This window comes from Sturnira hondurensis, unplaced genomic scaffold (genome assembly GCF_014824575.4).
Source record: "Sturnira hondurensis isolate 20B ecotype Veracruz unplaced genomic scaffold, ASM1482457v3 Scaffold0019008, whole genome shotgun sequence".
NCBI classification, from domain to species: Eukaryota; Metazoa; Chordata; class Mammalia; order Chiroptera; family Phyllostomidae; genus Sturnira; species Sturnira hondurensis.
Window position 1 is genome coordinate 1 of NW_028091639.1, and position 106,589 is coordinate 106,589.

At 48.2% G+C, this 106,589-nt stretch overlaps 2 protein-coding genes and 1 pseudogene across 5 annotated transcripts; 1 reads left to right on the top strand and 2 right to left on the bottom strand.

Moving 5' to 3' along the window:
- Positions 1-6: 6 nt before the first annotated feature.
- On the bottom strand, positions 7-4,001 carry JMJD4 (jumonji domain containing 4). 2 transcript variants are annotated; one of them, XM_037070879.1, is made up of 5 exons: positions 3,952-4,001; positions 3,497-3,918; positions 3,085-3,250; positions 955-1,080; positions 7-571 (listed from the first exon to the last, which is right to left on the bottom strand). In XM_037070879.1, exons 2-5 carry the CDS (start codon positions 3,759-3,761, stop codon positions 307-309), a joined length of 822 nt encoding a protein of 273 aa, XP_036926774.1. In that variant the 5' UTR covers positions 3,762-3,918; positions 3,952-4,001; the 3' UTR covers positions 7-306. The 2 variants fall into 2 exon arrangements, with proteins under 2 accessions (XP_036926774.1, XP_036926773.1); XM_037070878.1 differs by having other exon boundaries at positions 7-607.
- An 82-nt stretch (positions 4,002-4,083) lies between these two features.
- On the top strand, positions 4,084-76,004 carry SNAP47 (synaptosome associated protein 47). 3 transcript variants are annotated; one of them, XR_005070134.1, is made up of 6 exons: positions 4,084-4,450; positions 15,381-15,923; positions 50,429-50,916; positions 56,829-56,953; positions 73,244-73,440; positions 73,938-76,004. XR_005070134.1 is itself a non-coding variant. In XM_037070876.1 (6 exons), the coding sequence occupies exons 2-5, from the start codon at positions 15,424-15,426 to the stop codon at positions 73,388-73,390; spliced, it is 1,260 nt and encodes a 419-aa protein (XP_036926771.1). In that variant the 5' UTR covers positions 4,084-4,450; positions 15,381-15,423; the 3' UTR covers positions 73,391-73,408; positions 73,938-76,004. The 3 variants fall into 3 exon arrangements, 2 of the variants coding, with proteins under 2 accessions (XP_036926771.1, XP_036926772.1); XM_037070876.1 differs by having other exon boundaries at positions 73,244-73,408; XM_037070877.1 differs by lacking the exon at positions 56,829-56,953 and having other exon boundaries at positions 73,244-76,004.
- LOC119004146 (cysteine-rich secretory protein 2-like) lies at positions 42,446-43,169 on the bottom strand (annotated as a pseudogene).
- Positions 76,005-106,589: the final 30,585 nt, after the last annotated feature.

Below are 106,589 nucleotides of genomic sequence, written 5' to 3' on the forward strand. Positions count from 1 at the left end.
CTGTGTGAGTACTAGAAAGATAATGTGGGAAGGAGGGAATGGGGGCTGGAAACCCTTAGCATGCTGTATGGAGTTGACGTGCCAACACATTGGACCAGCCTCACCATGGTCTGCCTTGTCACACACCCAGGGTCTCCTAAGGGGACAACTTTCCCATTGTGGAGTTGGGAGGGGTAGGCACAGCCCTCTCTTTTCAGGAAGCACCCAGAAAGGTACCAAGGGCAGGTTGATGGGCAGTATCAAGAGGGAGTCAAGGACAGCCTACTGAGCCTCATTGTGTGTCTCCCTGCTTGCCTGGGCCAGCTCTTAGGCACACGGGGCAGGGTGAGGCCACCCTACCATGTTGTGAACTTGGTGGTGCCACCCGCTGGGCACGAACACCATCTCGCCTGCCTCCTGTGTGACCTCCAGCGGGGGGCTGCAGTGGTTAAGCCCCTGGTGTCGGCAGCTCTCCAGGAATGCAGGGGCGGTCACGTCGTAGGGCAAGCCACCATGGCAGTCCCGTAGGGCTTCTTCTTGCCCTGGTGGGAAGAGGAACCACTTTTTCCTCCCACAGATATTGACAGACCAGCTGAAGGAGCGGAAAATGTCAGCATGGAATGGCGACCTGCAAAGAGTCCTTATTGGTACCCTGTGGGTACCCTGTGTGGGCTGTGGTTTTTCCAAATAGACTGGCCACAATCTGGGGCCTCAGATCCCCAGCTCTTACACCTGTCTGTGAGCCACAGGGGTGAGCCAGACCTCCCCACCCCAGCACACCCAACAGGAGGGGCACAGACTCTGGGCAGAGTCACAAAGGAAAGAGCAGAAGTGGGTTTGGAAATGTCAGGCCTGGCAGCTGCTTCCACAGCCTGGCCAAGGGAACTCTCAGAGGCTCTAAGGGAGCCGACATGGTTCAGCACGGCAACCGGGGACAAGGTGCAAGGCAGTGGGTGGGAGTGGAGAGACAGTTACCAGGTGCCAGTGGGCCCCATGTAGATGAAACGGTAGTCGTCCACATCCAGGGTGTCCCAGTACTCGTTGAGCCAGTCAGAGGAGAAGTACACAGGCAGGGTGAATATGCCTTCGGCAGAGGAGTCCCTTCAGAGAGCAAGCAGCATGAGGATGCTTTCACCTCCACGCATCCAAGCCCAACCTGGTCCCTGATGTGAGGGACCATAGCTATGATGACCATAGCTCCAAGTGACCCCAGTTGAGCTTACCCAAATAACTGAACCAGAGTAGTGCACAGGTGAGATGGTTGTGGGTATTGTGACAGTGTCCAGATGACCCAGGCAGGTAGCAACTCAGGTGCCTTGGGCCCCCTAGCACCAGTCCCACAGTTTCAAACTCTGGCTGAGTTGGGGTCTACATGCGTCACCAGAATCACACCAGCTTTCTGAAATTGTGGGCCTCTTCAGCATTTTCACTCACATAAGAGACCTGGGCTCTGCTGTGCAGATGCAAGGTCACGGGCTCAGGGCACAAGGACAGCCACACACACCAAGGTCCTTTTCACCCTTAGCCTCTCCAATCTCACTCTACAGTTAGTCCCACCACCCAACCATGGGCTCCTTAGCACAGGAGCATGTTAAACCCATCCAAAGGAGAATGGCAGGCTGGAGCAAGCTTCTGGGCTCGTTCACATGCCGTGCTCACTCAGTCAGAGGCCACGGAGAGAGCGCAGTGGCAGCAAACCACTCGGAGCTGCCCAAACACCAGGCCTTTGTACACTCAGACTCCTGCCCACTTACCAGACTGTCTGCCAGGCCCAGGCCTGTTCTTCTCTGTTCATTTAGGGTTGCCGAGGAAAACACAGGACACTCAGTCAAAGCCAAATTTCAAATAAACAGTAAGTTTTTAACATAAGCACGCCCCATGCAATACTTGGGACATACTTACACCCAAAAAACCACTTATTGCTTATCTGTAGCTCAACTCCACAGTGCATACCTGTTGGGACTTACAAGTCTAACACAAGGCCTGAGGGCCAGGACAAGTGTCTGGTCACACTTTAACCACTCTCTACACAGAAAGCTCCATGCCAACCTCGAAGAGTAGTGGCAGGAGCAATAAGGACATGCTGTGGGGGCTGCAGGTGGGGGCTGGTGCTGGTGGGTCTCACATACCCTAGCACTGGTTTTATAGAGTCACAGGAGCCTTAGTTCTAGTCTCAATATACCTTTTTAAGCCTTGTTTCCCACATCAGCAAAACAAAACTTCGATTTGTGCACTCATTCATCCTATGTTAATTGAGCAACTAGCTGCCAGCTGGGCGAAGTCTAACTATGATTGTTTCTGCTGGTGAAGTGCATGGCCCTGGGTGGCAAACACCAGGGGACCACTTCAGGGAGTGGGCAGAGAGTGAGATGTTTTCAGAGCAGCACCATTTGAGCTCTCCAGATGGAAGTGTATAGGAGGGAGCAAAGAAATTCCTCTTTAAAGAACTGGTGTTGCTCCACAGTGAGGGAGGCCTTAAGCTGGAGGGACACAGTCTTGCTGCAAAGCCTAGCAGTGGGGTGCAGGAATTAAGGCAGGCAGCCATTCAGGACACTGGCAGCACAACAGGATGGACCTGGAGAAGTGGGGTTGGAAAGGGAAGTTGGGCCCTGATTGGTGTGGTTTAGTGGATTAGGCGTTGCCCTGCAGACTGAAAGGTTGAGTGAGAGTTCGATTCCCGGTCAGGGCACAAGCCTGGGTGGCAGGTTTGGTCCCTGTGGAGATGTGTACAAAAAGCAACCAATTGATGTTTCTCTCCCTCTATAAAATCAATAAGCATGTCCTCAGGTGCAGATAAAAAAGGAAAAAAAGGGACACTGGTTCCAGGGGACACCTGAGGAGGAACAAGGGCAGGGTGCTGCCAATTAGGTGGGCAAATGCGACAAAGATGTGATAACCAGAGCCCACCTGCACATCCACCAGTCCCACCTTCCCCACGCAGCCTATTGCATGCATACTGCAAGTCGGCCACACTGTTCTGCAGAGAGCTGTATTTCTTATACAAATTTAAATTTCTAACTGGGAGAAAGACAGAATCCCCCGTGTGCGGCCAGGGCTCACTCAGGTCTACAACAATCTGCAGTGGCCAGTGCACCATGCCTTTACCTGCACAGGTGCCAGTCTTTGAGGTAGAGACAGCCCCGTGGAGAGGAGTAGTGTCCCTGGATGAATTCTTTCCAGTAGCAGATGTAATCTCTGAGGGGCATGTGTTCTTTAGGGTTCGAGTTGTATTCCTGGACCCCGCAATTTGCAACAGGTACAACTACATCTCCTGAAAGAGGAGGGTCAGATACAGGCATTTCTGAGTCCTCCCGTTTGTCCATTTTCTCTGACCCTGTCCACCCTCCAACTCATTGCTACACCGTCTCACATCAATTCTTCTGGGAACCCACTCATGCCCTGCCTTCCCCCCAAATATTCAGTGGTGTCCTTTGCAGAATGACCTAAGGGAGCTTGGCCAGATGAGACTCAAGGACCCTGCTCTAGTCCAGTGCTGGCGCTCGCCCTCAGCCCTTACCATAATTTTGAAGCAGATAATCGAAGTCAGGTTTCCCACTGGGTGTCACCCAGTGCCTCCTGCTGCCCCAGCCCTCAGTGAAGGCACTGGAGAAAACACACGGCAAGTTGGGGATCAGGTAACCCTTGAAGAAGTCCGCGTAGGAAAAGGAGTCTGGATTCTCAATAAAGTCCACACGGTCCGGGGTAGGGCAGACCCTGCTGGGGAGACGCCCTCGGAGGCGTCGGAAGTGATTCTCTGCGAACACGCGCGTTTCCCTGTCCATGTCGAGCCAGGCTCGGCGTCCACAGGGTGCAGGACTGCCAGGGGCGGAGGGGCGGCTCGGAATGGCACAAACGTTGTGTCGTGGGATGAAGAAGCTTCCAGCAGGTCGAGAGGGGAACAGGGGGCGCCTGCCGAGAGCGGAGAGACTGCCGGGGGGGGGGGGGGGGGGGAAGCTTCCCAANGGGGGGGGAAGGAAGCTTCCGAGGACAGCGTGCCGGTGCTGCCACTGGGCGAAAGGCAGGAGCCGGAACTCAGCCTCCGGACTCCCACAGTATTGCATTTTAACCTAGGAAATGAAAAGGAAGTATTTCCTCAAACTACTTCCGGTGCAGACATCGTGGGCACTCGAGGCTCACCGCTTCCAAGCCGGCTGGAACAAGATAACGAGATACACATACCACAGCGTTATAGGCCAGACGCTGCTGAGCGGAACCAAGAAGCCGTGGGCAGGGTTCCTGCAGGAATGCGTACTAAGGCGCGCGCCGGGCCTTGGGCGCATGCGCACAACAGGCGGTGGCGGACGCTTGGAGCGGCCCTCGGAACTGCTGGTTCGAGTTGGAGATTGTCAGCGCCCACCCCAGGTCTCCTCGTCTTAGTCCCTCAAGACTCAGGAATGCGTCATTTGTAGTCTGCGTCTGGACCTGTGCTGCGCTGAGGACCCCTTCCTTTTTCAGTGCCCAAGGGGCTGGGGTAGGTGGTGTATTGTGGGCCGGGCTGAGAAAGGTGCAGAAGGGCCAAAGGTGGTGTACTAGGGGATGGTGAAAGACTAAGGGGATGATGGGGGACTTGGAGTGGATGGTGGGGGCCTCGGGGAATGATGGGGACATGGAGGGGAATAGGAGAGCCTAGGGATTTTGTGGGAATCTGGCGGAGATAATGGGGCCTATAGTGGTGGTGGAAACGTGGAAGGATAATGGGGGGGGGGCTTTCGGAAATAATGGGGACCTGGAGGGGATGATGCGAGTTTGGGGGATGGTGGGGACCCAGAAAGCATGGTCGTGACCTGGAGGGCATATGGGATCCTAGGGGGTGGTGGAGACCTGACGGATAGTTGGACTGGGGGATCTGGAGAGATAATGAGGACCTGGAGGAGATGGTGGGTGCCCTGGGAGATACTAGGTACCTGGGGGGCTGCGGCGGAGGAATAGGAGGACCTGAAATGAGGATGTGAGGATCCAGAGCCCTAAAATGTACACCACAGGCCTAAAATGGGGACACATGATTGGGAATGTGGGTGGGATGACATCCCCATGGTTGGGATGTCACAGTCTTGGCATATTGGAGAAGTCAAGGTCCTCCTGTCACAAAGCCACCCACACCAGCATGGGAAGAAAGAAATCAGACTTATTACTGTGTGAACTTGGCAGATGTATGTGGAGCGTCAGCAAGAGGGGACATAGTCGCACAGAACTTGACATCTCCCATACAGTGAAGCAGAGGAAGAAGCAATAGAGCCTCTCTCATCTCCTCTCCTGGAAGGAAAGATGGACGTGCTCTGCAGTCTGCACCTGGGGAGAGACTCCTGACTTCTTGGAGCTTTGTGTTTGCAGTTCAATCAGGACAGTTTCCCTGGAAGGAGAACAGTGAGCACCAGAAGCAGAGAAAGGCAGGGAAGGGACGACTAGAAGGAAAGTGAGTTTGGGGGAATCTGAGGCCCAGGTGGAGGGGATCTGAGGTGGGAACAAAGAACACTGGCCAGATGGGATTGAGGGTGGGAGTTGTCTGTGGCAGGTGGAGCAGTGGGAGGTGGTGTGTGATTTGTGTCCCGTGCCCCTTCTTTGCCTGTGTGGTTAAGGTGTGGTATTCCTCATTGGGCCAGTGGAGGACAGGCAGTGTGAACACACAGCGAAGGCAAAATGCAGAAAAAGAGTCACCAGTAATCCCATCCAAAGATGAGCATGTTTTCCTTCTTGAGGTAGAATGTATTCATTCATTTATGCATTTATTCGTGTTTCCTCCCTCCTGCCCTCGCTCCCTGTACACTCACATAGCTGTGGAGAGTGCAGGTCATGGGGGGCAGTGGGGAAAGAATGGGAAGCAAAGTATTATAAGTACATAAGGATTTGGGAAGTATGGGTCTAAGTTTGCCCTGTTGGAGAAATGTGAAATTCAGGTGGGTTGCTGGGCAGGGACCCAGCTCTGGAATGAAGGCATGTGATGGAGAGTGAATTTCCTAAGAAAGGGCAGGCTCCTGAGGCTGTTACTCAGGGTAGGATGTAGGGTCTCCTTTCTGTAGCACTGGCTGGTCCAGGCATTTGTGTTGTGTTTTCCCTAGTCCACACGGTGGCCTTCTGGCATCAACACTGTCACCTCCACTGTACACCCGCAGCTCTGACAGCATTGGCAGGAGCAGATCTGTGTCTTTTCAAGGCCACTAGAAGGCAGCCTTAGCATTACCTGGAACTGGTGAGAAAAGTACACGCTTAGGCCCCACCCAGACCCACTGTGGTCACATCCTGGGGGCGGTCACTTCTCAGTGACACACCCCTCTAAGGACGAGAGAAAAAACAGCAGAAGAGAGTAAAAAGTAAACACTTAATAGGAAATGCAGTGGGAATTACATAAAATCCTGGTTGTCTGCTCTGAGAAGCTAGAAAGATGGGGGTACACCCTGTGAATACACAATGTTGTTTTACTAAAACATCTCCAATAGCACTTGGAACCTCCCAGGTTGAAAGTGGGCGCCTCAGAGGAGCAGGAGGTGAAGGTAATGGAAAAGGCTGGCCATGGCCACTGCAGACACTGCTCCCACTGTTCCAGATCTGAGCCTTCTTGTGGTCAGGAGTTATTGGAAGGTGTGTAAAACGTTGCTGGTTCTGTTTCTCTGGAAATTAACTAAAAATAGGTGTTTACTTGATGCTGAGTCTCACTGCAGGCACAGGTCTGATGCAAGGGCTGAGAGAGATCTGTTTTACTAACTGCCATGTGTCATAAGTATGGCCCAGGGCCTGGGAGCATCACTGGTGACAAGCCCCAGACGCCCTTGGGGGCTTTGCCATGACCTTCCCTCTCTGTTTCAGCTCTATTCTTAGGGTCCGCACAGGTCAGTGAGTCTTTCACTGGCAGATGTGGGTTCTAGATTACAGCAGGTGAGGACCAAGTAAGGACTCCAGAACTCAGCATCAGTTGGACTTGGGTCAGCACATGGAAGGAAGACAGTGGTCCACAGTGGACAGGCAGTGTTTCCTCGTGGCATGACTCAGGGATCACTCAGCAGGCATTTTCTGGACACCTGAATGTACCGGCAGAGTGCACGAGGCACCCTCTGCGCGGTTGCTTCTCCAATGTGTAGACCCAGTTGGTCCTCATGTGGGCACACTCACAGGCCCCTTGGAGTTGCGGTGACTGCTGTGGATGGTGAGGGATGTGTTCCCAGGGCAGGGTGTAGATTTGTCCCTGGTGCAGAGGTTACTCAGAATCTCGGGGCAGTAGGTGGGGCCCTGGGGAACAGAGTGGAGCACAGGTGAGAGGGGCTGGGTGGTGAGGCTGTGGCTCAGCAGAGCCTGTGGGGCTGCAGAGGGGAGTGGACTCGCCTCAAAGCACATGGGGAAAGCTTTTGGCAGAAGAGCAGCCTTTTTCTTTGACTTTCTGTATCTGATTTATTTCACTTAACATAATGCTCTGTTTTTGTCACAAATAGCAGAATTTCCTCCTTTTTTATGACTGTACTAGCATTCTGAATGTATGTCTAGAAGTAAGATAGCTAGGCCTGTGTGTCACATTTCCTGATCCTCCGTTATGACTGTCGCATTGGTTGCTGGATGGAGAATGGATGGTAGGTGCAGAGTGAGGTGGGGGGAGGACATTGAGGGGTTATCTGGAAGAGTGGTGACAGCCTTGCCTGGTGGTGTGGCCATGGGGTTGGGGCATTGGGCAGATGCGGGCACAGCTGCCATCTGCGGACTTGCTGATGGATTGTTGAGAGGGATGAGGAAGGGGAATCCAGAAGATCCCCTCCCCTGTGGTGCCATCATGGGGTTGTGGGAGGAGAGGTGGAGATGCCTGTTGGGTGGTAGTGGGGAGATGCCCAGGCTACTCTGATGTCCATGGTGAGCAAGCCTGGGCTAGAGGTCAAGCTTGGGAGGCAGCAACTTGGAGGGGACTTTCACTGCCATGGAGTTGTGTTGACTCACTGAGCAGGAGAGTGTGGTATTGATGAAGAGGGCCAGGCTGTGTCCTGATCATCCCAGTATTCAGTCAGGGAAGAAGAAGAGCCAGCAGAGGAGACGGGAACACGCACCTGGAGAAGTGGGGCAGGAGCCCAGGGAGCCAGGATGTGGTGTCTCTGGAGGAGCAGCTGTGGGTGTTATAGACCAGTGTGGGCATTGAGTTTGGCCTCTGGGGGCCTGTGTGGAGCTTTGCCAGGGAGTGATGGGGACAGGAGCCTGTGTGGGGGCAGGATGAGCACAGGGGGCTGCAAGTGTCTGTTGGAGGGGCGGCATCTGGTCACGGCTGTAGAGAGGAGGGGGAGGTGTGTGTGCATGTGTGACAGGTACAGCTCCTAGAGAAGGTGTGTAGACTGTGGAGAAGATGGAGGGCAGGATGGTGACAGCCTCTGGCCACGTCTGCTGCTGCTTTTTCATAAGTGAGGTTCATTGGAGCTGCCGCACTCTTCATTCTGTGTGGTCTCTGCTGCTTCTGCTGTCCAACAGCCCAGACGAGCATGGCTCTGGAGACCACAGGCCCAAAAGCTTAAGCTGGGTGCTGTCTGGCCCTTAGCAGGACAGCGAGCCCTGGGACCATGGGGAAGGAGAAGCTAATGTTGCTGGAGAGGGACAGGGCTGGAGTCAGGAGCACAGGTGCCTGGCCTTTGAGGAAGCAGGACACTCCTCCCTATGGGTTGGGCTGGGGGCCTGGGGAAGACAGGCACCCAGAGAGGTGGGAGCCTGTAGGTGGAGTCCACTTGGTGCTCTGCTGCAGTCTGTTGGGAAAGGTGCCGTGGAAACTGGGATAGGAAAAGTTGTGGCCGCAGGATTTGCTTGTTGCTTTTCCCTGGTGTTTGTCAAACCTGAGTACTTACTCATCTTTCTTATGGCTAGTATGATAGTGAGAAGTATTTGGCTTTTCCTGTTTCTGCCCTCCATTCCCCTCCCCTCCGCTCCCCTCTTTTCTCTCTTTTTGAATTTTACAGTATGTCAGAGCTGGTATTGTCCTTGGGTCTTTCATCTCAGAAGGGAAGTAACTTTTTTCTGGTTATAAAGTTTGTGGTGGGGCTGAGGTTGGAAGTACAGCATGCCTCCTCAGATGCTGCAGGCCAGACTCAGAAATTCTGGGACATGTGTGCAGTCTCCCTCAGTGCTCAGGCCTGAGAGCTCAGGTCAGACAATTGTTCACATCAGTTCAGTTTTCATGGCAGCCCACTCTCAGAGTACAGGTGGCGTACAAGATATGCCTCTCCCAGCCTTCTCCAGGGACTGGACATAGTTTATGGCCACTGTGGGTGGCAGGGGAGAAGTTCCTGTCAGCAGGGGGACCAGGGCTGTGAGCCCACTGCTTGTCCCTAATGCTTATCTTAGGCATGGAAATACTGGAAACCATGGTGACAGTGATGTCGTTAGTCATCTCCTAATTCTGAAAGTAGAGCCCTACTTTTGCATTTTTCACAGTTCTGCAGGTTGTGTGGTTGGTGTGTTGGTGATGACAAGCTGGGGCCTGTGACCCCTGTCCTCTGGGCTGTAAGAGGCCAGTGCCATGCGGCCTGCTGTGCGTTTGTTTGCATGTGTCTCAGAGTGCCCAGTTGAGTGCCCCTCTTGTAACAGGATACAGTCAAGAGGGGAGCTCCAAATAGGGATTTGGGATGGGGTCCAGAACTCAAGGTGTCCAGGAAATATTAGAAAGAAATATAAGATGTCCTCACCTCTTCCCCCCAAAGGTGTGAGTTGGGGGAAGGGACACATGGAACAGGAACATGCAGGGCTGTTTGAACAGCAGCAGCTTTGCAGCTAACCTCTGGCATGGTCATTTAACATATCTATACCCTTTAACTTGTTGCATAGATATGTTAAATAGCTGTGGCCATGCTTTGAGCCAGTGGGAAGGAAGTGACTTCCACCCAAGACATAACTGGGAGGCAACTCCCCCTGGTTACAGCGCCTGCATGAGAGCTTGGCGATGATTGGCGCCATACCAAGGGGCCACGTCTGCCTAGACCCACTATGGCAGCTCAGTAAAGCTGGAAGGATATGAGAGTGCTGGCAAGTGTGGCCAATTGTGGGAGGAGTCGGAAATGGGGTTGTAGAGGAGGTTTGGTGGAGTTGATTTAAACCCAGACATGGCAGCTACTGAGGGAAGAACCACATGGCTTTGGCCAGAGCTGAATCCCTGTGAGGGAGAATCACCATGCAGCTTTACCAGAGAACTGCCACTCAGCTTTGACGGAGTGGTGACCCCCCCACCCCATCCCGCCCTGCAGCTTTGCCAAGGAGAACCATGCGACTTTGGCAGAGTGGAGACCTCCCTGCAGCCTTGGTGAAGAGAGGACCACGCGGCTGCCTTGAGCCTGAGTCACGGACTACTTCTTTTCCTGAGATATGTATGGTACCCCAGATAAGGGCAGAGGGAGAAGGAAGGACTGTGTGTGTGTGTGTGTGTGTGTCTGTGAGTATCCTAAAGGACTTTGATATTTTAATGAAGACATTAGGTCACTACTTTAAGTCTGTATAGCTTTAAATAAACATTTCCTTTCCTTTCACAAATCTCTGGCCTTGAAAAATGTCTTTTCTCCGGTGGCGGGCAATGTGAACCTAGTGGGGGGTACTTTTGGTAGTAGTTTATTCTAACCCCCCTTGGTCCTGTTCTGTAACACTCTCACAAGCAAGGACGCAGCAAGGACGCAAGTGCCTTATGGTTCCTTCTGCCCTGCGTGGGCTGTCGGCACAAGGAAAGGCAGGCCCAGCTAGTCTGCTCCTTTCGGTGAGCTTCCACAAGGCCCAGCATGTGCCTCAAGAACATGATACTGTCCTCTGTTCAGAGGTCAGGGGTCAGAGAGCTAAGGACCTCCTCACTGGCTTCTCAGTGACACAAGCGTGTGGACTCCCTGGCTCCTTCACAGAGTCTCCCGGGGTGAGAGTAAGGCTGTTGTTGTCTGCATCTTTAGTGTTGAAACTTCTCGGTCTAGCACTAATTGTTGTCCTGGCCAAGAAGACAGGTTCTTGGGTTCCTGTCTCCTTGGGTGAATCTCAGACCCTGTCAGCCTCAGGTCCTCCTCTGTGGCCTGGGGTGCTGATGCCCATCAGCGCATGGGAAGGTGGCCCTGGGCCTGCGGTTTCCTGCCACAGTCCTACCACATTCTCCGGGTAGAAGGCTTACCTTCCTTGTAGTCTTTTTTTTTTTAAAGATTTTATTTATCTTTAGAGCGGAAGGGAAGGAGAGAAGGAGAGAAGTATCAATGTATGGTTGCCTCTCGTGAGTCCCCTGCTGGGAACTGGCCTGCAACCCAGGCGTGTGCCCTGACTGGGAATCGAATCGTGATCGTGTGATTCGCAGGCCTGTGCTCAATCCACTGAGCTACGCCAGCCAGGGCTTCTTCCTTGTAGTCTTCATTCACAAAGACAACTACGTATTATATTCAGTGGAAGTATGTGCAGTCTTACTGGTGCTTATTAATAAGTGTTCTGTCTCCTCACCTATTTACTCCTCTGGTGTCTGAACTGTATGGTAGCTCCTTAAATATCCAGATCTGAGGCTGCTACTTTCTTAGAATCGACGCTCATGTATAACACTCGATGATGTTAGTATTCTTGAAAGAGTACTGGCCAGGGTGTCAGTGGACTTCAAGAGCTGCTGCCAGAACGTGCTTGTATGTTCATCCATGAAATGTGAGTTGGACAGGTGGTCTCTGTGGCCCTGCCAGCCCTGATATCTTTGTATTTATTACCTCTGAGTCCCAGTTGGTACTTGATTTTGCGATGGTGATGAATGCAAATGAATGCTGATGAATGCAGCAGATCCTTTTTAAGCTCATCCTGATCTCAGGTATTTGTAATGAGCCCAGCCATACTGCTGTGGGGGACTGTGTAATAGCAGCTAGGAGCATGTGATGTGTCCAAGGAGGGTGGGCCTGCCCTGCTGTCGTGATGAAGAGAAGTTTCAGGGCGCATTGATGAAGTGCTTGAGTCAGATTAATATAGAAGTTAAATTTATTTGTCTTGTGGTAGAATCGAGTTGTTTTGCTCTACCCTGACATCTTAATTTTGTGTTCACTGGTACATTCTTCCATCTTCTACATTGTCGTGGGGGGGGGGGGGGGGGGGCAGGTGCTGTCTTTAGCCAGCTCAGATCATGTGATAAAAACTAATGAGGCCAGACAGTAGATTCTCGATGAGGTGGTGTGCTAGCAGTCATCTGAGAAATAATGAAAAGGGTCAAGAGGAAGCTGTAAACTCTTCCTACTTCCAAGGGATAAGCAGTGTTAGTTCCAGACACTTTGCAGGATTAAATAGGATCATGATGTCCCATGGAGCATATAGGAGCCAGGTGCTCTTCTTAGTGCCTTGGGTACAGCAGTTCAGTTAAGCCTTACCATGTGGTGTGGACTAGGGGCAGCTTTATCTCCATTTACAGATCAGGAAAGGGAGGCAGAGCAGCTAAGTAACTGGGGAGGGTCGCATGCAAGTGAATGGCATGTTGCTGTTGTCAGTGTGACAGCCATGTTGGGGTGTATGGTCTCCTGTCTCCTTGGGCAAATTTCTGACCCTGTCAGCCTCAAGTCTTCCTCCTCTGTGGTCCAGCTGTGTTTCTACTTAGCATAGCGCTTTCAGGTATTTGTGACATGGTAGCATTTGGTATACCTTTCATATGTACGTTTATTAGTAATTTTAATACAGCTTGTGTTGTTACACCTTTCATTGAAGTAGTAACACAAAGAAATGAACAATTCGTAAGAGTAGAAAATGCTCAAATCTTGACATACCACCGAATGAGCATACCCTGGCCAAGGAAAGGTATATCACCAGTCACAGGGGCTCCTATTCGCCCCCCCCGTGCCACCCAGTTGTAAGCATTCTGACTTCCTGTTTCTGAGCTTTTCATATACTTATTTTTTAAATAAATTAAAATTTGGGGAAACTTTTGATATTCCTTAGGGTGATAGAGTGGGTTTCTGAGTTTACTTCCCAAATATTAGTTTTATTAGAGGTTCTTATGTGAAGAACCAATTTCCTGAGCAGAATGACCTCTGGTGCACATCACAGTTAGACACCACACAGGGTGTGAGACTGGCAGGCCAGCAGTGAGTGAAACCTGCTGCGGTTTGTAGTTTGTGGCTGTGGCAGCAGATGGAGACCCTGGTCAGAGAGAAAGGGCCTGTTGTGCAAGGCACAGCAGGCTTCATGGGGACTGCTGTTCCTCACCCAAGGTTCAGAAGGCCCAGTGCGCGCTGCACACAGTGTGGGTTTGTGCATGGCAAGGGCCCTCCAATTTTATAAGGGGACTGTTAACAAACCTGCCTAACTCTTGTCTCCAAGAGGACAGTACCCTGTTATCCAGGTCGACCAGAAGGGAGACAGCACCTGTAGCTGCGAGAAGGACAGTTACGGTCTGGGACAGACACTTACACCAGATGTGGGGAAATGCCTCCCGATAACGCCCACCCCTTGTTTCATTACCACCTTGGCCTTGGTGAATGTCCCCATTTCACTCCATCAGCCCCTCTGATTGATTTGACTGGGACTAGATCTGCACAGTTTGTCTGATAGTGGCACGGCTGCCATCAGCAGGACTCCGAACAGCAGGAGGAGGCCAGCCTGTGGCACTGACCTCAGCCGGGTGAGGGTCCCTGCAAGACAAATGCCATAAACCAGGGTGTCAAACTAATTTTCACCAGGGTCACATCAGCCTCGTGGTTGCCTTGAAAGGGCCTAATGTAATTTTAGCACTGTGTAAATGTAACTACTCCTTAACAGGTAAGTGAGAGCTCAGTGCTGCCACAGGGTCGAAACAAGGTGCCAGGCCAGATAAAACAAGGTGGAGGGCCGGATTTGGCCCGCTGGCCTTGTGTTTGCCAGCTGTGCTATAACCCATCAGTGTTTGTTTCATTCATTCAGTCACAAAGTGTCCCCTGAGTTAGAATTATGAACAAAATACTTGCCCTCCGAGAGCTTACAGGCAAATAAGCAAGTGGTTATCCTACCACATGCAGGTGCAGTGAATGTGCGTGATCTGCATAACCCCACGGTGGGCAGGCAGGTGGGTGGCATGGAGAGGTAAGAACTGGGGGGCCAGGCTCTCCCTTTCTGGAGAGATTGCAGTGGCCATGTTCAGTGCTCTGGGTGACAAATGCCAAAGGCAGGAGACAGCCCTGCAGGCTTGGGGCTTTTGTTTGTGTTAATTCCTTTTGCATCTGATGATATGTTGCCTTTTCTCAAATCGCTGTTTCTGTATAGTCGGGAATCAGTTCTGCACAAGTTCTCCAGTTGCAGGGTCCACCTTTTTTTCAGGCCTTGTGCTGCTTGATATGGAGCCTGCACAGCTCCTCCCGCATGAAGAGTCCAGGTCTCCGGAGGGTGGCTCGGGGAGGAAATTCATTGCCTCCCCCTGGGTTCTAAGCTACAGAGCCCAGGGCTCTGCCAGGGTCATTTGTCTTGTTCCTGCAGCCTGAGTGGCGGCGTGGTGGCAGAAACCTGTTGACCAAATGCAAAGGATCTGTGTGGCCATTAGCCAGACTGTGAAAGCCCACACTTTTCATTGTTTTAAGGGATAATGGTAGTCATTCTAATTTTTGTAAAGGAAGCTTCATCATGGTCGAAGAGTATGTGGGAGAGAGCATGGGGGAAGTAGAAGACGTGTGGTTTCGCAGTGGGTTGCTGCTTGGAAGGGCCTGGCCAGGCCTGCCCGTTCGCCCCGTTGGTGTTGTGGCTGTGTTGTGGCTGCGTTGGTGTTGTGGCTGCATTTGACGGTGCCTGAGGTCCTCAGCCTTTTGCACCGTGCAGTCGTCATCTGTCTGAGAGGTTGGGCCACCTGCTCTGTAAGGGTTGTCTCAAGTCCTCCTTTCATGGCTTTTCCAACTACATTGGTAAATGCTAACTATAGATTAAAGTACATATAAATATAAACATGTGTGTGTGTGTGTGTGTGTATGTATGTATGTATATATATATATCCATCACTGAGTGGAACTCTAAGTTTGTAGGATTATTTTTTCTGTGAAATTATGTGTATAAAAATTTCAAAAGAAAAAAAATTCAAAAGGAGACTGTCCATTTAGAGACTTGCGAAGAATGTATAGGTATCGGGCCATCACAGCTGAAATGGTGTTCGTGTCAAGGGTCTTGTGGTGGTGGCTTTCAGCAGTTTTCTCCCTTCAGTCATGTCCAGCTGTGGACTCTGGACCCAGAGAAGGTGCTCTGGCGGGCATGGAGCCCAGGGCCTTGTGGGTTTGGGAAGAGCATGAGTCTAAGATGCGGCCATCCTCTGTCTGCTAAGTAGGACAAAGACTTTGTCCTCCCTGTCCCATATGGGGTGAGCACTTTTGCCAGGTGGGGACCTGCCTTGTGCCGGTGTCTTGGGTCTGCTCTGAACCAAGACCTTGACACCCTCACTGGCTGTGTCCTAGTGTCTCTGGGCCAAGAGTGATGACAGATTTCAGCCTTGCACAGCTGCTGACCTGTCCCTTCTCTTTCAGAGTGGAGTGGCCTGGCCGTGGTGCAGGCTGAGTCCGGAACCAGATGAACAGAGACATCTACGTCCACACCTGGCCATGTTCCTACTATTTAGAACTTGAGAAGCGATGGGTTCCTGGAAAACTCTTATTAACTTCGTGCTCAGTAAGATTTATGACTGATAAAACTGGAGGCTTCCTTGTCGACTTTCCCCTTGCCAACATAGTTGAGATCAAGAAAGAGGCTTCTCATTTTATCTTTGGTGCTGTCACCATCCTGGAAAAGGACCATGTCAAGCACTGGTTCAGCTCTTTGCAGCCTAGTCGGAATGTTGTTTTCCATGTCATTGAGCATTTCTGGAGAGAGGTGCTGCTGTCTCAGCCAGGAGCTGCTGGGGGGGCATCCTCCTCCCCTGTGACCAAGGGGAAGCAGCTGACTGGTCTCATGGCCTGTTCCCAGAAGCGTCTGGAAGATGCAGCCAGGGTCCTACACTTCCAGGGTGAGCAGCTGGACAGCATAGCAAGCGGCCTGGACAGAATGGCTTCTGATCTGGACGTAGCTGACAGGTGAGGCAAGTGCTGCAGTCCTGTGCTGCTCTTGGTAGCTGGGGTATCTTCCAAACCCTGTGTAAATGTGGCTCACACCTGCTGTGGACAGGTGTGCTGGGCTGGCTGTGCTGGGCGTGCAGGGGGAAAGGACCAGTGTTGACTGCAGGCACACCATTGCCAGATCCATGTGAGTTCAGTGAGGATCCCCTATTTAATCCATAGACTAGCCAGGAACAAGTTATTGTTGGCTTCACTATGCGGATGGGGAAACTGAGGCTGAGAGGCCAGGGAATTTGTCAAGGTCACACACGCTGAGTTTGTTTAGCACCGTTCATTTGCTTACATAGCTGTGGAGTGGCCGGATTTGAACTGATGCATTTTGGCTCTAGAAGCTGCCACCTGAGCTGTTGGACCAGCTACTCTCAAATCGTGGTCTTGGGGCCCTTCTACTCTCAAAAATTGAGGTACCTGAAGAGCTTTTGTTCCTCTGGGTTATGTTATATTTACCATGTACTTTTAAAGCTGAAAATGACAAAGTTATTAATTCACTTAAAGAATACAATAATAAACTCATGGCCTAGTAATATAAATTAAAAAAATTTTAGCCTTATAAAGCAAAACCCCACTCAACGAAGAGTGGCTGTTTGAGACTCTGCAGAGTGAGGTCAGGGGGGTCATGGGTCCCCAAGCTTTGCAGTGAGTGCTGTGCTGTCCAGTCCCAATGGAACAAGAGCAGCAAAGCTGGACAGTGTCATGGTGCCACGAGGAACTGATGCTGACCACACTTGGACAGGCCCTGGTCTGACACTGAGACACGCAGAGTTCTCCAGGGGTCTTAAAGTCTAGTAGAAATAGCCTCTCTTCACATGTCGGGGGGAGCACAGCTGGTAGCTCAGGGTGGGAGGCAGCCTCTGGGTTATGGGTTCTGAGCACAGCCTGACGCCTTGGATAAGGGCTGCGTGGGTGGTGTAGGTGGGTCCTTGCCCCTGAGGGACCCCACCTGCACTCAATCACCTGCAGCTGATTCCCCGAGTACCTGCTTGTGAAGGGCCAGCTGCAGGGACAGAGCCCTAGATCCTACCCTCAAGAGGGGCTTGCAGGGAGGAGATGAAGGGCACTAGATCTTTGTCGGTTTTTCCTCGGTATCCCGCAGGCTACCGTGTGGTAGGTGTTTTAAATGTACAAAGTAGTGTGACAGGAAAACTGTGGAAAGGGTGACGGTGGGAAACCTGAGCAACACAGGCACATGCAGGCCAGTTTCTCCTGCAGAGCAGCTGGTGCTCCTGGAGGGCTGTACTCCTCAGGTCCGGGGCCTACAGCAAGTCTTCTTGCTTCTCCCTCACATCTGGGGACATTTCTGCTATTATTTGTTTGGTAATTTTTTCCATTCAGTTTTTAAAATGTACTCCTTTTGGTTATCTGACTTCATGGATGAATCTAACAGTGTTCTCATTTTTCTGTTTCCTTGTTCTTTTGTTTTACTTTATATTTCTTGTATTTTATCTTCTTACCCTTCTATTTGCTATCAAAATTTTAATTTCCAAGAGTTATTTTGTGGTCTCTAGATGCTCTTGTTGTTGTTTCATGGGCTTTCTGTGCTGTCTCAGGGACTTACAGGCAGTTTTGTGCAGGAGGGGCCTGGGCCTGCCACCTGGTTCAAAAGGAAATTTTTCTCCTCTGAAGGCTGCCTCCAGACATGCTGGCCCAGTCCGGTGGGCTCCTTCTGGTCCCTCTGCTTCTGAACAGGGCCTAATGGTGCAGGCTTGGTCAGTGTGGGGCGGGGGGTGTCTCTCACCTGCTCTTCTGTTTTCAGTCCTAACTCTGCCTCTGTCTTCAGAGATTCCTGGCACCACCTGCTTCTCCAGTTAGGGTACTGCCGTGCACCCTAGGTCATTTTCAGCTTCTCCTTTGTCCGGTAGGAATTAGGCTCTTCCACAGGATCAGGAGAAAAGCATTCCAAGGACCCAAGCATGGGAGATTGTGGAGTGGCATGATTTATTCATGTGGAGATAGAAGCTGCCACCTGGGTTACCAATGTCCCATCTCTGTCCATCCCACCATGGAAAATGTCCAGTTGTGTCCTCAGCAAGGCCAAGATAAAAGCCAGTATCCAGAGTTTCTGCTTCATGTTAAAGCTCAGTTCCTTGGAACCCACAGTGGCTGCTAAGTGGTCTTAGTCCCCATCCGGATGGCTGAGCTTGTTCCCAGATGCTGTGGTGTCAGAGTCCATGTGGCTGCTAAGGCCACATGGCTGTAGAGAGAGAATGTGCAAGCCCACAGGATGTTCTCACCCAGCATGTTCCAGGTGGGTGAGAGAGAGAGCTCAGTACTTTTGGAGCCCACACCATCAGCTGTGGGCCTGATAGCTGCTAGACCCACATTGTCATGTGCTTCTGGGCAAGAGAGCACATGAACAAATGGGCAAGTGCATCACAGGGTGATGGTGGGGGGGGGAGAACAACAAGAGTGAGCTTCTTATTCCCCTGAGATTATATGTGCTTGGGTTTGGGTGGGGCAAGATCCCTTTTTCAGAAGAACCAGTTAACTTCCTGGGCTTTTGCGGGCATTGGATAGATCCACCCCTTAGCCAATCCATTGTTCCCCAGGCTGACTGACAGGCCTCTATGGTCTAGCACCCCCCCCCCCCACCGCCACCCCAACAATGGGATACTGGAGTGGGGAAGGGAGAATGTTGATCCCCTTGGGTGGAACACAGTGCTGTAATCTCCTGGGGTGTGAAGCTGTAGCTTCCTGGCTAGTAAGCAGGTTTATGCCTCCAGTTTATTAAGCCAAATGTCTAGTTCCCTTTGCTCTCTTTCCTTGATCAATGTCTAGTTAAATACTATGGTAACACTCTCATTGCTGCCTTGTAGTTGACTTTCTTGGATTTGCTACATCTGTTTTTGAGTCTTTAAAATTGTGTTACTGATGTCTCTTCTTCTTTGCCCTTGCAGAAGATGAATGTTTTCAGTTTGCCATCTGTGATATTGTGATTTATAGTTAAGAAATTTGTATTTGGTCTTCATTCTAGGTTTCTGGCACAGAGCTCACGAAACCTTTGTAATCTCTGATGACAAAGGTGTCATATGAATGAGGTGATTTTGTTCCACCTTTAAGGATAGGGCTGGTCTCCAGGGAAACCAATCCTGGAATTAGAAAGCTGGAAGTTTTGGTCCCTTGGGGAAAAGGAGAGGGGCTGGAAATTGAATCTGTCCCCAGTGGCCAGTGATTTAATCAATGGTTCATGTGTAACGAAGCCTCAATAAACACCCAGAAGCATAGGTTTTGGAGAGCTTCCAGGTTGGTGTGTGTACACGAGGAGATAAAGGGAGTGGTGGGTTCAGAGAGCAGGGAAGCCCCCAGCCCCTTCCCCATACCTGGCCCTGCATACCTCTTCCCTCTGGCTATTCCTGATTCTTTTATAATGAACCAAAAAGTAAATGTTTGCGTTCTACGAGCTGCTTCAGCAAATTAATGGAACCCGAGGATGGGGTTTGTAGAAACCTCTGATTTGTAACCGGTCAGTCAGCAGCATTGATGACAAGCCTGGTTTTGCCATTATCATCTTAAGGAAATGGAGTCACTCTTGTGGGACTGAGACCTTAACCTGTGGGGTCTGACCTTCTCTCCAGGGCGGCTGTGTCACAACTGAGCTGGGTGTTTGGTGGTGGGGAAAAACCATACCTCAGAATTGGTGGTTAAAGAATGAGCACATCTTTAACCAGTCCTCTCTGACCCATTTTTCATAAAGGCATATCCTTGAGTTTCTTCTTTTTAGTATGCCAAGGTAAAGCTTTTGTTACCAGAGAAAATAGGTTCTCCCACCATGTCACAGGAAATGAGTTTTAGGGACATACATGTAGGAGAATTTTAAGTGCGAGTGGCAAGATTTATTAGGGCAAAAACAAAGGAAGACTTAGGATAGAAGAGGCAGGATCACAGCAACAGGAGTGAGCCTGGACTGAGCTGCCTAGATTCAGGAAAGTAAGTTACAGAGGCAAAAAGGGGAGTCCTGAAAGCCCACTCCTTCCTTGGTCGTAAGTCTTGTGGAGGCCCTTAGAGTTTAGGAGGAAAGAAAGCAAAAGTATGAACCGAGGAAGGGCGGACAGGGCACAGATTACTCTGAGAAGGCTGCCACGTAGGACAAGGCACTTCCCCGGCAGGTCCAGCTGCAGAAGTTGGTTGATGTTGTGCTCTTCTGAGGTACACCACGCCCAATGTCTCATCCACGACCAGGTTGTTTAGCTCTGTCTCACCGCAGGAGAAATCCAGCTTCTATGGCCGCAGGCCTGTGCCCGTGCCTCCTGGGACTAGGAGGGCCAGGGCCCGGAGCTGTGGCGCCATCCCCCTGGCACCCAAGTCTCCAGTAATCCAGCTCAGTTCTGCTTCTCTGGAGAACTTCTCTACTCCCAGCTGCTGTATGGACTCTGCGGCTACCACAAGGCAACTGGGGCCTTTGTCTGGCTTCCCTGAATTTCCTTGGGCTTGGGAGAGAACAGGCTTTCTTTCAAACTGCCCGATCTCTTCCCTAATTTTTCCCAGGCTCACATCCTAATCCTGTTTGGTCTTTTCCCCAGATTTCTCCAGGTTTGTCTACCCTTTATGGTCACCATCTTGGCTTCTATTGTGCAATCCTCAGTAGAAGGATCTCCTGAGGAGGAGGAGAAACATCACTCCTCCTCTCAGAAGAAGCACCATCTTTTTCAAAGTTACCACCTGCTACTTACTGTCTGATTCCATTTGTTCCCTTTCTTTGTTAGTAACTAATACATGCTTGTAACATTTTTATCTAAAATTCTGTTTTAGCCCTCACTGGTGTGGCTCAGTGGATTGAATGCTGGCCTGCGAACCAAAGGGTTGCTGAATCAGTTTCCCTGTCAGGGCACATGCCTGGGTTGCCGGCCAGGTTCCCAGTAGGGGGCATGCGAGATACCATGACACATTGATATTTCTCCTTCCCTCCCTCTCTCTAAAAATAAGTAAATAAAATCTAAAAAGAAATAAGATAAAATTCCATTTGAAATTTCTATCTTTTTAAAAAAAAATAGTTCTGAGATCTGTTCTAACTGCTGTCGTTATTGGGAGGACACCCGAAGCAGCTGCGAGTGGATGGAATGCTGTCTCTTCCAGCGCTGTCTTGCATGTTGGCAGCTCCTGCCACAGGGCTTGAAATCTGAAGTAGGTTGGTGCACACGTCTGCATTCATGTGGGTTTGCTGGGCTAAGGTCAGATCTTGTTACTAAGTCAGGGGCAATTTTGACAGACAGTGTCACTGGGGACCTGGCCTGTGCCAGGCACTGTTCCGGGAGACAACAGAGCTCTTGGCAGACCACATGTTCCCTGCTTGATTTGTCAGAGTTCTCCAGAGAAGCAGAACCAACAGGGAGATTTATAAGGAATTGGCTTACACTGATGTGGGGCTGGCGAGTCCAATATCTGCAGGGCAGGCCAGCAGGCTAGAGGCTCAGGGACCACCAGTATTACAGCTCCAGTCAGACGTCTGCAGAATTCCTTCTTGCTCAGAGTGGGGGAAGGGCCTCAGCTGCTTGAATGAGGGACATCTGCTTTCCTAAAGTCCACTGATTGTTAATCCCACCCAGAAACCTTCACGAAACATCCAGAATCCTCTTTGGACAAATATATGGGCCCTGTAGCCCACACTGAAGATGCATCATCACACCTGCCCTTCAGAACTGTGTGCTCATTAGCTGGGGTCTGCTCACTACCCTTCAGCTGTTGGCATTCCAGAGCGTTCGACATGTCCTTTTCACAGTGCTTCTTTCTGGACTCCAGGCCCCACAGCCCCCTTCAAGGTGTGTCACTGGGCCCGGTTCCTGGGGCTTCTGCAGAGGATGATTTGAATGGGAGGGGGCAGGAACAGAGAGGACCCTGGCCTTGGTCCTTGGTGAACCAGCTGGTTTCTCTGCTCACAACTTCACCTGCACTCAGCAGAGGCTGTCTGAGGAAAGTTTAGCTTTTCCTGCCATGTTGAAGCCTTGTCCTGTTTCCAGTCACAGGACGAAAACCACTGATATACTTAGCGAAGGTACTGCATCCATCCAATAAGTCACATTTTAGCATTTGGTCTTCTCTTTTGATTTGCCATATTGTTGCCAGATTCTGCCTTGGTCTGTGTCTGGATAGCGTTGTGAAGAGAAATTGGCAAAAGAAAGATAAAGTTGGCTTTGTCCTCTGCTGTTTTAACCCATGGTTCTGTTGTGTGCTTTTGATTTATACTAGAAAGTGATGTTAAAAATGATTGCCTTGAGATAATCTGAGTGGTTGGTTCATTTTACATATTTGTTTCTTGTCTTGAAAATCGAGTGGTGACCCAGAGAAATGTTGAGTCAAAGAGAGACGGTCTGAACATTGTTGGGTCAACCCCACGAGTTGTTGGTGCACCTTCCCATGCTGAAGTCTCTTCAGTGGCCCTGCGGACGGTTGTCCTCCCTGTTCTACATGGGACCTAGCACCACTGTGTCCCTGACAGCATGACTCTGGAAAAGCCCCCGCTTTGTTCATCCTGCAGCGCCCTGTTCTGTCCATCCTCACTTCTCATTCCAGCCTGGCCTCCATGTCTCTAGGAACAGTCCTGTGGGGCTGCTGGGCTCAGACTTCTTGACATTTCAGAACCAGCACCTCAGACTCAGAAGAATGAGAATAAACGCTTTCATGCTAGTGCCCTGTGTGCCTCACTGCTTGCATTTTATTAGATTTCTTTGTAATTCATTGTGTTTCTACTGGAAGCCTAGTTCTGTTGAAAGGGCTGTGGTCACAATGTTCAGGAACCATGCTGGGTGGTCAGAGGACATCTGTCTCCTACCCATGCCAGACCGTCTAGGTGTAAGCAGTCCTAGATATGTGGTTTTCAACCCGCAGAAGTATGAGAAACTTAGGATATATGTAAAAAAAAAGACAATCTGATTCAGGATTTCAAAAAGCAAGTCAGAAAAACACATTGCGAAGGAAGGAAACCAGTACTCTTTAAAGACTTCAAGCCTTGTATTTAAATGCCTGCAGCAGCGTATGGTTGACAGAACAGCCATTCGTGATCTTAGAAAGTGAGTTGGCAACTCCCTCCTGCTCTTTTGGGGAAAACGAGAGAACTGCGTGCATGTTTCAGGAGGAACACTGAGCAAGTAAAGAGGTGATTGGCAACTGAGGGGACAGGGCACTGCCCCTGTGGGAGGGAGTGGAGGGCATTAGCCTGAGTGGAGTGGAGATGGAGTGGCCAGAGCTCCCTGGAAGCTCCAGGCTGTCATCTGAGCCTTTTTTGTCTGGAAGCTAAACAAGAGCCTTTAGCTGCGAGGTATTGGAAAAGAAAATTTGGCTTTCCAAAAGAGCTTCTCTGACTCTGTGTAGCTGAAAAACTGCAAATGAGTAGTGAGCTTTTTACTAGTAGAATGTTGTGATGGTTCACACCCATGTCAGATGAACATGGGCCCAGAGCACCCTTAATTCTCTTCAGTTTTGAGATTCTTGGGTAGGAGTATATATGCATATATATTTCCCCCAATATCGTTTTCCTTTTGCCAATTAATCATCTTTAAGGCGAATCTCTGCTTGCTTTCACAGAGGCCACAAGGACACACAGACTGTTGCATCTCATTGTCTAGCTGTGCCTTTCAGCCCTGGTGGGTGGGCACTGATGGTGGCGGTCCTCCAGGATCTGGGCCCTGTGTGTCCCAGACCCTCGCGGTGGGCCCAGGCAGCACCACGGCGCAGACTTGCAGCCCTTAAGCCTCTGTTGTGAAGAGCGTTATCATCCACAAGCGCAGTCAGCATGTGTGGCAGTGTCCTGGCATGTCACGTTGGTCTGCCCTTGCTGTTTACAATCACTTAGCAATAAATGTTGGGCAGAGAAAGCACAAAATGCTCATTTGTCTGTTAATCAAAGTCCATGTCCATCATATGAGCCAGTTCCTTCAAGTAAACCAGTCTGTCTCCCTCTCTCTCCTGCTTCTGTGTGGTCTGTGTGTCTGTGTTTAAGTGTCCTACCGGTTCTTCTGTAAAGAACTCTGACACATTCTGGTAATGAGAGTGACGGGTGAGTTTGGCTGTACGGTTTCTGAGATCTCTACTCTGATGAGATTTCTTTTTTTATTTTTAGAGAGGGGAAGGGAGGGAGAAAAAGAGGGAGAGAAACATCAGTGTGTGGTTGTTGCCTGCACACCCCCTACTGGAGACCCGGCCAGCAACCCAGGCATGTGCCCTGACTGGGAATCGAACTAGTTACCTTTTGTTTCACAGGCTGGCACTCAGTCCACTGAATGACAGCAGCCAAGGCTCTACTCTGGTGAGATTTAAAGCCACTGATAATGCTATTTCCAGTGGTATGGGGGCACTGAGAGACACAGCATGATGTGGCATTAGAGATGCCCAAATGCCACCATACAGTATTCCTAATCAAAGACTTTAGAAAGGTAAGGTTCTGACTGGCCATGTATTCCATACCAGACAGCTTTTCTGTCAAGGTAATGAGCGTTATTGAGATTACTGGCTGCTCCTCACTTCACTGGGGAGGGAAGGCTGAGCTCAGGGTGCCGCCTACATGACCTGCACGTTTTGTGTGTACCCTGAAAGAAACCCTCAGCTCCCGTCACTGCACCACTGAGCTTCCTGAGACCCAGACCCAGAGCGATATGCTGTGATCAGCTGGGCGGCAGTGCAGGTGGAAACCCCTCCCATGCATGGTGTCTGCTGTGGGACTGAGAGTATTTGCTGGGAAGAAATGGGGCCCTGAACATGGGGGTGTAGACATATGGGAAAGTCCTGATGAGAGGGGGACATTGAACCCCTAAATTCCAATGAGTCTCCTCCACTGGTAGAAGTGGCCCTCCCTGTGCTCCCATCTAAGATTATCAGTGCTTTGCCCAAGTATTCTCTGAGGCCCTTCCTTGAAGGGCCTTAATTTCCTTATAAGCCACTGCTGACTGTCCTCAGGATGCACCCTCCTTTATATTTGCTTCTATGTGTGCTGCTAGACCTGGTCCCAGCAGATCCAAAGAGATGAGGCACAGGGGTGTACTACACTGAGAAGAACTGCATGGCTTTTCCAGTTTTCACAGACATCTGGAGAATGTGCAGGGCTGGAGAACACAGGTGTGGGGCGCTGTAAAAGAAACATCAGGTAGGGTCAGGCTGAATTTGCTGAAATGGGACCACTAAGCCTAGATTCTGTACCCAGTGCTGTAGCTGGAAGGGTTAGCCTGGTTGGCTAAGACATGGACTCAAAGGTGGTGTACACTAGATCGAGTCTGAGATGCAGGGCCACCTGCATTACTCTGCAGGGAGGATCAGGGCTGAGGGTGATTAGAGCGGCAGAGTGGACTTACACTTGAGACCTGCTCATGCCCTGGCAGGGTCCCAAGATACTCTACCATGGCTGTGAGGGGAGCCCCACCACCCTGGAAGAGCTGTATGGTTGCTCCTCTGTGTAGGCTAGAAATCAGGAGCTGCTGCCACTGAGCTGGGATCCCTCAGTGCAGTGGAGATCACTGGACCCTGGGGGTGGGGCTGTGGCATTTCATCAGTAAAGATAGCTGGGGGTGGCCGCTACCATGGGTAGCAGAATGGAGCAGCCAGCAGCCTCCTCTGACTTCTGTGCCGCTGGCTGGAGGCCCTGTGCCCTGTGAGAAGCAGAGGGCAGCCCCCTCAGTGCTCACCTGCTCTGTGTGTGCAGAAGGGGCCAGACCAAGGGAGCACACATCTCACCTGAGCTACAGAAGCAGCCATGGCCCTCCGTTAGTTCCCAGCCTGGAACCAGTTGACAGACTCAGAGCCTCTCGAGTGACTAAGAAGCTGGGACCCCTGGAGGAAGGACCCTAGTGTGCCATCCAAACTTGTATGTCGCACCCTGCTCTCAGAGGCGCCTCTGCCGTGCTGCCAGGGAGGCTTGCATCAGGGAGAGGAGGCAGATGTTTCAGGAACACAGGCTCCCCAGGCACAGAAGGAGGTCAGGTGATCGGTGGGGTTTTAGCCCAGGTCTGTCGTACAGTGGGTCCCCAGTCCCTGTGGCTCTTTCCCCAGGCCTGGAATGCATCATTGGAACAGATTCACTCAGCCGCTGGCAGAGTCCCACAGTTGTTCCCTGTGGGAAAGGGGGAGGGAAATCCCTACTCAGACTGCCTGTATCTGGGAAACAGTGAAGCAGAAGTGGCACTGCATTCCTGGGGCGATTGCAGGGACTGCAGCCACCGTCCAGGACCTGATAGATGCAGGGGTCGTGAGACCTACCCCATCTCTGTTCAGCTTCCTTATTTGTGCAGAAAAAAAGATGGATCTGGAAAAGGACAGGGGACCATCTTCAACTTCACCTGGTGGTGACTCTAATTGTAGCTGTTCCAGAGGCAGTTTCGTTACTTGAACAAATCGACATCCCCTTCTATCTGCTATATAGCAGTTGCTCTGGCAGACGCCAGTTTCTGCATCCCTGTCCGTAAAGACCACCAGAAGCAGTTTGCTTTAGGCTGGTGATGCCAGCAGCACACCCCCACTGTCCTGTTCCAGGGGACCATCAACTCTCCAGCCCATGTAGTCGTTGAAGTCACAGGGCTCTTGACCCCCATTCCCTTCCACAAGGTAGCACACTGTCCACTGCAGTGACAGCATTATGCTATTTAGACGTTGTGAGGAACAAATAGCAACTATTCTAGACTTGTTAATGAGAAAATTGTGTGCCGGAGAATGGAAAATAAATCTGACAAGAATTCAGGGACCTTCCTTCTCTGAAATTTCTAGGAAGCCAGTGGTTTGGGGCTCACTGAAGTGAAGGGACGGTGGTTGCATTTAGCCCCTCGTATAACCCGAAAGGAGGCATGATGCCTAGTGGCCTCTGGATTGTGGAGTTAGCATATTCCTCCTTTCAGTGTGTTACTGTGGCACACTTCCCGGATGAGTGGGTGCAGAACAAGAGAATGCTCTGTAGCAGCGTCAGGCTGCATGCAGGCTGCTCCGCCCTTGGGCCCTGTGATCCAGCAGACTCACTGGTGCTGGAAGGTCCGTGACAGACAGGGATGCTGTTTGGAGCCTTTGGCAGACCTCTGTAGGGAATTACAGCTGCTGCCCTTAGGATTTCAGAGCAGCACCCTCCAGTCTCTGGATAACTCCTTTTCTTTTGAGAAACNAAGAGAATGCTCTGTAGCAGCGTCAGGCTGCATGCAGGCTGCTCCGCCCTTGGGCCCTGTGATCCAGCAGACTCACTGGTGCTGGAAGGTCTGTGACAGACAGGGATGCTGTTTGGAGCCTTTGGCAGACCTCTGTAGGGAATTACAGCTGCTGCCCTTAGGATTTCAGAGCAGCACCCTCCAGTCTCTGGATAACTCCTTTTCTTTTGAGAAACACTTAACCACAGGCCACCACTTTTCTATGCGACCTAAGCTGCCCATTGTGCGGTGAGTGTTCTCTGACCCACCTGCCATCACCATAGGGAAGGTCTCCATGTGTGTAGTCCCTGTGCCGTGATGCGCCTCAGAGCCCCTCCAACCCCTGTCCCATCCCTTTCCCCCAACCCATTCATTAGGCCAGCAATGTTTGTAGCAAGTGCTCACTTAGGGCTGTAGCGTGGCATTGGTGGGCTGAGACAGGAGGGAGGAAGATTAATACCTCTGTAAAACATGGCAACTTTTAAGGCCCTCCTCAGGTGAGGTAGCCCAGAGCTAGGCTGCTCATCTGTGGTCCTACCCAAGCAAGAGAGGCAGGGGTGCAGGATTAGAGGCTCCAGAGCTTAACATAGAGGGCAGCAGTTCTTGCTTCTCCTTTGTGCAGTCCTTCCAGTTCCTGTAGAAATGTACACTCAGAGAACCCCCAAGCCTAGCCTGGGGTCAGGAGATAGCCAGCTAGAGAGCGCACTGGTTCCAGTGTCAGCAGACTCTAGCCCTGACCTTCACTTGCTTTTCCAGCCCTGTCAGCCTTCCCCACTCCCACCTTGTGCACTTCTGTTCCTGCACGCAACTCAGCTGTCACTGCAGGCGAACACTACAACCTCCACCTTCATTTTCCCCACTTCAGCCGCCTCTAGGCCTGTTGCTATAGAGCCTAGCTGTATGTCAATATTGCAGCTGAAGCACCAGAAAACTACCCCCAAAACCCCAAACACAAAAAACAAAGAACGTAAGTACTGCTACATTCATTGCGGCCTAATTTACAATAGCCAAGATATTGAAGCAGCCCAGGTGTCCATCAGTAGATGAGTGGATACAAAAGCTGTGGTATATTTACACAATGGAGTACTATTTGGCCATAAAAAATAAGGAAATCTTACTCTTTGTGACAGCATGGGTGGTCCTCGAGAGCATTATGCTAAGTGAACTAAGCCAGTCAGAAAAAGGCCATATTTTACTTATATGTGAATTCTTTTGGGGGTTTTATTTTTTTTTTGGCTTTTTGCATATATACTTATCACAATTTCATTTTTATTTTTAAAGTATTTTTTTATTGAGTATGCTATTACAGTCTTCCCAATCTTTCCCCTTTTATCCCACCCCTGCCCTATCCCCCCAACTCTCGAGCATCCCCCCCACCTTAGTTCCTGTCCATGGGTTGTACATATAAGTTCTTTGAGTCCTCTGTTCCTTATACCATTTGTTATCTCTCCCCATCTATTTTATGCCTACTAATTATGCCGCTTCTTCCCTGTACCTTTTCCCCCCTATTCCTCTCTTCCCCCTCCCCACTGAAATCCTCCATGTGATGTCAAGTTCTGATTCTGTTCCTATTCTGGTTGTTTGCTTAGTTTTTGTTTTCATTGTTTCTCTTTTGGGTGCATTTGTTGATAGTTGTGAGTTTGTTGTCATTTTACTGTTCATATTTTTTATCTTTTTCTTAGATTAAATCCCTTTAACATTTCATATAATAAGGGCTTGGTGAAGATTAACTCTTTTAACTTGACCTTATCTGGGAAGTACTTGCTGGATAGAGTAATCTTGGATGTAAGTCCTTGCTTTTCATGACTTCAAATACTTCTTTCCAGCCCCTTCTTGCCTGGGAGGTTTCTTTTGAGAAATTAGCTGATAGCCTTATGGGAACTCCTCTGTAGGTAACTCTTTCCTTTTCTCTTGCAGCTTTTAAGATTCTCTCTTTGTCTTTAATCTCGGGTAACTTAATGATGATGTGCCTTGGTGTGTTCCTCTTTGGGTCCAGCTTCTTTGGGACTTTCTGGGCTTCCTGGACTTCCTGGAAGTCTGTTTCTTTTGCCAGACTGGGGAAGTTTTCCTTCATCATTTGTTCAAATAAGTTTTCCATTTCTTGCTATTCTTCTTCTGGCACCCCTATAATTCAGATATTGGAACATTTCAGGTTGTCCCAGAAATCCTCAGCATCTCTTAATTTTTTTGGATTCTTGTTTCTTCATTCTGATGTTTATTTTTTCCTTTTGTTCCAAATCATTGCTTTGAGTCCTGGTTTCCCTTCTGTCACTGTTGGTTCCCTGAATATTTTGCTTTATTTCACTTTGGGTATCCTTCATTTGTTTTTTTCTTTTTTTGACCAAACTCAATCAGTTCTGTGAGCATTTTGATTACCAGGACTTTAAATCCTCCATCAGATAGATTGGCTACCTCCTTATCGCTTAGTTCTCTCTCTGAAGTTTTGTTCTGTTCTTTCACTTGGGCCATTTTTCTTTGTCTTGGCGCAGCTGATAAGTTGCAAGGGGGCGAGGCCTTAGGTATTAACCAGGGTAGGACGACCCTCTTTGTTTTGCTGCCCAGCAGCCTGTGGGGGAGTGTCCAGAGAGGGAACAATGCAGCTCACCTGCGCGTCTCTAGCCCCACTTTCCAACAGACTCTCCTGTGAGACTGGGAGTTTCTCCCACTGTGGCAACCCCTGTAGTCCTCAGTCAACTCTGAGCCTCAGTTTTGCCTTCAGCCAGCCCCGCCTAACTGGTCCACAGAGGTTTTTCTGAGCCGGCCTGTGCCTTCCTCCGCCTCACTGGTCTGGTTGTTCTGGTTGATTTTTTCTTTAATTCCTTGGTTGTAGGAATTCCATGCAGTTTGATTTTCTTGGGCTTTTGTTTTATTGATTTTAGATTGGTTGTTATTCTCCTTTTGGTTGTGCAAGGAAGCAAAGGGCTTCTACCTATGCCTCCATCTTGGCTGGAACTCCCCTATATGAAATCTAATTAACAAACTGAGCTAACAGCAAAATAGTGACAGACTCATGGAGACCAGGCCGACAGCTGTGGTGAGGTGGGGTGTGTTGGATGGGGGAGGTGGAAGGATTGAGTAAAAAAAACCTCATGGACACAGACAACAGTGTGGTGATGGCTGAGGGAGGAAGGAGGTGGCAGAGGGTATGAGGGATAAATGGTGACGGACAGAGACTTGGCTTTGAGTGGTGAACACACAACACAGAGTACAGATGATGTTTGAGGAATTGTGTACCTGTGTTAATTTTAAACCTATATTTAATTGTAAACTTGTATGAATTTTATTAACCAGTGTTACCCCATAAATTCAATAATAAAGTAAAAAGATATTTAATTATAATTTTAATATCTTTATAAATTCATGGATTTTAACATATATAATGGGTTTCAATATACTGTAATTACTTTCCTTTTGAACTTTAAACTTTCCTGTCTTTGAGTAATCCAGTAATTTTTAATCCAGTAATTTAGTGAAAGCAACGTCTAGGATTTGGACCTTGCCTTCTATAATTCAGGTTCCTGGGCAGCTCACACACATAACTGTGTTGGGGGGATGTTCTGCAAATGAAGTGCAGGCAAAGCCCCTGTTACAGAGCAGAGGGAGAGGCCAGAGTCACTGGTACAAGTCTCACCAGTGACCTTGGTCATTGATGTCAGCCCCCTTAGGGTTGACAGCTGCCACCTGGGAGGGAGATCTGCCGTGAACTCTTTACTACTTTCTCACACTCTGTGGTAAAATAAGGACCACAGGGTGATTTTTTATTAAACAAAGTTTATTTACATATCTTGGGATTATGTGCTTTTTATATTTTTTGGTGCTAGATAAGACAAGGGTTTCAAGGTCTGGGTGGTTCTTACCAAATGGTATTCTTATTAAAAGTTAAAATTTAGCTCAGTATTTTGCAGACACAGCTCTAAACAGGATGAGCCTGACAAGAATCCAAAAATCAACACCAACATATAACTGACCAAACAGTGTACATAAGCAATGGCTAAGCCTCCCTTGGGGGAGACAGAGCTTTGGATGAGAATCCCATGTCTTCTTTATTTGCTGCAAGTCAGTAAAACTGCCTTGCCACAGTAAGTCTAGTTCTTGAATAGAGCACCCACGCTGGGAACCCTTGAGTTCAGAAACAGTGGTACCTCTCTAAAAAATGAAGGCAAGTTGGTAACCCATGTGACCTCAGGAGTTGCTTGGACTCTCCTTGCAGAAGTGATGGTCTGGTTGTGTTTTCATTGGAATCTATGAGTGAGTAGCGTTGTAACCAAAACATGGTGGGTTTGCCTGCTGCAAAGAAAGCCAAAACTGTGAGGCAGGTGCTGGTGCAAAAGGAAAGAGGTTTACTCAGGTGCTGTGACCTGGGAGGAAGGTGGAGTCCCATCTCAGACCACCCCCCTTCCTGTTCAGGCCCACAGGTCTTACGGAGATAGGAAGGGAAAGCTTTTTTTCTATCTTGCTAGGTTTTGGCATGCTTGGGCCCTCTCTATTCATCTTTCTAGCCTTCAGCATGCTCAGTGTGAGAACCTACCCATGTGTTGTCTCGGCCAATGGGAGAGATTCGTGGGTGCTCCAGCTGTCTAATTAACAGTATTATCTCCATCTTCGTATATTAGAAAATGCCTGTATTTTATTGGCATTCCTGAACAATAATTTGACTCCTCCCCATTGAGTCAAATATTAGCTCAACATTTTGGAGCTGTTTTTTCCTCCTTTTCTTTACCTGTATTATTGCTGATGAGAACTTGTTTCTTTGTGACTGGTATTCTCTTCTCCCTCTCCTAGACATCGTGATGTTTCACTCCCTCTCCTAGATAATATAATGTGTCTATGCAGACTTTTTAGAACAGCTTTCAAATTTATATACTACACAATTCATTTACTTGAACAATTCAATGATCTTTTAGTAAATTTACAGAATTTTACAAACCACTACATTCATTCCTATTTTAGGATAATGTCACGACCCCCAAAATTGCCTCAAGCCAATTTGCAGTAACTAACTGTTCTGGCTCCAGCACCGTCTGTCCACTCCCGCAGCCCTAGTCAACACAGAGCTACTCCTTTTGTGTAGATTTTTCCTTTCTGGAGAGTTAATATGCATCAGACTTCCTTCACCCAGCATCTTGTTTGGGGGTTCATCCCTGCTGCAGGGTATATAGACAGTACTTTGTCACTTTTTATTTTTGAACCACAGTTGTTTATCCACTGACCGAGTCTGATAGACGTTGGGCCCTTTCTACTTTGCGACTGTTGGGATCAGTGCTGGTGCGGGGCACAGAATGGTGTTTGCATGGACGTACATTTTCATTTCCTTGGGATGGAGGTTACTCAGTCTCTAACATTTTGAGAAACTGACTAACTCTTTTCCAAAGTGGAAGCACCATTTTATGCCCCTGCCAGTAGTGCATAAGGGTTCCAGTTTTTCCACATTTTCACCAATGCTTGTCATGCCTATCCTTTGTATTATCCTCATAGGTCTGAAAGTGGTATCTCATTGTGGTACTGTTTACCTCTGTAATGATGATAAGCATCTTTTCATGTGCTTTTTGTTCATATCTATGTTTTATTTTCAAATTCTTTTACCATTTTAATGTGGTTATTTGACTTTTTGTTATGGAGTTGTAAGAGCTCTTCACATATTCTGGATTCAAGTCCCTTTTTCAGATATATGTGATTTGCAGATATTTTCGCCCAACCTTTGGGTTGTCACTTTACTTATTGATGGTGTTCTTTGATGCACAGAAGATTTTAATTTTGATGAATTCCAATTTACCTGACTTTCTTTTTTCTCTGGCTTTTGGTGTTAAGTCTGATCATCCATTGCCTAATCCAAGGTTACAATTTATTCTTATGCTTCTTTCTAAGAGTTTTATAGTTTAGCACTTATATTTAGGTCTGTGATACATTTCGAGTTCATTTTTGTGAATGGCAAAAGGAATGGGTTCCACTTTTTTGTATGTCGATATCTGTTTCTTTCAGCAACATTTGTAAGGACTTGTTTCCTCATTGAATTGTCTCACCCTCCTTGTTGAAAATCAGGTTGGCCATAACTGTAAAGGCTTGTTTCTGGACTCTGAGTTCGATGTCACTGATCAAACCGAGGTTTGTACGTGCAAACCGAGGCCAGCACCACACCGTCTTCATCTCCGGGTCTCTGCAGTTGGTTTGGTGGTCAGGTACCGTGAGTCCACCAACACTGTTGTTCTTTTTTTAAGACGATTTTGGCTATTCTGGGCCCTTTGCATTTCCATATGAATTTTAGGATCAGCTAGCTAATTTCTGCACAAAATCCAGCTGGAATTTCAATAGAAATTGGGTTGAATCTGTAGATCATTGGGGGTGAGTTTTGCCATCTTAATGTAATTATTAATGTGACACAAAATGGCTTATATATGCTGTTTTATTTTTGTATTGTTTGTTCCTTCTGTTCATTTCTGTTTTTTTCCCCACCTTCCTGTGGGTTACTTGAATATTACTTGAGAATTTCATTGTCATTTATCTATAGTGTATTGAGTACATCTTATATAGATTCTTCATTGTTCACTCAAACATTATACATACTTTGGCACATACGTTTCCTTTATATGCTTTAGAAACCTAACCTCGTCAAGGTTATCATTTTTGTTTCAGCTGTTGTCTATATTTTTAACAAGCTCAAGAGAGGATGGCAAGCCTCTTTCATTTCCCTATATTTTTACTATTTCCATTTCCCTACCCTCCCTCCTGATACCCCACTGTTCCTGCGCTTATCAGTTCCTTTCTGATTCAACAACTTCTTCCAGCCTTTTTTAGGGCAGAGCTACTGGCAGCAAATTCTCTGTAGTTTTCCTTCCTTTGAGAATAACTTGGTTTCTTCCTCCCTGAAGGATGATTTCACTGGGTGTAGAATTTTGAATTGCCGGTCCTTTTCTCTTGGTACTTGGTAATGTTATGCCACTTCCTTCTAGCCTTTGTGGTTTCTGGTGAACAACTTGCTGGCATTTCACTTGTTTTACTCCTGTAGGTAGGGTGTCCTTCCTCTCCTACTGTGTAGTGTATCTACCTTAACATTGATTTATTGGGCTTTATCTTGTTTGGGGTCAGTTCACTTTTTAGAACGTACGGATTTATGTATTTTTCCAAATTTGGGGAATTGCAGCCATTATTTTTTCAAAAGTTTTTCAGCCCCATATTCTTTTTCTTTTCTTCCTGGCATACTGATGATACGAAAGTTTGATCTTTTGCTTTGTCCCTCATCCCAAAGCTCTGAGCTCTGGGAGTGTTTGTTTGTTTGTTGGTTGGTCTTAAATGTATTCTTTCTGTTTTCAGGATTGGGTAATTTCTGTTCTTTGATCCTTAATTTCACTAATTCTTTTCTCTGTAATTTCATGGTGCAGTTCTCCTCATTTCTTAAATATCTTACTGTACTTCTGAGTCCTCAGATTTCCATATGGTACTTTCTGTGTCTTCTGTTTCTTTGCTGAGACTTTATGGTTTTGTTTGTTTCGAACATGTTCATAATTGTTGAAGCATTTTTATGATGTCTACTTTAAAGTTATTACCATGTAATTCCATCAGGTTCACCTTGGTTTTGGAGAGGCCCATCTCTAGAGGGCCTTGTCATTTTTATTCATATTGAGATTTTTCTGTTTTTCATTAGGGTGGGTGATTTCCATTGAACCCTGGACCTTTTGGGTTTTGTGTTGTGAGACTTTGTATCTCATTTTCTGTTTTAGCATAGCCCCCAACGACTGACTGGGTGGTTGGGAGCAGCAGCTGATTCAAGTCCACATTCCCCTCATTTATACCTTGAGGTGGGAACAGATTCATGTTACTGCTGGAATGGAAATTCAGGCTGCCCCGTTTCTTTGTGAAGGAGGCCTCTGCTAACACTGCCTGAGCTAGGATTTGAGGGCTGTCTTGTCACTGTCTCCTCCTGGCCACTGTGGACCTTGTGAGGTTTTCCTGGTTAGAGGTGGGTTCCTCGCCTGGCCTTCTCTGACACTGTCCCAATTTGAGGTGGAGGTCTGCTGTAGCTAGGTGAGGGTGGGTATCTAAGCTTTTCATGTGGCCTTCTGAGACACTGTCACAGTAGAGGGAGAGGACTCCTCAGAGCAGCTCGGTGATGTTGGACATCTAGGCCTCTCACGTGCCTGTTTCGACATGGCCCTGGGTAGGTGGGAAGGCCCATCTCTAGAGCTAGGTGAGGGTAGACATCTGGGCTCCTTGTGAGGCCTTCTGTGACACTGTTCCACTTAGAGAGGAGGACCCCTCCTTCATACAGCTCTTTGAGGGTGGATGTTTAGTTTCCTCTCTTGGCCTGAATTCAACCACCCTGTAAGCCTGGAGGGACCCCTCAGGGCAGCTAGGTGAGGTCGGACATGTACACTCCTCAATACATGCTTCTGTGACACTGCCCCAAGTTGGAGAGGACTCCTCAGGGCTACTGGGTGAGGAGTTGCACTGGTGCGAGGACCTTTCGGTAGAGCTAGGTGAGAGTGGCCCCCCAGGCTTGTCCCATGGCTTCCTCTGACACTGCCCCAGTTGAGGGGGAGGCTGTCAGGAGAATGAGATAGCACGGGACGTCCAGCCTTTCCCATTAGCCCTCACTGCGGCTCCAGGCAGCAGCGAGGACTCTTCAGGGCAGCCTGGTCAGGGTGGGTGTCTTGACTCCTTGATTGGCCCCTGCCACTGCAGGGAAGGGGCAGTGTCCCTTCAGGGAAACCACGTGATTCTGGGCCTTTAAGCTCCTCTCAGGGCTTCCTCTGAGACCATCCCATGGGAGAGAGGACCACTCCCAGCACTTTGGTGGGGGTACACATCTGCGCTCCACACTTGGAGTTTTCCTAGTGAGGGTGGAACTAGGATGCACTTCTTTTTGGTGAATTTGGCTGGAGTCCAGCAAATACTATCTAACGTTCTTTGTCTTGGCAAGCTGCTCCTTTTCTGCTCCTCAGGGTAGAGAAAACAGAGTTCTTTTTCTTTTTTATCTACGCCTGTGGTTGTGCAGGTTCTGGCTTCTCCAACATACCCAGGGTATGTTAAATAAGAAGAGAACTGAATTCCTCAGGCCCCCGAGTCCTGAGCTACCTAGCCAGTCTCACTTTTTTTCTCTACTCTTCCTAATCTTATTTTTGCTTTATGTATAATGTCCAGTGTTTTAAAGCTGTGGTTACTGGGGAGAATAGGGAGAAATGCATCTACTTTCTTATCCCGTAACCAGAAGCCCTACAATCAACCTTCACATCTTAGTCTTGCATCTGGTTACCTTGTTGAACTTGTTTATTAAGTCTGTGGATGTGTAGGATTTTTTTCTCTATAGAATTATGTCTTCGGTGAATAAAGACCTTTTTACTGTTTGCTTTTAATCTTGATGCCCCTTCTTTTTTTTTGCCTGTTGAACTGGCTAGGATTTGTGATATACTCAACTAGATGTGATAAGAGTAAACATCCTTCACTTATTTTGTCTTAGGGGAGAAAGTATTTCACTAACTTTGATTTTCAGTGTAAGTTTGGTTAGATAACTCTTATCAAGTTAAGGAAGTCTTCTATTTGTTGTAGTTTGTTTAGTATTCTTATTACAGTTTAGTATTGGGTTTGTCAAATGCGTTTTCACCATCTTTTAAGATGGTTATGTGGTTTTTGTCCTTGAGTCTTTTAATGTAGTATAGTACACTGAGTGATCTTCAGATATTAAACCAACTTTTCATGCTTGAGATAAATCCTACTTGGCAATATAGTATATGGTCCTTTTTGTGTTTGATTTGGTAACCTTGTTGGGGACTTTGTGTTTGTGATGATGCAGTAGATTGACCTGTAGTTTTCTTTCCTGTAATGTCTTTGTCTAGCTTTGGTTTTTTGTAATACTCACCCCTGACTTGTTTTCTGGAGGCATTTGTAAAGGAGCGGTATCGTTTTTTTTTTTTTAAGATTTTATGTATTTATCTTTAGAGGGGAAGGGAAGGAGAGAAATATCAATGTATGGTTGCCTGTCATGAGTCCCCTGCTGGGAACTGGCCTGCAACCCAGGAATGTGCCTTGACTGGGAATCGAACCGCGATCATGTGGTTCACAGGCCCGCGCACAATCCACTGAGCTACACCAGCTAGGCTGGTATCGTTTTTTAAATATATTTTATTGACTATGCTATTACAGTTGTCTCATTTCCCCCTTTTCACTCCACTCAGCCTTGCACACCCCCTCCCTCCCACATTCTGCTCCCCCCCTTTAGTTTATGTCCATGGGTCATACATGTAAGTTCTTTGGCTTCTACATTTCCTATACGGTTCTTACCCTCCCCCTGTCTATTTTCTACCTACCATCTGTGCTACCTATTCTCTATACCTTTTCCTCCTCTTTCCATCTCCCACTCCCCTGTTGCTAACCCTCCATGTGATCTCCATTTCTGTGGTTCTTTTCCTGTTCTAGTTGTTTGCTTAGTTTGCTTTTGTTTTTGTTTTAGATGTGGTTGTTAATAATTGTGAGTTTGCTGTCATTTTATTGTTCATATTTTTTATCTTCTTTTTTGTAGAGAAATCCCTTTAACATTTCATATAGTAGGGGCTTGGTGATGATGAACTCCTTTAATTTGACCTTATCTGAGAAGCACTTTATCTACCCTTCCATTCTAAACAAAAGCTTTGCTGGACAGAGTAATCTTGGATGTAGGTCCTTGCCTTTCATGACTTTGAATACTTCTTTCCAACCTCTTCTTGCCTGTAAGGTTTCTTTTGAGAAATCAGCTGATAGCCTATGGGCACTCCTTTGTAGGTAACTGTCTCCTTTTCTCTTGCTGCTTTTAAGATTCTCTCCTTATCTTTAATCTTGGCTAATGTAATTACAATATGCCTTGGTGTGTTCCTTCTTGTGTCCAACTTCTTTGGGACTCTATGAGCTTCCTGGCCTTTCTGGAAGTCTACTTCCTTTGCCAGAATGGGGAAGTAAGTTCTCCTTCATTATTTGTTCAAATAAGTTTTCAATTTCTTGCTCTTCCCCTTCTCCTTCTGGCATCTGTATAGTTTGGATGTGGGAAGGTTTAAAGTTGTCCTGGGGTTTTCTGGACCTGTCCTCATTATTTCTTCATTCTACTCTGATTGAATGTTGATTTCTTCATTAATTTGAGTCCCGGTTTCCTTCCCATCACTGTTGATTCCCTGTATATTTTCCCTTTTCGTGGCCTTCACGTTTTCCTGTATTTTGCAACCGTACTGAAGCATTTCTGTGAGCATCCTGATTACCAGTGTTTTGAACTATGCATATGATAGGTTGGCTATCTCTTTGTCACTTAGTTGTATTTTTTCTGGGGCTTTGATCTGTTCTTTCATTTGGGCCATAGTTTTTTGTCTTGGCGTAGCTGTTACATAATAAGGGGTGGGGCCTTGGGTACTGGCCAGGGCTGGGCAACTCATGTTGCTGTGTTGTGGCACTGTATGTGAGGGAGGGGTCCAAGAGGGAACAATGCCACTTGCTCAGCTTTCTGCTGCCTTTCAGTCCCTTTCTCTGCCACCCACAAGCAAATTGGGCCCTCTGGTGCTGATTCCCAGGCAGGTGGGTTTGTGTACATCTTGGACCCCATGGATCTCTCCATTGAGCTCTCCTGAGACTGGGAGTTTCTCCTGCTACAACAAGTTTTTTCAGTCAGAGGTTTTGAGTCTTTATTTCCTCACACTGGAACCCTGGGTAGCATGATCTGTGTCTCTCCCCAGTTTTTCTGCATGCAAATGTGGGACTGCCCAGTCCTCCAGCCACCACCTTGCATGCTCAGTGTGCCGCCTTGCTGCATGACCTCTCTACCCCAGCTGCTCATCTCCACCCCTACCCCTAGTCTGGGTGAATGTTTCTTCTTTAACTCCTTGATTGTTTGACTTCCATACAGTTCGAGTTTCTGTCAGTTATAGTTGTTTTTAAATTTGTTATTGTCCTTCTTTTGGTTGTGCGAGGAAGCACAGTGTATCTACCCACACGTCCATCTTGGCTGGAAGTCTCTATTATTTCTGATAGAGGTCCACTTAATATGTTGAGGTTCCCTTATTCATGATAAACCATTTTTCTGTTCCTGCTTTCAGCCAAGGTGTGTATCTGTGTTTCCCCTGCTTGGTGTTTGCTTAGCTTCTTAGATGCATAGGCTATTATAGTTTTTCTGTCCCTTTCTCTCTCACTCCTGCCCTCTCAGCCACGCTGTGTATGTGTTGGTGATATGTTCAATGGTATCCGCAAGCTCCCTGAAGAGCTCTTCATTTTTCTTCATTCTTTTTTCCAGATCTTTTCAGATTGTATGATTTGTATTGTTCTGTCTTCAAACACTGATTCATTCTTCTGTCATTTCAAATCTTCTGTTGAACCTCACTAGTAAAGTTTTTATTTCCATTACTATACTTTTAAAATTAGGATACAATTTATATATAGTATTGTTTCCATTTTAGGTGTACAATATAATGATTTGATATAGGTATATATTGTGAAATCATCACCACAGTAAGTTAACATCTATTACCACACATTGTTTTTTATGATAATTGTTAAAGTACATTCTTTTACCAACTTTCAAATATACAATACAGTACTGTTAACCTTTACTCACCATGCTGTACATATAACCCCAGGACTTTCTTGTCTGATAACAGAAGTGTGTGCCTTTTGACCACCTTTAACCATTTTACTCACCCTCCCAAGCCCCAGCTTTGGGCACCCACTAATTTGTTGTATATCTATGAGTTTGGTTTTTTTTTAGATTGCATTTAAGTGAGATCATACAGTTTTTTACTTATTTCATATAGAATAATGCTCTCAAGATTCATTCATGTTGTTATAAATGGCAGGATTTCCTTCTTTTTTTATGGCTGAATAATATCTATATATCTATGTATACATATCACATTTTCTTTATCCATTCATTTGTCAATCAACACTTAGGTTGTTTCCATGTCCTGGCTATTAATAAATAATCTGCTATGAACATGGTGGTTCAGATATCTTTTTGAGATTTTTTTGGAGATATTTGTTTTCTTTGAATACATAACCAAGTGTAGAATTGCTGAATTACATAATAGTTCTATTTTTATTTCTTTGGGGAACCTCCATATTGTTTTCCATCTTGGCTGCACTAATTTACATTCCTACCAACAGTGCCTAAGGGTTCTCTTTTCTCCACATCCTCACCAATATTTGTTAACTTGTCTTTCTGGTAATAACCAGTGTAATAGGTATCAGATGATTTTGCTTTGCATTTCCCTGATCATTAGTAACGTTGAGCACCTTTTCATGTGCCTGTTGGCCATCTGTGTATCTCTTTTGGAAAATGTCTACTCATATCCTCTTCTCATTTTTAAATTGGATTGGCTTTTTTTCCTATTGAGTTTTCTTTATATATTTTGGGTATTAACTCCTTGTCAGATACACACACATACATAAGTTTTGCAAATATTTTCTCCCATTCTATAGATTGCCTTTCATTTTGTTGGTAGTTTTCTTCGCTGTACAGGAGCCTTTTAGTTTGATGTAGTCCCACTGATTTTTGCTTTCATTTTTTTGCTTTTGTTGTCTTCCAAAAAAATCATTGCCAAGATAAGTGTCTAGGAGCTTACATCCTTTTTTATTTCTAGGAATTCTATTGTTTCAAGTTTTACATTCATGTCTTTAATCCACTTTGACTTCTTTTGTTTGTATGATGTAAAAAAGCGATCTAGTTTCTTTCTCCCTCCCTCCTTCCCTTTCTTCCTTCCTTTTTTTCTTCCTTTCTTTTGCATGTATCTGTCATGTTTTCCCAGCACCAGTTTTTGAAGAAACTGTTCTTTCTCCATTATATATTATAGATCCTTTGTCATAAATTACTGTATTTTTAGGACTATAAGATACACTGGACCATAAGATGCATCTAGGTTTTAGAGGAGGAAAATAGGGAAAGTTTGAACCAGAAAATGCGGTAAGATATTTAGTGACATAAATAACATAATATTTCACCAGTGTAAATGTAACCTACATTTACTAGCCAGGTAAGCTACATTCGGACTATAAGATACACTCCCTTTTCCTCCCAAATCTTAGAACCCCAAAATACAGTAATTGACATACATGTGGGGGTTTATTTCTGGGGTCTCTGATCTGTTCTACTGATCCTTGCTCCTGTTTTCATGCCAGTACCATCTGTTTTAATTCTATAACTTTGTAATATCGTTTGAACTCAGAAAGGGTGATGCTTTCATCTTTGTTCTTCTTTCTCAAGATTACTTTGGCTATTTGGAGTCTTCCATGATTCCATACAAATTTTAGAATTGTTTGTTCTATTACTAGAAAGATGCCATTGGTATTTTAATAAGGATTGCTTTGAATCTATAAATTGCTTTGGGTAGTGTGGACATTTTAACAGCACAGTGGTCCCCCCTTAATCTGTTTCAAGAGCCCCACTGGATGCCTGAACCATAGATTGTACTGAACCCTAAATATATTTTTTCCCCTGAGCATACATGTACATGATAAGGTTGAATTTATAAGTTAGGCACCATAAGAGATTAACAACAATAACTAGTAATGAACTAGAATAGCTATAACAGTATACTGTCATAAAACTTATGTTAGTGTGGCCTCTTTCTCTCTCAAAACGCCGTACTGTCCTGTACTCTTGTGTTACATTGGTGGAGCCTTTCCATAAATAAGGAGGCTGTCACTATAGGTTTTGACTATGTTGTCAGAACATGGGCAGATAATTTTGAGGTTTTTTTCAGAGCATGTGAGTTCTTTGCAGTGTCCACTATGTCTGGCTTTATCATATGTCCTGCAGCACTGCTACATAGTAGCAGCATTAATCCATCCTCCTATGCCTCCTTTGTACTTCTTTCTTTTTTAATATTTGGAAATGTTCTGTACAATCATTTATCGGGGCTGAGTTTAGCTGGAGTTAATTATAAATACAATTAAATATTGCATAAGAATAAGACCTATGTTGTTGCTTAGATAAATTCTTTATTCTAAAATTTGGTTACTTCATGTAAAGAAGAAGTCATAAACAAAGGTAGATGTCAGTCTTTGAATTCATTCTTTATATACATAAAAATCATGTGGTAGGAATGACAGTGCTGTAAGTTGTTTTTGTTTTTTTGCATTTTGTTCAGGAAACATGTAATTCTTCATTTTAATCCAAAGTTCTAGTGATCTGAATCCTGTGGTTATACAGTTTTAAAAATCCTCAACTTGATTCAATTTGTTAAAGTACCAAATTTATATTAAAGTCCAAAGTTGTCATCATAGACTATGCTTCGTTTGTAAATTGATATGTGAAAGAGATTCCTGTAAAGATCTGAGGGAAAAACTGTTTGGAATTAAATTATAATCAGGGACCATGCCCCCAATTTCTCCTCTGGGATGTGTCAACTGAGTCACACCGCCCTGCTCCTTAGTCTCGTGCAGTGCACGTCGAGCATTTCAGCAGATTTTGTTTTCCCATTGGCAAGTGGTCTTGCACTTTTCCTTGGGCAGTTCTTGTTTGCATCTAGCTGTTGTCATCAAGAAATCAATTACTGAGGAGATCCTCATTCTGGCAACTATTGCTGCACATTCCACTGTCACAGTTACCAGGGCAGCTGGCACAGTATGTTTCTTGGTTGTGAGGGCTACTCTTTTTACTCACATTATTACCAGGTGGCAAACATAGCAGTATTGTAGACTCTCTTGATTGGGAGAGTAGGAAATTCTACATTCAACATGGTAAGACACGTAGCCAAAAACTGAGGTATAGTGTCTGACAACTGTGCTGGAACTCTTTGGTCTTACACAGTGGACAAAACTGTGGCTCTCGTCCTACGTGTTTTGGATTACATGTGATCAGACAGTAGACTCACTTGACACACAGAAATTCTCACCATATTTTGTACTTTTTTTTTTTTGTCATCTGTATTACTGTGTTCTAAAGTGCATATGTTCTCTACTTTGGGGCATTTGCTGTTGTTTTTCTGCTCCAGTCCACCTATAGCATGTTGCTGACAAGTAGAGAGACTGATTTCCTTAGTTCATTGTGTTTATTTACAGTCTCTTTTTAGACTTAGGTTTGAGTAGTTAACAAAGCAGTAAAGACTGGGTGCTTTCCTTCTGCAGATAAAGATGGAAGTAGCACAGCAGCCAGAAACACCAGCGCTGGAAGGAGAGCCATTGTGATGGTTCTCAGAGCAGGATGAAGTATCTGCTTTATTAATAGAAAAGTACTGTGCCCTTTCCTGCAAGTGTTTCAAAACCAGGATATCATGATTCTGCTGGAGTATCTATAGGAAGAACATGGTGCACAGTTTCATAATCCCTTACTCCAAGCCCAGAGCTTCCTGCTGGAGGGCAGGAGCCACAGGCCATCTGCAGCTTGCCCCCTCCGTTGCACTTTCCCGGATGTATTTAGTTTTTTCTGTATGGTGGCTGTAGTGGTACTTAGTTGTCCAACTTCATTTTGTTGGATTGTATTGTGACAGCTGTCATAGCACCATGCATTTAAAAATTTATCAAAATTGGTGATTTTTTGTGTACCCATCTTATTTTATTTTTTTAAAGATTTTATTGATTTTATTTATTTTTAGAAAGAGGGGAATGGAGGGAGAAAGAGAGGGAGAGAAACATGAATGTGTGGTTTCCTCTCACGTGGCTCCTACTGGGGACCTGGCCTGCAACCAGGCATGTGCCCTGACTGGGGATCAAACTAGCGACTGGTTTGCAGCCTGCACTCAATCCACTGAGCTACACCAGCCAGGGCTGTGTACCCATTTTAATATTGAAGACACAAGAAAATAAGCAACATTTTTGTATATTATGCTTTATTATTTCAAGAAAGGTAAAAACAACTGAAACACACACACAAAAATTGTGCAGTGTATGGAGAAGGTGCTGTGACTAATTGAATGTGTCAAAAGCAGTTGGCAAAGTTTCTTGATATTCTTGACATCTTGGTCAAATAAATCTTTGCTGTGGGGCTGTCTTATGCATTGGAAGATGTTTAGCCGCACCCCTGGCCTCTACTCACTCGAAGCCAATAACAGGAGATAGCCAGCATATTCAAAATACCCAAATCAATAAAGTTACTAGTGAAATGAAAAATGTGTCTTTTATTTTATGGGAAAAACTAAATGGACTTTTTGGCCAACCCAATAGGTTCTATTGGGCATCTTCTTCCAGGAGAGCCTGGTTTTACTGCAGTTGAAGATTTGCTTTGGATGGTATGTTTTTTCCTTAATTTCTTCAACTCTTCTGGGAATGTGGCAACAGCTTCTTCACTGGCAGATGTGGTCTCCACAATAATTTTTTTTAAAGATTTTATTTCTTTTCAGAGATGGAGAAAGGAAGGAGAAAGAGAGGGAGAGAAACATCAGTTGGTTGCCTCTCACACACCCCCAACCAGGGACTTAGCCTGCAACCCAGGCGTGTGCCCTCACTAGGAATTGAACCAGTGACCTTTCGATTCACAGGCCTTCATTCAGTCCACTGAGCCACACCAGCCAGGGTCTATAGTAATTTTTATCATTTTAGTCCAAATCTATTCCTGAATCTGTGTAACCATCCCTTACTCACAAGTAGTAAATGGCTTGAAGTCACTCTTAACAAGAGGATCCCTTGCTGAAGTCTTCATATGTAGGCTCTGTGGCTCAGTGCTTTCTGGTGCAACACATTGTCTTCAGTCTTGTTTTCTATTCTTGTCTTCCACCCACAAAGTTAATCTTTTCCATCTTGACTAAGTATTTATCACACACCGTGGTTGTAACTTTTACAGTTTGAAGTGGAACAGCAAAGTAGCACAAAGTTCTTTATTCTTCACAATTTTAGAGATATAAGATGTGTTCTTTTTAAAAAATATTTTATTTATTTATCTTTAGAGGGGAAGGGAAGGAGAGAGGGAGAAAAATATCAATGTATTGATATTTCTCTCAATGTATTGATATTTGTTATCAATGGCTCAGTACTTGTTGGCTTCAGAACTCATCAAACCCTGTTCTTGCTACATTTTGATGAGAAAAAGTATTTTCAGCACTTGACGCTTGCTTAAGACTCATCACACTTGCTAGAACTTGTGTGAATCATGACGGTAACATTTCTATCAATGTATTGATATTTGTTGCCTCTTGTGAGTCCCCCGCTGGGAACTGGCCTGCAACCCAGGCATGTGCTCTGACTGGGAATCAAACTGTGGTTGCTTGGTTCCCAGGCCCGTGCTCAATCCACTGAGCCACACCAGCCAGGGCAAGATTTGTTCTTAACCATAGTTCTTAGAAACCTCAGCATACAATTTTTTTCTTATTGAGTCAAAATTTTTCACCATTTCACTTAAAAGAAGTGCTTATGCCTTCTCTTTGGCATATCCAAATTGCCAGCATTACTGCTCCTTTGGGCCACTTTTGAGTAAAATAAGGGTGACTGGAACACAGGCGCTGCTGTACCATGCCAGTTGATCTGAAAATCGAGACGACGGCTAAGTGCAGGTAGGCAGCGTGTGTAGTGTGGGTATGCTGGAGAAAGGGATGACATCCCTGTATGAAGGTGGCTTGAGATTTCATGACACTACTCAGAATGGAGCACAGTTTAAAACTTATGGATTTTTTATTTCTGGAATTTTTCATTTAATATTTTCTGATTGCAGTTGACCATGGGTAACAAACTGGAAAAAGGAAACTGGATAATGGGGGACTACTGTATTCTTTCCATTTATTTGTGTCCTCAATTTCTTTCTTCGATGTCTCACGGTTTTCAGTGTACAAGTCTTTCACTTCCTTGTTTAAATTTATTCGTATGTGTTTTATTCTTTTTTATTCCATTGTAAATTGGATTTTCTTAATTTTATTCTGATAGCTTATTTGCAGAAGCAACTGGCTTTTATATATTAATTTTGTATCTTGCAACTTTACTGAAATTGCTTACTCTAACAGTTTTTGGATAAAGTTTTTATGGTTCTATATGTAATATCATTTCACCTGCAAATAGAGATAATTTTACTTTTTCCTTTTCCAATTTGGATGTTCTTTACCACCCCCCCCCCCACACACACACACCTGAAGACATTTTTTCACTGCTTTTATAGAGGAAGGTAGAGAGAGAGAGAGAGAGAGAGAGAGAGGGGGGCAGGCAGGCAGAGAGGCATCAATTGGTTGCCTCCTGCATGTGCCCCAACCAGGATTAAACCTGCAACCTTTCAGTTTATAGGATGATGCTCCAAGCAGCTGAGCCACACTGGGCAGGGCTAAATGTTCTTTATTTCTTTTTTAAAAAATATTTTATTTATATGTTTTCAGAGAGGAGAAGGGAGGGAGAGAAACATCAGTGTGTGGTTTCCTCTGGCACACCCCACACTGGAGACCCGGCCCGAAACCTAGGCATATGCCCTGACTAGGAATCAAACCAGCGACACTTTGGTTCATAGGCTGGCACTCAATCCATTGAGCCACATCAGCCAGGGCTATTTCTTTCTCTCTCTTTTTTTTTAGATTTTATTTATTTATTCTTAGAGACAGGGAAGGGAATGAGAAAGAGAGAGAGAGAGAGAGAGAGAGACATCAATGTGTGGTTGCCTCTCATGTGCCCTCTATGGGGGACCTGGCCCACAACCCAGGCATGTGCCCTGACTGGGAATCAAACCAGCAACCATTTGGTTTGCAGCCCACACTCAATCCACGGAGCTACACTATCCAGGGCTCTTTATTTCTTTTTCTTGTCTGATTGCTGTGGCTGGCTAGGACTTCCAGCACTATGTTGAATAAAAGTGGTTTCCTGTATGTCTCATACCTCATACCTGTGTTGTTCCTGATCTTACAGGAAAAGCTTTCAGCTTTTCACAGTTGCCTATGATGTTAGCTGTGGGTTTGTAATTTATGGCCTTTATTATGGTGAAGTATGTTCCCTCTATTTCCACTTTGTTGGGAGTTTGTCATGAATGGATGTTGAAATTTGTCAAATACTTTTCTACATCTATCAAGATGGTCATATGATTTTATCCTTAATTTTGTTAATATGATATATCACATGCTTGGTTTTTAGAGGTCAAACTATCCTTGCATGCTGGAATAAGCCTGACTTGGTCATGGTGTGTGATCCTTTTAACATACTGTTACATTTGTTTTGCTAATATTTTGCTGAGGTTTTTGCATCTTTGCTGATCTGGAATATTTGTTTATACATTTCTTTTCCTCTGGTGTCCTTGTCTTATTTTAGTGTCAGGGTAATGCTGGCCTAAAAAAATATATATTTGGAAGTGCCTTCTTTTCTTAAATTTTGGTAAATTTGATAATGACTGGTTTTAATTCTTCTTAAAATGTTTGGTAGAATTCACCAGTAAAGCCATCTGTTCCTGAACTTTCTTTGTTGGGTTATTATAACTTTTTAATTTGAGGATTTTCATTTGACTTGTTTTTTTTCCCCCCTGTGTACAGGTGACATTATGGTTTCCTTGTATATCTTACTTTTTTGTTAGAAAACTTGGCATTTAAAAAAATAAAGTTGCAAGTCTGGATTCTGATGTCTGTTCTCACCACAGTGTGGTGCTGTTGGTGATAGTTTTTGTTTGTTCGTTTTTTGGAAGTTGCCCAGACTAATTTGGCAGAATGTATCTCCACTGTGTATGCAACATTTGTCATCTGCTCAGCCTTTTTGTTTTTGTTTGTAATTGTTTTAATTTTTAAGCTTAGCTTGGCTCCTATGGGCTCTTCCTGCGTCAGTGTAGCTGAGCGGTCAGCTGCCGGTTAGCCAGAAGCTGTACTGAAACACCCTGTGCTGAGAAGACTCTTCCTCAGGTCTGTGTGGGACTTCTAGAATATTTTCAAAATTCATGTAGCTTCAAAATCTGCCCCCACCTTTTTTTGAAACTTTGTTTCTGATCTTAGAGGGGAGATATTGACATTTTCAGCCTTAGGGATGCAGTTACTTGTAAGTTTTTTATAAGGTAGGTCTTTTCTCAGATTAAGGAAATTTCCTTTTATTTCCAGCTTGCTGGAAGTTTTAACATGAATGAATGTTGAATTTTGCCTGATTCTTTTTCTACATCTTTTGTGACACTCCTACAGTTTTCCTTCTGTTTTTCTACCAGTGAGATACATTGATAAATTTTCAAATGTTAAACCAACTGCAGTCTCTTGGGATCAATACCATTTAAGCATGATATAATATTTTCTATATACAGTCATGCCTCAGTACTTGTTGGCTTCAGAACTCATCAAACCCTGTTCTTGTTACATTTTGATGAGAAAAAGTATTTTCAGCACTTGATGCTTGCTTAGGACTCATCACACTTGCTAGAACTTGTGTGAATCATGACGCTGCCCCTCAAGAGAAAATGCTTTGTCATTTGGTACTTGTTGGATTTGGCACTCACCACAAGTTCTGGAATGAATTAACGATGAGTACTGAGGTACCACTGTATTGTTAGATTTGATTTACTAATATTTTCATAAGGAATTCTGCATCTGTGTTACTGAAGGATATTGCCATGTTCTTATTTTCTTATAATGTCCTTTTGGGGTTTTGGAATGGGAGTTAGAGTGGTTTGTGAACTGAATGGTCAAAGCATTTACTGTACTCTTGGCTCTAATTTTTGAAAGAGTTGGTGTACAATTGTTATTTTTTTTATATGTTTACAGAATTTATCAGTGAAGCAACCTTAGCCATAGTTTTTTTCCCCTCTATTGCCAGCTCTTTTTAAAAAAAAAAAAGATTTTATGAATTTATTTTTAGGGAAAGGGAGGGAGAAAGAGGAGAGCAACAGCAAAGTGTGGTTACCTCTCATGCGCCCCCTACTGGGGACCTGGCCTGCAACCCAGGCATGTGCCCTGACTGGGAGTTGAACTGGCAACCCTTTGTTTCCCAGGCCCACACTCAGTCCACTGAGCCACACCAGCCAGGGCAAGAAACATAGCCTGAAGAACTGACTTGTGGCTTTGTTAATATTTTTTATTTTTTGTTTTCAACTTTATTGATTTCTACTTTACCTTCTACTTTGGGTTTAATTTATAACATTTTAAGATAGAAAGTTAGGTCACTGATTTTTAAACCTTTTCAAAAAGTCTTCAGATACATGGATTGAGAACAATAAATTTCCCTCTCATGACTGCTCTATTTGCATGCCATCATTTTTTGTGTATTATGTATTCAGTTCCATTTACTTCATGTATTTTGATATCCTTTATTTAGAATTGTTTAATTTCCAAATATTTGAGAAATTTCTAGTTAGCCTTGTTATTGGCTTCTGGTTTCATTTCTTTGGGGACAAAGAATATACTCTGTATGATTTCAGTACTTGAAACTCATTGAAGCTTGTTATATTCTTTTTTTTAATAACAACTTGAGGTTTTTTAATAACCTCTTTTTAATAACTTGAAAAGAATGCATTCATCCGTTGGATGCTGTTTCTATAAATACCATTCAGGTTGAGTTGGTTAAATAGTGTTACTCAGAGTTTCTGTATTCTTTCTCATTATTTTTGTCTTCTTGCTGTACCAACCAAGTTTGTTGAAATGTGCAGCTGTGACTGTCTGTGTCTTCTTTTTCAGTTGTATCCATTTCTGCTTGGGGAATTTTGAAGTTCTGTTGTTAGATGTATATCTAGTTAGTGTTGTTAAGCCTCTGATGTACTGACCCTCTTGTTATTATGCATGGTCCTCTTTATTCCCGGTAACACTTGTCTTAAAAGTTTACTTTTGGCATGATATGTCTTCTTTCTAGTCCCTTTGCTTCTGATGTATCTGTGTCCTTATAATCCTCAGTGTCTCTTGTAAACAAGTTATAGCCGAGTCTTATTTCTTTACTCTGGCTGACTATCTGCTTTTTAACTAGAGAATTTAGTCCATTTTTATTTAGTATGATTACTAATATGGTTGTGTTTAATTCCATCATCTTATTTATTTATTTTCTGTTTATTTTGTTTGATCCTTGTTTATTTTTTCCAGCCCTGCTTGTAGTTTTTTCCTCTGTTACTGACTTTTAGATCTATCAGATGGTGTTAGTAGTGGTTACTTCAGAGCTGTGCTGTTCAGTTTCTTATTACATCAGTCACATTTCAGGTGTCCAGCAGCCATATGTGCCATATTGGACAGTACAGATCACTGCCAAAGTTGTATTTGCTCTCTAGAGATTACGATCAGGATTTATTTTGAATCTGAATTACCCAGAGTCAAGTGTGGTAAGAGTGACATTCTAGTCAGAAGGTGCGTATTTCTGTTGTGTGTCCACTGCATTACTAGGTTTGTGTCTGTAGGCAGATGCCCTACTGCTTTTAGCCTTAGGTGTCTTTTCCTAAACCATGGGATAATCCTTCCTTCTCTTTCTACTTCATGGAGTACTTGTACAGAAGAAAACTGTAAAATAGTAAAGTGCTTTCTAATATAAAGGCCACATTTAAAAAAGGGTATTACAATTTGACTGACCCGGTATTTTGTATTTTGTTTGATCTTTCAGGTTGCTGACAGAACTGGAATCTCCTTCTTGGTGGCCCTTTAGCTTCAAGTTTTGGAAGATGCCGTCTGACACAGAGCTCAGGGAAGGCTCCTCAATGGCTAGTTCCAAAGCTTTGGGAAAGGAAGGGGTGGTGATCAGAATTCCTGTTATTTTCCAGAGAACAGAATCTCATGTTAAACCAGGAAGACTCACCATCCTTGTTTCTGGATTAGAAATCCATGACTCAGATTCTTCACTTATACACAGATTTGAGAGAGAAGATGTAGATGACATTAAGGTTCACACATGTTATGAAGTTAGCATCCGCCAGAGGTTCATCGGGAAGCCAGACATAGCTTTTCATTTGATATCTGCCAGGATGCCAGAGGCCATCCCCATTTTGGAAATGCAGTTCAGCAAGAAGATCAAATTTTTAGAAGATGCCATGATGCTCAGAAGCCCTGGAGCCTCTTCCCCAGCAGAAAAGAGCCACTCGGTCTGGCCAGCAGGTGAGTGAGCATGAGCACAGCCTATGCCCAAACCTCTGGCGTCCCATACCTACCTAGCCTGCCCTGGTACACTCTTAACCTGGTGCTTCCCTGGGAGTAGCTGCTGGTTCCAGCCCCCTAGCAACTTTCCACTTGTTTGCAAATCAAAATAACTTCATACCATTTTCCTTAGTACTTGCCAACTGTGAATCTCGAGTCATTTCATTTTCCAAATAGGTCTGAAAGGGTTTAAGTGACCCTTTCAGAACAAAGGGAAAGTCTGAGTTAGGAGTTTTCACTCTCCTCCATCTGGGTTGATAACCAGTACTTCAGGATCATAACTGGCACCAGCCCTACCTGCTCTGTTTTGTCTCTCCATTCCTCCCACCCTGACTCAGCCTCACTCCTGTTTGCCTTCACATTTGATTGAAGGTGGTCTTCCCAGACCACCTTCCAGGTGTGTGTTTAGGTGGAGAATCTTTGCAAACTGCAATGTCGTGTGTGGTTTAAGTGGCATCCGTGAGGAACTCAGAAGGCCTGGCTTCCCCTGGCAGTGTGCCTGCGGTGTCCTCTTGCAGGTCTGTGGGATGTGGAGGGTGTAGCCGGGGGGCCGGGGGGGGGGGCCAGTGGGATCCGGTGGGAGGCCAGACATGCGGATATGTCACACATCTACATATCTCAAGGTTCTTGGGTTCCAGCCTCCTCTCTAGCATAGGATAATTTGATGTTGTCTGACTTCTCAGTTTCGCCATTCTGACAGGTGTTCTGTGGCATCTTGATGGTGTTTTTATTTCAATTTTTTTAATTGATTGTGAGACAGAGCATTGAATACTTATTTGCTTTTTAGCCCTACATGTTTTTTCTCTGTGGGTTAACTGTTCAGGTTCTTTGGGTTCTTTTCCCATTTGTTGTTTGTCTGATTTGCAGGAGTTCCTTACCTGTTCTGGATACTCAATCCTGTATTGCCCTGGGGGGCCAGTGCTCTCCCAGACCATCAGCCTCCACTGCAGAAGTCTGTACTTTTGCTGTAGTCAGGCCCACCATTTTCCCCTTTAACTTTGTTTTTGAGCTCTGTTTAAGAAATTCCAAAGTCATAAAATATTCTGATATTTTCTAATACTAGAATTATAGGTAATATTACTTCAGTACTTAATGTGATTTTTTTTGACAAGTAATAGTAGTCTTTTCTGGTTAGCTTTGATTCCTGGATATCTGTTAAAGTAAGAGAGATGTTTGTTACTATTCTGGTTCCTTTTCTTTTTTCTCTGAAGTGATTGATTTTAATTCTAATATATAACCTATTCCCTAACATATAAATATGTTTATATTATTCTAGGTGGCTTCAAGTTTCAAAAAGAAATATCTTTGATAACAGACCTAGTCTCATAAGATCCAGAATGTTAGAATGTTAATGTACAAACTGAATTTAAAAACTCACTTTCTTAGCATTTCTGGTTTTTCTTTGGCCCCTCATGCAAGGCAAGACTCAGAAGCTGGCCCATAAAAGGACCGGGGAGGCCTTGACCTTGTATGTGACCTTGCCTGAACACCCTGAGCAGAGGGCCCTTCAGGCAAGACCATGTATAAATCCAGCTGGCCAGCTGCTGTAATATCCCAGTTTTGACTGAGTCACCCCACTGTGCTTTCCCCTGGGAGGGGCCTCAGTAGGAGGGTAAGGTCCTGGTCCGATGGACCACACACAGAGTGCTGCCAGCCACTAGTTCCGCCAGCACTGATGGAGAAACCCGTAGTGCCAGGCATGGTGCCAGGCACCCACAGTCTTGGGGGGGTGGGGAAATAAGCCCACAGCCCTCCTTCTCACAGAGTTTCTGCATGTTTATGAGTTAGTTAGGCATGATGGTTTCCGAGAGAACATGGCATAGAATATAGGGAGAAGAGAGGTGGCAGATGCGAGCATGCCACATGTGGCACAAGATCACGCTACACGGAATGGCTGGGTTCACTGTCTGGTGCCATGGAAGGGTGGAAAGCAGGCTCTGACCCTGGTGCCCAGGTGGCAGACAGGCTGGGGAGGAGCAGGAAATGAGTGCTGGGCCTTTGCATTCACAGACAAAGAGGTGTGAGTGTGAGTTCCCAGGGTCTGCTTCAGGAAGGGCTGGCCAAGACTGCTGACCCTGGCTAGATGTCCTCCTCCTCTGGGAAGCTACAAATTGCTTTGAAGGCCTTTCAACCGACTGCACCAGGTCCACCACATCGTCTAGGATGTCTCCCTTACCTCAAGTCAGCAGTACCAGGCCTTCTCTATTCAATACCTTGCCAACAACACGGGAATTAAGGCTGGGCTGAAGCACTGTGGCCTGGACTGTCTCAGTGGTGGATCAAAAGTTTTTGGAATGAGCTGACAGTTTGGGGCTAACTAGCCTCTGGGTGGGGTCCCTGTGGGGATCTGCATCTGCACCGAGTGGGTCGGGCCATCCTCCCTTAGTGAGGCCACCCTGCCTCATGGTGTCGACGCACTGACAACTGTAGGTTTAGAGAGGCTCTGGTGACTAGGAGTGATGCGTTTGGAAGAAGCCAGCATGCTGAGTTTGGTAAGCAAGATGGTATCTGACTGGGAACTTCTCAGTGTCTTCTCCGAACCCTCGCAAGGGGAGCCAGCATCTCACCGTGTCCTCTCCATCATGTCTGCCATCACCTCTGCCTTACTGGTCCACATTGGAGACTGTGGATAGTGGAGGGCAGGCATATTGACTGACAGCTCAGAGATGTCTTCCTCTCCTGGATGAGGTGTTTGGGTGAAATATGTGGCCAGAAGGTGGCAGTCTAATAACAGGAAATACATGTTTGCCTTGGGTGGGTACCTAGAGGAACCTTCCAGAGAGACCTCTGAGGTACTATTTTGTGAGTGCGGGTGAGGGCTAGGCACAATACAGATGGGAGATTTTCACCTCAGGGAAGAGCTGTTGCAAATTGCTGTTTTTCTGCATAGCATCTTTTAAATAATCTTTGAAGTTTTGGATAGTGTCAGACTAGCAGAAAAAGTTGCAAGGATAGTTTAGAGTTCTCATGTGTCCCCTCTTGTTGTCACCTGACATTAGTGTCATTCATTCTCATAACCGGTGAATTTCTATGGATACGTTGCTATTCTCATAAGGTCTGTATTTTATCCAGATTGTCTCACAGTTTACTCTTCCAGGACCCCATGTGACACTTTGGCATTGTGTCTCCTTGGACCCTTCCTGACATTGTCGGTCGCTCAGCTGTCCTTGCTTTGGTGGCCTCGATGGTTTTTAGGAGCAGTAGCATGGTCCCAGGTTGTCTCATGGTGGTGGGGTGACGGGTCTGGGAGGAGGCCCACTGACCCATCTCCATCAGAGCGGGATTCACGCCTGGCACTATCAAGGGTTTTGGCACTGATTTTTTGTCTTTGGTGTTTACTCACCTTCTAAGAGAGTCCTCCCCTGACCGCCTGATTTAAGAGGTCTTGGTCACCCACTCACCCACCTTGAGGAAATCTTGCCTCACATCTGCTTTCGGGTGCTGCCTCCACAGCCAAACCAGGTCCCTCGATGTCTCTTCCTTCCTGGAAAGTGAACCGTCTGTAAGTTCCCTTGTAGCTTGATGTGTGCTTATTTTGGTTAACAGAGATAATTAGTGAATTTGGAGACAAAAACCATTTTATACTGAACCAAATTAATTTTTCTCAGAAAATATTTCAAAGCATTGAGGTAGCTGAGTCAGCCACTCCATTGTCAACACGGAGCACCAGGGGTGGCCAAAGCCTTGGGCTGGGTGGGGTTCCACCGAACCCATAGCTTGTCCTGAAAAACATCTCTGCCTTAGTATATTCCAGGGAGAAACATCCTCCATTTTGGCTTTCTGGTCAATACCCTTTGGTTAAATGTTCAAAAAGAGTGAGCCTCTCTCAGTAGTGCAGCTGTGGGTGTGGAAGCAGGTGCCAGAGCACAGCCCTGCACAGTGTGCATGGGTGGGACCTGTGCTCACAGGAGCTAGTCAGGAGATCCTAGCAGGGGAAGAGGCTGAAAAAACAAACAGCAGGGGTGGTTTCAAGCAAGTTCATTAAAAGGTGTGCAAGCATAAGGATACTCTGCTGGTGGAAAGGCCTGGATTTCAAGACATGCTGCCATTCGTAGCACTGGGGGACAGCCCTCTGCCAGATAGGCGTGGCTGGGCGGAGCAGTGGGTAGGGCCAGCCTGCCGAGTGAGGTGCTCCTCATTCCTCGGGCTGAAAACTGCTGCTCTCGTAGGCCAGTGACGTGCTCTTTGCCATCGTGTCATCACTGATAACACTTTAACATCATGCGTCAGGTGGCCTATTCTTTAAGTTAGTCACAACTAGGAGAACACTGCCTCTGTTGTGCTGTGCTAGCTTTCACCTGGCCCTGAAGGTGCTCTGCTGCGGGTGCACTTTAGAAAAGTGACTTCCCAGTGAGCAGCACTTGAGACGATGCTGGACCAACAGCATTGTGCTCCTGAGCAGCCTTGGGGTGCTGGAGCAGGTGGGGCCTCAGCAAGTCTAGAACACAAGCTGACATTAGATTAGAGGGGTTCAACGAGTGCTTTCTAAAGAATAGACTAGAACCGCAGACATTTTAATGCATGTTTTGTCTTGTGAGATTTTTTCAGACCTGGAGATGTAGTGTGGATGTGGCAACTCTGTGTGGGATGCTCTTGCCCCTGCACAGAGAGGGCCTGGGCGTGTGCGGGTGCCTTTGTCCTACACAGGGAGGGCCAGGGCCCTGCCTGCAGCAGACTTGCTCCTCTTTTGTTTCCTGAGCCAACTCCACTTCGCATAACCCTTTTGCTCCTGGAACCCTGAGAAACCTCCCTCCTGTCCTCATACATCCTCCTTCCTGTCCTCCTTCCAACCTACATTTGTCCTGGACAAGACCATGCACTCTCAGGGAGTGTTATTTATAAGAATTATTTTAAGAAATGGGAATAGTGGGGGTGTTTGTGTGCATGTTGGGGGTGGCTGACCTCCGGTGTGGAGGGCCTGGCACAGTCAGTGTGTCCTAAACACCAGCTGGGCTCCAGCCCTTCTAGCTCAGTGAGAGCCTTACCCCAACAGATTCACTTCTCCCCTTTCCTTAGCAGCTGCTCCAGGCCACTCTGATGAAGGGTGGCTCTGCTGGCTGCCACTGGGGTCACCTGTTGCCCTGCTGTGCCCCACATTCCCCATTTCCTAGAGCAGAGAAGGCTGCTCAGAGGAGCTGGTGCTGGGTCTCAGATCAGGGCACCTCTGCTGCCCTCTGTCCTCCCACTGCATCCTGCAGTGGTCTGTGCAGGGGGGCCAGCAGCAGGCTCCAGTTCATTTTTTATCTGTGCCTGACATGCCAGGATGCGGGTAGAGCCAGTTCTTTAAATAAAGGACAGGTGACATACTGTAGGGAGGGGCTGTGAGCCACCTGATTAGCACTCTGACCAGGCTGCTCTTCTGCTCCTTGGGGACATTACCCAGGCAGATGCTGTGTGAGCGGAATCCTGTTCTGAGCAATGCCTGTCCTCTTGGCTCCACAATCCCCTGTGCTTGGCCAGCCAGCTGGCCGTCCCTCTGCTTTCCAGACCTGCAGAATCCTGTAGGGTTCATGGGGGTTCAACCTGCCCTGTTTTAAACTCCAAATGTATAGTCTTTTCTCATAAAGGAAATGACCACTCTTGGTTAGGGCCTTTCTTCTGAGAGCCTTGGTATTGACAGTTTTTCCTGGGATCAAGGTGGGGTAAGGAAGCCACTGGGACTGGGGTGAGGGCAAGGCTTGGGGGCCCCACAGCTGCTCTGTTTAGCAGAGCCTCAGAACGAAAGCCAGGAAGCTCAGAGCGTGCAAGCGGAGAGAAGCTGGTGAGGAAGCTTTGTTGGCCCAGAGAGCGGACATGAGCTTGGTCAAGTCAGGAGTGCTTTTGCATTGTGTGCAAATTATGGAAGGTATAGCTGCTGTTTGCCTTCATTGTAGCGGCTGGGCTGATGGACTGTGTCAGGCCACGAGAGTCCTCTTCTGAGAGCCAAGAAGGCGGGCCACTGCAGCTGCAGACAAGAGAACCACTCATTTCTGAGGAGGACACCCAGGAACTGAGACAGGTAATGTGTATTTGGGGGTTGTACCCTCACTTGCAGGTGACTCTTTTCTTTCCTGCCTGGAAACAACTCCTCTAGGGTTCTGCTTGCCTCTCACCCACAAGAGCAGCTGGGGCACCTCCCAGTGTGCTCTTCACCCTGCAGCAGGAGAAGGGAGGGAAAGGCTGTACCCATCCCAAGTCCTTGTGCTCTGTGCATGCAGACACACACAGCCATGTACATGCATGTGCATGTATACTAATGTACATGCATGTGGGCTGTGTGTATCTACAGTAATTCTGTATATGTGTGAGTTCTGTGTGTGTAATGTGTGTGTGCTACTTCTGTGCATGCATGTGCAGTATATACATATGCTGTGAATTGTGTGTGTGTATACATGTGTGTTGTCTGTATACATTTGTGTACATATGTGCTGAGCCTGTGTGTTGTAATTATACGTGTGTGTGTGCATGTTGCTGAGCCAGTGTATGTGTATGTTGTGCATGTGGGTGTGTGTGGTGTGTATATGTATACATGTCTCTATGAGTCTGTAGTGCATGTGTGTTGCGTGTGGAGTGTGCATGTGTGGTGTGTGTGCTATGAAGTTGCATGCTGTGTGTACACATGTGCTGTGTGTGCATCCAGTTGAGGGCATTTACTCTGTTATTATTCTCTGAAAGTACTCAACTGGATTCTGAGGAGACTTGCTACTTTGTACCTAGGATGTTGAAATCTAAATAATGCTTGATAGAAATACTTTTAATTTGTCTTCTTATGTTATTGCTGGATAATACAATGACTTTTCCCCCTTTTTCATGATTTTAAAGCAAATAAATAAACATTTTCTAAATATTTCAGTGTTCCTATCTAAAAGATAAGAACTGTTTTTAAAAACCAATGTCACACCATACTCACTTTAAAAAAAATAAAAAGTAATACCCTGGTGTCACCCAACAGGAAGCCAGTGCACCAGTGGACCATTGTCCTCCTGGGAAGTGTGCTGTGCACTTGAACTCGGAGCGTGAGGCCGAGCATTGTGCCTGGGGAAGTGCCTTAGTGCACAGCTTCTCTCTGTCAGCTTTCCTTTTTCTTTAGCAGTTTATTTGTTGAGTGAGGTTTTGCGGTTGCATCTTCCCAACTTGGTGCCCCCAGGGTGGGGGGCACCAAGTTGCTGTCTGCCCCAGTGCCCTGAAGTCAGCTTACAGCTCTCAGGCCCAGTGAGACCCACTCTACTTTGGACTGACCAGTTTGTCAGCCACACACTGCGCCAGGGCACAGAAGACCGCGTGCCTGGGGCCTGTTTTCTGTTTGTCTGCCCAGGCATGGACTTATGAGGCTTAGGCCTTTCCTTTTGGGAAAAAAGTATTCATCTTTGCTGTGGGGTAATTTAAATATACATGATTTGTCACTTTTCCTCCTGGTCTGACTTAGTCAGTTTTTGTAACGACAACAGAAATGCTGCTATTTAGCTGCAGCTACCAAGTGGGGCAGGTTCCCCATCATTTCCAGAATGTGCAGCCCTCATGGCTCTGGACTAAGAACCCCTGACCTGGGAAGGCTGCGGAGCATGCCCTGAGAGGGGACTAGAACCCTGAGAGGGGACCAGAGCATTGGCTCGGGCTGTAGGGGTCTGGGACTCCCTCGCCCCGCAACACTGCCCAACACGACTGTGCTGTGGCTGAGAGGGCTCCTCTGGGCCCCAGGGTGCCGCTGAAGCTGAGCACTGAGCGGCTTTAAGAAGGGAGGTGTGGGGGTTCATCTGTCAGTTCTGAAGGCGGTGGAGCATCCGAGAGTGCCTGTCCACAGAGAACGCTGCAGCGGCCGGCCGAGTGAGCCTCTGTGCGTTCTGTGCGTGGCTTGCTTGCAGTCAGCAGTGTGTGAGGGCTGGTGAGTCAGAGCCTCGCATTTCTGGGAGGAAGTGGGGACCTGAGCAGGGGGCCTAGCAGAGGGCCAAGGGGCGGGGCTTCCTCCTGGGGCTGGCCCCCTCCTGCCAGGGAACTTGGTTTCTCCCCCCCCCCCCAGAGGAGAGATGATCTGCTGGATGTCAGTCATGTTTCCTGTTAGAGGCAAGGTCGCACCGTGTGGCGAAGCCCAAACATGTGGAGAAATGAGTTAAGTTTGGGGGGAGAAAAAGATGCAAGAGTACCCCCAACTCAGTGCTTTTTTTTTCTACAAATGCTCATCGAGTCATTCTGTGAAGTGGGTCTTCCACAGCAGTTGGTGCAGAGATCCAGCGAGCCTGATTTCCGGGGGGGTGGGGGGCGCCAGGAGGGCTCCTTTGGGGGCTGGGGGTGGGGCTGGGGGTGGGGCCACGCTTGGCAATGTTCGGGCGTCGCTGCCGCATATTGGATGCAGCATTTGGAGATGACAAACTGAAACCACATCTGGCTTCCCCTGAGGGCATCTCGATTTCATGGGTATTTTCTTAATAACTTCTGAACCTCCACTCCTCTGTCTCGCCCTGCACTTGGTTTTTCTTCACCCCGCCTCCCTCTTTCACCAAGAGCTATATGAGGAGCTGTCGTGGGTCTGCTGTCTTGGCTGCTGCAGGGAGGTCGCTGCGGGAGCCCCTGGGCCCTAAAGTGGGAGCTGCAGGAACCCTCCCTCCCAGTAGAGAGGGTGCATAGTATGGGCTTGAGGGAAGGTTTTAGGTCGTAGGTGTGAACTTTCTGTCTGATTATATTAGGGCTTTTAGTCTGCCTGCTGTGTCTCGTGTCTTTAGAAACAAACAAAAATTAGAAGAAAAATTGAGGTGGTACATTCAGTTCAATTAAGTCTATTCACTGGAAAGTGAAGATAATGGGTGGGCTGGTGTGAAGAGAGGCATTTAACTGCAGAGGCAGCCTCGCCAAGGAGGGGCACGGGGTGGCGCTGGTGGGAGGTGACCCCACTGATTCCCCTGGGCTTTGGGCACTGCCCCCACCTGCCTGCTCAGTGGAGTGTGTTCCACAGGCTCCTGTGCCAGTGACTCTCAGGGACTTTGCTGAAGTAACTCTAGGGCAGAGAAGGATGTGTGGTTCCCTACTTACTGGCTGAGAAACTGTCTTAAGAAACTCATGTCATTTTGCCTTTTAAAGAAATGATAGAATACATTTTATCTCAAGTGACTGGCATCCTGGCCATTTCCCCCTATTCTCTCTTCCTTGGTATTGAAACTTGTCCTAATTCATAGTCCAGGAAAAAAAGTCATTTCTTTTTTTCTTTCTTACTGAGTTTATGGGATGACTTTGGTTAACAAAATTATACAGGTTTTAGGTACACATTTACACAACACATCATCTGTACTCTGTGTTATGTGTTCACAACCTCAAGTCAAGTCTCTGTCCATCACCAAATGGACAGAGACTTATCCCCCCTTTACCCTCTCCTGCCTCCTCCCACCCCCCTCTCCTGGGCAGTCACCACGCTGCCATCTGTGTCCATGAGTTTTCTCTTTTCTCAGTCCCTCCATATTCCCAGCCCCTCAACCTTCCCTCCTCGCTCCCAACATGCAGCCTGCTCTCTGTCTGTGGGTCTGTCTCCATTTTGCTTTTATTCGTTTTGTCCATTAGGTGAACCAAATCACATGTTACTTGTTTTTATATGACTGGTTTATTTCAACATAATGCCCTCCAGGTCTATCCATGCTATCGAAAAGGGTTCCCTTTTTTTGCTGCGTAGTATTTCACTGTGTAGACATAGCACAGCTTCTTTATCCACTCTAATACAGATAGTACTTAGACTGCTTCCAAATCTTGGTGATTGTAAATGAGGTTACAGTAAACATAGAGGTGCGTATGTTCTTTTTCAATCTGTTTTGGTCCCCAGAAGTGGTATCACTGGGTCATAAGGCAGTTCCATTTTTAGTTTTTTGAGGTATCTCTTTGAATGCTTTCCACAGTGGCTGCACCAGTCTGTATTCCCACCAACAGTGCACCAGGGTTCCCTTTTCTCCATATTCTTGCCAGCACTTGTATGTTGATTTGTTGGTGATAGACATTCTTACAGGTATGTGGTGATATCTCATTGGAATTTTAATTTGCATCTCTCTGATGATTAGTGACATTGAGCATCTTTTCCTATGTTTTATTGGCCATCTTTATGTTGCTTTTAGAGAAGTGTATTTTCGGATTCTCTGCCCATTTTTTAATTGGATTATTTGTTATTTGGTGTTGAGTTTTACAAGTTCTTTAAAATTTTTTTATATTAATCCCTATCAGATGTATCATTGGAGAATATGTCTCCCATTCAGTGAGTTGTTTTTTCATTAAACACTAGTAATGAACTATCTGAAAGGGAAACTAAGAAAACAGTCCTATTCACAATTGCTTTGAAAAGTATTAAATACCCAGGAATAAATTAACCAAGGATGTAAAAGACCTGTACTCTGAAAACTAAGACACTGAGGAAAGAAACTGAAGAAGATAGACATACATGGAAGCATATACTGTGCTCATGGATAGAAAGAATTAACATTAAAATGTCCGTACTACCCAAAGCAATCTATATATTCAGTACAATCCCTATGAACATACCAATGGCATATTTCACAAAACTAGGATATTCCAAAAATGAATATGAAACCACAAAAGACCCCAAATAGCTTCGGCAATCTCAAGAAAGAGATTTCCTCTAACCACAAAGTTAGAGGAATCACACTACCTGATATCATTATACTACAAAGCCATCATAATCAAAACAATGTACTAGCATAAAAAACAGGCAAATAGATCACTAGAAAAGAACAGAAAGCCCAGAAATAAACCCATACTTTTGTAGTCAATTAATATTTGACAAAGGAGGCAAAAATGTACAATGTGATAAAGATAGTCTATTGAGTAAATACTGTTGGGAAAATTGGACAGATTTACAAAAAATGAAACCAGACCACCTTTTTAAAAAATATATATTTTATTGATTATGCCATTACAGTTGTTCTGATTCCCTGCCTTTATTCCCCTCCACCCTGCACACCCCCTCCGCCACCATTCCCCGCCTTTAGTTTATGCCCATGTACTCGTTCTTTAGATTCTATATTTCCCATACTATTCTTGCCCTCCCCCCATCTATTTTCTACCTACCATCTATGCTACTTATTTTCTGTACCTTCTCCCCCCTTCTCCTCCCACTCCCCTGTTGCTAACTCTCCATGTGATCTTCATTTCTATGGTTCCACTCCCAATCTAGCTGTCCTCTTAGTTTGCTTTTGTTCTAGGTGTGGTTGTTAATAACTGAGTTTGCTGTCCTTTCACTGTTCATATTTTTTATCTTCTTTTTCTTAGATAAGTCCCTTTAACATTGCATATAATAAGGGCTTGGTGATGATGGACTCCTTGAATTTGATCTTATCTGAGAAGCGCTTTATCTCCCTTTCCATTCTAAATGAAAGCTTTGCTGGATAGCACAGTCTTGGCTGTAGGTCTTTGGATTTCATGACTTGGAATACTTCTTTCCAGCCCCTTCTTGCTTATAAGGTCTCTTTTGAGAAATGAACTGACAGTCTGATGGGAACTCCTTTGTAGGTGACTGTCCCCGTATCTCTTGCTGCTTCTAGGATTCTCTCCTTCATTTGAATCTTGGCTAATGTAATTATGATGTGCCTTGGTGTGTTCCTTTTTGGGTCCAACTTCTTTGGGACTCTCCGAGCTTCCTGGACTTCCTGGAAGTCTATTGCCTTTGCCAGACTAGGGGAGTTCTCCTTTATTATTTGTTCAAATAAGTTTTCCACTCATGGCTGTTTCTTTCCCTCTTCTGGTACCCCTATAATTTGGATGTTGGAGCGTTTAAAGATGTCCTGAAGGTTCCTAAGCCTCTCCTCATTTTTTTGAATTCTTGTTTGTTCATATTTTTTTGTTTGGTCATTTTTTTCTTCCTTCTGGTCCACTCCTTTGATTTGAGTCCCAGTTTCCTTTCCATCACTATTGGTTTCCTGTGCATTTCCCTTCATTTCAATTAGTTTAGCCTTCATATGTTCCTCTAATTTGTGACTAAAATCAACCATTTCTGTGAGCATCCTGATCATCAGTGCTTTGAACTATGCATCTGAAAGGTTGGCTATTTCTTGGTCACTTAGAGCTGTTGGTCCTGGGGCTTTAAGTTCTTCTTGAGCCATATTTTGGTCTGTTAGCGCCTGTTATGTATGAGGAGTGGAGCCCTAGGTGTTCACCAGGGTGGGGCGACCCAGTGGCTGGGTTGTGATGCTGTATGTCGGGGCATGGTCCAAGAGGGGCAGTGGCGGTCCCCTCTGCTGCTTCCCGCTGCTGGGGCCTGCACGGTCTATCTCACTCTTGCTCCTTCGCCCATCTGTCCACATCTGCGGACAAATGTGTGGCTGTAGTCAGCCTGCCACCTTACGCCCTCACTGGGTCCTCCTGTTGCTACCCCACACCTGGGATCTGCCCATGGCTGCCTGCGTGCCTGGGTTGGGAGAGCTTTCCTGCCCGACTCCACTCCGCTGCTGGCTCTGCCCCTCTTACCAGTCCTGGTGAACGGTTCATTGTTGGACTTCCGTATAGTCCAATTTTCTGTGTTTTAGCTGCATTTTTGTTACTGAAACTGTTGACTTAAACTTGGTTGTGAGAGGAGGCACAGTGTTTCCACCTACGCCTCCATCTGGGCGGAAGTCCAGACCACCTTTTTTTAAAAATGATTTTATTTATTTTTAGAGAGGGGAAAGGAGAGAGAAAGAGAGGCAGAGAAACATCAGTGTGTGGTTGCCTCTTGTGTATTCCCTACTCGCAACTTGGCTCTCAACCCAGGTATGTGCCCTGACTGGGAATCAAACTGGTGACCCTTTGGTTCGCAGGTTGGTACTCAATCCACTGAGCCACACCAACCAGGGGAAAAAACTAGACCACCTTTTTACACCATACACAAGAATAAACTCAAAATGGATTAAAGACAAATGTTAGACTTGAAACCATAAAAATCCTAGAAGAAAACATAGGCAGGAAAATGTCAGGCATGTCTTGTAGCAATAGTGTTTCTGATATATTATCACCCTGGGCAAGGGAAACAAAAGAAAAAATTAAGAAGTGGGACTACATCAAACTAAAACATTTTTACACAGCAAAGGAAACCATCAACAATGTCAGTCATTTCTTGTAGACCTAATCTAGGTAAGAGGTATATATTTAACCAGTGTTCTTCAGCCCCAAATGTCTGAGTGGTTAGCGTGTTCACTGTCAGTGCACAGCCACTCAGTGACCAGCAGGGTGTCCTCATGTCAGCTGTGCAGCAGGACCAATGCATTAGGAAGACAAGTGGCTGGCTGGGGGACCCTGAGGGGCAGACAGGCCTACCATCCTACAAGGAGTGTGGCACAGACAATGAGACCTTCCTGCCAGGCAGGTAGGTGATCAGGACTGTGTCCTGTAAGCAGTTCGGAGTCACTGAGGACTGGGTGAGGAGTGGTGTGACAGCTCCAGGCTGTTGCCCATTCTCCCCAGGTTCTCTTCTTGTTTTGTGCCTTTGGAACTTCTGCCTGTCTGTTCATTTCATTCTTTAATTGTGGGGGAGGTTTTTATGATGCTGTTTTTATTTATGGCTTTGATACCAGTCTAGATACGACCAGTGAGCTGGTCCACTTATTTCAATATCTGTTACTTTAATTGTGAATAACAAATAAATGTTCCTGACATCACATCTTAAGTCATTTCTAAATGTTAAACCATACTTGGTAATTGGGAAAAGGTGCCTAGTAAACTTCTGACATCCAGACACCATTGGCACTTCACTAGGATGACACATGCTCTAGGATGAGCTCTGGGTTAGGAATTGGGGTCCTGGCCCTGCCCTGTTGGCCTGTAGTTGGGGGTGGGTTGCTCCTCCCGTGGCCTCAATCACCACAGCTGAAAGGCAAGGAAGGCCCTGACTTTAGTCCCCACTGTCCATGGCAAAAACTAAAATGTCACGCCTTTTAAGTATTCATTCATGATTTTTCTGTCTGCAAAGTTGGTTAACTAGTCACTGGTAACCGTGAGTGCTGCTTTGACAGACAGCAGACAGAGATGCAGCACCCCTGCTCCACCCTGCCTGCTGTGGTCTCTGAAATCCCTAGAACAGCCGTGAGCTCTTGTCACATTGAATGTGGTCACCTTGCTAGCATGGGCCATGTTGTCTGAGGCCATGGTTGTTCAGAGTGGGAGGGCTTGCCCAACTTGCGGCTGTGTGTCACCTGCAGAGGACAAGAGGCTGGGCAGGTGTGCTGGACCTCCCTCGCATAGAAGCCATGGCTCAACCTGGGCCACATGGTCCCAGGGCACATGAGTCTTGGGGATGTGTCTGTCCTTCAACTGCCCCAGGAATTGTGGAGGGGGGGTGCTGCCGGATAAGGAGCTCCAGGATTCCAGACCGTGCCAGCATCCCAGGGAGCCTCTCCCAGTGCAGCCGTGGCTGTGGTGGGGGCATGAAACACACTCTGGCATTTGGATCAGAGGATGACTTGTTCTCTCTGGAACATTTTTCTATCTTCTCAGTCAGCATTTCAGTGAACCTCCAGTCCTAAAAGTAGGTGTTTGATTGTTCTGTTACTGAGTGCGTGGCTATGGAAGGTTATAGATGTATATTATTTATATTGAATACAGCCATGTTTTTTAGTGTGGTAAAATACATATATAATACAAATTTTGTCATTTTAACCATTTTAAGTGTGCAATTCACTGGCGTTAATTACATTCAAAATATACAACCATTACCACCATTGATGTTTTCAAAGCTCTGTTTCCCCTTTCCACAGCCCCTGGTCACCACTAATCGCCTCTGTCTCTGCATTTACCCATCCTGGACACCTCCTCTAAGGGGCATCCCGTAGTTGTCCTTTGTGTCTGGCTTTTTTCACTTAGCATTGTGTTTTCAGGGCTGATCCATTGTGCAGAATGAATCAGAACTTCTTTCCTTTTTATGGGTATATAATATTTTGTTGTATGGATACTACATTTTGTTCACCCATTTATCTATTGATAGCTACCTGGCTGCTTTTGCCTCTGGCCCTTGTGACTCTGCTGCTGTGAGCATCCATGCACAGCATCTGTTGTGTGTTGTCCGTGAGTCCTGCTTTCCACTCTTTGGAATTGCCTGTTGTCAGGGTAATTCTACATTTAGCTTTTTGATGAATTGCCAAAATGTGTTTAACCGTTGCTCCAGCATTTTATATTCCCACCATCAATGCATGAGGATTTCAATTTTTCTGCATCGTCTCCAACAGAATTTGAGATTTTCTTTTTGAAAAATCTAAAATTGTAATAGCCATCCTGGTGGATGTGAAGGGTTGTCATTGTGGTTTTGATCTGTGCACCCTGATGACTGACGTGAGCCATCACTTCATGGGTTTATGGGCCCTTTGTTTGTCTTCTCTGGAGAAGTGTCTGTTCAAGTTCTTTTCCCACTTCTTACTAATTGGTTATTTGTCTTTTTGTTTAAGTTGTAGGAGTTCCTTATGTATTCCAGATATCAAACCCTCTTCAGATGTGTGATTTGCAAATACTTGTCCCATTCTGTATGTTGTCTTTTAACTTTCTTGGTAATGCCCTTTGATGCAATTCTGATACCAAGCCCAGCTGGTGAACTGCAGTCCAGTTCTCACACTAATTAATTACCCATTGTTAGCACAGGCCCCACTGTGGGCCTGCTCCCCAACAAGACTGCCCCTCCTTGAGACATCAGCTGCAGTGGGGTCCCTAACAACCTGCATTTCTGACCAGTGGGCTACAGATCTGAGGGGTTTGCATGACCCCTCTCAGGTTCAGTAGTTCATAAGAACTATTCACACAGTGCAGGAACTCACTCCATGTAGGGTCACAAAGGGTGCATGCAGATAGGGAACAGCCAGATGCAAAGATGCCTGGGATGCACTCTGGGAGGGCCTCCTTGGAGCTCTGCTCCCCACTACCCCTCCGCTGGCAGCACTGGGCACTACTCTCCTGGCTTACCTCCCGGCTCACTGCTCAGGGCTTCCCTGAGGTGCATGCGGAAGTCAGTTCAAGCGTGTGGGGTTTTACCAGTGTCTTCCTCCCTCGGTGCGCTGGTGTTCTCATAATGTGGTTTGTCACAGCCATTGATTTTCTTACATAGTGAACCACCTTTGCATTCTGGAGTAAGTCTCTGGGTTTGGTCTCTAGTATTTTAGTATGTTGTATTTTATTTTCATTTGTCTCAAAAAATTACTAATTTCTCTCTTTGACATAATTGGTTAAGAATATGTTAATTTCTACATATTTATGCATTTTCTAGTTTTATAGGTTTCTAGTTTTATCCCACAGTAGCCAGAGAACTTACTTTCCGTTACTTCAGTCTTTTTGCATTTGAGGCTTGTTTTGGGGCCCAGAACGCCAGCAGCCCTGGTGACTCTTTTGTGCGCACCTGGGAAGGGTGTCTGTGCTCAGCTGATTGGGGATCTATTAGGTCCTGGTGCTGTGTAGTGCCATTCAACTCCTGTTTCCATTGCTGATATCATTTTACTAACTTCTTAAATGGCAGGTGTTTGTTTGTTTTCATTTCAACCTGGGAAGTTGGTTTGTGTGGTTTGAGGAGTAGGACTGGACTGAACGTGGGAGCCAGTTCCACCTGGCGTCCTCAGCAGCACATCTGCCTGTCCCTTCTGTGACACAGGGTCTTGGCCTCCGGTGGCCAGAGGCTGCCTTTGTGCCATGTCAGCACCGTGGCCTTGGGCAGGCTGTACCTTTCCCCAGTGTCCTGCCACACGGTGCAGGACAGGGCCCCTCCACAAGGCTTGTGTAGGGATGAGGGGAGAGGGCCTGCGCCTTTTGGCGCACTGTTTGTGAGCTCCAGACAAGTGTGTCATTGGGTCTTGAGTAGGTTGCAACCCTGTCAGCCTGAAAAGCCTCAGACTTAATGCGTTTTCCATGTGCTTTATGCTCAGAATTGCCTACTGAGGCCTTTACTTCCACGTGTAAGAGGGACCTTCAGGGAATTGAGTGTCTTCCTTTCTTCTTTTCACCTGGTTCTTGTGGGAAACACTGTTTAAGGTCTGATGGCAGGTTGGCTCCCAAGACCCTTCTAGTCACAGGAGGTGCTCACCTTTGCTTTCCCCAGGTGGACCTTGAGTTGGTGAGAGAGGCCATTTGTGACTGAGGCGGCCTGGTCCCTGCTGTGCAGGCTCACCCCTGGCTCGTGCACCAGGTTTGTGCTCAGCTCTGCTGCCCTGTGTGCTAAGGAGGGGGTGTGAGGAAGGGAGCACATGGGCCCCTAGAAGAGAACCCCATGCTGGTTCCTCAGGAATGCAGCAGGGGGCCCTGATGGGACATGGGGGTGGTCTGTGAGTGCTGGACATGACAGACTGTAGACTAGAATGTTCTTTACAGCCTCCAGAGCTTCGGCAGTGCTGGAAGCCAGTTTTTCCCCCTTTGCCTTCTCAATGGCCCCAGCCGGTAGGACTGTTGGGAGTTGGAAGTTGCAGACAGTTTGATTTATCCCAGCTCTGTTCTTAAATGGTTGCTAATTGCTCACTGTAAGAAAATTCAGTTTTGCAGTGAGTCAGCTTAATAACAAGATGAGGGCAGACAATCTAGCTTATACGAAACTTATTTTAAGTGCTTAATACTAATATAGTAATACTCTGAATCCTGGAGATTTTTCTCATGAGGTAGAACAAAACATTTTCTTTTTTCTGACTGTAAGTTGAGACAACTGGAATGTTACAGACATTTTGGAAACACCAGGCCCATACGTCTGTGTCCCCTGTCCTTCCCCTGGTGCAGTGACAGCGCTCAGGACTCCCAGGAGAGCTCAGCTCGCTGCAGAGCTTGGAGCAGTGGCTCAGGGGAGACACAAACATTTAAACATCTGTTTTGGTAAGTGGACCTGCTCTACTGGATGAGTCATTTTCCGTAACTTACTTTCTGTTTTTATAAACAAGAGGGAGGTAGTTGAAAGACAAAAATGTCTCCATGTCCACGCTCGTGTTGCTGTCCTGAACTGTATGGTGTTGGGGGGATGGAGGTGCCCTGGTGTGCAACACGGGTTGAGGTTCTTCCCCTTGAGGAGAGGACAGTCCCGTGCGCTTCCTCCTGGGCATTTCAGGTGCCTCTCCCTTCCTGCCTGAGTGTGTGGCTGCCCCTCCCCAGCCCTGGAGGCTGGTGAGCATGGCACCTTCAGGGGAACGGACCCTGCATTGGGGGAGTGGGAGAACCCCTCCCCACCAGGCCTGGGCAGCCAGCAGGTGCTTTCCCATCTTGCCTGTGCTGAGTGCATTTCTGAGTGTGTATTTCTTTATTGTCTTAATAACACTCGCACTTTTAACCAGGTAATTCTACATAGGTATGAATATGGCTGGAAAGAGAGCTTCTGGGTATATTAGTGTCACACAGACTCAGAGGAGAGTCCACTTTGAGCCTGGTCTTTGACACAGAACCCCAGGAGGGCCCCTCTGACAGTCTGGCTGACATTTCAGAAGCTGGCAGTGTCCTATGTGGATGACTAGACAGCTTGTCATCCTGGGCCACAGAAGCAACAACTGTGTTTAAGGTTCGGCCAGTCTTCCTAGTCACCATTCTTTCCATTTATATTATATGGAATGCGTGCAATGCCATTTAATTACTTCAGTTCCTGTCTTAAAGGAAAAAGACGTGGGACCTGTATCATGAGGTGTCAGTAATTTGGTGTTTTACTCAGGAATTGTCTGTGCGATTAGTAAAGGTCCCTTTTATGTTTTTGCAGAATTAATTTCAAGTACACTTTTTGCAGACCAGCCAAGGGTCTCAACAGGCTGCACAGAATGAGGGCTACAGTTAAAGCCATCCTCTGGGAGACATTTTCAAATCAAAAAGTCCGGGAGAGCCAGCCCTTGTTTGTACTGCAAGTAAAATGCTCAGTTTCTGCAAGTCAGCTGCTCTTGCTCACAAAACAAGGAGGATATGCGTACTGTGACTGTGCTGAGTGACCAGGATGCAACTGTTCTTGCTTTTGCCACTGTTTCATTGTGGGCGGGGGCAGAGGTGGTCCACGCAGTTCAGTGAAGCAGGTGGGTGGCCCAGGGGCATGTAGGGGCACACAGGGACTGTCATGGAATTGGGAGTACTTGGTGGGCAGGCTGTCATGTGGCAGCGTGGTCCTCTGCTATGTGGCACAGTAGCCACCAGCCACATGTGGCTGCTGAGCACTTGACAGGTGGCTGGTCCAAGCTAAGATGTGACAGATGTAGCATTCATACCCACTTGTTAGGACTTCATAGAAAAAAAGGGTATAAAATATCCTATTAATAATTATTTATGTTAATTTCATGTTGAAATGATAGTATTTAGAGTTGATTGGGTTAAATATTACTAAAATTAATTACATTTACCATTTTTTAGTTTTTAAAGTGTATTAGGAAATTTACCATTACAAGTGTGGCTTTCCTCACTCTGGACCCCTTGCCACCATTGCCCAGGGCTTGGCGAACCAGCACAGCCCTGGCCCCCAGCCTCTCGTGGTGTGGGAATGTTGTGCCCCTCTGGTGGTAGGCCTTTGGTCATTTGTTCTTTAAGATTTTATTTATTTATTTTTAGAGAGAGAGCAAAGGAGGGAGAAAGAGAGGGAAAGAAACATCAGTTGTGTGGTTGCCTCTCACATGGCCCCCACTGGGGATCTGGCCTGCAACCCAAGCATGTGCCCTGACTGGGAATCGAACCGGCGACCCTTTGGTTCACAGCCTGTGCTCAGTCCACTGAGCTACACCAGCCAGGAACTTTGGCCTTTTTTAAGGAATGTTTTCCGTCTCTCTCAGGGTTGTAGTGGTGTGACTTCTGAGTCATTGTACCATGATACCTGGTATCTCTGTGATGATCATGTCAGGGCCACCCTGGGAGCTATACCCCATGTCCTGACCTGCAAGGAAAGAAACGTGGCTGCCTGCTAAGATCCCATCTCCACCCTCCACTCAGCTATTTACAGCCTGGGGCCTGGTGCTTCTGAAGGATAGTGCAATCAGAAATGAACTGGACCACACTTGGACATGACTGACAATGACCTAGATGGTATAGAGAGCAACAGAATCTATGCAGCCCCAGCACCCAGTGCAGGAGAGAGGCCTCAGGGTGTCTGCTCAGGGGCAGGCGTGTGGCACAGGCCTGTCTTCCAGGGGACATTTTGTGCGCATTCCTGGTAGAGCACCTTGTTGCCACACTAGAGATGGGGTAAGTCCAGAGGGATCACTTGATCCAAGAAAGCCGCGTGGCAGGACCTGGCATGGTGGTGAGCGCTGTTTCTTTCATGTGTTGTGTGGGCTTCAACCCTGTGAGATCATACAAACTAGAGATAGAAAAGACCTCCTGCATTAGGTCATCCGTCTTGGCCCTCCAGAGCTGATGACCCCACGGGGTACTTTCCAGAGCACCATCCGGTTTTTCAAGTGATTTGGCTGCTGGAGTTTCCACCAGCTCCCAGAGGTGCAGAGAGGTGGTGCCTGAGCCTGGGCACTGGGGTCACGCCTCACTCGTGTCTCGTGACAAAGGTCTGGTGACAGTGCTGTATTTGGAGAGAGGTGTGGGTTGGGTCCTGCCTCTGCCACCAGCCTGCATTTGGCTGCCTGGGGACAGCCTTGCTCTGCCCATCCCTGTCCCTCCACTGAAGGTGGGGTAGCATTCAGTGCCTCATGGAGCACTCACAGTTTCCTCAGCTCACTCACGCCTGTGACCTCACTGCAGCCTCCTCAGTCCTGGGGAGGGAGCTGACCGTAGGAGCCCAAATGTCACCCTATCTTGACCCTGTTTCTCATTAACTGGAGGAAGCAGCTCCCTGGGCACTTGGTGGTGGCCAGCTAGTCAGGCATTTCTCCTGATTCTCAGCACAGAGCTGCCACGTGACCTAATGAGTGCCATCCCCAACACCATGCGGGGTTGTCCACACTGCTCTTCTAGGGGCAGCACTGTCCCAGACCACCTGGTGGGACCTGGGGCCAATACTATTGTGGGGCATAACATGTTATCAACTTGTTATTGAACTTGGGGTCCTTTGGGGTGGTCATTCAGGCTGTTAGCTGCAGACATCCATTCCTGTGTGACAAGGCAGGTTGACCCTGGGACAAGCAAGGCTCCACGGACCCTCGTGCTGACTCATATTCTCTGTTCCTGCTTCTCAACCTAACCAGGGGTCTGAACGTTTCTCTGAAAGAAGCATTAACATTTACAGTAAGTAGTTGGTCATTACAGTTTCTCTTAAAATCATTCCTTTTGTTATCTCGAGGATAGTGAATTTTTCAGCCCAGGCTCAATAAAAATGTAGTTGAAGTACATTTCACAATGCGGTTTGTCTCAGTAGACTTGTCATAAAACAGCTGCACTTGCTGGTTTATGAGACGGTGTGAGGGTGACATGATTCACGAGTTAGGGAGGGGTCACAGCCCAGCCTGATGCCCTTCCCCACTCTTCTGCTGGAGCAGCCTCCGCCCCTTGGGTGCCCACGGCCTCCCCTGTGGTATCACTGTGGTTTGTGGCATTTCTCTACCCTCCATGTGTCCTCACCCATGTCCCTCCTCTTCCTCTCAGAGCCCTAGGCCCTGTGCTTCCTGGTCAGTTTTCTCGTGTCTCAGTTTCTCAGGCTGGGGGCAGGAGTAAGGGGTGGAGGGCCTGTGCCGTGTGATTTAGGTTATTTGTGCCATGTTCTGTCCTGCCTTTCATATTTGTATGTGAAATAGTTTCAAACATACAACAGAGGGATTTTGCTTTTCTTTTTAAATACCCGTTTTTAAAAAAAAAGATTTTATTTCTTTTTAGAGGGGTAGGGAGGGAGAAAGGGAGAGAAACATCAATGTGAAAGAGAAACATCGATTGGTTGCCTCTTGTACACGCCCCAACTGGGGACTGAACCCACTACCCGGGCATGTGTCCTGACCAGGAATCCAGCCGGCAACATTTTGCTTTGTGGAACAATGCCCAACTAACTGATCCACACCAGTGAGGGCTTAAATATTGCATTTTGAGATTCAGGGCACAGTTGGGCCCTTGGGTGCAGACATGTAATGAACACAATGATTGGGCAGTAGCTGGAACTTGGGTCCCAGTTGTGGGCCCGCTGCTGTGGCGGGAATTCCTCAAGATGTGAGGTGTCGGTGACACAGCCCACCATGGGTTCTGATAGCAGCGCCCCAGGGACTCACAGTCAGACTGCTGCCCATGGCCTGGAGCAAGGCCAGGGGCAAAGGTGTTGTCTCACAACAGCTCTCAGTTATCAGCAGAGCCCAGACCCAAACCAAGCTCTGGCTCTGGGCTCCACCATGGGGGTGTATCATCCCCCCTGACTCACAAAATACGTTAAGTATTGCAAAAATGATGGAAATAAACATCGCCTGTCTTTGAGAGGTTACATAGTCAGCCCCTCCTGTCTTTGTGCTCCTCCCAGATCCTGGGGAGGCTGAAGGGTCTCGCCTTGGAGGCCAAGGCAGAGCTGGAGAGACAGGATGAAGCCTTGGATGGCATCGCCACTGCTGTGGACCAGACGACCCTAACCATCGACAAGCACACTCGACGAGTGAGAAAACTGACCTAGAAGGGCAAAAGTGCAGAGGTGAGAGCTTTTGATGAGAATCACTTCTCTCTGTATGTCATCCTCAACCTCTGAATGCTGCCTTCAGATGCAGACCCCAGGAGGACCCAGGGCGGCTGTGCAGACCAGGGGCAGCCATGCAGGGTCCCCTCCAGGGCACTAAGGTGCAGCTGCGGGAAGAGAATTCTGTCTACGGACACAGCACACAGCACGTTCCGCCCAGGCCCTCTCAAACTGCTGGGGAGTTTGAAGCACCCATGCACTCAAACTCAGCTGAGCCCCAGCAGGTCCTGCACAGCCCCTCCTCCACCACCGTGCAGCCTGTACTTGCCCCTCTGTGGTGGCTCAGTGACCCCCTCACTTGTCCATCTCTCTGGTAAACAGGCCAGTTCCTAACTGAAGCTAAGAGGCTAGCATACCTTGAGATCATCATAGAAACACCTAAAATACTATTTCATTGGCCAGTTTTCAGCCAAATGTGAAAACAATACATACTGCACCTGTTTAAAAAAGTGTTGATTTTTGCTTTCACTGCCACATTTCTATCCAGAAACAAAAGAAAAGTGCTGCTGTGAGAATGTTTTTTGAAGATACTCATTGATTTTGCTCAGTTTGGAGTCTGTGAGAGGCCCCTCAGAGAGAAGAAAGGAACATGGAGACTTGGGCATCTCCCAGGCTGCTTTGAAACAGCTTGGGGGTGGACACAGAGAGCCTCTTCAGACCTTGGGGAGTGCCTGCAGCTGCTGGGAGGCACCCACAGGCCCTGCAGTGCCCACTAGGTTCACGCAGGAATCCAGAAAAGACACATGCATGCTGGGTTTGCTCAGAGACTCACACATGTGTACACACGTGCATATGCAGAAAATGCACTCAAGTTGGGCTCGCCCAGACACCCAGAGCACACATACCTACACACGGGCCCAGTCCCTCAGCTCGAATCACTGGGAATGTAGTACTTTCCACATGTTTCTACTGAGGAGGCAGGCAGGAGCCACAGGCTGGGTTCTCCACGTACAGCCCTGGAGAACCCTGAGCAAGGAGGGGAAAGCAAACCTGCCCACCCAGAGAGTGCTGCTCAGGAGTGCCCCCAGCTTGCCCAGGCTGTGTGGCACCCACATGTCCTAAAAAGGAGTACCACCCAGCACCCACAGCCTGCATGGGACACGCCCCTGGAAGCAGGGCCTCACCCTTTCTGTTCTGTGAGCTCTAGGCCTCATTCCTTCCCTGTCAGTCACCTGGGAATGTATAAACCCCAGCCCCTCTAGGCATGAAGGTGTGTGTGGGACCCAAATACTTTCCCCTTAGAGAATTATTCCCCTCCCTTTTCTCTCCTACCTGTAATTAAATCAGTAGAGACCGTGGTGTGTCTTTGGAAACTGAGAATAAGCAACTCTCCAGACTCAGAGGCTGTTTCACCTTATCCTTCTCTCTGCTGCATTCTGAGTCTGGATGGGCTCAGGGTGCCCACACTGTGCAGCGCTGGGTTTCTGCCACCCTAATGAAGCCCCGCACAGAGTGTATGACAACAGGCACATGCGCCCCTCAGGTCAGGAGGTTGGGAATCCAAGGTCAGTGTTATAGGGCTGGTTTCCCTCCTGAGGCTCCTTCTGCCAAACTGAATTGATGATTGGAGCCCAAAGCACAGAAATTTACCTGTTTCCTACTGCACCAAGAACTCACTCCTACAGCCCTTCTCAACATCCAGGCACTTACTACTCCTTCCCACTGCACACCCCCAGTGCACCAACCCCGCCCTGCCTGGCTCCCCCACTCCACGTGCACTGACTTCCAGGCCCCCCTTTTACCTAGGGGCACACCCTAGGTGATAGGACCTCCTCACCTTGCGGTGCTCCCACTGCCAAGTCTCTGCCTTCCTGTCTCCTTGCCCCTCACCTGGCTCACTGGCTTCATTTTGGGCCATGGGGAAGGACGTGAGAGGAATGGACCTTATGATGCTCCTGCTGGACTAGAGGAAGGGGTTTAGCAGGAAAGCTGGGATCTCTTGCATCCCAATGGACATGCCCTGGTGGCTCCCACACCTGCAGACCAGCAGACCCTCTGGAGCCTGGTGGAGGCTGCAGTGAGCTGTTGGCAGAAGCTCATGGTGTATTTGGTCCTGCTTCCCTCTGCTGCGTTGAAGCTCGTGCTCTGACACTGATGTTGGCCTGGGGTTGGGGGCGCTCTCCACGCCCATATTCCTGCCCCAGAACCTATCTGCCTTACCCTGTCAGTAATGGGGATGGGTGGCATCAGTTTGTTGTTGCTCTGCATGGTGTTTGCGGCTCTTAAGACAGTGCTCTGAGTTATGCATCGTGTGGAGGCGAACACAGTGCAAGTCCTGCCTCTAACGCAGTTGTGAGACCCATACTGAGCCGAACCAAACTGAAACTGCTCCAGTGTTTCATCAGAAAGGGCTGACTCTTGTTTGCTTAGGGCAGGGGTCAGCAGGCCTCCTCTGAGAGTACAGGTAGTAACCACTTCATCTTCTGAACTGTATGGGGTCTATCACAACACCTTGGATCTGCCGTCTGCAGGAAGGCAGCCTGAACTCGGGAGCAGTGGATGTGCTGTGTTCTAATAAAACTGCCTGTGAAACTAGAATTTCACGTGTCACAAATGTTATTCTTATTTTGATTTTCTTCTTTCAACCAGTGAAAATTCAAATGGGCCCCCAGTGCGCAGGCGGCTGTGCTGTGCTGTGCTGTGGTTGCCATTTGCTTACCTGCCTAGGCTTGTGACCTCCCCAGGCTGCAGCTGCACTTGTTCAGCACTGTCTGTCCCGGAGTGTGACTCACTGCCCTTGGCCCCAAACTGGAATGGCCTGAGCCCTCCACATGACTCTGCTGCAGTGCCAAAGCCAGGCTGGGGCCGCAGCCAGGGGCCTCTTTCCCTGGCTGTACTCCTCTGTCTAGGGCCCTTTAACAGTGGGGCTGGGAAGAGGGGTGTGGTGGGGAGCAGAGGACAGCCCAACAGCCCATTCTGGTTTTCACAGTGATTTTCTCTGGATGCCCCAAGTCAGCACAAAGAAATTTTAGGAGAGAGGAAAAAACAAAAATCCATCAGCCCTGGAGACAGTTTCAAACACCACGAAACAGCCAACTGTATGCAGTCTGTCAGGGTGGGGCTTTGGTTTGGTTTGGGGTCAGACGAAGTGCCTGCCTAGAGATAGCTGTCCTGCTGAGGCAGGAACCTTGTGAGACCACATGACAGAGTGGGGGTGCCCCTCTGAGGCCCATTGGCCTCCCCTGGGAGGAGCCCCTCCACCCACTGCTGCCAGTTTGTTAGCTGTGGGTTTGAGTAAAACTTGAAAGACACACAAATTGTCATTAGTTTTCACATTTGCAACTGACCTCCACGTGCACGTCCAGCTTGGGCACTGGCTAGGATCTGGAACAGCAGTGGGCTCGCTGGGGAGGCAGTTTTCCTGGTTCCCTTTGAAAGTGAGAAGCCGTAGGCTAGTCCTGCAGCCAGTCTGAGGGCAGGGGCGTTCCTGCTTTCCAGAGTGCCGTTAGGCCCCGCCCTCCCTCTGCATCCTCAGAGAGACAGGGCAGGCGACCATACACAGACACTAGGAGCCGCTCGTGCTGGAGAGCCACAAGGGCCACATGCAGTATCCATAGCGAAGGCCTCTGGGCCTGGGTGGGAGCCTGACTGCGCATCCTGACAGTCTCGCTCGGAGGTGGACACTCATTCTGAAGCTGTGGCCACTATCCCATGACACTCAGCTGCTGTCCTCAGGTACCTGAGCCACAGGACCCTCCAGCACGTTCTGTCGTGGGTCTGAAGCAGCACCCACTCCTCAGGGCTCTTGGATTTTACTCACCATCTCTTATCTCCACCTCTGCCTCTTCCTCTCATCCTGGGGATGGAGTCTGAGCTGAGGGACAAGCTGCTCAATTCCCCCAACAATCCCTTCTGCTCCAGCAGGCTGGAACAATAGGTCAGGGGCACACTTCCTAGATGAGTGCAGGGCCAATGTCTGTTGTGTGCCTGCAGAAACCCAGGTGGTCACCGTGTGCATGGACAGCTCTGAGTTGCTGCACTGGAGTCCCTTCCTCTGTACTCTCTGGCTGCCTCACTGCCCAAGGCAGTCATCCTTGCTGGAGGGGAAGCACCCACTGGCTGGGCTTCCACACCATGGGGTGAAGACAAGCAAAGAAAGCACAGCCTCATGAGGTCCCTGGGGTGCAGCAGCTTGGGCCTTGGGCTGCACCTTCCAATGGAAGTGAACGTCATACTTTGGAGGGAAGTTCGGTTCTGCATGTGGGACAAGGGCACTGAGACTCCTGCTGGGGAGGGAAGAGTAGGAAAGAGGATGAATGTCCTCTGACCTCCTCCAGGTCAGAGGACAAGTGCAGGGTTTGTTTCCAATGCCCAGTAAGTGCTGCCTCTGAAAATCAGATGCTCATGTCTGCTTCCATGCACAGAGGGGCCCTGCAGAGAGCTCTGTTCATGCCTCTTCCAGCTGAGGGGATGGAGGCCCCCAGGGTCCACACTTGAGTCTCTGGCAGTGGCGGTCCTCCATCTACACACTAGGTCCCAACTGTTCAGGAAAGCAAGCCTGCAGGGAGGACAGTGTGGCCAGAAGAAAAAGGGTCCCACGCTGTGAGGTGTGCCAGAACAGGCCAGTGCTGACCAGGGTGCACATGACAGAGCCCAAGTGCACAGGTGTTGACCCACCCATTCATGAGCTCTCAGAGTACACTGGTTCCTACCTGGGGCAGGAGCTTCCTGCTGAGCACACAATGCCTTACTTCCCTGGGCTCTTGTTCTATGGGGCACATGGCTCTGAAAAGGTGGGAGCTCTGAGTGGAGGTAGGGGGATCCAGATGGCCTGAGGCACAGGTGTCCTGATCTCTCCAGCACAGACCAAAGTCTGAGAATTACCCAAACCAGCAGCCCCGTCACTCACACTGCTGGAGTGTGCCAGGCATGAAGGAAGTCATCATGTCTTATCCTGTGAGACAGATGTCTGCCTTCCTGGCATCTCAGACTAGCCCGAGGCGACTGAGTGCCCACAGCCTGCTCAACTGTGCCTTGTCACACTGCCCAACACAGGGACATTGCCGTGAGTGGGGTCTCCTCACCCCCCACCCCTCACTCTCTACTGACTTCAGATTCCTCCTTAGTTCCATATAATTCTTCATGATGTGTTCGTCTCAAGAACCTTAACCTTAGTGCATCTGCAGAGACACCTTTTCCAAGTAAGTTCACAATTACAAGTTCCTAGAATTAGGACTCAGACATAGATTTCCGGGCAACACTTCCACCTATGATAGTCTGCCCTCTATCCCTGTCAAATTCACATTCATTCCACATATGAAATATATTTTCTCCATCCCAACATTTCCAGAAGTCTCAATCACTGCACATCAGATCTTTGTCCAGAAACCTCATTTGGTCATAGTGCTAGTCTAACTCTAGTGCAGGTGATGGGATAGCCCCTCCCAGGGCAGCCTACTCTCCACCTCAGGCTGTGGGACCAGAAGACAAATGAGCTGCTCCCACAGGGAAAGGGTGGATGTGTCACTTCAGAGAGAAATGACATGGACATTAGAGAGGTTCCCTAGTTCCTGTTTTGCTCTGGCGTGTGAGGAGCTGGAAACAGGCACTCCATCCTCACAATCATCCAAACCTGAGCAAACTGAAATTCAACAACTCCTCTTTGGCCCTTCAGAGAAATTAGGCCATAGGGCAAACCCCCCAAACTGGGGGGACAGGTGAACCCAGAGAATCACAACTTACCAAAGCAGAAACACATGACCAGAAAGCCCTGAGTGGAGAACCAGTGCTGGGCAGGAAAACCTGAGCTATAACTGACAAATGCTGGAGGCTCAGTGTGGACAAGACAGAGTTCAACACCCCAGGGACCCCACGCTTCCATGAACTTTGCCTCTGGGAACCACACCAGGCCCTCCCAACTGAAGGTGGGAGAAAAATCCCCTCCTGCTTGAGGTGGACTGCTGGGGGAAGTAGCCATTGTGAATACCAGAACATCGGTTGTTCCAGAAGGCCTGCCATCAGGAGAAATCCTTGCCCCAGAGCCTGGCCCACCAGAGGAGGGAAATGCCCACCCACCTCGGTCCCTTTGTCTTCCTGGTCCCAACCAAGGGGGGCTGAGGAGCACATGTGTAGGTCACAGCCCAGGATACAGGCCCACCAATTCTGAGGCCTGTAGTCATTGGATTGTAAAATGCTTCCCTGTCCCCACAGCTCACTGACACATCACTCAAGTTCCTTTTACGCAGTACATGTCTGGCTATCAAAAAATTGCAAGCATACCAAATGACAAAAAATACAGTTTGAAGAGACAGCAAGCATCAAAACCAGACATGCAGGGAAGTTGGAATTGTCAGACCAGAACTTAGAACAACTGTGATTAACATCTGAGGACTCCAATGGGTAAAGTAGATAGCATGCAAACACACATGAGCCATGTAAACACAGATGGAAATTCTTAAGAATCAGAAATAAGTGCTACAGATAAAGACATTGTAACAAACGAAGAGTGCTTTGGATGGGCTCATTCAGTAGGTTGGACACAGCTGAGAGAATAGTCAGTGAGCCAGAAAACATGTCAAGAGAAACTTCCAGAATGGAAAAGCAAAGAAAACTGAGACAAAAAACAAATCACAAACAAACCCTGCACAGAATGTCCAAGGACTGTGGACAGTTACGAAAGATGACACGGATATGTGATGGGAAGACAGGCGGAGAAGCAAGACAGGATCCACCAGAACTATTTGGAGCAATAATGACTGGGAATTTTCCCTAAATTAATGTAAGTCACCAAGCCACAGATCCAGGAAGCTCACAGTACACCAAGCAGAATAAATGCCAAAACAAAAGCAAACAAAAACCACACCTAGGTGCATTGCATTCAAACTTAAGAAAATTAAAGATAAAAAAATCTTGAAAGAAGCCAAAGGGGAAAAAATCACTGTGCCAATAGGCAAGTACAACCCATAAACATTAAAATGATAGATTATGAAAAACTATGCCCACAAGTTTTATAAGCTAGATGAAATAATTTGATTCCTTGAAGTATACAATCTGCCAAACACACATAAGAAGAAATAGACAATCTGAATAGGCCTGTAAATAAGTTGACTCAATAACTTCCCCACACAGAAAGCACCAGGCCTAGGTGGGTTCCCTGGTGAATTTCGCCAACAAGTAAAGACTAATTCATATTAATTCTTTGCAATCTCTTCCAGAAGATAGAAGGAGAGAGACTACTTCCTGACTCATTCTGTGAGGCCGCAAAACCAGACAAAGACATTGCAAGAAAACTACAGATCTATATCATGACCATAAATGCAAAAATCCTCTACGAAATGTTAGTGAATCAGCAATGCGTAAAATAATTACACACAGTGACCAAGTGGGGTTTATTCCAGGTATGCAAGGCTAGTACAGCATTCAAAAATCAATCAATATAACCCATCACATCCACAAACTAAGAAGATGAATCACATGGTCACATCGATCTATGTAGAAAAAACGTTTGACAAAACCCAACACCTGTTCATGATAAAAGCTCCCAGCAAACTAGGAGCAAAAGGAACTTCCTCAACTTCATCAAGGACATCTACAAAAAATGTACATCTACTATCATACTTAACTGTGAGAAAGTGGAAGCTCCCCCACTAAGATCAGGAATGAAGCAGGACATTCCTTCTCACTACCCCTTTTAACATAACACTGAAAGTCCCAGCTAATGCAATAAGATGAGAAAGGGGAAGAAAAAAGTACACTGATTAGAAAGGAAAAATCCAACTGTCTTGCTTGCAGAGGACATTGTCTATGTACAAAACCTGAAAAAAAAAATTCATAAAAACCCACGGAAACTAACAGGTGATGATAGCAAGGTCGCAAGGTGCAATGTTAATGTGCAGAAGTCGGTAGCTTCCCTGTACGATCGATAAAAAGGTGGAATCAGAAATTTAAAACACAGTATCATTTACATTAGCACTCCCCAAGGTGAAATACTTTGGTAGAAATCTAACAAAATATGTACAAGAGCTATCTATACAAGGAAAACTATAAAAGTATGAAGAAAGAAATCAAAAGACTAAACATTCCATGTTCATGCATAGGAAGACTCGGTATTGTCAAGATGCCAGTTCTTCCCAACTTGATCTATAGATTCAATGCAGTCCTCATCAAAAGCCCCATGGGTTTTCCTGTGGGTACCAACAAACTGATGCTAAAGTTTATGTGAAGAGGCAAAAGACCCAGTATAGACAACTCCATGTTGAATGAGAACAGAGCAGTGACCCTCCTGACTTCACAACTCCAGTGCAGGCACAGTATTTGAGGCAAGTGTGGGACAGGTGAGAGAACAGGCAGATCAGTGGAACAGAGCAGAGAGCCCAGAAATAGACCCACATAATATATAATAAATATAGGCAACTGATCTTTGACAAAGGAGCAAAGGAAATGCAATGGAGCCAAGATAGTCTTTTCAGCAAATGGTGCTGGAACAACTGGATATCCCCATGGGTGGGGGTGGGGGGGAAGAACGAAAAAGAAAAGAATTCAGCTAGACACAGACTTCACACCCCTCACAAAAATTAGAAGAGACCATCAGCCTAAATGTGAAACAAAACTGTCCAACTCCTAGAAGACAGCAGAGGGGAAACCCTAGACAGCCTTGCTAAGGTGATGACTTTTTAGATAGAACACTGAAGGCCCAGTTGGACTTGACTAAAATTCAAGTTTTCTGCTTTGATAATGACACTGTCAAGAGAATGAGAAGACAAGCCACAAACTGGGAGAAAATATTTGCAAAAGACCCATCAGATAAAGGACTGTTATCCAAAGGACTGAATGAATAAATAAACTGTGCTACATTCATACAATGGACTGTTACTCATTTCTAAAAAGAAATGAGCTGTTGAGCTATGAAAATAATGTGGAGGAACCTTTAATACATATCACTAAGTGGAAGAAGCCCATCTGGAAAGGCCACATACTGTATTCCAACTAAATGACATTCTGGAAAAGGCAAAACCATAGGACAGTAAAAGAGTGAGTGGTTGCCAAGGGTTGGGGGGGGGGTGAGCGTGGACTGGCGGAGCATAGAGGGTTCTCGAGGCAATGGATCTGCTCTGTGTGATGCAGTGGTGGGCACATCAGTCCACAGCCCTGGGGTGTACAGGATCAAGGCCATACCGTGTGTGAACTGGGGCCTCTGGGCTATGAAGGTGTGTGCATGTGGGCTCATCTGATACAACAAATGCAGCCTTTGCTGTGGGATGGTGATGGTGGGAGGTGCTGTATGTATGTGGGAACAGAGTCTGTGGGAACTCTCTGTCCTTTCCACTCACTGCCGTGAACCTAAAACTGATCTTTTTAAAAAGTGAACTTAGAAAAAAAAGGAAGGAAAGGATGGAGGTAGAGGGAGGAAAGTCTCTGGGCCTGAGCTGGGTGGGTTATATCAGGTGTTGAGGCTGAGAAGAAGCCTGGGGATGCTAGGCCTTGCCCTCTGCACCCACGACTTCATGGTCAGAGTCGCTCTTTTCCTTGGAGGGGCACGTTTGCAGCTCAGTAGTGCAGTCAGCTTACCTCCTGCCTGTAGAGTTTTGGAAGTCTAGCAGCGCTGTTTCACTTTGTCCCTTATGGTCTAAAGCTGGTGTTTTCTCTGCCAATATAACGTGCTCAAACACCTTGTGGGTGGCCTGTTTGTCATGGGCACGCACAGCATCAGAAAAGGGCATCCTCTGCAGAGCTCTCCTGGGCACTCTGTCCATCTGGGGCTCCTGCTGCAATGGCTGAGTGCAGCCTCAGGGGACAGACTTACCCTCCCCAGCTACACTGTCAGCCTTCTCTCCAGGGCAGCCTTTGCCAGACATGAGTCTCCTTACCTGAGCATCTTTTACAATCTGTAGACTGACAAATTTCCCAAATCATTGGGGACTGGTTCGTTTTTGCTTAACAGTCTCTTCCTCAATTTATTTCTTTTCTCTCACATTTTGCTCTACACAAGAAGGAGAAACCAGGCTATACCATCAACATTTTGCTTAGACATCTTGTCAGGTTTGTTGTTTACAAGTTCTGCTTTTCACTTTTCAGTCAAGTTCTCTGCAGTTTTACAACCAGCACCCAACCACCCCTCCCCGCACCGTCTGCTGGCCCCGCTTCAGGGACGAGCTCCTTGCTTCCTCCTGACCGTTGCTGGCAGAAGCTTTAGTGTCCATGCTTCTACTGACAGGCTAGTTGAGGTAGGCTTTTTCTACCCTGTGTCCCAGAAATTTCAAGTTGTTATCTAATATCAAAGCACCCCTACACTTGTAGGTATTTCTTGCATCCCGGTATTTGTGTCCTGCTATAACAAAGGTGCACAATTAGACACCTCGAAACCACAGAAAGTTATTCTGTTACCATCGTGGAGGCTGGCATTCTGAAATCAGAGAATGTACTGGCTGGGTTCATCTGGGGCTCTCCCAAGCTCATCCAGGTTGCTGGCAAAATTCAGTTCCTAGGCAGAGGGCTCAAGAGCCCCATTTCCGCTCTGGCCGTCAGCTGGGCCACATTGAGCTCCTGTGGCTACACATGGTCCTCACCTGGGGCCCCCGCATCACCACACCAGCAGCAGTAGTAAAACTCTTCTCATGCCAGGACTCTTGGACTTCCCTTCTGCGGACAGCTGGAGAAAACCCTGATTTTAAAGGGCCTTGTGCGTCAGGTCAGGCACCCCTGAGAATGGATCTTCAGCTCCTCTGATCCACACCGTGATTCCATTTGCAGAATCCTGCAGCAGCACCTAGTATTTGATTGAATAACTGGGAAAAGCTGTGTGTCCACCAGGCAGGAATGTAAGGGTGTCTTGGGATCTACTGCTTTCTGCCACACCATCCAGGCTTGCCCAAGGCCTGCCCAAGGCTGGCCTTCACTCCTCACTTACAGGGCGGGAAGGCTGAGCCTTGGTGCTGGGTCTCCTCACCATCTTTGGGACCTCAGAAAGTTACTTCCTGCCTCTGAACATCCCTTTCTGCATATGTAACATGGGGACCCTGAAGGCTCTCTGTCACAACCAGACAGAGCCCCAACCCAGGCTGTTCCCGCCTCTCCATTTGTCATCTGCTTCCTAGGTGGTTTCAGGAACCAGGAGACAGCGAAGCCACTCTCCGGTTCTGGGAGCCCCTTAGTTCCCAGGCCTGGGAGAGCTCCTGTGTTTGAGCAGCAGAGGGAGAAGCAGAAGCCCACCATAAAGGTGCAGCCCCCACTTTCCACCCAGCCGGGAGGTATCTGGGTGCTTGTCGCCTCAGCAGGAACCTCTTGTTACAGTTTTTGGCTAGCTAATTGCAGGGTGACAGCCAGGCCAGACTCTGCTTTGGACTAGGGAGGAGTGGCTGAGGACGTTCAGTGCACGTGGCTGGGGGTTGCCAGCACCAGCCGCAGAAACATCCTTTCTGGTTCTACACTCTCTGCATGTTTCTCACTCTGGTTTCTAGCATAGTGCACAGTGTTTACAGCAGTGGATTTAGGACACACAGGAGGTCATGTGGGCCCCGGACACCACCCAGCTGCCTGCTTCTGATGACCAGGGGAGGGAGTCAGGGTCCAAGAGGGCGCACCCCAGTGTGCCGCCATTCCAGGTACAGCAGTGCAAAGGCATGATATGGTGGGAAAGATGGCGGCCTGGGGGCCTGGACTCAGCCGAGCTTGCTCTGCTCCTCGCAGGGTCCCTCAGTGCTCTGCACATCACAGATGTGTGCACAAAGCAGGCCTCCTGGCCTGGGTCCCGATAGGGAGCTGGCCTCCCTGGTTGGGAGGCAAATTGGGAGCCCCTGGCCTCTGGGGTCTGGATCTTGCCTGTTTGGAAGTAGGTGCCCCACGTCTAGTTCCTTCCCACAGCATTTCGGTGTCACACATGTTGAGCATTTCTGGCAGTCATCCAGCACAGGTAGTGAGCTCCTTGTCACTGGAGCTCTTCCAGAAATCAGGGTGCTCCCAAATAGTGGCTTCAGAGAGATTGTTACCAAATAGGGGTCCAAGGGGGGCAATATTTGGCCCACCCAGGGATGCCAAAAAATACTGTTACAGAACAGATACACCAGGGCCTGGACTCCAGAGGATGGTATACTAGTACCATCTTGACCCCCTGCTGGGCCCGATCCTCCATCACCAATTGGAAAGACATCTCTCAATGCCAGAGATTTGTGAAAAGGAAAGGAACTGTTTATTTAATGCTATACAGACCTAACATCTTTATTTAAATATCAAAGTCCTTTAGGATATCTACCTATGCACACAGCACTCCCTTCTCCCCCTGGCCTAACTCCAGGTACTGTAAACCAGGAAAAGAGCACACGTCCATTTTTCTAGGCTGCTGGTACTGTCAGCTGCCATCCAGGCAGGATCTCCAATTAATCCAAAGTCATGTGACACCTTCTCACGGTCCACTGGCAAGAGTTCACTGTACCCATTTTTCCAGGCAAAGTCTCTCCTGCTTTCCAGGCCATGCGGCCAAAGGGAGCACCCCAAAGCCATGTGGGCCTCTACTACCAAAGCTGCAGGGGTCTGCACTCCACCAGAAGTGTGTGGCTTTGTTCTTCACCAGGCTGCAGGGGTCCCCACTCTGGCAAAGCCGCATGGCTCCCCCTGCCACCTGGGCAAGAGGGGGTCCTCACTCTGCCCCAAACCGCATGGCTCCCCTCCAATGGCTGCCAGGTCTGGGTTTAAATCCCCGCGCCAATCTTCCTCTGTACCCTCATTTCCAACTCCTCCTACAGTTACGCCTGCCAGCATTCCTGTATTATTCCAAGTTTACCGGGCTGCCATTGTTAGTCTGGGCAGGTATGGCCCCGTGTCCTGGAGCCAATCTTCTCCAAGCTCCCACGCAGGTGCTGTAACTCGGGGAATCTGCCCCCCAGTTACATCTTGGGGAGAAGTGACTTCATCCCCCTGCCTCCAAGCCTGGCCACAGCCATTTAACTTACCCAAGTGACCCGCCAAAGGCTATAGATATGTTAAATGACCATGCCATGGACTAGCTGCAAGGCTGTGGCTGTACAAAACAGCCCTGCATGTTCCTGCTCCATGTGTCCCTTCCCCCAATTCACACCAGTGGGGGAAGGGGTGAGAACATCTTATATGTCTCTCCAATATTCCTATACACCTTGAGTTCTGGACACCATTCCAAATCTTTCTGGGGGGCCCCTCCCTTGGCTGCACCCTGTATCAAGATGGCCTCATGTTTGCAGAGAGATGGACAAGGGGACCTCACCTCTTAGGTCCTCAAAAAGCTATGGCCTGTCTTCCTCACTGCTTGTTATAAGCGGGCCCCTGACTTAAAGTGCTCACCTTTGGGCCAGAGGCAAGTCTGGCCCTCCAGGCTGGCCCTGAGGTCTCGATTTGTTCAACAAACATCCCTCAGCAGGTGGTTGCCACCAGCTGGTCCAGAAGTGACACTGGAGGGCCAGTTAGGGACTGGGTGTGTTTGTGAGCGCTACCTGTGACTGGGCTCCTCTGCCCTTCGCCCTGGGCCCTTGGGACTGGAGTGGGAGTCCTTTGTACTTATAAGGTACAATTTAGGCATATAGCCAGCACCTAACCCCGTTAGGGCTATGGCCCCCGAGGCCCAGCTGGGCAGATGAGGGGAGGGCTCTTGAGGGCGTGCCTCTCCTAGACGTAACTCTATTGCCTTAAACCTTGAAGTCCCAGCTTGGGTGTGTCTCTTGGGGTGGGAGGTGGGGCAAAGAGGCAGAAAGCAGAAGGTCTGGAGTAGGATCCTCGGGAGAGAAGGGTGGATGTTCCTAAGGTTCCTTCCCATAGTCAGCCACCCTGTGGCAGACTCCACACCTGGCCCAACTTTGACCAGTCTCTTATTTTAGAAAGTGAGCCTGGCACTTTGCATTTGTGTGGCCAAAGGCACAGAATGCCTGACGTGACTAAATAGCAGACTCTCATCAAAAGCAGATGTTTATCTCCAGATGCCATCCCAGCGAGTGCGTGGCCTGGAAAAACAAATAAATTACTCTGCAATTGCAGAAGAAAGCATTTCTTTCAGGATTGGCTTTCTGTGATTTTCAAAGGAGGAGGTTCCAAAACAAAAATCTGCTTAGATTGGAAATGATACCTCTTTCGAGCTTAATTCTTTCCTTATGTTCAGAGTATGATAGAAATGAGGTACAGATTGAGGCCCTGCTACCCACATGGTGCTAAAAGAGTCAAGGTAAACTCTGTGTAGGGGGAAGTATTCCACTCACTCATTTGCTGAGCATACTGGCCTGCAGGGAGGGCACGCTGGACTGGCCCTCCTGGCCAGCTTCCCCGGGGGTGAGAGTCTGCCGATGGCCACGGTGGCACAGGGGGACAGAGTGGCATGGACAGGGGCTTTGGACCTGGGTGAAGGAAGGACGTCCATGCAGAGGGGTTAGGAGACAGGGTGGTGGGGAGCAGTGTGAGGCTGGTGCAAAGCTCGATAGTATCTCACTGCAGCTGGAACCCAGAGTGTGGAAGGTGGGAGGGGCTGGATGCTGAGCCATCTTTCTTTATGAGGTAGGTCTTTAGTAAGTATCTGGGTGGGGGGAGCAAAGGACCCACACTTTCCAGGTGCCAGGCCTCAGCAGGGGCACAGGGTGGAGCCTCAACAGATCATCTGGAAACTAACTTCACTGACACAGTGGTACCTGCCCATACTGTGGGGCCCTACAGACAAACACATATGCCATGGCCTGGGAAGGCATCAGATTAGAGGCTCCCGGCCCCTGGCTGAGCACTCTACTGACCACGTCTATGGACTCCTTGACCCCTCAACCCCTAACCTCTGTCTTCTCAGGACTCGGCCTTCAGGACTTAGTCAGGAGACTAATCAGGAGCCCTGCCTAGGGCTGGCTTTTTTCCCTCCCAACGCCAGAGCTATGCTTAGTTAGGGGACACATGCCTAGCACCATTCACAGGTGCAGTGGGGACAGCTGTGTGATGTGAAAGAGGAAGGGTTGGCCTGTGTCCAGGGTGAAGGGACCAGTGGGGGAGAGTGTTCTACCCTGTAACTCACCAGGCTCCCTGGGGGCTGTTGTCAGTGATCCCCGTGCTGGGTACAGACACATCTCAGGACAAGTGCTGTGTGTATGCATGGACTGTGTGTGCATGGTATGTGCTTGCATTGTGAGTGTGTATATGATATGAGTGGGTATATGGTATGAGTGGGTGATAGAGGGTTACGACTGTATGTATATGTGAGTGCATGGTGTGGGCATGCATGATATGTATATCTGGTGTGTGCATGTGTACATGGTGTGTGTATTTGCAGTGTCAGGTATGTGTTAAAGGGTGTGTGGGTGTATGCACATGAGTGTGGGCATGTGTGTGGGTTTGGGTGTGTATGTCTGCGCATGGGTGTGTGAAAAGTTAGGGTGTGTGGATGTGTACTTGTGTTTGTGAGAGGAGGGCATGTGGTGGGTATCTAGGTGGGTGGATGTGCCCGGTGAGGGTGTGCTCTGCCAAGTCTCACCTCCTGGTGGCAGAGGCGGAGGCGGGCATGTCTGGCAACCTCTCCCCAGGAAGCTGAGCCCCTGGGTAGGGACGGCTCACCGCCCACGGGACATTAGTTGTAACACGTGGACCAGGAAATACGAGTCTTCTTAGAGGGGCAGTCAGGGGTCTGGGGACCTTGTGTCCCAGCCATTTAGCGCGCAGCTCTCACAGCACACTGGCCTCTCCTGTGGGAAAGGGTGAGGGCAGAAGCTCCGTGGTCTGCGGGGCGGGGAGGGAAAGGCTCTTGAGCAGGGCCAAACCCCTGTGCCTCCAGCCCCCTCCTCACCCTCTGCGGATGCAGCACTTTGCGCAATCTTGGGCTCCGTGTCCCCTTCCATTTCTCCCCTAGTCTTTCGTGAGCGTCACCGAGTACCTGGCCCTTCCTACCCGAAGGAGCTTCCCCAAGGACACGGGACTCGGAAGGTGCTTCGCGATCTTGGACCTGAGGAAACCCAGGCACTGCAGGTCCACATGGTCCCACCAGAGGGTCGGTGCTTCCCCAGCAGCTCCAGCCTTCCCCTTGTTCCCACGTAAGGGCAAAGGCAGGCGGGCTAGCGTGTCCTCGGGAGGGGGTGCCGGGACTGCCCGCGCTCCCGTGGCTCCACCCCAGCTGCTTCCTCCTCTGGGAGTGCTTGCCTTGAGGGGCCCTCTCCTGCAAGGAACGCCCAGGGAAACTCGGAGTGAGCCCTGGATGGGTGGAGAGGGCCAGGGTGCCGGTCGGACGGGACTCAGCCCCTTCCTGTACCCTCCAAAGAACTTTATCTCCAAGGGCAGGAGCTGCGGACTCATGGTCCCCATCCAGCTACCCCAGCGCCCTTCCCACCCCCGGACTTTCTCTCAGCTAACCTACAGGCTTCAGGTGGGCACAGCCGGGGATCCCCCAGACAACCGCAGGGCCGCTCCCAGAGCGCTGAGGACCCTTCCCACTGCAGGGCGCCCAGGGCTGTCCTCCGAACAGGGTCTGGGGCCCGCTTTCTACCTGGGACAGCGTTCCCTTGCCTGCCCACCCTCTCCGTGAGTGGCAGCCTGCCCAGAGCTGAGGCAGCGGCTGCTAGGGGGCTTTAGGAGGAGGAGCAACCCCTTGTTTCAACACCATCCCTTCTCGCTTGCAGCCGCTGGGAGGGAGGCTGAGACCCAGGCCCTACTGCACCCCCTGGAGGTGAGAGCAGGAAATGGGCGCTCCAAGCTGCCACTCCGAGCCAGCCCTCTGGGCAAGCAGGGTCCACCTGCTCGGAACGGCAGGCATTCTCCCCATCTCCAGTCCTGTGTTTCCAGATCTCCACCGAAAGAGGCAGAACAAGTTGAGAGCATTTTCAAAAATCTAAATTAAAAAGTATGAAAAAAGTCACAGATACTGAAACTTGAATAATGAGGATCTACTGTAATTAATGCATATACCATCAACTAATTAATGGTTTGTGCTCACTTCCTCTCAAAAAGGATCGTGCTGGCTTAAATTAAAATCTCTATGGGATACTTACAACTGGAATAAAGCTTGGGGAGCTCTCACCGTGTTGAAGAGGAGACACCAGGAAAGTGGGCAGAGACACCATGGGAGACTCTTGCCAGGGTCCCAGGGACCTAGGCCACAGGGGCTGTGGTGTACCCAGAGGGATGTGGGCAAGCTGCAGGCTCCCAGAGAGGTGGGCTCTTTCCAGAAACCTCATGCTCCTGAGCTGCCAGGGGCTGATCTTTGAGGAGGAGGCAGGGCAGGTGCACCCGGGCTGCTGTCCTGGAAGCAGCCTGTTGCTTCTGTGACCCGCAAGCCCTGGAACTAAATACCTGCAGAGATTAGGGAGGGCTCCAGGGCCTTGCATGTGTTGGGTGCTCCTTGCTGACTTTTGTTTTTTTTTTATAGGCAAACATGCTAATAGCTGTGTTAAGCCGTGGGACACACATTTGCCTCCTCTCTTCCTTCTGAGCTTCTGGGTCATCTTAATTAAAATGTGTCAATATTGCAAGGCAAGTCTAAAAATCACACAGTTGGATGTACTGTGTGACCAAGGAAATGCACTGCTGCTAAGATCAGTGGTAATGGGACCTCCTCCTGCCCCCTCCGTGAGTGGTGCAGTGTAAACACACAGGCTGACTGTGCCCACGGATAAATCTGAAATCCAGTTCAGAATCCAGATCCCCTCCTTGGGGTTGCTCTTCACCTGCGGTTTTCATCCTACTGAAGGGTTGACAACTGAACACCGATTTCTGTGAAGAATAGCTGGCCCTGAAGAACCAGACCCATCTTCAGCAGTGACTGTGCAGACACGTCCTCGCAGGGCCAGAGGGTGGGGGCTCTGTGCCTCCCTCCAGAGCTGGTGTCAAGAGATGTGCCCACAACTGGGTTAGGAGATAGTCTTTGAGAGAGGAAAGAGGGGAGAAGTGAATGCTGGAAAGTAGTTTTCTTCTCTAGTTAGTTTTAATCTACAGAAGAAAAGGCCCTTCATTTTCAGGAAAACTGCGACTTGCAGACAGGCATGGTGAGTGTGCACCTGGATGCCCACACTCAGAGCTGTCAGAGTTTCTGGCCACATGTGCCCTGGGAGCAATGCACACCCGGACTGCTGGTCAGTTTCATGCCTTTTGTGACGGAAGGTTCATTTGTAATGTGCAGTGTTTCTGTCTGTGCAGTGTTTGCCACACAACTTCTTTCCTGTGGCACTGGACTTAAGAGGAAGAGGCCATGTCTTGGTCATCTGTAGCAGCCGCTCTGTGAAAACGTACCTTCCATCCCAGGGCTCCTGGGCACAGGACAGTCACCTGGGACTTCTCTATCCCCTGCCAACCCAGATGTAATTATGAAGTTATTCATCTGTGTGTTACATGTGCACAGAGGCATGCATATATTGGGGCCCACACATGTAGACAGACACAGCACACCTGGAGATACAGACGTGAGGACCACCGCAGACCATGTAGAAACAGGCAGATGGGCAGACACACAAAAACTTGAAGGCACATGGAAACTCACAGACCCACACAGAAGGAAACACAAAGATGCACAGAGAAATGCAGACCCACCTGGAAACATGCAGACATGTAAAAACATGCATATACATGCAGACACATGGAAGTGTGCAGGCATGTGCAGGCTGGCACACACACAGCATACACTCAATACACCTTGTTCCCAAAGATATTAGGGTACCTTAGAAAGGGCACATAAAATTTCTTTGAAAATAGGTTAGTCACAAGAAAGAAAATAGGAGAAAGGCAGTGACATCAGATGGAGCTGGGAGTAAAAGCAAATGGAAAACACAGTGATGACAATGGTGACATCCAGTGCTCCCGTGTCAGTTCCTGTGTCACAGGTGAGGCGCAGGCTCCTGTTCTGCATCTTTTGATGGTGTCACCATGTGAGGCACAGAACCTTCCAGCAGGAACTGCTCTGAGCCACATTGGTGATCAGCACTGGGCATGCCTGGCACACTTTGGTGCCGTTGGTGACAGAACAGGCTTCCTCCTGAGGCCACCACACTGTGCTCCGCTCCCATAGCTGTGTCTGTGTCTTTCACACTCCAGACAAATGCCACAGCTTTGGCATTGACAAGGGCCATTGCTGAGTCATTGGAGGTTGTCTTCATGGGGCAAGTGTGGTCTGGGGATCAGAGAGGGTACATTGAAGATGGACTCATGTTTGGACCCTCCCTGTGTCACCATCTCTGCCCTTTGTCAGGAGAGAGGAAGGATGGGTGGCCAAGACATGGTTCCGGGTATGCAGCCATATGACCACAGGCATTTTCCTCCCTCTCCAGGCCCTTCCCAGCTTAGTCACCTGATTGAGATGAAGCAGCCTGAGCCAGAGGGAGCAGCCTGGTGGAGGTGGAACAGCCTAAATAAAAGAGAGCAACCTGGGTGAGAGGGAGCAGCCCCAAATGTTTGTGGAGCACTGATGAAACTGGAACTGATGGAGCTCGCTGAGTAGAGGTGGCAGGGGAGGCCAGGCCTGGAGAAGGAGAGAAATGTCTGTGGCCATATGGCTACACATCTCTTGGCCACCTACCCTTCCTCTGTCCCAACAAAGGGTAGGAAGCCACCGTGATCCCTGTTTCTCTTGGTGAAATGTACGCTTGGGACCCCAGACACTGAGGGGTGCTGTGGGCCCCATGGGGTGGGGTGGCAGGGGTGGACTGTCAGGCCTGGGCTACAGGCAAGAGGAGGAAAGGGGCAGCTCCCGGCCTGCTCTGACCCGTTGATGGGTCCAGAAATGTCATTTAGAAAATTTTTATGGTCTCACCAGAACTACACTGACCTGCTTCGAGGAGCAGTGCAGCTGCCCTCCCACCCCCCCAACTCCCCCTTCTGTGGGGTGGGATCTGGGAACCCTTGGAGGTCCCTCACAGGCAGGCCAAGGGCAGCGGCCATCACTGTCTTGTGTTGCCCAGTGTCCTGAGCCCCAGGGATGTGATCTATCCAGGACCACCATTTGCTGTGGGTTTTTCCCTGCTGTTGAGGCAACTCCTGAGCTGTCTTGGCGTGACATGCCCCATCACCCTCTTTTTTTTTCCAAGTCACTTAACTTGTTTTAAGTTGGTCTTAATAATTTATATTTAAAGTGTATTTTATTGATTATGCTATTACAGTTTTCCCCCTTTATCCCCCTCATCCTGCATTCACCCCTTAGTATATATCCATGGGTTGTACATATAAGTTCTTTGAGTTCTCTGTTTCCTATATCATCTTTGATCTCTCCCCATCTATTTAATGCCTACCAATTATGCTTCTTCCTCCTTGTACTTTTCCCCCATTCCTCCCCCCCTTCCACTGAAAACCCTCCATGTGATGTCAAGTTCTCTGATTTGGGGAGACTTCCAGCCAAGATGGAGGTGTAGGTGGAAACACTGTGCCTCCTCGCACAACCAAGTTTAAAGACAACAAAGTTTTAGTAACAAAAACACAACCAAAATACAGAAAATTGAACTGTACGGAAGTCCAAAAACAACAAACCATTCATCCAGACTAGTAAGAGGGGCGGAGTCAGTGGCTGGCTGAGTGGGTCGGGCAGGAAAAAGAGGCCTGACCGACCCAGGAGTGCAGGCGGCCATTGGCAGATCCCAGGTGTGGGGTGGCAACGGGCAGACCCAGTGAGAGCGCAAGGCGGTTGGCTGACCATGGTCACACATCCACACGCAGATAAACCAGGCAAAGGAGTGAGCAGTGAGATAGACCACACAGGCTAGGGCCCCAGCGATGGGAATTAAAGCCTAAAAGCACCAATTGGAAAAACTTTCAGGGTCAAGGTGCCAGAAGAAGCTCCCAGGCTCACAGAGAGTTAGTTGGAGAGACCCACAGGGTCCTGGAGGCTGCACAGGCCCACACACCCAGGGGCCGGCACCAGGGGGGTCCACAAGCTTCTGCTTGTGGGAAGCAGCAGAGGGGACTGAAATCCAAGAGCAGAACAACCACCATTGCTCTTCTCTGACCCCGCCCCCACATACAGCATCATAACCCAGCCATTGGGTTGCCCCACCCTGGTGAACACCTAAGGCTCCGCCCCTCATACATAACAGGCACTCAAAGCCCCAGAGCCAATACTTCTAAGCAACCAAAAGATAGCCAACCTATCAGATGCACAGTTAAAAGCACTGGTGATCAGGATGCTCACAGAACTGGTTGATTTTAGTCACAAATTAGAGGAACATATGAAGGCTAAACTAATTGAAATGAAGGGAGATGTCCAGGAAACCAATAGTGATGGAAAGGAAACTGGGACTCAAATCAAGGGAGTGGACCAGAAGGAAGAAAAAAATGACCAAACAGAAAAGAATGAAGAAACAAGAATTCAAAAAAAAATGAGGAGAGTCTTAGAAACCTCCAGGACACTTTAAACGTTCCAACATCTGAATTATAGGGGTACCAGAAGGAGAAGGGGGAGAGGAAGAGCAACAAGTGGAAAACTTATTTGAACAAATAATAAAGGAGAACTCCCCCAATCTGGCAAAGGCAATAGACTTCCAGGAAGTCCAGGAAGCTCAGAGAGTCCCCAAGAAGTTGGACCCAAGAAGGAACACACCAAGGCACATCATAATTACATTTGCCAAGATTCAAATGAAGGAGAGAATCCTAGAAGCAGCAAGAGATAAGGGGACAGTCACCTACAAAGGAGTTCCTGTCAGCTGGGAACTGTCCGCTGAAATCAGACTGTGAGCTGATTTCTCAAAAGAAACCTTACAGGCAAGGAGGGGCTGGAAAGAAGTATTCCACGGCATGAAAGGCAAGGACCTACAGCCAAGATTACTCTATCCAGAAAAGCTTTCATTTAGAAAGGAAGGGCAGATAAAGTGCTTCTCAGATAAGATCAAATTCAAGGAGTTCATCGTCACCAAGCCCTTATTATATGAAATGTTAAAGGGACTTATCTAAGAAAAAGAAGATAAAAAATATGAACAGTGAAAGGACAGCAAACTCACAGTTGTTAACAACCACACCTAAAACAAAAGCAAACTAAGAGGACAGCTAGATCAGGAGTGAAACCATAGAAATGAAGATCACATGGAGGGTTAGCAACAGGGGAGTGGGAGGGGGAGAACGGGGGAGAAGGTACAGAGAATAAGTAACACAGACGGTATGTAGAAAATAGATGGGGAGGGCAAGAATAGCAGGGGAAATATCTAAATCTAAAGAACTTGTGACACATGGACATAAACTAAGGGGGAAATGGTGGGGGAGGGAGTGTGCAGCAGGGAGGGGAATGAGGGGGAAATGGGACAACTGTAATGGCATAATCAGTAAAATATATTTTTAAAAGTTCTCTGATTCTGTTCCTGTTCTAGTTTTTGTTTTCATTGTTTTTTTTTCTTTCATTTTTTTAGGTTCATTTGTTGGTAGTTGTTAAGTTTGTTGTCGTTTAAATGTTCGTATTTTTTATCTTCTTTTTCTTAGATAAGTCCCTTTAACATTTCATATAGTAAGGGCTTGGTGATGATGAACTCCTTTAACTTGACCTTATCTGGGAAGCACTTTATCTGCCCTTCCATTCTAAATGATAGCTTTGCTGGATAGAGTCATCTTGGATGTAGGTCCTTGCTTTTCATGACTACAAATACTTCTTTTCAGCCCCTTCTTGCCTGCAAGGTTTCTTTTGAGAAATTAGCTGATAGTCTTATGGGAACATCTTTGTAGGTAACTGTCTCCTTTTCTCTGGCTTCTTTTAAGATTTTCTCCTTATCTTTAATCTTGGGTAACTTAATGATGATGTGCCTTGGTGTGTTCCTCTTTGGGTCCAAATTCTTTGGGACTCTCTGGGCTTCCTGGACTTCCTGAAAGTCTATTTCCTTCACCAGATGGGGGAAGTTTTCCTTCATTAATTGTTCAAATAAGTTTTCCATTTCTTGGTGTTGTTTTTCTCCTTCTGGCACCCTATAATTTGGATATTGGAACATTTCAGGTTGTCCCAGAAGTTTGTAAGAGTCTCTTCTCTTTTTTGAAATCTAGTTTCGCCATTATGTTCCGGTTGGATGTTTATTTCTTACTTTTATTCCAAATTATTGATTTGAGTCCTGGTTTTCTTCCTGTCACTGTTGGTTCCTGGAATATTTTGCTTTATTTCATTTTGGGTATCTTTCATTTTTTCGACCAAGCTCAATCAGTTCTGTGAGCATTTTGATTACCAGGGCTTTAAATTCTCCGTCAGATAGGTTGGCTATATTCTCTTCTCTTAGCTCTCTTTCTGAGGTTTTGCTCTGTTCTTTCATTTGGGCCCTATTTCTTTGCTTGGGGCCCCGGTTAAGTTGTAAGGCAGCAGGGCCTTAGGTATTCACCCGAGCAGGGTAACCCTCCTCGCTGTGTTATGGAGCTGCCTGTGGGGGAGGGGCCAGAGAGGGAACAGTGCATCTCACCTGCTCATCTCTAGAGCACTTTTCGAGGGACTCAGGTGAGACTGGGAGTTTCTCCCACCACGCAACCACCATAGTTCACAGCCACCTCTGAATCTCAGTTTCCCCTTTAGTCAGCCCCTCCGGTGCAGCCTGCTGCCACAAAACAGCCAGCCCCATCCCTAGGGTCCACCACCTCACCTTGGTTTCTCCATCCACTGTCTTACCGGTCTGGTTGTTCTGTTTGACTGTTTCTTTAATTCCATGGTTGCCAGAGTTCCATGCAGTTTGATTTTCTGGCACTTCTGGTTGTTTATTGATTTTAGCTTGGATGTTATCCTCCTTTTGGTTGTTCGAGGAAACGAAGGGTTTCTACCTATGCCTCCATCTTGGCTGGAACTCCCCCATTACCCTCTTAACCAGCTCCCTTGCTCTGGGAGCAGCTCCCACCCCCACCGAGACTGGCTGAGTCTCCTGGACTGAAGGAGTACATGCTACATTAGTGATGAGGTGCTTTCTCTGTGCAAGGAGAAAAGAGGCTCGAACTAGCTTGGGGCAGCCAAGGGCTGGGATCTCCCAGTGCCCCCAGCATCTGGCTTCTCTGGTCAGGTGGGAGTGCAGCCCCTGCTTACATACCACATTCTGCTCAGACCCTGCCTGCCCTCACTGACTCCTCACCCCGAGGACCATAAACTCATCCATCCCCCCTGCCTCCCCAGCGACTCCAGGCAGTGGCCCCTGCTACTGTTCTCTCCTGCTGTCCACACTGGGCCCAGACCCCAGCCAGCCTGCATAGCTCTTTCTTTCAGAGCTCCTCCACAGTGCCTCCCAACCACCTGGCCCCTGGGCCCCACCCTTCAGAAAGGCCGGAAGGAGACAGGCTCAGGCCTAGGTTCTCACCCCATGTTGCAGCCTCTGGCTCTGTGCTGTTGCTTTGAAGTTCCCCAAAGTCCTGAATGGTGGGGTTCTCAAAGTAGATGATTTCAACCCCCCAGGCAAGCATCAAGCATAGGAGGGGCCAGGATCTTCATGAGATGAGCCTGTCTCAGCTCCCTAGGAGTGAGCTTCAAGGCTGGACTCCTCCTGCTCTTCTTCCAACGCAGTCACCAGCTCAGGGAGGGCAGCAGCCCTCTAGGAGCCTGTGGGTGGCTGTGGGTGTGCATGGACCAGTGTGTCTGTGTGTGCATGCACCTGTGTGTGTGTGCATGGACCCACATGTGTAATTCAGTCTGCATCTGAGTGTATTCATCCCACTTGCGAAGCTCGTTGGAGATCAGGATGCATCATCCCCCAGTGTGGGACTTGCCATATTGGACCCTGCTCCCTGGTTCTGGGACCTGCAGCCTTTCCTAGGACCTGCCAGGATGCCTGAGATGCACCCCCCCCCCCGCAATGCATATGTTGGCCACTAATTTAGTGGCCAACAGAAATTTGTGGCAACTAATTTCTGTGGCCAACACACAGAAAGTTGCTAAATTGATTAGTAATTTCCAAAGCAAACTTAGACAACTCCTTTAGAATATTTTTCCGGTTAAAAAAAACCCTGCACTCTCATACTGGGATTCAATGGGAGGGATCTACGTGGTAGGAGGGCTTCCCTTTGTGCCCCAAGGTGTGTCTGCAAGCCAGTGGTGCTTTGGGAGTGCCTCCCCTGCAAAGCCACTGACAGAGGAGCCACAGCTGGTGCACCCAGCACATCACAGGGGTCTCTGGCCACTGAAGGAGGGGGAGAGGGTTGTCCACCCCCAGGCCCTGGAAGATACTCTCCAGCTCCTCAGACCACTCCCACAGGATCTGTGGGCCTCTGACCCCTCTCTACCTCATCTGGGCTGTGAGGCACACACAGGTTTCTGGACCCCCAAACAGGCTGATGTCAAAACCCTGGGGAGCCTCATCACCCTGAAGCCTATGAACACCTTTCTCCACCTGTACCTGGCTACTAAGCCCCCTCCTTGAAAAGGGACAGAAGTGGTCCTTTCATGTCCTGGAGGCAGGACATGGCAGACAGGGGACTCTCCTGTGGCAGGGTCTCAAAAGTGAGGGTTGCTTGGGGGTGCTGGCTGGTGTGGCCACCTCTGAGGCTCCCCTGAGGGGCTCCTGGACCCCTGAGATGGGTGTCACTTGGAGTGCCAGGCTGGCTGGCCTGCTCAGGGCAGGCAGTGGCACTGAGTCCCCCACCCAGCCCACAGGGCCTGTCAGGGCCTCAGCTCCACTGTAAGGCCCAGAGGAATACAGCAACCCAGCCAGCTGCCCTGGGTTGGGTAGATATGGCCTGGCCCTGCTTGACTCTCCACCAGCCTCTCACCTGTCTCCAGGGTCAGGGTAGGGGTCTGGGATGCATAGGTGTAGGTGAGGCTCAGGTCTTTCCTGGCCTCCCCAGTCTGCACTGTTCCTAAGAAGACATACCCCATGATGTCCCCTCACCCCTCCAGGACAGTGAAATTCACCTAACAGGAAATGAACCATTTTTAAGTGACTGGTTGAGTGGTATTTGGTGCATTCACGGTGTTGTGAAATTACCACCTCTATCTAGTTCCAGAACATTTTCATGAAACCCAGTTAAGCTCCATCTCTAATCAACAGTTCCTGCCCACTGCCCTCCCTGGGCCCCTTGCAGCCACCAAGCTGCCCTCTGTCTCTGGATTTGTTTGCTCTGAACATTTCATGTAAGTGGGATCATACAAAGTGTGGCCTTTTGTATATGGCTCCTATCACAGCACCATGTTTTTGAGGTTCATCCATGCTGTCGCCAGTGTAGACCCATCTGAAGGTCACTGCCTTGCTTTGACATCCCACAGGCTTGAGGCACAAGACGTGAGGCAGTTCCTTGGGCATGGCAGCTCCGGCTCCATGCTAAAGTGGTGCCATTTGCTCTTTTTCTTTGACATGAGTTTTATGTGTTCACCATTGTGGAACATGGGGCTGTTTTCATCTTTGGGGGACTGAACATGCTGCCGTAACGATGGGTGTGTTTGTTTGCTTGGGCCCCCAAGTCAATCCCAGAAACTTTCCCAGGAGTGAGATTTCTGGATCACATGGTAAATCTATTTTACTTTCCAAAAAGAACCATTGTATTTTCATATTATTTTTTAAATTTAATCTTCATTGTATTTTTTCCATCATCATTGTGTTTTCCACAGTGAATGCACCTTTGTTTGTCGCACCAACATGGTACCGAGTTCCAGTCTCTGCACACCCTTGCACACAGCTGCTATTCCTTTAGTTCTGTCTTGTTTTCAGTGCCACCCCCTCACAGGTGAGAAGTGACTTGGTGGGCCTGGTGACTGACCGTGATGGGGGCCTTTCCATGGGGGAGCTGGCTGCTGGGTGACTGCTCGAAATGTCTGTTGGAGTCCTCTGACCATTTTAACTGAATTGTGTCCTTTTGTTGTTGAGTTGTAAGAATTCTTTATATATTCTGCATACTTTATAGACTCTTTTCCGATGTAGAATTGTAAATATTTTCTTTCATTTTGCATGCTGTCTTTTCACTCACTTAATCATGTCCTCTGATTCACAGACATGTTTAATTTTAATGAGGGTCGGCTAACCTATTTTTGTTTCATTGCTTGTGCTTTTGGTGCCATATCGAAGAATTCATTGCCAAATCCCAGGTCATGGAGGTGTTTCAGGAGGGTGCCTGTGATTTCTTCTAAGTATTTTACAGTTTCAAGCCCCAGGTCCACTTGGGCTGGTTCGGGGGGTGATATGCAGTCAGGGCCCAACTGCGTCCTCTGCATGGGGCCACCCAGCTGTCCCACACCATTTGTTGAGGAGGCTATTTTTCCCCCTGAGTAGACTTGGCAATCCTGTGAACTCCACTGGCCTTGGTTGCCTAGTGTGTGTTGGGACCCCCAGCTCCATCCTGCTGCTCCCATTTCTGTCCCTGTGCCAGGACCTGCCCCTGCAGCTGAGCCACCACTGTTCCCTCAGTCCCGCCAGGACTCTGATTTCCCAGGTATTTGATTCCCAGGTCGATGCCCAGCTTCATCTCTGATTCACTCTCCCTGCCGGGGCCTAAGTCTCCCCACTGGCAGGATGGGAGTGACACATAGGTCTCTCTTAGGCCACTCTGGTAGCAGTCTGCGTATGCCGGTACTGGCCTTTCTTCACCAGTGTTACCTATGTCCATCCTGAAAGGGACCCCACTCATGGGGAGGGCACTGCTCCGTCTCATCTTTGTGCCTCCCTGTGAAACCCAGGTGAGCCTTTTCTGCAGAGGGCTGGGCATGGGGACCCCATACTCACAACCCAGAGCGTTGGTCCAGCCCCACTCATCTAGGATGGTCCTGGCAGGGAGTGCGTCCTATCAAAGCCCGGGACTGTTAGGCAGCCCCTGCTCCTGCACTTGCACCTGGTGCCGAGCCCAGGCATGCAGGCATGAAGGCCTAGCCCTCACACCACACCACTGGGCCGGGCCCCAGAGCCCTTGGGGCAGCTCAGTCAGGGTGTGTCACTGCCTGTCAGCTGGGCAGGCATTTGCTGGGGGAACGATGTGTCTGGAGCAGTCATGCCCTCGAGATGGCCACTGCCGTCACATGAGGGTTCATTCACCTGGGACCTTCATGTTACACAGAAGAAACTCATGGGAACTGACAATGAGCTGACCACGAAGGGGGACAGAAGGGCTGGGGACTTCTGAACTCACAGTCCAGAGAAGGAAAGAGCAAAGGCAGGCATGGCTGGTGTGGCCGGAGCACATGTGTGCATGAGTGCTGGGGGTGTCACCAAATGTGTGCACATGTACCTGCACAAGTGCAAATGTGTGCAAGTGCACACATGTTCATGGGTGTGACTGCATATGGCCAGGAGCGGAGCAAAACTGCAATGGCTGCTGAAATGAGGTGTTTTCGGACAAAGGGAGCAGGCAACTCCAGAGTATAATGCACTTGATTACAGGGTGACTCACTCATGGGAAGGTGGGGCTGGGCAGGACCGTCGACCCAGCAGGTCTGCCCAGATTATCCCAGCTCACAGAGCCGCAGTACTGCACCTATTTTCACAGTTCAACTTGGGTGCTGCAGCAGGACACACACACACAGACTCCACTAACGCCAGAGCCACCTCCTGGTGGTCTTGTGACACATGCTTGTTTAAAATTGATACTGTCTCCACTTTGGTATTCATCTTGGTTGCCATTCCATTCCTGCTGTTCTTAACAAAAATATTTATGGCCACATTTAAAGAAACACAGATAATGATCAACTAGAAAGCTTTGATATGCTTCTTGAGGACAGTGAGGTGGGTCAAAGGTCACAGCATGGGCCTGAAGCAAGAAATGAAATCCAGGACAGCAATGAAGCTGGCGTTGTTCACATCTACATCTGTATAGCACAGGTGCAAGTGTGCAGTGCACATGTGTATAAGTACAGTGTGTACACATACATACATGCAAGTGTGTGGCTGTGAGTACACAATCACACGTGTGCAAGTGCACGTATGCCAGGGCTCATGTGTGATTGCATGCCTATAAAGTGTGTATGATTGTATGTGTGCACATATGAGTGTTATGTTCCCACATGCCTGCCTGTGTGTTGTGTGGACCAACACCCTGAGTGGTTGACAAAGGGCAGGGGTCTGGCCACCCTCTTGAGGCACTATTCTGCAGCCAGTGATGCCCGAAGGAAATGGAGCAGAAGTGCAAAGGCACGCTGCTGGCAGGTGAGCCCTGGCCCCAGGTGGTGGGGAGCTGGATCAGATGGAGGCTAAGGGCCGTGGTGTGAGCAGTAAGGGGGATGAGCCCAGAGCACAGATGGAACAGATGGCCGGTGGGCCCCTCAGGAGAGATGGGTGTTTGGGCAGAACTCCTGGGCAGTGATGACCCTTACCTGAGGGTCGAGAGGTCTCAGAACCTGGGAGCAAGAGACCCCTTCCCTCCAGGCTCCAGCTCTGCTGGAATCACAGTGCCCAGGGCCAGACTGGACCTTCGCCCAAGAATCCCACCTGGGAGGGGTTCTGGTTGGCTCCCAGTGTGTAGTGGGGAGGCGGAGGCCACTGCCACCTCCAGAATTCTACTCTGTTGAGTCCTGTTGGACTCTCTTGGGGTTGGGCCACTTCTCCAGCACAGCTTGGCTGACACTTGTCCCTGGCCCCTCAGCCCCATGACTGGGACCCTCCAGGCCACCAGCTGTCACCCCTGTGCTGCCTCAGGGCCTCCTTTCCAATCGTGAGAGTCCCAGGACCTTAAGGTAGAGTTTCCTCCAGACCTGGGTGGGTCTCCAGCTTTTCATCCACCAGAGCCAGCGCCACTCTGCAGGCCTCAGGTTAGGGAGTCCTGGGGCATGTGCCCCAGGGCAGGGGGAGAGTGAGGAGCTCTGTGCTCCTGCCCTGGCCACACTTCATCCAGTAGGGATCCACCGAGAGGCTACAGGGGCAGATCAAGGCTAGGTCCAGAGCAGGGGCAGCACATCCAGCCAGGTGCGAGCATCATGTCCTAATCTAGAGGGTAAAGAGTTGGGACAGCATCCCGCACACACCTGGGGGTTTGGGCTGAGGCCTCTGCTGTCTGGCAGGTCTCACCAGTACTGGCCTCTACCCTCCCCAGGCCAGGCCAAGGCACCCTGGCACCTTCACGGTGGCCCCAAGGAAAGAAGTACACAGGGCATGACTTTTACACCTGCACAACACATGGCACCCACACAGGTGTGCACCCTGGCCATGGTCTCAGCATATCCCAAGGACTAGCTTGCCTGAGGGTCAGTCCTTCACTGTCCCTTTAACCTTTGTGTCATGCCAAGGAGCTGCTGTAGTGGCATCGGAAGCACACAGCCACCCTCAGGCAGGGAGCCCTGAAGCAAGGAAGGACACTGGGTTCTGGTCACCCTGGCTCTGGCCTGGATAGGCAGCTGTGGCCAGGGTTCTGCCAGGCCAGGGGCAGACACGGCCAGGCCAGCGAGTGGGGAGAGAAGATGGGACTGGGGCAAGTGAAGGTGTGAGGTCGTGACAGCTCTCAGGTTATGGTCCCAGGGGCACATGCAGATTGGGCTACTGGGGGCCTGGGCAGCTTTTGCCCTCCTTCTTTCTGGTAGGTTCTCAGGGGGCAAGGGGACCTTTTGCAACCCTACCCAGTGTGCCAGCATCAGAGGATGGACTGGTGTCTGGCCCTGAAAGGGGCAAGGGACCTGGGCCTGCCCTGGGTGCTAGCCAGTGGGAGGGGCTCTTCATACGGCTCTTCTGATGGAGGGGTCACATCCCAGCTGCTCTCCCTGGAGCTCTTGCTGCTGCAGCCCGTGCAGAGGCAGTCCTCATGAGCTGGCCAGGGAGGCAGGTGCAGCTCTGCCTGCTCCCAGAGCTATAGAAGTGGCGAAAGGAGACCATTGGGTTTCTGCATTTGCCTAAAAGTTCACTTACTGGGGTCGGAGCCCTGCTTTGATGGGAACCAGCTGTCTGGAAGGGGTACAGGACACGGGTTCCCACTCACGTCATCTCTAAGGTAAGGCCTGGGTAGCTCTACAGCCAGGGAAACTGAGGCCCACAACAGACCGTGTCCAGGGCTACATCAGGCAGACTGCAGTTGGGGGTCCTTGGCCAGAGGCGGCCTTGTGGTCACTGTGGTCGTTGCCTGTCCTCAGGCCCAGGCAAACTGCTCCTCCCCAGGCTTTCTCTGCACAGAAGCCGCATCAGGCCCCAGAGCCCCAGGGAGGCCTCCTGAGCAGGCGCACCCTCCTTTCCTTTCAACTTACCTCAGGGCCCAGGCACCCTCCCGACTCCAGGTTTCCTAGGGACATGGGCTTGGTCTCTTGCTGGCAAGTCTCAGGCCCATGGCTGAAGGCTGCATCTGGGGAGGACCACAGGGGCCATAGAGGGAGTGCAGCAGAGTCCAGGCTTCCTAACTAGCCCAACTAGCTTCGCACCAGACACGTGCTGCTTGGCCTCTGTCCAGGCTCTCAGGGAGCAGTGTGGGTCATGTGGGTCAGGCAGGGGGCAGCAGTGACCACAAGTGGGCTGATGCCTACATCCAGAGCCCATGGCCTCTGACAGTCAGTGTGGCCTGTCTCGGGACAAGCCTCTTCCTTAATGGATGCCCTGCTCAGCACAAAGCTCATGAAGGAAAGGCTAAAGTTGGGGAGGTCCCCATAGCAGGGTGGTGGGGGGGGATATTAGAGGGACGTGGGGCTGAAAGGACCTGGCAGCTCAGGAACAGTTGTGGTACCAGAAGGGACATGGTATAAGTAAGGTCAGGGAGAGTAGGGGTAAAGGAGGGACCTGGGAGTGGAGGCAGCAGGCATTTGGGGACAATTGGGATACAGCAGAGGACATGGGGTAGAAGCTGCCAGCCAGTGGGGGACAGATGTCATATAGAAGGGGACATAGTTTTGAAGGGGCTGGCGTGGGAGGACAGGGGAGGACATGGGAGTGGAGGCAACCAGCCAATGGACACTATTGGGGTACTGGAAGGGACATGTGGGTGGAAGTAACAGGTCAGCGGTGCCATATTGGGTGTAGGCGGGGATGTGGGGGGTGGAGTGAGCAGCCCAGGGGGGAATAAATGAGGTAGAGAAGGGGTGAAGGTGCAGGCATGTGGGACTATTGGGGTATAGGGGCCACATGCAGAGATGAAGCTGGTCCTTGGGGGAGAGTGAGGTGTAGGAGAAACATGAGGGAGAGAGAATGCCTGTGGGAGAGAGTTGCGGTACAGAGGGACGGGGTGAAGGAGAACACCTGTGGGGAGGATTGGGGGTACAGAGGGGCAGAGGGTGAAAGGAACAGGCTGGCTCTGGACTTACTTTCACTGCATTAGTGAATGGTCCTGGCTTAAGAGCTGCTGAGGGTCCAGAGATGGTTCTTTATGCCAGGGGGCGTGGCTGTGCCCTCACCTTTGTGCAGTCTCAGAGAAGCAGACAGGATGATTTGTAAACAATTGAGTGTGATCACATTCCAGTCAAACCTTTATTTATTCTCACTGGTATTTGAAGTTCATATAATTTTCACATGTCAGAAAATATTCTTTTTTCCCTATTTATAAATGTAAAAAATTTTCTTAGCTGGGAGGACGTCCAAAATAGGCGTGAATATGGGTTTGCTGACTCTTGAGCTAGAGTGGTGACGTTTTTAAAAACACCATGCCAAAACACTAATCAGCAACACTGGGCACAGGATGTGCACCGCTGCTAAGCACTGTGAAGCGACTCTGCCCCTTTCAGAAAACCCCATGGCCCTGTAGCGGGCAGGAGTTAAGATAGAACCTTTTTAGGAGAATCTGTCCACCAACCTCAGACGATGCCAACACTCCCAACCAGCCAATGCATTTAAAAAATGAATCCTACAGGAATGCATCTTGGTGTGCAGGACTGGGCATTATTTGTAACAGAGGGAAAGTGACCTGTTTCGGGGTTGTTCAGACCGTTGGCCTCTGTGAAAAAGGGTATGCCGCTCATGCGGAGCGTCCCTCCCTGCGCCCAGTGAGTTCTCACCCACTTTCCCCTAAATCTACATGTAACTGTCTGCCCCCTAGGCGTGGGCTTGAGGGGGCCTCGCCCAGGTCACATAGGCACTGGTGGACTGCGGTCCTGGAGAAGACTGGACAGTCCTGGCTGCGCGGCTACCGAGGCAGTAGAGGTAAGGAGTTAAGTACGCGCGCGCGGAGGTCAATACCCGCACACTCAAGAGCATGGTCTCCCCCGCGTGCAGGAAACCCGGCTGCTTCGCAGAGGGCAGCACGCAGCTGACCAGGCCAAAGCCCTTGCTCCCTGCCATGGGCCTAAGCGCAGTCAGAGAGCAGGGGCGCTGCGCCATGGCCTTCAGACACTGGGGGCGGGGAGCCAGACCCTGAGCAAGGCATTTTCATCCGCTGTGCACTGGCCCTGTGGCTCCCACCGGACCCTGGTCACCAGAGCTCTCTGCAGCCAGGCAGTTGTCAGGGGTGAGGGGCCTTCAGCTACCATGGTCGAAGCTGCCTTTGCAATTAC

What these genes read in the sequence shown, in the direction of transcription:
- JMJD4 (XM_037070878.1), bottom strand. Translation starts at nt 3,761, where the DNA reads ATGGACAGGGAAACGCGCGTGTTCGCAGAGAATCACTTCCGACGCCTC. An exon ending in TTATCTGCTTCAAAATTATG is followed by an intron (nt 3,251 to 3,496) that starts GTAAGGGCTGAG and finishes CTCCTCTTTCAG; the next exon opens with GAGATGTAGTTGTACCTGTT. An exon ending in ATGGGGCCCACTGGCACCTG is followed by an intron (nt 608 to 954) that starts GTAACTGTCTCT and finishes GACTCTTTGCAG; the next exon opens with GTCGCCATTCCATGCTGACA.
- SNAP47 (XM_037070876.1), top strand. Translation starts at nt 15,424, where the DNA reads ATGAACAGAGACATCTACGTCCACACCTGGCCATGTTCCTACTATTTA. An exon ending in GATCTGGACGTAGCTGACAG is followed by an intron (nt 15,924 to 50,428) that starts GTGAGGCAAGTG and finishes TTGATCTTTCAG; the next exon opens with GTTGCTGACAGAACTGGAAT. An exon ending in CCACTCGGTCTGGCCAGCAG is followed by an intron (nt 50,917 to 56,828) that starts GTGAGTGAGCAT and finishes CCTTCATTGTAG; the next exon opens with CGGCTGGGCTGATGGACTGT.